The 144,179-nt window shown below is 42.7% G+C and overlaps 11 protein-coding genes and 3 pseudogenes across 11 annotated transcripts; 7 read left to right on the top strand and 7 right to left on the bottom strand.

Moving 5' to 3' along the window:
• The first annotated feature begins 3,920 nt into the window (after positions 1-3,920).
• LOC131508495 (olfactory receptor 7A17-like) lies at positions 3,921-4,927 on the top strand (annotated as a pseudogene).
• A 7,374-nt stretch (positions 4,928-12,301) lies between these two features.
• Positions 12,302-13,312, top strand: LOC131510501 (olfactory receptor-like protein OLF4). Its single transcript, XM_058727689.1, has one exon. The coding sequence runs from the start codon at positions 12,302-12,304 to the stop codon at positions 13,310-13,312; it is 1,011 nt and encodes a 336-aa protein (XP_058583672.1).
• Positions 13,313-21,174: 7,862 nt separating this feature from the next.
• On the bottom strand, positions 21,175-22,206 carry LOC131508494 (olfactory receptor-like protein OLF4). The gene has a single exon (XM_058723526.1). It carries the CDS (start codon positions 22,204-22,206, stop codon positions 21,175-21,177), a length of 1,032 nt encoding a protein of 343 aa, XP_058579509.1.
• An 8,788-nt stretch (positions 22,207-30,994) lies between these two features.
• On the bottom strand, positions 30,995-32,096 carry LOC131510500 (olfactory receptor 7A17-like). The gene has a single exon (XM_058727688.1). The coding sequence runs from the start codon at positions 32,073-32,075 to the stop codon at positions 31,107-31,109; it is 969 nt and encodes a 322-aa protein (XP_058583671.1). The 5' UTR covers positions 32,076-32,096; the 3' UTR covers positions 30,995-31,106.
• A 12,142-nt stretch (positions 32,097-44,238) lies between these two features.
• On the top strand, positions 44,239-44,859 carry LOC131508493 (olfactory receptor-like protein OLF4; annotated as a pseudogene).
• Positions 44,860-53,749: 8,890 nt separating this feature from the next.
• Positions 53,750-56,873, top strand: LOC131508627 (olfactory receptor 7A17-like). Its single transcript, XM_058723591.1, has 4 exons — positions 53,750-54,097; positions 54,383-54,573; positions 55,092-55,286; positions 56,714-56,873. The coding sequence occupies exons 1-4, from the start codon at positions 53,750-53,752 to the stop codon at positions 56,871-56,873; spliced, it is 894 nt and encodes a 297-aa protein (XP_058579574.1).
• Positions 56,874-70,191: 13,318 nt separating this feature from the next.
• LOC131508626 (olfactory receptor-like protein OLF4) lies at positions 70,192-71,175 on the top strand. The gene has a single exon (XM_058723590.1). The coding sequence runs from the start codon at positions 70,207-70,209 to the stop codon at positions 71,173-71,175; it is 969 nt and encodes a 322-aa protein (XP_058579573.1). The 5' UTR covers positions 70,192-70,206.
• An 8,734-nt stretch (positions 71,176-79,909) lies between these two features.
• Positions 79,910-80,935, bottom strand: LOC131508492 (putative olfactory receptor 7A2). Its single transcript, XM_058723525.1, has one exon. The coding sequence runs from the start codon at positions 80,897-80,899 to the stop codon at positions 79,910-79,912; it is 990 nt and encodes a 329-aa protein (XP_058579508.1). The 5' UTR covers positions 80,900-80,935.
• Positions 80,936-89,544: 8,609 nt separating this feature from the next.
• LOC131510499 (olfactory receptor-like protein OLF4) lies at positions 89,545-90,477 on the bottom strand. Its single transcript, XM_058727687.1, has one exon. The coding sequence runs from the start codon at positions 90,475-90,477 to the stop codon at positions 89,545-89,547; it is 933 nt and encodes a 310-aa protein (XP_058583670.1).
• Positions 90,478-99,241: 8,764 nt separating this feature from the next.
• LOC131510498 (olfactory receptor 7A5-like) lies at positions 99,242-100,168 on the bottom strand. The gene has a single exon (XM_058727686.1). It carries the CDS (start codon positions 100,166-100,168, stop codon positions 99,242-99,244), a length of 927 nt encoding a protein of 308 aa, XP_058583669.1.
• Positions 100,169-109,345: 9,177 nt separating this feature from the next.
• On the top strand, positions 109,346-112,677 carry LOC131510497 (olfactory receptor-like protein OLF4). Its single transcript, XM_058727685.1, is given in 3 exon segments — positions 109,346-109,368; positions 111,674-112,655; positions 112,657-112,677. Coding segments are annotated over 3 exon segments (1,026 nt in total).
• Positions 112,678-121,591: 8,914 nt separating this feature from the next.
• LOC131508491 (olfactory receptor-like protein OLF4) lies at positions 121,592-122,620 on the top strand. The gene is given in 3 exon segments (XM_058723523.1): positions 121,592-122,003; positions 122,006-122,117; positions 122,119-122,620. Coding segments are annotated over 3 exon segments (1,026 nt in total).
• Positions 122,621-131,431: 8,811 nt separating this feature from the next.
• On the bottom strand, positions 131,432-132,445 carry LOC131510496 (olfactory receptor-like protein OLF4). Its single transcript, XM_058727684.1, has one exon. The coding sequence runs from the start codon at positions 132,443-132,445 to the stop codon at positions 131,432-131,434; it is 1,014 nt and encodes a 337-aa protein (XP_058583667.1).
• A 7,404-nt stretch (positions 132,446-139,849) lies between these two features.
• Positions 139,850-140,856, bottom strand: LOC131508490 (olfactory receptor 7A17-like; annotated as a pseudogene).
• Between the last annotated feature and the right edge of the window lie 3,323 nt (positions 140,857-144,179).

Below are 144,179 nucleotides of genomic sequence, written 5' to 3'. Positions count from 1 at the left end.
TGTGAGAGTTCATAAACTTTGAGTGGTCAAATCTACCAGTTGGCCATACTTTCTCCCCACCCCTTGCTTTCTATGTGCCTTGTAGTAATAAACTGCCTTTTGTATGTATTGCCACCTACCTCCCATCTGTGCTTCCTCACTGCTACCTTTTGTTTTGTGATTGGATCTATTTTCTAAACTAGCAATCGTCCTTCTGTGTCCTGTGGAAACGTGAATTTCTCTTGCATTCAACTTATATCTTTCTCACAAGTGTGTGAGACCCTACCTGTGTTTGTATAGGATGAAATTATAATTTTATAGTCTGCTCCCTGCATTATTTTTAAAGTCAGTTATAATCATAATTTTTGTTTTCCTATTATTTTTTGAGTTTTTTGCCTATTCCATTTTGATTTTGAGACGTGTGTTAATGTGATGAAATTGTATTTTATATCTTCTCCTACAGAAGAGTCTTTTTAACTCAATTTTAATTAATAAGTTTATTTTGAATTCACTATTTATCCCGGTTTTCTTCTCCCTGCTATTCCTTGTATTTTATAAATTACATTTTCTAAAAATGTGTTACTATATAAATGCACACCTTTATGAAATGGCAAAAAAATGAATGAAAGAAGTGAGGTCCTGCTCATTTGGATCTTACATTAAATGAAGAAAGCAGAGTGGGGGAAATAAATGTGTATATGACACAAGGTTCTCAGGGATAGACATATGAAGAAAGGAAACACGTTTTTGCGCACTCACGTGCACACACATGTAACTCAACAAGGAGAACCACGAGTGATCGGTCTGCACCCTGACCACGTACGACGTGCTCTGATATTATCTATTGTGCCTTAGTTTTTCTATTCTAGTTTATTCTTGCAAACCACACCCTGACCCCACAAATGGTCCCAGTCTCAGAATATGGAAAACATTCCTCTCCTTGGTTCTATGTTCCTGTGCTGGTAGCTCCCTGTTTGTGTTCTCTCTCCTTTCATTGACAACTCCTGTGAGCACAATCTCTCATTCGTTCATGCAATATGCATTTATTACTACTGTCCCCAACCAAACTATGTCGGGGGGTAAAGGGTGGGAGTAAGTATAACATGCCCAGGGCACCCACAGTCTAGCAGGGAAACATATATGGAATTAAATAAAAATTACAGTGATAACACCACATCTAAATTATCACAAAAGAAAGTCTTTTTTTTTTTCTTGTGGGAATGTCAAAACACACACACACAGTCACACACACACACACACATTCATGAAGGAGACGACTCCTTGCTGTCTGAAAGAGGAGATGGGAGTTTCAAGACAGAAGAGGTGAAAACTTCCAAATAGACCAGTGGATGATTCCAACCAGAGGGGAAGCAGGTGTGTAGGGGCTCAGAGTCTTGAGACTGGGGCTTGAGATGAAGCTACAACTCAAGTTCAGTGTTGGTAGAATTGATGTGGGTGAGGCAGCATGAGTGCAAAGCTGTTGGGTCAGTCAGGGGAGGCAAGCCAAGTGTTGGAAATATGGATTTAGGGTTCATTCTCCAGGGGGGGAGTCAGATGAAAGCATTAAATCAGGAAGGTGGACAGTAAAGTAATAATAATATAGAGAGATCTCTCGGGGGTAAATGTGAATATTGGCTAGAGGGGTGCTAGCCTGTGATGGGTGGAGAGAGGAAGAAATCTGAAATAAGGCTGTATAACTGGGGCCCCAGAAGTGGGGAAGTGATGGGGATTTTGAGAGAAGAAAAAGTCGGTCAAATCTCCTCACCAGTAAGAAGCACTCATTATCCATTGAGGGAACTATGCTAAGTTCTTTATGGCGCATTCACTAAATCTGCCAACCACCTGAGCAGGATAGATACCTCTAGCCCCACTATTTGGGGAAGGATATTAGCATTTACAATAGTTTGGTTGGGAAGGTGGGGGAAGACAAGAGAGGGAAACAAACCACAGGAGATTCATAGGGGTAGAGAGCAAACTCAAGGTTGATGGAGGCAGGTGGGTGGGGATGGGCTAGATGGGTGGTGGGATTAAGGAGGGCAATTGCTGCCATGAGCACTGGGTGTGGTAAGTGATGAATCACTGAATTCTACTCCTGAAAACAATATATTGCACTGTATGTTACCTGAGTAGAATTTAAGTGAAAAAAAGAGTAGTTTGGTTGGTTCTCCAAGTTCAAAAAGCAAACATACGTAGATCCAAAATTCAAAACACGAGTCTCTGATGATGATGATGGTTTTGGATTTTATATCATTTATAAGAGGTGGGGTTTTGTTAGCAAATAATCTTTTAAAATCCGCCACTTTTGTTGTACTCTGTACATTACCCTTAGAGAATTGTGGGGGTTTTCCCTTGCTTGTTATTTAGCAGGATGTCTTGATAACTTAGACATCCTAACTTTTCCTTTTAGATAAATTGCTTTTTGCTGCTTCATTATTCTGGGCTTGAAGGAGACGTACCTGGGGTTGGGGTGTTGCCAGGACAAAAGACACATTCTCATCCCGTTGCTAGGGCCCACCTGAGCTCGATAGATCTCTCTCCCACTTTTCTTGCTCTCAGTTTTTGAAAATGATATTTTAATTTCTTTAAACACTGGCTATGAAAAGTTCATATTAATGCAGAGACCCATGTTTACATGCTCATAGAAGACTTAACTACTGGAACTTGGATGTATTTTCACATCTTTAGAGGAAAGAAAATCTCTTGTCAACAGCTTGCCTTGTATCAGCGTTTACCTAATTAATGTGCCTCGAGGTGAGAATAGTCTGGTTGTGACATGGTCCTAGGAGACTAGTGGGCACGCACCTGTGTGTGTGTGTGTGTGTGTGTGTGTGTGTGCCATGAGCGGTTTTCAAAGCAGAGGTCCTGGAACCCATAGCTCCATAATGTGACCCTTAATATACAGATGCCAGATTATTGCCCAACACATGAAGATAAGAAGGGGCCCCATTTCTATGCAAAGATTCTTTGGAAACAAAATTGGTAAAGTGCAAGGGACGCTATGTGAAGGAGGGATTCCTTGTGCCGTGAAGTTTCATCAGTGCCGGGAGGCCACCTTGTTCCTCAACCTTCCGGCCACCATCTGTCACCACGCTTCCTCTTGCTCATTCCCCTCAACGCAATGGCTTTGGTTGACCATTGAATGACCAATGAATATTGGTTTTTGAAACAACAAGCAAACCAACAAAAAGAAAGATGGTGACAGGGAGTGGGAGATACTGGCTTCCAGTTAAGGAACGAATGACACCCAGGACTAAAAGGCACGGCAAAGGGAATATGGTCAATGATACTATCACAGCATTGTGTGGTGACAAACGGCGGCCCCACGTGTGGTGAGCATGGTGTGATGTGTAAAACTGTTGGATTGTACACCCCAAACTGCTGTAACATGGTGCATCAACCACCCTCAGGTTTTAAAAATTGATTAAAAAAAAAAAGAATTTTCTCAGAGCCTCTGCACTGGTCGTTCCCTCTGATTGGTGTACTTTTCCCCAGAGGACTTTGTGTCTCCTTCTGTCTCCTCGAGGCCTCTGTTTAGATGTGTTTTGGTATGCCCGAATAACCAGTAAAAAGTAACGCCTCCACCCGCTCTTCCCTTTACACAGGCTTTGTTTTTCTTCATAGCACCTGTCACCTCTCATATTTTATCCACTCTTTCATTTGCTTATCCTCTGTCTCCATCACTGAACCTTATAGACTTTTATTTTTTTGACACCTGTACTCTTTGCCTGGAGATTAGTCAGTGCTCAAGGTTATTCCTCAAACGGGTGACAGAATTTCTCATTAAAACTATAGAATCCATGAGCATTAGGGGAAAAAGCTAAGTGTGGGATGTGAATTCCTGTTCAGAGCTGGCATGAGGGAGTCCCCAGAGGGGGCAAGTTCTATCCAAAAAACTATGGACACTGAATTTTTGAAAGAAAAATAAAAATTATAGAATTTCAATGATATTTGCAATGTTCATTGTTGAGAAACTCGGTCATGCTATTTTTTGTTCCCTGATAGTCCCCTCTAGCCCATGGAACCAGGAAATGATTCACAAATTTCAGATTTTTTTCTCCTGGGACTATCAAAGGAACCAGAGCTGCAGCTCCTGATTTTTGGGTTTTTCCTCTCCATGTACCTGATCACTGTGTTTGGGAACCTGCTCATCCTCCTGGCCGTCAGCTCTGACTCCCGCCTCCACACGCCCATGTACTTCTTCCTGGCCAACCTGTCCTTTGTAGACATCTGCTTCACCTCCACCACCGTCCCGAAGATGCTCTGGAACATCCAGACCCAGAGCAAAGTCATAACTTATGCAGGCTGCATCACACAGATGTATTTTTTCCTACTCTTTGCTGGATTGGACAATTTTCTACTGGCTGTGATGGCCTATGACCGGTTCGTGGCCATCTGTCAACCCTTGCACTACATGCTGATCATGAAACCCACCTACTGTGGGCTGCTTGTTCTGGTGTCCTGGATGATGAGCACCCTGAACTCCTTATTACAAACCTTAATGATGTTGTGGCTGTCCTTCTGTACAGAGGTGGAAATCTCCCATTTTTTCTGTGAAATCAATCAGGTGGTCCTGCTTGCCTGTTCTGATACCTTTCTTAATGACATGCTGATGTATTTTGCAGCTGGATTGTTGGGCGGTGCTTCCCTAGCTGGGATCCTTTACTCTTATTCTAAGATAGTTTCTTTTGTATGTGGAATCTCATCATCTCAGGGCAAGTATAAGGCATTTTCCACCTGTGCGTCTCACCTCTCGGTTGTCTCCCTATTTTATTGTACAAGCCTAGGTGTGTACCTTAGCTCCACTGCTACCCAGAGCTCCCACTCGGGTGCCACGGCCTCGGTGATGTACACGGTGGTCACGCCCATGCTGAACCCCTTCATCTACAGCCTGAGGAACAAAGACATAAAGAAGGCTCTGAAGAGAATCGTGGGGGTTCCAGTGTTGTAAAGGCCAATTGTCCTGGGGCTGCAGACATGCCATGATTGCAGAGCTCAAAGCATCAGAGCCGGGAACTGCTATTCTTTGATCAGACCGTGGGAGTAGAATCTGCCCCTTCTATTTATTTCTTGGAATTCCCATTTGTTTGATTTCAACTTCTCCATACATTTCAATAACTCACTTTATTAAGCTTCTGATCTGTCTGATATACGGTTTCTCCTTTGCCCACTCTCATACGTTCCCAATGTTTTCCCAAATGTTGGATCACAAATGCCTGTAAATTTCTGTATCCTACAATGGGCAAGTTGGATTTTATTTTATTTCTTTCCAAGATTTTATTTAAATTTACATAGTTAGCATATAGTGTAGAATTGGTTTCAGTAGTATAGTTTAGCGATTCTTCACTTACCCAGTCCCCATCACAAGCACCCTTCTTAATGCCTCTCACCCATTTAGTCCATCCCCTCACCCACCTCCCTTCCAGCAACCCTCAGTTTGTTCTCTATTGTTAAGAGTCTCTTTATGATAAAAACACTCAAGGATGTAGGGATAGAAGGAACATGCCTTAACATCATAAAAGCCGTATATGAAAGTCCCAGAGATAATATCATCCTCAATGAGGAAAAATGGAGTGCTTTCCTAAGATCATGAACATGACAGGCATGCCACTCTCACCACTATAGTTCAATAGTACTTGAAGTCCTAGCCTCAGGATTCAGACAACAAAAAGAAATAAAAGGCATCCAATTTGGCAAGGAAGAAGTCAAACTTTCACTCTTTGCAGATCACATGATACTCTACATGGAAAACGTGACTCCACCAAAAAAATGGCTAGAGCTGATACATGAATTCGATCAAGTCACAGGTTATAAAATCCATGTACAGAAATAGGTTGCATTTCTATACACCAATAATGAAGCAGCATAAAGAGATATCAAAGAATTCATCCCATTTACAGTTGCACCAAAACACCCCAAGATACCTAGGAATAAACCTAACCAAAGAGGTGAAAAATGTATACACTGAAAACTATGGAAAGCTTATGAAAGAAATTGAAGAAGAACAAAAGAAATGGAAAAACATTCCACGTTCATGGATTGGAAGAACAAATATTGTTAAAATATTGATCCTACCCAAAGCAATCTACATATTTAATGCAATCTCCATCAAAATACCCCAGGATTCTTCACAGATCTAGAACAGACAATCCTAAAATCTGTATGGACCCAGAAAAGCCAAAACAATTCTGAGAAGAAAACCAAAGCTGGATGCATCACAATTCTGGACTTCAAGATGTATTTCATAGCTGTAATCAACAAGACGGTATGGTATCGGCACAAGAACAGACAAATCGACCAATGGAACAGAATAAAATACGCAGAAATGGACCCACAAACGTATGGCCAACTAATCTTTGACAAAACAGGAAATAATACCCAATGGAAAAAAGACAGTCTCTTCAGCAAATGGTGTTGGGAAAACTGGACCTCAACATACAGAAGAATGAACCTGGACCACTTTCTTACACCATACACAAGAATAAACTCAAATGGATGAAAGACCTAAACTCTATCAAAATCCTGGAGGAGAAAACAAGCAACAACCTCTTTGACCTCAGCCACAGCAACTTCTTACTTGACATGTCTCCAGAGGCAAGGGAAATAAAAGCGAAGATGAACTTTTGGGATCTCATCAAGATAAAAAGCTTCTGCACAGTGAAGGAAATAATCAGTAAAACTACAAGGCAACTGAAGGAATGGGAGAAGATATTTGCAAATAACATATCAGATAAAAGGTTAATATCAAAAATCTACAAATAACTTATCAAATTCAACACTCAAAAAAAACCCAAACAATCCAGCGAAGCATTGGCAAAAGAAATGAGTAGACATTTTTCCAAGAAAAACATTCAGATGGCTAATAGACACATGAAAAGATGCTCAACATCTCTCATAAGGAAAATATAAATCAAAACCACAATGAGTTACCACCTCACACCTGTCAGAAGGGCTAAAATTTAACAACTCAGGAAACAACAGATGTTGGCAAGGATGCAGAAAAGTGGAATCCTTTTGCACCCCATTTGCGAATGCAAACCGGTGTAGCCACTCTGAAAACAGTATGGAGGTTCCACCAAAAAATAAAAATGGAGCTACCCTACGGGGCAGCAATTGCACTACTAGCTATTTATCCAAGGGACACAGGAGTGGTGATCGAAGGGTCACGTGTACTCCAATAATTGTAGCAGCACTATCATCAATCCACAAAGAATGGAAAGAGCCCAAATGTCCATTGACTGATGAACTGATAAGGAAGAAGTGGTATATATGTATACATATATATGTAAATATATATATACATGTAAATATATATACACACACACACACATATATATATATATATATATATATATATATATACACACACTGGAATATTACTCAGTGATCCCTAACAATCAAATCTTGCCATTTGCAACATGGATGGAACTACAGTGCATTATGCTAAGCAAATCTGGTCAGTCAGAAAAAGGCAAATATCATATAATTTCACTCCTACGTGGAATTTAAGAAACAAAACAGATGATCATAGGAGAATGTAAGCAAAAATAAGATACAGAGATGGAGACAAACCATAGAAGACTCTTAAAGACAGAAAACAACTGATGGTTACTGGAGGGGAGGTGGATGCAGGAATGGGCTAGATGGGTGATGGGTAGTAAGGAGGCCACTGGTGACAAGCACTGGGTGTTATATGTAAGTGATGAATCATTAAATTCTATTCCTGAAATCATTATCACCCTATATGTTAACTAACTTGGTTGAATAAAAAAATAAATAAATAAAAGTTAAAAAAAATATGTAAATAACTCATACAACTAAACAGCCACAAAAAACAATGGGCAGAGAATCTGAATAGACATTTCTCTAAAGGAGACATCCACATGGCCAACAGACAAATGAAAATATGCTCAGCATTTCTCATCATCAAGGAAATGTAAATCAAAACCACAATTGAGATACCAACTCACACATGTCGGAATGGCTAAAATCAAAAACACAACAAACAACAAATGCCAGTGACAATGTGGAGAAAAAGGTACCTTGCACACTTTGGGTCGGAATGCAAACTGGTGCAGCCGCTGTGGGAAACGGTGCAGAGGGGCCTCAAAATTTAAAAATAGGACTACCTTACGATCCAAGAATTCCACTACTGTTTCCAAAGAAAATAAAAATGCTAAACTGAAAAGATATATGCACCCCTATGTTTATTGCAGCATTCTTTACAATTGACAGGATATAGAAGCGACCTAAGTGTCTATCAATAAATGAATGGATAAGGAAAATGTGGCACACAAAGACACACACACACACACACACGAATATTTATCTGATGTGTCATTCACAAACATCTTCTCCCATTCTTTGGGCAGCCTTTTAATTCTCTTGCTTGTTTTCTTCACTGTGCAGAAGCTTTTTACTTTGGTGAAGGTCCAATAGTTCATGTTTGCTTTTGCTTCCCTTGCCTCCTGCAACATGTCTAATAAAAAGTTGCTAAATCCGAGGCCAAAGAAATGGCTACCTGTGTTCTCCTCCGGGATTTTGATGGTTTCCTGCCTCACGTTTAGGTCTTTTGTCCATTTTGAATTTTTCTTTGTGTATGGTGTAAGCAAGTGATCCAGTTGACTTTGCATGTTGCTACCCAATTTTCCAGCATCATTTTTGAAGAGACCGCCTTTTTTCCATTGGATATTCTTTCCTGCTTTGGTGAAGATTGCCCGTATCATTGTGGGTCCATTCCTGGGTTCTCTACTGTGTTTCATTGATCTGTGTGTCTGTTTTTGTGCCAGTACCATACTGTCTTGATGACTACAGCTTTGTAATACACCTAGAATTACCAAATGTTTTATAAATGTCAACTTTTAACCTGTATTAAAAATACAAAACTCCTAGTTGATTTGTCAAAAGAATTATGAATCCAAGGATTATTGTACCCATGGTTTTACAGCAAATGAACACATCTTTGCTTGGTGGAGAGGGAATAGGTATTTTCTAGACTATCAGGAGTTGTGTTCCCACCACAACCCATGTTTTAAAGAACCAAGGGTCATAGTCAACACAGGTTCCTGAGCCATAGATTTGGAAAAAAACTTTCACTCAGGTCTGTGAAAAGTTTCAATGTTAGAGCTCTGGAAGCCAGGAAAGTTGGAGGAGGAGTAATAAAAATCGGGTATGCCTGAATTCTAACCTGTATCTTGGGAACAGAGAATCTACAGGAAAAAATTCCATGCTGTCCAGATATGTTCCCATGGGGAGACGGGCTCAGGGGTTGGAGTAATAATGGGAAACGTGTCTAAGGAGTTGGTGCAGAGAACAGATACAGCAAACATAAGGAGCTATAAATATTTCCTCTGCTGCAGATCCAGACATGTTTAACCCGAAGCTGGAGGAGACGTGGTTTTTGCGTTTGGATTCTTAAGCCTGGCTTGAATGCTTCACTCCTTCCTGTTCTGGGAATACAGCTTCACTCTCCATCATCAACCAACAGGAAGGAATTCTGACTTCCACCTGAGACGTTCCTCTCACAGACCTCATCCAGGTGAGGCTCAGAGCTCAGCAGGTATTTCAGGAAAGGTTCAGAGAGATTGGTAGCTGAAAGCTATTTAATAGACTATTTAATAGACTATTTAATAGCCTGTGAGAATATTAAAAGGAACTACACCCACGAAGACTCATGAGGGAGAGGACTCCTTGCTTCAGAAAGAGGAGATAGGGTTTTCAGGATGGAGAAGAGGTGAAAAACTCCAAACGGACCAGGGGGTGACTCCAAGCAGAGGGAAGCAGGGGTGTAGAGGCTCTGAGACCTGAGCTGGGCCTTCCAGGGAAGCTACAACTCAGGCTCGGTGTGTGTGAGATCGAAGGGGTGAGGCGGTGTGAGTGTAAACCTGGTGGGTCGGTCAGGGGAGGCAAGCCAAGTGTTGGAAGGTATAGAATTGGGGGTTCATTCTCCAGGGGGGAGTCCCTGGGAAGGGGTTAAGGTGGACAGTCGTGTAATTGCAATATTAGAAAGACCTCTTGGGTAATTGTGACTATTGGCTAAAGAGGCGCCAGCCCATGATAGGTGGAGACAGGACAAGGAACTGAAATAAGGCGATGGATTTGGGACCCCAGAGGTGGGGAAGCGATGGGGACTTTGAGAGAAGAAAAAAAATCAGCCAAATCTCCTCACCAGTGAGAAGCACTCAATGTCAACATAGGGAGCTGTGCTAAGCTCTATATGGCGTATTCACTAAATCTGCCAACTACCTGAGCGGGATAGATACCTCTAGCCCTACCATTTGGGGAAGGATATTAGCATTGACAATAGTTTGGTTGGGTGGTGGGGGAAAAGAAGGGAGGGAAACAAACCAGAAGAGACTCATGACGATAGAGAACAAATTGAGGGTTGATGGAGGCAGGTGGGTGGGGATGGGCTAGATGGGTGGTGGGATTAAGGAGGGCAATGGCTGCCATGAGCACTGGGTGTGGTAAGTGATGAATCATTGAATTCTGCTCCTGAGACCAATATTACACTGTATGTTACCTGACTAGAATTTACAGGTGGGAGAAAAAGAATAGTTTGGTTGGTTCTCCAAGTCCAAATAGCAAACGTGTAGAGATCCCCAATTCAAAACCGGTTTCTGATTGTAAAAGTTTAGCATTTTATATCATTTAGAAAAGTTGTTCTTTAGCAAATAATTTTCTAAAACCCCCCACTTTTCTTGTACCCTGTGTATTTCCTTTTGTGAATTGTGGGTGTCTTCCCTTGTTATTCTGGTGGGATGTCTTGGTAACATGAAGACATTCCTACTTTTCTTTTGGAAAGATTGCTTTTTGCCGCTTTATTACTCTGGGCATCAAGGAGATGTGCCTGGGGTTGGGGTGTCACCAGAACCAGGGACACTTTCTCCTCATCACCACCAGAGGCCACCTGAGCTCATTAGATCCTTCTCCCCACTTTTCTTGCTCTCAGTTTTTGAATTTGATTTTTGTTTCTGTAAATACTGGACACAAAATGATCACCTTAAAATCGAGACCCATATCTACATGCTCACTGGAGACTTATCTACTAGAATTTGGATGTTTTTGCAACTTATACGAAAGACAGTCTGATATTGCACAGCTTGCCTTGTATCATTGCCTAATTATTGCGACTGGAGGTGAGAATAGTCTGGTTGTGACATGGTCCAAGGAGGCTATAGAGCATGCGTGTGTGTGTGTGTGCGTGTGTGTGTGTGTGTGTGATGAGCAGTTCTCAAGACAGAGGTCCTGGAACCCATACCTCCAATACATGACCCTTAAAATACAGGTGCCAGATTACTACCGACAATGAATATAAGAAGGGTGCCTATTTCTATTCCAAGATTCCTTGGAGAAGAAATTAATAAAGTGCAAGGAACACCATGTGAAGGAGGGGTTCCTTGTGCCGGGAAGTTTCATCAGTGTCAGGGAGGCCACCTCATTCCTCCACATTCCCTGCCACCACCTCTCATCAGTCTTCCTCTCGCTCCTTCCCCTGGACACACTGGCTTTCTTTTGAGCCTGGGTCTTTAACACAATATGCAAACAACAAAAGGCAGGATGGTGAAGGGGAGTGGGAGACACTGGCTTCCAGTTGAGGAATTCCTTCCATGTTCAGGAAGGGGAGACTCACAGGAGTAAAAGGCCCAGCGGAGGGAATACTGTCAGTGATGCTGTCACAGGCTGTGTGGTGACAGATGGCAGCTCCAAGCCTGGTGAGCAGGGCGTGATGTTGACACTTGTTGAATCACTGTGTGGTGCCCCCCAAACTAACGTGACCTGGTGTGTCGACCACCCTCATGCTTTAAAAAATTAATTTAAAAACCCCACGTCTTTCCTCAGAGCCGTCGCACTCATAGTTCCCTCCGATGGGCACGCTCTTCCCCAGAGGACCTTGTGTCTCCTGTCTCCTCGAGGGCTCTGTTTACATGTGTGCCTGTGTGCCCGAACAACCAGGAAGAGCCATACCTCCATCCACGCTTCCCTTTACACAGGCTTTGTTTTTCTTCACAGCACCTGTCACCCCTGATATTTTATCTGGTCTCATTTGCTTATCCCCTTTCTCCATCACTGAACCCTCCAGGCTTTTGTTTCTAGACACTTATACACTTTGCGTGAAGGTTAGTCAGTGCTCAAGGTTATTCCTCAAACGGGTGACAGAATTCCTCATTAAAAGTATAGAAAATACGAGCACTTGGGGAAAATGTTAAGTGTGGGAAGTGAATACCTATTCAGAGCTGGCATGGAGATGCTGAGCGGGGACAAGTTCCATACAAAAATGATGGATATTCATTTTTGAATGCAAAATAAGAATCGTAGAATTTCAATGATATTTGCAATGTTCATTATTGAGAAAATCAGTCATGTTATTTTTTTTTTGTTCCCTGGTAGTCACCTCCAGCACATGAATCCAGGAAATGATACACAAATTTCAGAATTTTTTCTTCTGGGATTTTCAGAGAGTCCAGCACTGCAGCCCCTCATATTTGGGCTTTTCCTCTCCATGTACCTGATCACTGTGTTTGGGAACCTGCTCATCCTCCGGGCCGTCAGCTCTGACTCCCACCTCCACACGCCCATGTACTTCTTCCTGGCCAACCTGTCCTTTGGTGACATCTGTGTCACCTCCACCACCGTCCCAAAGATGCTCTGGAACATCCAGACACAGAGCAACGTCATAACCTATGAGAACTGCATCACACAGATGTATTTTTTCCTGCTCTTTGCAGGATTAGACATCTTTCTTCTGACAGTGATGGCCTATGACCGCTTTGTGGCCATCTGTCACCCCCTACACTACATGGTCATCATGAATCCCCGGCTCTGTGGACTGCTGGTTCTGGTGTCCTGGATCATGTGTGTCCTGAACTCCTTGTTACAAACCTTAATGGTGTTGGGGCTGTCCTTCTGTACAACCTTGGAAATCCCCCACTTTTTCTGTGAACTCAGTCAGATGATCCAACTTGCCTGTTCTGACACCTCTATTAATAACTTGGTGATGTATCTTGCAGCTGTGCTGCTGGGTGGTGCTTCCCTGGCCGGGATCCTTTACTCTTACTCTAAGATAGTTTCCTCCATACGTGGGATCTCATCAGCTCAGGGCAAGTATAAAGCATTTTCCACCTGTGCGTCTCACCTCTCGGTTGTCTCCTTATTTTATTGTACGAGCCTAGGAGTGTACCTCAGCTCTGCTGCTACCCAGAGCTCACGGTCAAGTGCCATAGCCTCGGTGATGTACACGGTGGTCACGCCCATGCTGAACCCCTTCATCTACAGCCTGAGGAACAGAGACATAAAGAGGGCTCTGAAAAGAATCGTTGGGGTTCCAGGGACGTAAGGGCCAATTGTCCTGGGGCTGAAGATGTGCCCCTGATTGCAGGGCTCAGAGCCTGAGAGACAGGAGCTGCTATCCCTTGATCAGGCTGTGGAAGTGGAATCTGATCTTTCTATTTCTTTCCTGGAATTTCCATTTGTTTGATTTCAACTTCTCTATACATTTCAGTAAATCATTTTATTAAGCTTCTGCTCTGTCTGATGTACAGTTTATCCTTTGTCCATTTTCATACGTTCCCAATGTTTTCCCCATCCTTGGGTCACAAAGGCCTAGAAATTTCTGTATCTTACAATGGGAAAGTTGGATTTCTTTTTCTTTTTCTTTCCAAGATTTTATTTAAATTCATGTTAGTTAACATATAGTGTAGTATTGGTTTCAGGAGTAGAACTTAGTGATTCATCATTTACATGCAACACCTACCACTCATTACAAGTGCCCTCGTTCATGCCCATCACACATTTAACCCATCCCCCCACTCACCTCCCTCCAGCAACCTTCACTTTCTTCCCTATCATTAAGAGTCTCTTATGGTTTGCCTCCCTCTCGTTTCTATTTTATTTTTCAGAAGTTGGATTTCTTAAAAATATTTTCATTTCAAATGACTTCTATCATGCCAAGTAGATTTCCCCAAGATTTCCCAAAAGAATAATCATTCCTCATATGGGAGAAAACTACAGTTGGCCACTAAGCTCTTTACATAATTCTGTTGTCCGGGAGAATACAAAACCACAGTGTTCACCTTGAGTCTGTCAATCTTTTTATATCATTACCTTAACTACTCTTCCTGAGAATGTGGACTCTAACAGTGTTCCTTAAAATGAACAGGCTAAATGTCAGGCTATTGACATCGATGTCTAAGGTAGGAAAGCCCAGGCACTCACCTATGCCCATGAACATTCCCACAGACATTTCCCTGACCAGAGCCTATGCTGTGACTGCACTGGCCCTTGGGGTACCTACTGTGATTGCAAGGCACACCTCCACAACACCCATCTGGGAACTCTAAAAACACAAGGTTCATTACTCACAAACGCTGAGGGCACATGGGATTCCCAAAGGCCATTCAAGGAGGTCTCAGAGAGGGAGAGACTTTAACAGGGAAAGAAAGAGAGCACTATGAAGTATCTGGCTCTTGGGGGGTCCATAGGTGGAGTGACTATATTTTTCTGGGCTCATTTTTTATGGATGAATTTAAAACACGAGTGGAGTTGGAGAATGGGCCGAATGGGCCAAGGAGAGGGGGAATGGAGGTATGGAATGATAAATAATGAGAATGGAAGACACAGTGTGTGGAATATAGTCATCGATGATGTACTAGGGGTATAATGGGACAGGTTTCAGTACACCTGTGTGAGCCCCGCATAAAGTACAGGGAAGTTGAATCACTGTATTGCAGACCTGAAACTAAGGTAACATCGTGTGTCAACTACACGCATGTAAACAGTTAAAGAAAAGGAATAATAGAATATTATCCCCCAGTACTCAAAAATAACAACAGCAAAGACCAGACAAAAAGCCCAGTAATGGAATGTGGGCACCGAACGGGAAAAGCGGGGTCACTCACAGTTGTTACCTAGATTACCAGGGCTTTCTAATGGGGGGATTTGTGGGAGGGGGGGCCTGCATGATTGTATAGTAACTGAATCATACGCCTGCCAATGTGTTAATATGAATGGTGGTCTTTGAAATGGATGCCTCAGAAATCAAAAGCCTAATGTCAGGCAATGACTGTACAAACAGGCTTCTGTGTCTCATAACTGGACTCTGTTGTTGTTGTTGTTGTTGTTTTTCTGTTATGGTCAGATACAGTTCCCGTATGGAGGTTAATCTTTTCTTTATGGAAACAAACTGCTTTATTATGTGAATTACTTAAATGTAATTCCATCGTTCATACATCCATATTAACATTTGGCGTCCTTCCCCATTAGAAGTGCGATCTCCCAGCTCTCTTAAGTGAGAATCAGCTACCCGTTCTCTAGATCCTAACCTTAGCCATGCCCCATTCGATTTTTTTCCACTGAATTAAATCATCAGAGTGTAATTACACACTATAACCTGCATTATGTAAAGTGTGTGCTTTGGTGAATTAAAGGAGCCACACGCAAATGAACAGGAGATATTTCGAGTTTCTATTTGTGTATATTGTAATACTGTCACATAAGCTTTAACTGCTTTGTTGGAGAGTTTCTTTTCTAAGTTTATTTATTTTGAGAGAGAGAGAGAGATGGGGGAGGGGCAGAGACAGGGAGAATCCCAAGAAGGCTCCACAGTGTCAGCCCTGATGCAGGGCTCAGTGCCGTGATGTTAGGTAACTTCTAAACATTCAAGCATCCTGAGACTTTGCTGAGTTCATGTATCAGCTCTAGCAGTTTTTTGGTGGAGTCTTTCCAGTTTTCCATGTAGAGTATCATGTCCTCTGCAAAAAGTGAAAGTTTGACTTCTTTGCCAATTTGGATGCCTTTATTTCATTTTGTTGTCTGATTGCTGAGGCTAGGACTCCCAACACTATGTTAAACAGCAGCGGTGAGAGTGGACATCCCCGTCATGCTGCTGATCTTAGGGGGAAAGCTCTCAGTCTTTTCCCATGGAGGGTGATAGTAGCTGTGGGCCTTTTTTGGTACGGCTTTTATGGTGTTAAGGTATGTTCCTTCTATCCCGACTTTCTTGAGGATTTTTATCAAGAAAGATTCTGTATTCTGTCGAATGCTTTTTCTGCATCCACTGACAGGATGATATGGTTCTTGTTCTTTCTTCTATTAATGTGATGTATCACATCGATTTGCAAACATTGAACCAGACTTGCAGCTCAGGAATGAATCCCATGTGATCATGGTGAATAATTCTTTGGATATACTGTTGAATTCAATTTGCTAGTATCTTGTTAAGAATTTTTGCAGGATAGAAGATCAATGTACAGAAATCGGTTGCATTTCTATACAGCAATAATGAAGCAACAGAAAGAGAAATCAAGGAATTGATCCCATATACATAGACCTGGAGGAAACTGTAACTCACAGTGGTGCTGTGAGTTTACTCATCAGGAAGGGGTCACATTCATGGAAAAGGAAGAACAAAAAACCTAACTGGAGTTACTACTTCCAAACTGGTCTCTGGGGATCAGAGATTCATTAGAGAAATGTCCTTTGTGTGCCAAAGGGTTGTCCACTTGGGAGCCATGCTGGACTAAGAAGAGAGACATGTACCTAACGAGCAGATACAGGGTGCCGAAAATACCTCCTAGTCTCCTGTCTGTCAGTGTGTGCAACCTTAGACAGGAGTGGGTGTGGTTTTCGTCTCTTTGTTCTGAGTACTAATAATGGCTGGGGGCTGATGCGTCTCTGACCTTCCTGCTTTCTCCATTGAGGAGAAAATGATCTATAATCTAGCATCCAGGGAGAAATTCAGCATCCAGGGAGGGATTCAGACTTCCACAAGGAGACCTTCCTGTCAGACAACTCAGCCTCGTAGTCCGTGGATGAGAGGGTCAGACAGAGTGGAAGTCGAGAACACTAAATGTCATCTCCTGAGGGCCAATCCAATTTAGCCCAGAGCATATCGCTGTGTCTGTGTGTTTGCTCGCTTAATTAAGTTATAATGTATTTATTCAGTGCTAATGTCAGTTTCGCCCGAATGACTGCCGTTCACACTTTTGAAGATCTTTCTTATTCTATATCATTCAATTGCTATCATGGCCATGCTAGAAAAACTATGTTGAGAGTGTTAAATTCAATGTGTGTTTCTAATGGAGTATAATTTTGTCCCCCAGGGGACATTGATCAATGTCTGGAGACACTTTGTCTGTCATGCTGGAGAGGTCACGGATGCTCTGAACATCCTACAGGGCACAGGACGCTCCCCACCACAGGGCAGGCTCTGGGCAGGATGGGTGCAGAGACTGGGAAACTCCTGGTGAAAGAATGTCAGTATCAGTACGTAATACAGCTGCTTTCAGGTTCTGCCTTCAACCTTGTAACACTTACTCTTATGCCAACAAATTCAGAATAACCCTTTGGCTCCTATTTGAAAGTTTCCAGCACAAACAGTGTAACAGTCCTGTAAGTTTTTTTCCTGGCTGCTGGGTGAGAGACAGTTCTTGTTATTTTCCTAAACCATCCCTCAGTTTCAGCCAAGGTCATATGTTTGTTGACCATTCTGATTGGTTTTATTATTATTATATGCCCATAGGTTATTTTCTGTCTCTCTCTCTTTTATTTTTAAAACATTATCAACATTTCAAACGATTTCCTGAGATCATTGTTTCTCAATTGATTTTTGCAACATATTTTGATCATAAAATTTTTTAATTTTATTTAAATAAATCTATCTTCCTACTTCTGAGATTATGGCTTTATTTAGTGGTTTTGCTCACCTGTGAACGTTGTATGTAGTTTCCTTGATGTTCTGCTATATTGTATGGTTACACTTACACTGAGGTCACAATCCCTCTGATGTTGGTAACGTGTCTGCGGGAGAGGACCAGTTTCATATTTTTCCAGACAGATATCCACTGAGGCCAGTATTAGTTTAGACATCCCTTTATTCTAGATGTTATTTAGCAATTCAACCTTTTCCAATGAAATGAAATGCAACCTTGCCATATGGTCAATGTCCTTATACTTTGAGACCTAATTTCTGAGTCATCCCACAAATACAAACCGAGCATTGTAGGAACATTATATATTACATTTTTTCGTGTGTAGGCCATTGACAATTTAGTTATGAATCCATGTTGATATCGTTAACAATTTCTTTTTTAGAGCCAATTTCAGTTAGTTTTTAGTTTTCTCATAAATTTCTGTGGACAGTTGTTTGGAAACTAGTCATTTTAACCTGGTTTCATTATCCCTTATGTTTTAAATTGTATAATTTTTCATACCCTTGGGGTTTTCATACTAACCATATATTCACACACATTTGTGACAAAAACAAAAGTGAACAAAGAAGGTGAAATCCCTTCACCAGCGTATGTTCTGTGTAGCACCAAGGACAGAGAACAAAAATATAAATATACGGATGGCATCATGCGGTCAAGCATAATCATATGAAGCAAGTTATTTGGTACAAATCTGGAGTGTCCTGATGTCGGGAGTATTTACAGAGCATGGTCTGGGGAAGCCTCTGTCCAGTGGCTGACATGCAGAATGAGGATTCGAGGTGCCCCTTGGGTTTGTGAAAAAGACACCAATACCCAGAGTCTAAGTGTATCGATGAGAGGACCTCACATAGGGAAGGGAGACGAGCGCCTGGGTGGCTCAGTGGGTTAGGAGACCTCTTCTTGGTTTCGGCTCAGCTCAGATCTCACCGTTCGTGAGATCCAGCCCCATGTTGGGCTCTGTGCTGATAGCATGGAGCCTGCTTGGGACTCTCTCTGTCCCTCCCCTGCTTTGTGCTCTCTCTCTCTCACCCTCCCTCCCCTGCTTGTGCTCTCTCTCTGAAAGAAATAAACATTAAAAAGCAAAAGGGATAACAGGGCTGCCCTCACCTGCTGTCAGCCCCCATGAGGACGAATTGCCCAAGTAATGATGCCAGAGGCATGTGAAATGAAGTCTTCCGTGGTTGACCTTGTAACTGCGCACCTGGCAGCCAATCACGTGCGCTTCCTTTTGTGAAGAAGTGTTGGCTTATCCCCTTGCTCATTTTTTCCCTTGGCCCCGCCGTATGTAAGGTGTTTGACATTAGGAAGATTTCAGCACTTTCATCTTTGGGGGGACGTAAATGTGTTCTCACATAGGTTTTGCTGGGCATCAGGGGAGGTGGTCGGGTGCAAAGCTGCCAGAAGCGAGGAGGTTACTACTGTTTGTCACAGTCCCTCGGGGACCCTCTGAGCTTCTTGGATCCTTGAATTTCAATAAATAAAATTTAACAAGTTGGGGTACTAACCTTTGGCTGTGTAACAGTTTAGCAGAAACAATGAGGAATTTCATTATTAGATCACAACTTAAGAGTCATCATTTACTCCCTCATGATGAAGTATTTATTAACTATAAGAGATACATTTCGATTTTCTGCAGCATAGACTAGCTTAGCACCCTAAAGGGATTCTATGGTTTAATTTTGACAAAAGTACCATCTATGATTAGTACTTTCATGAGCTGTATTCGCTATTGTAGAAATGGGCTCAGAGGAACTCAATGTGCTGCTCAAAGGCCAAACCGATCAGCATGTAGTCTTCATTGCAATGATGTCGGGATGTTTCCGGTTCTGAAACTCTGGGAAGTGGTTCCCAACCAGAGTTGCTCTTGGGATTTCTGTCCATGTCTGAAGAGGTGCTTCTGAATACCATCAGCCACAGGACAACACCCGACAAAAATAGTTATCCAGCTCCAAGGGTCAATGGCGAGAAGGTGAGGAAACCTGTTCCACACTAAGGTTTCTCCACTTCCCTGTGCACACAATTCCCCAGGGACTGTAGTTGAAATGCAAATTCTGATTCCTCAGGTCTCCAGGGGCCCCGAGGACCCTGCTTCTCTAACAAGCTCCCTGGTGGGTTTGATGCCGCTGGTCCTGGATGTGGAGCCCAGAATGAGAGCAAAGCTGTGGTCCCTCGTTAGGAGAAATTTAAGTTAGAATTAAAGTTGTTAAGATGGCAATACTACCCAAAGATCTACAGATTCAATGATAATTTGAAAATAACAAAAATGGGGTATGCTTGGAAAACATTTTTAAAACCATCCTAAAATTAAATAAAAAATCTTCCAAACATGAGCACAGGAGGCCATCCCATTTATTTATGTATTCTTTAATTTCTTTCAGGACCATTTTATTGTTTTTATTTATAAGTCTTTTGACGGCAATAAGCAACCAATCATTCACCCCAGCAAATAAATCCCCTTAAACACTGCCACTGCTGTTCCATACTTGATTGAAAGATGTACAGCGTGAAAAGAAATACAGGGCATAGTAATACAAAGGAGAATTTAAACTTTGCTTTATCATAGTCGAGGTCATCTTTGACTCCAAGGCCATATTAAGTCATTCTACTTATTTGAATTTCTGTTTCCTTGTAGACTCCACTGGTAGACAAGTTTTTGATAATCAGTTTTTCCAGTGACTAATGTAAGCACTGGGGACATAGAGCCTGAGAAGAGAACAGGATTGTAATTCGGAGAAAAAAGCTAATGGCCTATTATAAAACACACTGGTATGTTCATCAGGAAAAACAGTTAAGGCAGTGATAAAGGAATGACAGACTCAAAATGAAAAACTGTGGTCTCAGAGTTAGAATAGAATAGAATAGAATAGAATAGAATAGAAATGGCCTATTTGCCAAATTGAATTTATTCCAACAGAGAGGTAACAAATCACTATTCTTTTAGTAAAACTAAAAACATTATTATGTGGAGTGATTCTGTCATTGGTGAAGAAATTATTCTTATTTCTTTAAAAATTTTTTAATATATTTTTTTTATTTTTTGAGGGAGAGAGACAGAGACGAAACATGAGTGGGGGGGGGCGGAGACAAAGGGAGAGACACAAATCTGAAACAGGCTCCAGGCTCTGAGCTCTCAGCACAGAGCCCAATGCGGGGCTCGAACTCAGGCACCAGGAACATGAGCCGAAGTGAGATGCTAAACCAACTGAGCCACCCAGGTGCCCCTGTGAAGAAATTATTCTTAAGGAATCCAGGCAGTTCCATGAGACAAATGAGAACTCCTAATTTTCTCATATCACAGCTTGCGAATCAATTTAGAAATAAAAGAAAAAGATGAAGGGAAAAAGGTTGGATCACAGAGAGGGAAAAACTTACTAAAATGAGGAACTAAATTGTACTGAGTGGTTGAAAAAATAAAAATTCCGGGAAATAAATGAGAGACACAAACTCTATGTCTACAATCTGCTTAAAAAAACACACACAATTTCTGACGCTAAGACTTTGAGGCTTGCAATCCTGGGAAATTCTTCAACTGCAGCACAGTTGGACCTTTTCTAACTGCCATTGCAGAGAATCTCCTCAGAGCCCTCTTTATGTCTTTGTTCCTCAGGCTGTAGATGAAGGGGTTCAGCATGGGCGTGACCACCGTGTACATCACCGAGGCTGTGGCACTTGCGTGGGAGCCCTGGGTAGCAGCAGAGCTGAGGTACACTCCTAGGCTCGTACAATAAAATAAGGAGACAACCGAGAGGTGAGACGCACAGGTGGAAAATGCTTTGTACTTGCCCTGAGCTGAGGAGATCCCACGTATGGAGGAAACTATCTTGGAGTAAGAGTAAATTATTCCAACGAAAGGACCACCACCCACTAGGATAGCTGCAAAATACATCACCAAGTTGTTAAGAAAGGTGTCAGAACAGGCAAGTTGGATCATCTGATTGAGTTCACAGGAAAAATGGGGGATTTCCAAGCCTGTCCAGAAGGACAGCCGCAACACCATTGAAGTTTGCAACAAGGAATGCAGGACACTCGTGATCCAGGACACCAGGACTAGCAGTGCACAGAGCCGGGGGCTCATGATGACCGTGTATTCCAGGGGGTGACAGATGGCCACAAACCTGTCATAGGCCATAATGGCCAGGAGGCAGATGTCCAATCCTGAAAAGATTATGAAAAAGTTCACCTGTGTGATGCAGTCCTCATAGGTTATGACTTTGCTCTGGGTCTGGATGTTCCAGAGCATCTTCGGGACAGTGGTGGAGGTGAAGCAGATGTCTACAAAGGACAGGTTGGCCAGGAAGAAGTACATGGGTGTGTGGAGGTGGGAGTCAGAGCTGACGGCCAGGAGGATGAGCAGGTTGCCAAACACAGTGATCAGGTACATGGAGAGGAAAAGCCCAAATATGAGGGGCTGCAGTTCTGAACCCTCTGAAAATCCCAGAAGCAGAAATTCTGACATCCATGTATCATTTCCTGGTTCCATGAGGTTGCACTGACCACGAGGAAAGACGATGGGAGACATCATTAATTTTCACCTGAACAGCATCACTCACATTGTTGCAATGCTACGATTTATATTTTGCTGTCAAGAAGTTGTAGTGAGGGTCAAACATATTCCAGGCCTTGTCTAGGCAATGAGTCCAGGAAAACCAAAAGCCAGTATAATCCAGTGATGGAGAATGAACAGAAGGAAATAAAAATATCAGCAGGACATCAGAGGGTGTCAAGTGCTGTGAAGAGAACAAGAGGAGGTATAAAGGAGAGTGTGGATACAAGTGTTATTTTGTAATTGGTGTTCAGTCAAGAACAGTGAACAAGGCGACATCTGAACGGAGACCTCAGGGAAAGGAAGGCGGGAGCCACAGCATCTCTGGGGAAGTGTGTGCTGGCTGAGGGAATGGCCTCTGCTAAGGCCCGAGGATGATCCTACTTTGAGCTATTTGGGTCCCAAACAGGAAGCATGTGTAGGAAGGGGAGTGAACAGGAGGGAAATCAGAGACGGTGTGAGGCAATTTCAAGGAAATGGGCGCTGCTGGTTAACCCGCAAGAAAACAGAGTCACTCCCCCACACTATGTGCTGCTTGTATTTTAGACTCTACTTGCGAAGTCTCCTGTAAATTGACATCGAGCCCTCCTGAGTACTGTGTGTTGATTGAGTTCTGGCTTCTGTATTCACCTTAGAACATATTAGACCGTGTACCCCTGTTCTGAGGATGAATCCCACTCCAAAAAGCATGCACACACACACACACACACACACACCACAAATGATTGTTTCTCTGGCTGTGTTCTTACCATGACTTCTCACCCCCAGCCCCCGTGATTAAGTTTGGAGGGAGTATAACTCAAGCTGGCCAAATCCATAATCATTCACCTAAACAATGTAAAATGTTACCTGAATTCCAATGAATAAGCGTCCCTTGAATAACATTGACAAGTCAGACTGGCATGTTCATTTTCTTTCCTGTATTTGAAGTTTTTAATGTTTATTTATTATTGAGAGAGACAGAGACAGAGCGTGCATGGGGGAGGGGAGGAGAGAGAGGGAGACACAGAATCCGCAGCAGGCTCCAGGCTCCGAGACGTCAGCACAGAGCCCGACGCGGGGCTCGAACTCACAGACCGCGAGATCATGACCTGAGCCGAAGTCAGATGCACACCCATCAGCCTTTTATAATACACAAAATCCCATGCAGGCTCCATGCTCGGCATGGAGACTGATGCATGGTTTGATCTCATGGACCATGAGATCATGACCTGAGTCGAAAGCAAGAGTCAGATGCTCAACGGACTGAGCCACCCAGGCACCACTGTATTCCAATTTAGTTGGTGAAGGTTGTTTCCTAAAGGCTGGCACAGGTGGCTATCCATCTGAAAGAAAATAAAGTTTCCCTAGTATGCACATTTTAACAATTCAGAGGGATTAGAGATCTTGAAGTAAACGGATACAGTACATTTTTAGTGAACATGAATAAAAACGCAGATACAAGCCACAGGTGAGCAAAATCATTGTAATTAAGGCAGGAAAATCAGAAGTAAGAAGATAGATATATTTAGCTATATAAAATTTAAATCATTTTGTGGACATAATATCCAACCCAAGGCAATAAATGATAATCTGTGAACTTCATTTGAAATGCTGCTATCTGTGGAATAGGCATAGACGTTATGGACATATAATAACAATACACATGTAACAATGAACCTGGTGATCAAATATGTACATATTGGCTCAAATTCAGTAACGGTTGAAGAAAACAAGATCTCTTGAGCTGACTGGGTTGAAATTTTTAAACAGGTAGAAACAAGAGATTCTCTAATTTTTCTGGGAGGAATGGGAACCACTGCGATGTTGAGAAAACAACCTGAAGACAGCTACAAATGTGAAAACACAGATATTCTTTAACTCAGAGATTCTCAGTCTCGGCACCCTTGACGTTCTGATCCAGACTGGTCTCTGTGCTGTGTGTCCTGGGCTTTGAACGTGTTTAGAGCATCCCTGGCCCTTCCTGAGCCCCGCCCCCCACCATGTGACACCCAAATAAGTCGTGTCTGCCTGAGGGACAGTGTTCCCTCCAGTGGAGAACAAGATTTTTCACATAACAATCTCAAAATATTTTTGCAGAATTGTTATAATAGCAATGCATCGAGAAAAGCTAGGAAAAGCTTTCAAAGTGTGAGTAGCACAGCCGTATCATGAAATATTATGCAGACATTGAGATAAAGAATCAGCCTTTCCCTAGTCGGTTGGAGACAAGTCCATGAGGTAGTTTTGAGGAGAAGGAAGAGTGGACGCACGTAGAAGAAAAGACTACCCTAAAACCTAAAGAGCGTTTATGTTGCCCACAGCCCGCCATTCATTCATCCGTCTGGTTATGAATGTGTACGTGCGTCTAAGATAGGAAGAGAACTTTATGAGAACTGAAAGAATAAAGACTTCCAGGAGGAATGAAATTAGGGCAAGTTTCAAAACAACTGTGTGAAACGAAATTATGTGAGAATCTAAAAGCGACTCTCAAAAGGCATAAAATGATTTAGTGGTATCGAGGTGGGCCACTGATTTCAGATCACACTTCCAAACACGTGGAAAGAAAAGAATGCGATAGAATCACCTTTATCACTGGGGAAGGAGCCGTATATAAATAATCAATATTTTCTTATAACGACATATGGATTCAAATATGCTTATGGAGGGTAAAGGTGATCTTCAGTCAAATGTAAAGAAGCCGTGGTAGTCAGAGGTAACGCAACTTCCAGAAACAGACCATTTCACAACGGGCCAAAAGGAACTGTAGGGAATAACAGAGATGGGAAGGCACGTGGAAATGTGTATAGACAGTGATTTGTGAGCAATGTAGAAAATACCACGTATACTTCTTTTGGTTTATAGCAAGAATTTGCAAGTGAAGAGTATTAGTGACAGCTCAGTATAGGATAATGAAGTCAGGCAAATAAATAAATAAGTAAATAAGTAAATAAATAAATAAATAACAAGAGAGAACACAGTATAACCGAGTGACAGATGTGACCCCATATTACTAATGAACACAGTCCTATATGTCTATGTCACAGTGTGTATATGTCTATATGTACACAGTAGAACTCAATGGTAAACGGCAAAGTGGGGAAAATAACACCGAACACCCCATCCACTTCCTTTTTGGAAAGAATGTAATCAGAAATGGAAGCAGCACCTCCCCGACTCCACTGTACACATGCAAAGACCCGTTAGAGACAATGCGTAAATGAGGCAACCAAGGAATAACTAACCCACAAACATAGTCAACTTCATAGATAATGAAATCACTGAAAAGCAAAGCTAGGTAACCATAGTTTTTACTTATCACATCATGGCAGTCATACGAATACCCAGAGCAAGAGCACGCTGTGAAAATATATGTCTCATGAATTAATGTTGCAAGGTCGTATATGCAAGCAGTAATTGGTCTAGATATGTCTCATCAATATGGAAACGTAGCCCAGTATGCCCCATTTGTTTAATGTTTTGTTATTTATTTTGAGACGGGGTGTGTGAACGGGGGAGAGGCAGAGAGGGAGAGAGACACAGAATCCAAAGCAGGTTCCAGTCTCTGAGCTGTCAGCCAGAGCCCGATGCAGGGCTCCATCTCACAAACCATAAGATCATGACCTGACCCGAAATCAAGAGTTTGCAGCTTAACCCACTGAGCCACCGAGGCACCCCCCAGGATGCCTCATTTACAGACAAAAACGAAATGTCCTGACTTCACTGCGCATCCCTCCATCCCTAATTTTCCTACTCCCTTCGACTGCAAAACTCATTGGACGTGTTCTACTTTTACTGGAAGTATTTCCTGCCTCCCCTCCCATCACTTCACTGGCAACAATCACCCATGTGTGGCTGAGTTCAATGTGCAATCCCTTCTGTAACATCATCCACGAGGTCATTAAGTAATCAGGCAAGCAAATGACCATAGAGATCTCCAGGTTCTGGGCTAGGCTGGTGGCTGTGTGGTGACCTTAGGTAAATGCACCTGGCTTTGATTCTCCCTAATCTTTTCCTGAAGTTCCTGCCGGGTCTCAGCCTCACCTGGATGGGAGCTCTGAGGGAGAGGTCTCCTTGTGGCTGTCTGAATCCCCTCCACATGGTTATTGGTAGTGACTAAACTCTGTCCCCACACAAGATGACAGGAAGGAGGCTAGCATGAGTCTCCCAGCCAAGCCTCAGACTCCAGAAGCAACAACCAGGTCCCATCAGCCCAAGGTTGCACAGGCAGAGGGACGGCACACAGGAGATATTTATAGTTTCCTCTGTGTGTTCATGAGGCACGTTCCCCTCCTGCCTCTCCAACCTACAGCACATGATTTCCCTGGAGGACACTGGTCTGGAGACCAAGGAAAGATGTTTCGAGATTCCATATTCCCAATAGACTGTGACCCCAGTGTTAATCGCTCCTTCCTCTTGAACTCTGCTCCTCCCAGAGGGCAGACATCCCCGCATCTCATCCCAACCCTGATTTCAGCTTTTCCCCCAAGTCTAGAACTGAACAATCTTTGTGGATTAGATGCCTTGGGTGTCCAAACACTTGGCTTGTGGTGGAGACACAGCTCCGCTATCTATGGAACATTCCTATTTCCTTTTCAACAAGTTCCTTTGATATGAACCCCAAGCACTACGTACCTCAGCCTCATGACACATTTTCCAAACATTTAGGAATTCCATAATATGTCACAAGTTAACAGCTGCCTTGCAGCCTCTCTGTGTGAAGCATTTGTCAGTTATATAAAATATATTCAGATCATAGTTTGCACTATGATATGAGCTTGGGATAGAAAAGTAAACAGATTCTTCCCTGTAGGTTCCAGAAGGAATCAAGCCTTGCAAACATCTTCCTTTCAGACCCATGAGAACGACTTCAGGCTTTTGAGCCCCAGAATTGTAAGAGCATACATGTGTTTTCAAACACTAATGTAGTCATTTTACATTAACATTAGGACTTGAACACAAACATTTGTCCAATAAAATTTTGTTAAGAACCTGAGACTAAGCTTCTCCGTTCATTCACTATAGCTCCCCCTGGATAAAGGCATTTTGTGTTGTAATCCCATCTTTAGGTAGAAAAATTTTAAAATCAATTTGGAGATATTCGTCCTCTCTAGCTGGTAGGGAATTTCTCAGTGCATAAATACAAACGTGCTCCAGATTTTGTCGTCTTTGACGCATTAGCATAAGAAAAGTAATTCATCATTTGAATGTATGTCTATTGTTTATACTAAATTGTTGTGTCTACATGTCTACATACTTCAATTGCATATTAACTCAAACATTTATTCTTTTTATATCAACACTCTTCAAATTTCACTCATTTCCTTCAACATAAAATAAGAGGTCATAAATGAGTCTGTGTTCATTTTTTAAATTTTTGTTTGAGAGTAAGAGCATGTGTGAGTGGAGGAGGGGCAGAGGGAGAGAGAGAGAGAGAGAGAGAGAGAGAGAGAAAGAGAGAGAGAGAGAATCCTAAGCAAGTTCCATGCTCAGTGTGGCGGGGAACCCAATTCCACAACCCCAGGGGAAATCAAGAGTCAGACATTCAGCCAACTGAGCCACTCAGGTGCCCCATTGAGTCTGCTTAAAATGAATAAACAAGCACACAAAACAGCAGAATCCGATCCATAAATATAGAGAATAAACTCGTGGTTGTCAGAGGGGGGTGGGGAGGATGGGTGAAGGGCAGTGGGAGGTACAGGCTTCCAGTTGTGGAATAAATGAGTCACGGAAATCAAAGGCACAGCGGACAGAATATAGTCAATGATATTGCAACAGCCTGGTAGGCTGACAGCCAGCAGCTACATTTGTGCTGAGCACCGCATAATGTACGGAGAAGTTGAATCTCTACGTCGTACACATGAAACTCGTGTAACGTTGTGTGCCAAGTACACTGAGATAATAATATTTTTAAAAACGATTCTGTGTTGGGGTACCCATGTGTAGGTGTGTTTATTTGAAATAGAAATGTATACAGAGAAACACACATATATACATACACACAACTTTACAGCTGAGCATTTTCTTCGGACTCAAGGAAATATGTCCGCACACTTCATTTATTTCTTGCAATATCCATTTGAAGTTACGTTTACGGTCCCAAGTTACTTTCGGAAATAAAGAAGCTGAGGCCCAGGGAGATTACATTTTAACAATTGGATTAAGAAGTCATCAAGGTTGTGCATTTTCTTGAAGAACATCAAATAGGGACGTGCAGTAGGTACTTTAGTTTTTGTGTGGCTCCCTTAATTCATCAAATCATACGTTCCGAATAGATGCAGTTTATAGCACGTGATTATACCCCCACTAAATTAGTTAGAAGGGAAAAAAATCTAGCAGCGTACGGATTGGTGTGAAATATAGAGCAGAGGTAGCTGATTCATACTGAGTCGTGACAGGAGCTTTTTCTTCTCAGTAGGAATAAAGCAAAGTGTCATGTATGAATATAGGAACAGTAGATGTAAATTAAAATCATTCACTTTTGATATTCTTTTTTTCCCTGTAAAACAGAAGATAAAAATGCACTCAGAAATCGAGTTAACTGATCATATACTTGTTCAGAAGAGAAGTGCCCCGTGGTCACACATGACATCATGGATGAGCCTTAGGAACAATGTAGAGTCGGGGCGCCTAGGTGGCTCAGTCGGTTGAGCGTCCGACTTCAGCTCTGGTCATGATCTCACAGTCTGTGAGTTCAAGCCCCTCGTCGGGCTCTGTGCTGACAGCTTGGAGCCTGGAGCCTGCTTTGGATTCTGTGTCTCCCTCTCTTTCTCTACCCCTAACCCACTCGCATCCTGTCTCTGCCTCTCTCAAAAATAAATAAACTTTAAGAAAAAATTCAAAAAAAAAGAAACAGTGTAGAGTCTCACAGCTCACTATAGACTCGCGAGGAGACAAGCACAGCTCAGAACAATCCCCAACGTACAATATCATTTGGTAATAAAAGCATTCCATTAAATCATTTTCTTTTAAATGGCTTGTTATGCAGCAATGGCTAACTGATTCAATCATCACAGTGAACAGAAGTAAGGACAATTATAATCTGCTGCTGACTGTTCTTGGTATTTATTCTTGTATTTGAAGCCTGCATTCATGGTACCTCTGTTATTTCAGTTTAGTTCAGACAACTGCATATAAAACCTCTCACTGAGAAGCACCTTAGTGGCTCAGTCGGTTGAGTCTCCAACTCTTGATTTTGGCTCAGGTTGTGATCTCACAGTCATGAGATCAAGCCCCGTTCAACTTGGAGCCTGCTTAAGATTCTATCTCTGTCTCCCTCTCTGCCTCTTCCCCTCTCTCCTGCTCACTCCCCCTCTCCCTCTCTCTCTCTCTCTAAAAAACAAACAAACAAACAATAACAACAAAAACAACTAAACAACTACCTCTCATTGAGGGTGATTTCCCCATAGCCAGAAAAGATTGAAAATGTATGCATTATTGTGTTGGAAAACTGGTGTCCCTGATTCACATGACCAGACAGGAATGCAAGCTCCCTCTTATGTCATCCCTTGAACATAGAAGATGAATAGAATCCTGAGCCTGAGAAACATGTATAATGGAGGATAATGACCATTCGACACCCCTTTCATGGTTATGACAAAATTTAGAAGGAAGGGGGATATATTTCTTTTACAACAATGAAAGCAGTCATACCAAAGGCAGCGTAAAGATTTCAGGAGGAAACAAGGAGATAATTCAATAAAAATAGAAAAATGTCAATCAGTCCTTCCCCATTTGGATAAGCCCCCTTACACATGGCCACCAATCCTCCATACTCCAATGAATAGACGTACAGCATGAAGAATAAATATTTTATAGAGCACAATGTGCGATTTAAAACTCCGCCTCATTGGGATGGGTGCTAGATGTTGTATGTAAGTGATGAATCACGGAATTCACTCCTGAAACCAATATTGCAGGGTATATTAACTAACTAAAATTTAAATTGAAAAAAAATAAAATAAAATTTTGCTTCATCATATTAAAGGGCATCTAGAGTCTCAGATCATATTCTAAAGTCAATCTATCTAAGTTTGTTGTTCCATGAAGACTTCTTTTGGAGACGCGTATTTGGTGAATGCTTGAGTAAGGTAGTGACTATCATGCACATTGTGGACAACAAGGTACTAAGAGACCAGGATCCTAATGAGGAGAATAAAACCCATCTATACGACACATTAATATATTAAGTGTCCACTATTAAGAAGAGCATTTAAGATACTGATATACAAAGGAGCTTCAGACATATAAGCGAAAAAACGTAGCCTCAGATATTGTTCTACTTTAAAATCATATATATTTGTCATAAAGTGTGGTTGTTTCCATAGGTGGCGTATCAATCATGACAGTTCTTTTTGTTTGTCTGTTTCAAGTTTTTATTTAAACTCTAGTTAGTGAACATGTAGTGTAGTGTTGGTGTCAGGAGTAGAATTTAGTGATTCATCACTTACATACAACACCCAGTGCTCACCCCAACAAGTGCCCTCCCTAATGCCCATTGCCCATTTAGCCCATCACCCACCCAATTCCACTCACCAATCCTAAGACATACAGAGAGCTAACCAGTGGTAATCGTGGCATTAAAAAAACACGTATGAAAGAAAAATGATTTGGTGTGACGCAGTTGTTTGAGAAAGATTATTTTTTAAAAACATCTATGTTGCCTCAAGGTAAATGAACATTTCCAAATATTTCAGATCCATGGTTGGAAATAAAATTCAGAAAGTGGGAAATACAAGGGAAAAATCTGTAGGATATCAGAGAGAGCAGAGCTTCATAGAGTGACTTACATACATGGCATATGGAAGTTGAGGACAAGGAAATAAACGGAAAGAGCAATACTACATCTACAGTCTGAATAAAGATCACAATCTCTGACCCAGAGGCTTTGACCCCTGCAATCAGAGGCACTTCTTCAATCTTATGACGATTGGCCATGGAAGGGTCTCCTTCCCAAAGAATGCTTTCAGAGCCCTTTTCATGTCTTTGTTCCTCAAGCTGTAGATGAAGGGGTTCAGCATGGGCGTGACCACCGTGTACATCACCGAGGCTGTGGCACTTGACCGTGAGCTGTGGGTAGCAGCAGAGCTCAAGTACACACCGAGCATCGTACAATAAAATAAGGAGACAACCGATAGATGAGATGCACAGGTGGAAAATGCTTTACACTTTCCCTCAGCTGATGAGATCCCATGTATGGAGGAAACTATCTTGGAATAAGAGTAAAGGATCCCAGCAAAAGGACCACCAGCTAATAGGACAGCTGCAAAATACATCACCACGTTATTAAGAAAGGTATCAGAACAGGCCAGTTGGAGCATCTGATTAAGTTCACAGAAAAAGTGGGGGATATGCAAGTGTGTACAGAAGGACAGCCGCAACATCATTAAACTTTGTAACAGGGAATGCAGGACACATGTGATCCAGGACACCAGAACCAGCAGCCCACAGAGCCGGGGGTTCATGATGATCGTGTAGTGCAGGGGGTGACAGATGGCCACAAACCGGTCATAGGCCATCATACTCAGGAGAAAGATGTCCAACACAGCAAAGAGTATGAGAAAATAAATCTGTGTGATACAGCCTGCATAGGTTATGACTTTGCTCTGAGTCCGGATGTTCACCAGCATCTTCGGGACAGTGGTGGACGTGAAGCAGATGTCTGCAAAGGACAGGTTGGCCAGGAAGAAGTACATGGGCGTGTGGAGGTTGGGGTCTGTGCTGATGGCCAAGATGATGAGCAGGTTCCCAAACACAGTGATCAGGTACATGGAGAGGAAAAGCCCAAATATGAGGGGCTGCATTCCTGGTTCCTCTGAAAATCCCAGAAGAAGAAACTTTGAAAATTTTGTTTCATTGCTTGGTTCCATCTGGTGGAGGTGACCTCTGAGAAAGAGGGAAATAAAAAAGCACAAATTTGTATTACTCACAAAATTGAAATGCGTCTGTTTTTATTTTTTTTTATTTTGCAGTCCAGAAATTCCTTTTAATATGTTGTGCACGGATGTGGTCCCCTTTAGGGAATCATCGCTGCAACATCTGATAAACTTTTTATTGTCAATCAGGTTCTTTCCTAAGAAATCATGTATTTTATACTTTTCCTGAGAAATGCTTCAAGTATTCAGGAATATAAATTGAGTGCTGACCAGGTTTCAGGCACTATCTAGGCAATGAGTATAGAGTGCTGAAGAACAAAAATCCCTACAGCGATGGAGAAAAAATATGTAAACAAAGAAGATAATTATACAACTATCTTTTTGATACAATTATCTTTTGATTATCTCACCTTTTTGATGGTGAGGTGTGCTGTGAAGAAATGGAAAACGGATAAAGCAGAGAGCAAATAGGGCATTCTATTTTAATGGCATTTAGGCAAATTCTGTACACAGGTGGCATTGGAACACAGATGTCATGTAAGACAGAGACATAGACACAGGATTCTGGGGGAAGTGTGTGGCTGGCAGAGGGAATGGCCAGAGCAAAGGCCCTGAGGAAGGTACTTGTTTCAAATGTTCAAGCGAAAAAGCAAAGCCAGCGCTGCAAGGGGAATGACCTTGAGGGACACTGATGACAGACTCCGACACACATGTGAGGAGGGATGTGGCCTCTCTGCGACAGCTGTGACCTCAAGGCACAGGGCCGTCCTTGTCCACACTGCCCCTCCCTTGGTATTCATCGTGCTGCAAAGCCATCCCATGAATTGACACAGATCCCCGTCTTGGTGCCTGCTCTTGACTGAGTTCTGGCCCGTGTATAGTGTCACCTTGGGATTGAGGAGTCCTGGCCCCTGTTGTGAGGACTGCTCACCCTCTACGAGTCACACATGCACAAGACACCGTGGTCTTCTGGGTTGTGAATTTCCCTGTCCTCACAGCCCCCACATTCTTGGTTATGCTGGGAATGGATACAACCCAAGGAGACCCGATCAGCCATCTTTCCCCTGCAAAGTGTAGAAATGGTTCCCAGAAATGCTAATTCTTAAGCCTCCCCTGGACCAATCACCATGGAGCTCCATACTGGAATGTTAATTTTCCGCTGTGATTTACACCAGTGTAACAAAGTCTGCTCAATAAATGAAAGAGACAGAGGGTGAGATACAGAGGGAATGAAATCGATGAGGGAGAGCAATGATCTCATAAGCTGGGGTGGTCCCTGAGAGACTGTGAGGAAGAAATGTCTCCCTTGCTTCTCCCCTGGTTACATCCCCTGATGCCCAGCAAAAATAATACGAGAATGAAACAAACTTATTTAAAAGACAGATAGTGATATATTCATGGTGTACTTGTACAAAACTATATAGATAAAAATATAAATAGATATAAATATTAACATATCCGTTTATATTATACATCAAGAAAAACGAGCAAAGGGATAAACCAATACAATCAAAGTCAGGCATTTTTATATCAAGCCTAGAAGACATTTTCCTGTACTTCCTGCATCATTATATGACTGATTCATTTCTACGTGATTGATAGGGGATGAGGTTAGCTCCTTTCTCCCTCTTCTTATGTGGCACTTTTCATTGATATTCCTGGGCTTTGAGTAAAGATCTCTCTTTCTGAAACCCAATGGACACCCTCTAATCCTCATTCTGGATCTCATCCAACATGCAAAGGACTCCCCAGACCATGCTCTGTAAATCCTGCCCACATCATGACAGTCTCAATGCTACACTGTAACATCCAGAAGAGCAGGGACTTTATCCTCTTTGTTCATTTCTGTTTTTCACCAACTTAGTTGAATATATGTTTACTATAAAAAGATATAAGACTATGAGAAGTTATAGAATGGAAAGAATGAAAGGATCTGGCAACCAGGTTAAAATAGTAGCTTGAAAACAACTGTCATAAGCAAAGTTGTATGAAAAATAAAAGCCAACTGGAACAGGTAAAAAATAGCAATCATTAGTAATACCGACACGGATTAATAACAAAATTGTGAAAGACCATGAAAGAATATGACATATAATGTCTCTAGAATGTTCTGGCCCATGGCAGATGCTCAGTTATTATTTGTTGAATGAATCAGGAATTAGGTCTCAGTGTATAAGGACATTTCCTATATAGCAAGGTCGTATTTCAGTTTCGTTGGAAAAAGATGAATTGCTAAGTAACAGCTGGAATAAATGGATATCTATCTGGAAAAACATTAAATTGGTCCCCTCCCTCAGATACATTACCGACACCAGAGGGATAATGACTTCAGCATAAATGTAACCATACATATATTGAACATCAAGAAAATTGCATATAACATTTGCAGGTGGGAAAAACCACTAAAATAAAGCAAGAAACTCAGCAGTAAGAAGATAGGAATATTTAAATCAAGTTAAACATTTTGATGGTCAAAGAATGTTTCCAAAATCGACTGAGAAGCAATGATCTGAGGAAATCTTTTGAAATGCTAAAAAAAAATCAGGGGAGGGGGAATAGCATATGGCCATATAATAATCAGAAAGGTCATCAAATATATGACATTTGCTGAAACTGAGGGATAGATTAAGAAACAACAGGAAATGTCTTCTTCACCCAGGAATCTGGGGAAAAAACTTAGAGCAGTGTTACATTGTGTGTGGTTGGAACTTTTTTTTAATGTTTATTTATTTTTGAGAGAGAGAGAGAGAGAGAGACAGAGTGCAAGTGGGGAGGGGCAGAGAGAGAGGGAGACACAGAATCCGAAGCAGGTTCCAGGCTCTGCGCTGTCAGCATAGAGCCTGGCACGGGGCTCGAACTCATGGACTGTGAAATCATGACCTGAGCCAAAGTCAGACGCTTAACCGACCGAGCCTCCCAGGCACCCCTGTGGTTGGACTTTTAAATGGGTAGTCTTGGGGTTACACTGAATTTGCTGGTGGAAAAGTGGGTGTTACAGGTTGAAGGCAGGACCTGAAAGCAGCTATATTACAAATATTCATATTTTTAATGCAGGGTTTCTACGTCTCTGCCTATGGACATCCTGACCAGAGCCTGCCCAGTGCTGAGGTCTGTGTATCTTAGGATGTTTAGAGCATCCCTTTCATGATAAAGAATATGAAGGACTCTCAAAAGTGTTAGTAGCAGCCATTCTGCGAAACTGGCACAGTCACTGACTAAACACATTCATTACTTACGCAAGCAAATAAACACAGTGATCACTTGCTATGGACTAAGTTGAATTGGCCCCCAAGTGATGATGGATTAATGTTCTCGGACAACCCTGTCATCCACAGTGCACGGGGCTATTGGGCTCACCTGGCTGGGTGTCTGACAGGAAGGTCTCCGCGTGAAACTGAATTCCTCCCAGGACAGCAGGTAACAGGGACGAAGGCTCTGTCCTCAGCGGAGACAGCAGGGGGGACTGAAGCATCAGTCCCCAGCCAGAATTAGGACAGAACGAACGGACCAAAACCACTCACCTTCCTGTTCAAGGTCGCACAGGCTGACAGGAGACCAGAGGGTATTTACACCTCCCTGTATCTACTCATTAGGCGCGTTTCCCTCCTTAGAGGTTACTCCAACCTCTAAGCGTATGATTCCCAATGGAAAGCTGCTCTGGACATAAAGGATTTCTTCCTGATGAATCTCAGTTCCCAAAAGACTAGGTTAGAGGTCAAGTGAATGCAGTTCTTTTCTTTTTTCTCCTTTTCCCTGAACTTGCCCTCTTCCTGTTATGTAAATCTCCTAGCACGTTATCTCAGCTCGGAGTTACACTTTTCTCCAGCTCTAAGAAGGAAGAACACACGTGGATTAGGTCTCTCTAACTTCAATACCTTGACTTGTCTCGGAGACCCAGCCCTGCCATCTCCAGTGTCTCCTGTTCTCCTTCCCCTCCCCCTCTTCCTCTTCCTCCTCTCCTCCTCCTCCTCCTCCTTCTTCTTCTTCTTCTTCTTCTTCTTCTTCTTCTTCTTCTTCTTCTTCTTCTCTCCTTCCTCTCCTCCCCCTTCCCCTCCTCCTTCTCCTTCTTCTTCTTCTCCACCTCCTTCTCCCCCTCCCCTCCTCCTCTTCCTCATTCTTCTTCTTCTTCTTCTTCTTCTTCTTCTTCTTCTTCTTCTTCTTCTTCTTCTTCTTCTTCTTCTTCTTTTCTTCTTCCTCTTCCTCCTCCTTTTCTTCTCCTTCTCCTCCTCCTCCTCCTCCTGCTTCTTCTTCTCCTTCCTCTTCCTTCTTCTTCTTCTTCTTCTTCTTCTTCTTCTTCTTCTTCTCCTCCTCCTCCTCCTCCTTGTTCTTCTTCTCCTGTTTTTCTCCTTCTCCTTCTCCTCCTCCTCCTTCTTCTTCTCCTTTCTCCTCCTCCTCCTCCTCTTCCTCTTCTCCTTCTCCTCCTCCTTCTTCTCCTCCTCCTCCTCTTCTTCTTCTCCTCCTTCTCCTCCTCCCCCTCCTCCTCTTCCTCCTCGTTCTTGTTGTTGTTGTTGTTGTTGTTGTTGTTGTTCTTCTTCTTCTTCTTCTTCTTCTTCTTCTTCTTCTTCTTCATCTTATTCTTCTTCATCTTCTTTGTCTTCTATAGGAGAAAAAGTACCAAGGAGGGGCAGAGAGAGACAGGGAGAGAGATAATCATTAGCAGGCTCCTCACTCTCAATTCAGAACTGATGGGGGCTCAATCTCCAGGTTCCTGAGATTGAGACATGAGCCGAAATCAAGAGCCAGGTGCTCAGCCTACTGAGTCACCCAGCAACCCTAGTGTCTATTTTTTCAAAACACATTTTTTAATGTTTATTTATTTTTGAGAGACAGAGATAGAACATGATCAGGGGAGGGGCAGAGAGAGAGGGAGACACAGAATCCGAAGCAGGCTCTGGGCTCTGAGCTATCAGCACAGAGAAACAGAGAGAAATGGGTTCTTCTGATAATAAACCTTGGGTTCTACACACACTGGCTTCAAGGCACTTTTGCCATCACAATTAGGAATTTCTTACATTATCACAAGGTAAAAGCTGTCAGTTGGTCCTTTGTTATTAAGTGTTTAATTATAACAGATGTATTTAAATATTTTAAGTACTACAATGTGACCTTGACATCTCATAGGGATAGTTGGATTCAATTTTTATAAACATCTTATCCCTGAGGAAGTACATTTATGAGCTCCATTCTACATTGTAGAAATGGCGCTTGGTCATGTCTAGTCATCTGTCTAAATTTAATACCTGAGTATGTGGTGACCCTTGAGTTTGATTCTGTCAGGATGCTTCTAGTTCTCAAACTCTGGGGCAGTGCTTCTCAGCCAGAAATGAATTTTCCCCTGAGATGTCTGTCAAAGTCTGAAGGGAAGCTGCCAAACACCTACAATTCAAAGGAAAGCACCCCCGAAAATACTATCCTGCCACAAATGTCAATCATAAAAGGTGAGAAACCCAGCTACACCAGCAGTTCTCCAACTTCAATGAGCATGTAAATTCACACAGATCCCACTACAAATGCAGAATCTGATCTCACGTCCTGGGTGGCCCAGAGATTCTGCATTTCTACCAGCTCCTGGGTGATGCTAAACTGTGGCTCTGGGTCTGTGGGCCACTCTTTGATTAGCAAGGCTGGGATCTTGTGTTAAAGACAGGTGTAGGTATTTTTAAGTCTTCTGCACCAAATGGTGTCCGTGCACGCATGTAATTTTGAAGGAATAATGTATTCACTCTTTCTTCAGTCTGTGTCAATTCTGTGCTTATTGCTTTTATAAGTGACAAAAATAATACATTTATGAAAAAGACTTTGTAGTGGGTAGAATAAGGCGCTTCCAAATATGTCCACATCCTAATTCCCAGGACCTTTAACATGTTATTTTTGATAGCAACGTAGGATTAAGGTAGCAGACTCAACAGGGCTGTAAATTAGCTGCCATGGAGATAAAAGGATCAGCTGTGATCCTCTAGGTGGGACTAGGGTAGTCAGGAGGGTCCTCCAAATGTTGAGGATGGAGACAAAAGAGTTGATGTCAGAGATTTTGAGAATGCTCTCCTGCTGGCTATGAAGGTGGCGGAAGAGCCGTGAGCCAAGAAATGCAGGTGGCCAGCAACAGAGACTGCAACTGGAAAGGAAACACATTCTCCCCTGAGCCTCCAGAAGGACCACAACCCTGCAGACACCTTGCTATTAGCCCGACGAGACTCCTTCGAAGCTTCTGACTCCAGAACTGTAAGAACCTGTATGTGTTTGTCTTCAGCAGCTAGTGTGGGAATGTTTTATAACAGCAGTAGGAATCTCACAGGGACATAGTCAGTAAAATTCTTTGAGGGAACCGAGTTTAAGCTTGTCCATTCATCAGCTTCCCTTGGTTAAGGTCAATTGACATTTAAAGAACCCACATTATGGAGAAGAAATTAAATCAATTTGGAGATATTCTGGCTAGCACCTGGTAAAGTGAATTCCTGGGGCATAAATGTGAGCGTGGTCTGACTCTGATGCTTTTGAGGTAGCGAGATAGGCAAGCAACTCATGATCACAATTTTGGTCACTCACATCTTCTTTATCCATTCATCAATCCACGGACATTTGGGCTCTTTCCATAACTGGCTATGGTTAATAACACTGCTATAAACATTGGGGTACATATGCCCCTTTAATGGATCAAGAGGATGTGGCATATATATATATATATATATAGTGAAATATTACTCAGTGATCAAAAAGAATGAAATCTTCCATTTGCAACAACGTGGTTGGAACTAGAGTGTATTATGCTAAGCAAAATATGTCAATCAGAGAAAGATAAATATCATATGATTTCACTCATATGTGAAACTTAAGAAACAAAAGCGATGAACATAGGGGAAGGGAAGGAAAACTAAGATGAAAACAGAGAGGGAGGCAATTTATAAGAGACTCAAAAATAGAGAAGAAATTCAGGGTTGCTGGAGAGGAAGTGGGTGGGGGGAGGGGCTAAATGGGTGATGGGCATTAAGGAGGGCACTTGTTGGGACGAGCACTGGGAGTTATATTTAAGTGATGTATCACTGGGTTCTACTCGTGAAACCAACACTCCACTGTATGTTAACTAACTTGAACTGAAATAAATAAATGTAAGGTGTGCTTGGGTGGCTCAGTCAGTTAAGCATCCGGCTTCGGCTCAGGTCATGATCTCACAGCTCTTGAGTTCAAGCCCCATGTCGGGCTCTGTGCTGACAGCTTAAATTCTATGTCTCTGCCTCTCTCTGCCCCTCCCCAGCTCAGGCCATCTCTCTCTCTCTCTCCCCCTCTTGAAAATAAATAAAAATATTTAAAAATACAAATTATTTGGTTTTTTATCTATAATATTTTATTATGTGTCTCTAAAAGAACTCTATTTTTGGCATGCCTGGGTGGCTCAGTGGGTTGAGCATCCAACTTTGGCTCAGGTCATGATCTTGCGGTTTACAATTTCAAGCACCGCATCAGGCTCTGTGAGATTATGTTTTTTTTTCACTTATATGTCTGAAATTCCTTTCTATATCAGTATCTTAACTGCTCTTCTTAATAGTGGACACTTAATATATTAATGTGTCTTCTAGAACGGTTTTATTCTCCTCATTAGGATCCTGGTCTCTTAGTACCTTGTTCCACAATGTGTACAACAGTCACTTCCTTACTCAAGTGTTCACCAAATATGCGTCTCCAAGAAAAGTCTTCATGGAGCAACAAACTTTAATAAATAGATTGACTTTAGAATATGATCTCAGACTCTAGGTGTCCTTTAATATCCTGAAGCAAAATTTTATTTTATTTTATTACTTTTTTAAATTTAAATTATAGTTAGCTTCGTTGAGTCCAAAGAAAATGTTCAGATGCAAAGTTGTACGTATATATTACATGTTTTTTCAAATAAACACATATACGCATATGCACATAAACACAAACTCACTTAAAAGAAATCTTATCTGAGTACAGTTGGCAAGAATGTTGCATTAGTTTCAGGTGCACAACGTAGTGATTCAACGTCTCTGCCCATTACGCGGTGCTCGCCACAAAGGTAGCTGCTGTCTGTTATCATACAAACCCATCCAGTATCATTGACTGTATTCCATACTCCGTGCCTTTTTTACCCCAAGACTCATTAATTCCATAACTGGAAGCCTGTATCTCCCACTGCCCCTCACCCATTCTGCCCATCCGCCCACGTCCCCTCAGGCAAACCATGAGGTTGTTTTCTCTGTCTTTGTAGGTCTCATTCTGCTTTTTTGTGTGTTTGTTTATTCACTTAAAATTTTTTTAATGTTTATGCATTTAATTTTGAGAGAGAGGTGTGGGGAGAGGCTGAGAGAGGGAAAGACAGAGAATACCAAGCAGCCTCATGTCAACGCAGACCCTGACATGGGGGTTGAACTCACAAAATGTGAGATTGTGACCTGAGCCAATATCAAGAGGCAGGTGCTTAACCAACTGAGCCATCCAAGAGCCCCATCTTTATTCACTTTAATAGCAAACTCATACATAATCTCTTATTTTATGTTGAAAGGAAACTTAAGAGAAAGTTGGAGGTGTAGGTATTAAAAGAGTAAATGTTTGAATTAATATGCATTTAAAAGAATGAAGATGTGTAGACACAAAGATTTCAAGATAGACATAAATGATAGACATACATTTAAAGGATTAATTACTTTTCCTGTCATGATGCCTCCCAGACGTCAAAATCTGAAGCATGCTTGCAGTTATGTACTAAGAAATTCTCTACCAGCTAAAGAGGATGATTATCTGTAAATTGATTGTAAATCTCCTTTTCTACTTAGAGATGACATTACAATGCAAAATGCCTTTACCCAGGGGAAACTCTGTGATTGAAGGGAGAACCCTAATCTCAGATTCTTTTATTTATTTATTTATTTATTTATTTATTTATAATTTTTTTTAATGTTTATTTATTTTTGAGACAGAGAGAGACAGAGCATGAGCAGGGAAGGGGCAGAGAAAGAGGGAGACACAGAATCGGAAGCAGGCTCCAGGCTCTGAGCTGTCAGCACAGAGCCCGACGCGGGGCTCGAACTCACGAACTGTGAGATCATGACCTGAGCCGAAGTCGGACGCTTAACCAACTCAGCCACCCAGGTGCCCCCCTAATCTCAGATTCTTAACAAAATTTCATTGGAACAACATTTGTCATTTGAAGTCCTAACGCTGATGTAAAATAACTACATTGGTGTTTAAAATTCATTTATGTTCTTACATTCGATGCATCAGAAGCCTGAAGTGGCTCACCTTGGTCTAAAATGAAAATGACTGCAAGGCCTGATTTCTTCTCAAAGCTACCGGGAAGAACCTGTTTACTTTTCTATTCCAAGCTCATATTATACTGCAAGAAAAAAAATCTCACCATATTTCATATAATTAAAAAAGTCTTTACAAAGAGGGGCTGAACAGCAGCTCTTAATTGTGATGTGGAATGAAAGTCCTAAAAGTGTGCAAATGTGTCATGAAGCTGTGGTATGTAGTGCTCAGGGTCCGTATGAAGGAGCTTTTTTCTCCTCCTTGTTGAAAAGGAAAACCGGAATGTTGTGTAGATGGCAGGACTGTGTCTCCAACACAAGCCAACAGCTCGGAGATCCAAGGGAACTAATCCACACAGATTTCTCAGTCCTAGACTTGGGCGAAACATTGACATAAGCGTTGGGAGTCGCTGCCGGGAGGTCTGAACTCTGAGAGCAGCGGAGTCCATGAGGAAGGAATACTCAACACTGGGGTCACGCAGTTATAACCTGGTCTATTGGGAACACAGAACCTTCAGAAAAATGTCCTTTGTGTCCAGACCAGTGTCCCCCAGGGAAATCATGTGCTGCTCCAAAGAGGAGGAGGAGGGGAACGTGCCTCATGAACAGGCAGAGGAAACTATAAATACCTCCTGTGCACACCCACTGCCTGTGCCACCGTGGGCTGACGGGACCAGGTTGTTGCTTGTGGAGTCGAAAGCTTGACTGGGAGACTCATGCTAGCCTCTGTTCTGCCGTCTTGTGTGGGGACGGAGTTTAGTCACCACCAATAACCATCCAGGAGGGATCCAGACGGCCACATGGACACCTCTCCCTCAGAGGTCCCAGCCAGGTGAGTCTGAGAGCTTGGCAAGACCCGGAGGAAAGGGTCAGAGAGAATCAAAGCCAGGTGCATTCACTTGAGGTCACCACACAGCCACCAGCCTAGCCCAGAACGTGGAGATCTCTATGGCCATGTACTTGCCTGATCATGCCCTTCTGAAAAACTACAGTGAACAAGGTCAGAGAGGGCCCACTCCTTTGGTACTTGCCTTATAATGGTGGAGTCACAGGACTATGAAAAAAGTTTGTGTGGTGTAAGAGCCTCAGGCAGAAATCTTACGGAGATGGTGACTCAGAGCCACAATGGTTGTCATGGTATGTGCAGAACTTTGTAGCGCAAGGTCTGAACAGAACTTTGCATGTTGTGCAAACCAGAAACAGGACCAGAGTGTGCCCAACACTCGGCCAAAAAGATCACAACACAAAGCCCAGGAAAAACAGAGAAAAGATGCCACGTCTAAAAAGTGAAAGGGACTTGTCCCACCCTCTCTAAGATCACAGGACATCCAATTGGTCAAAGAAATAGCAAAGTCTCAAGGTGCTTTTTCAAAGAAAAAGCAAGTCTCTTACCTTCCATTATGACCTGCCCAACTTTTGCTGTGCTTTGCATATTTCCTGTGCCGAAGGGTTGATTTATTCCCTTAGCACATTTTCTCTTGGAGCATTCACTCTGTAAGACGATGCACACCCTGAAGATCCCACTAATGTCGTCTTGTGACTGAATTTAATTTTGCTCCTTACTATTTTTGCTGGGCATCAGGGTGGTAACAAGGGTTGGAGTGTTGTCAGAACCAGGGATGTTCTTTCTTCATGGCCCCTCAGATTTCAGCGACCACCTGAGCCATTAGATCTTTTCTGCCACTTACATTTTATTTCACTCTCTTGTTTCTCTCTCTCTCTTTCTGATTTTGAGAAGATTGTTTGTGTTTCTTTAAATACAGGAAAGAAAATGAGCATGCCAGTCTGACGTCAATTTTATTTGTTCATGGGAAACTTACATCATTTGCAGGAATGATAATGGATCTGCACATCTTGAGTTATACTCACTCAGAACTTAATTGTTGGGGTTGGAGTGAGAAGTCATGGTAAAAACACAGCCCAGGGATCACTAATTTGGGGTGTGTGTGTGTGTGTGTGTGCCTTGTGAAATGACATCCGTCATCAGAGCAGGGGACATGGTCCAATATATTCCAAGGTGATTCTTATAATCTAGAAGCCAGAACTCAATCAACACACCATATTCTAGAGAGCTCTATGTCAACTTACAGCAGACTTTGCAGGTAGATTCTAAAATACAAGCAGGACATAGTGTGGGTGAGTGACTCCTTTCTCTTGAAGGGGAACCAGCAACGAGGCCACCTCTTTCTTTGAAATTGCTTGACACGATCTCTGATCATTTTCCTGCTCATTCCCCTTCCCATACGTGCTTCCTGTTTTGGACTCAAATAGCTCGAAGTAGGATCATCCTCGGGGCCTTAGCTGAGGCCATTCCCTCTACCATCACACACTTCCCCACACAGGCTCTGGGCTCCTGCCTTCCTTCCCTGCAGGTCTCTGATCAAATGTCACCTAGTTGCTGGTCTTGACCAAACACTGATTACAAAATAGCACTCATATCCACGCTCTCCTTTATATCTGCTTCTGTCTCTTCATAGCACTTGACACCCTGTGATGTCTTATTAATATTTGTATTTGATTCTACTCATTCTCCATCACTAGATTATAGTGGCTTTTGGTTTTCAGTATCCTGTGCTCATGGCCTAGACAATGCCTGGGACATGTTTGACCCTCACTACATATTCCTCCAATGCAGGAAAGATATTCTTAGTAAAACAGTAAAATGCATGACCTCTGCTCGGGAGTGTGGAGAATGAGACCAAAACACCTAATCTGATATGAAACAGGAGGGAATCTCTTCAAAAGGACAATCCTTTCGGGACAAAAAAGGATAAGGTACTGAAATGAACTTCTTGACTGCACAATATAATTGGTAGCACTTCATCTATGTGGGTAAACTGTTCAATATGAAAATTAATGATGTCCTTTGCCTCTTTCCGGGGGTCAGTGCAACCTCATGGAACCAGGAAATATTACACGGATATCAAAATTTCTTCTCCTGGGATTTTCAGAGAGACCAGAACTGCAACCCCTCATATTTGGGCTTTTCCTCTCCATGTACCTGATCACTGTGTTTGGGAACCTGCTCATCCTCCTGGCCGTCAGCTCTGACTCCCGCCTCCACACGCCCATGTACTTCTTCCTGGCCAACCTGTCCTTTGTAGACATCTGCTTCACCTCCACCACCGTCCCGAAGATGCTCTGGAACATCCAGACCCAGACCAAAGTCATAACCTATGAGGACTGTATCACACAAATGAACTTTTTCATAACCTTTGCAGGGATGGATGACTTTCTCCTGAGTGTGATGGCCTATGACAGGTTTGTGGCCATCTGTCACCCTCTGCAATACATGGTCATCATGAACCCCCGGCTCTGTGGACTCCTGGTTCTGGTGTCCTGGGTCACGAGTGTCCTGCATTCCTTGTCACAAACTTCAATGGTGTTGTGGCTGTTCTTCTGTACAGAGGTAGAGATCCCCCACTTTTTCTGTGAACTCAATCAGATGATCCTACTTGCCTGTTCTGACACCTTTCTTGATAACTTGGTGATGTATTTTGCAGCTATGCTGCTGGCTGGAGGTCCCCTTGTTGGGATCCTTTACTCTTACTCCAAGATAGTTTCCTCCATACGTGGGATCTCATCAGCTCAGGGCAAGTATAAAGCGTTTTCCACCTGTGCATCTCACCTGTCGGTTGTCTCCTTATTTTATTGTGCAAGCCTAGGAGTGTACCTTAGCTCTGCTGCTACCCAGAGCTCACGGTCAAGTGCCACAGCCTCGGTGATGTACACGGTGGTCACGCCCATGCTGAACCCCTTCATCTACAGCCTGAGGAACAGAGACATAAAGAGGGCTCTGAAAAGAATACTTGGGATTCAGTGTTATAAGAACCAATCATCCAAAGGCTGAAGACATGCCCATGATTGAAGGGCTCAAATCCTCAGAACCAGGAACTGCCAATCTTTGATCAGACTGTGGAAGTAGGATCTACTCCTTCTATTTATTTCTTGGCATTTCCATTTTTTTGATCAACTTCTCTCTACATTTAAGGAACTCACTTCATTAAGCTTCTGCCGTGACTGAAATACAGACAGTTTCTCCTTTGTCTATTTTCAGACGTCCCCAAAGTTTACCCCAACCTTGGGTCACAAATGCCTGAAATTTCTGTATCTCACATGGGACTAGTTGGATTTCTTAAAATTAATTTCATCTCAAATGACTTATACCATGCCGGGTAAATTTCACCTAGATTTCCTGAGATCGATATCATGAATTATACGCTTCGTACGGAATAAAGCTACACTTGATCAGTAAGCCATTTCCATCATTTTACTGTCAAGGAGGATACAAAAGCACAGTTTCCACCTTGGGTCTCAGTCTTTTCCTTCACTTCCTTTAGCACTCCACCTGATAATGTGGACTCTAACATTATTCCGTTCAAGCCTCAGGCTATTGACACCCTGCTCTGGCTAGGAAAGCCCAAGCACTCACCTGTACCCATGTGCTTGTCCACACTCCCACAGACCTTTCCCAGACCACAGCCTATGCCTTGGCCGCACCAGCCCTTGGGTTCTTATTGTGATGGCAGGACACATGTCAGCAACATCTATCGGAGAACTCTAATAACCCAGGTTTATTACTCATGTATGCTGGAGGGCACATGGGATGCTCAAAAGCCATTCTGTGAGGTCTCAGAAGAGGAGAATGGGTCAAGAGCAAGACAGAGAGAGAGAGAGAGCCGCAGAGGAATCTGGCTTTCTCAAGGACCATGGCCAGTGTGGGTAGCTGGTGTTGGGTTCACACGTTCTTGGAGAATTGTATTGAGTAGAATGTGTGTGCTGAAGGGGAAAACCTGATTCACTCATTTGGCAGCATCTAGTTTATAAAGGGCTTTCTGAAGAGGTACTTCGTGACTGGTAGTAGCCGAGGGCTTATCTGGTGATTGTGGAACACATCTGACGATATGTTTATTCAACATGGTTGTGTTCCAAATGGACCCGGGGAAAACACGTCATTTCAGTCCCTTGCACTAAACATGCCCTTATGCCTTGTAAGCGGTGTCTTGGTTTTATTCTGTTACTCAGCTCTGGGTCCAGAAACCCTACCATAGTCACTGGGAAAACCTGATTAGCTAATATAGATCTCCCAGTGGAGTGTACTTAGAAAGGCAAGTTCGAATAAATAGATCGACCTGATATGTTCTTCGTATCGGCCTGACCATAAATATGAGGAAGCAAACTTTTGAAACACTCATTTTGTGACACACAAAATATTTCTCTCATTTTTAAAAAATCACAGTTCGCGCTTTGCACCTATTTATTAAAGCATGGAAGATGGTGTTCACCACTGAGGGCGTTTGTTCATCGAGGCGCAGGATTGCTTAGTGTCTTCTACGTTTTATCCCTGAATTATCTTCCTGTTTCTGCTTGAAAACTTCTAATGCGACCCGTTCATATGATTCTTTCCGTTGTTACACGAAATAGCTTCCTTTTCCTGATATATGTCACAAGTCCCACGGGATGGCGAATGCACAGTATCAGCACCATCTATATAATACGTCCTTTCTGCTCTGAAATCTCTTCCACCTGCTTGACCAGAGGACGCTTCACCCAAGAACTGCATGTCCTGCCAGTCATGTGGTTCAGGGTCCCCAGTTCTTCCGCAAAAATGGGCATGTCCTTCAGAGTCGCCCAAGCTGACGAGCAGCCTGTTCAATCTGCTGCATAAATCCTTCTTTGCTCTAAAAAAAAAATAACATGTGAAAGGGATTGGAGATTAGGATGTGGGCATATATGATAGTGCCTTAATCTTACTCTAAAGGGTTTTTCATCAGGGTATTATTTTGTTCACTTATAAAAGCAATAAACACAGATTTCACACAGCCTGAGGAATGAGCGGAATACACGATAGTTTCACAATTACAGGCACACAAGGACAGTATTTGGTGCAGAAGGCTTCACGCTACCCACATTATCTCTAACACAGGATCATCTTCTTGCTAATCAAACAGTGGTTCACAGACTCAGACCTGCAGTTCAGCCTCACCCAGGAGCTTGGAGAAATGCAGAATCTCTAACATTTTGCGTTTGTACTGGGATCCGTGTGGATTCGCAGGCACAGTGAAGTTGTAGAAATGAGGGTCCAGCTGGGTTTCTCACCGTTTATGGTGAGACATTTGTGGCAGGATAACAGTATTTTGGGGGTGCTTTCCTGTGGACCCTAGGTGTTTGGAAGGTTCCCTTCAGACTTTGACAGACGTCCCAGGGGAAAATTCATTTTTGGCTGAGAACTACGACCCCAAGATTGAGAACCAGAAGCATCCTGACAGAATCAAACTCAAGGGACACCACACACTCAGATATTAAATTTGGACAGATGACTAGACATCACCAAGCACCATTTATACATCGTAAAATGTAGTTCATAACTATACCTCCTCAGGGATAAGATTTTATAAAGATTAAATCCAAACTCCCTGTGAGATGTTAAGCTCACTTTATAGTACATAACTAGATCTTAATACATCTGTTATATTTAAGGAAGATTTTATAACAAGGGACCAAATGACAGCTTTTAACGTCTTATAAAACAAGTGACAGAAAAAGTGTCTTGAAGCCAATCTCTGTGGCACCCAAGTTTTATTATCAGAAGAAGTCATTTCTCTGCTTTATTATTTTTTCTTTTTTTTAATATATGAAATTTATTGTCAAAATGGTTTCCATACAACACCCAGTGCTCATCCCAACAAGTGCCCTCCTCCCTGCCCATCACCCACTTTCCCCTCTCCCCCAACCCCTACCTACCCTCAGTTTGTTCTCAGTCCTCAAGAGTCTCTTATGTTTGCCTCCCTCCCTCTAACTCTCTTTTCCCCTTCCCCTCCCCCATGCTCTTCTCTTAAGTTTCTCAAGATCCACCTATGAGTGAAAAAATACGGTATCTGTCTTTCTCTGCTTGACTTCTTTCACTTAGCATAACACTCTCTAGTTCCATCCACGTTGCTGCAAATGGCAGGATTTCATTCCTTCTCATTGCCAAGTAGGATTCCATTGTGTATATAAACCACAACTTCCATATCCATTTGTCAGTTGATGGACATTTCGGCTCTTTACATAATTTGGCTGTTGTTGAAAGCGCTGCTCGAAACATTGGGATGCACGTGCTCCTGTGCGTCAGCACTCCCGTGTCCTTGGGCAGATTCCTAGCGGCGCTGTTGAGAACAACAGCAGACAGTGGGTCGTCTCGTGGGCTCAGTGGGTTCATCTTCCGTGTCTTGATTGCGGCTTAAGACATGGCCCCATGGTCTGGAACTGAGCCCCCAGATTGCTTCTGCACTGAGCATGAGACTGCTTGGGATTCTCTCTCTCCCTCTTTCTCTGACTCTCTCTCTCTTAAAATAAATAAATAAACATTAAAAAGCTTCTCTCTGTCCCTCTCTCCCTCCCTTCCTCTCCCCCACTCATGCTCTCTCTCTCCCTCTCTCTCAAAAACAAACAAAGAGACAGACAGACAGACAGCACTAGAAATGCTACAGCTGGGTCCCTAGGACAGGCAATGCTTGGAAGGCAAAGAGGACTAATCCCGCGGGGTTCCTTGGTCTTAGACTTGGAGGAAAGTGTGTCTTGGCTGAGATAAGGTGCCAGATGATTTACACATCACGAAGGGGACGAGTTCAGGGAAAAGGGGAGGAAAAAAAGAACTGCATTCACTTGGTCTCTGACCTAGTCTTTTGCGAACCGAGATTCATTAGGAAAAAATACTTGTGTCCAGAGCAGTTTTCCACTTGGGAATATGAGATCAGACGCTGGGGTACCAAGAGGGAAATGAGCCTAATGAGTGGATACGGGGAGCTGTAAATACTCTCTGGTCTCCTGTCAGCCTGTGCGACCTTGGATGGGAAGGGACAAGGTCTCCCTCTGTTCTTCCAAGCCCTAATTATGGCTGGGGGCCCATGCTTTACTCCGTCCTGCTGTCTCAGCTGAGAACAGAGCGTTAGTCCTTACCATCTGCAGTCCAGGGAGGCATTCAGACTTGTCACAAGGAGACCTTGTCAGACACCCCAGCCAGGTGAGCCCAACGGCCCGGTGCGCCGTGGATGAGAGGGTCAGAAGAATGGAAGCCAAGTTCATTAACCTGTCTTCACCTGAGAGCCCATTCAACTTAGTGCAGGCCAGGTGATGGCTGTGTTCATTTGTTTGTTTGATTAAGTGATGTATTTATTCAGTGGCTGTGTCTCTTTCATAGAGTGGATGCTCACACTTACGTTGATCTTCCATATTCTATTCCTTTAACTTACTATTAAGGCAATGGCAGTTTATTTTACCTCCCAGTGTCTCAGGAATCACACGAGTTTCTTAGATAATTGCTCTGCCTTATCCGTTTCATTCACTGCCCCCCCCCCCCCGACTCTCTGCCTCACTGTCTGTTGAACAGACTGTTTTATGTTTGTGTAAATCACAGCAGAAACTTGCCATTTCAATATGGAGCCTCAAATTCATTTGTCCATGGGAGGCTTAAGAACTGGCATTTCTGGGAACCATTTCTATACTTTGCAGGGAAAAGATGTCTGATCTGGCCTCCTTGGGTTGTGTCCATTCCAAGCATAACCGGGATGGTGAGGTCTGTGAAGACAGGGAAATACACAACCCAGGAGGCCATGGTGTCTTGTGACTGGTGAAGGGTGAGCAGTCCTCAAAAAATTAGAGAGGGAGGGAGCCAAACCAGAAGAGACTCTTAAAAACTGAGAACAATCTGAGGGTTGATGGGGGCGGGAGGAGGGGGAGGTTGGGTGATGGGTATTGAGGAGAACACCTGTGGGGATGAGCACTGCGTGTTGTATGGAAACCAATTTGACAATGAATTTCATGTTTTAAAAAAAGGGGGGCCAGGACTCAGAAATCCCAAGATGACGCAATACAGGGGCCAGAACTCAGTCAAGAGAAGGCACCAAGAAGGGGATCTGTGGCAACTCGTTGGATGCCTTGAGACCATGATGTATACAGAGGGAGATGTAGCGTGGGCAAGGACGGTCGTGTGCCTTGAGATCACAGTTGTAGCAGAGAGGCCACTTCCTCCTCACATGTGTGACAGCGTCTGTCATCAGTCTCCATCAGGCTCATTGCCCTTGCAGCACTGGCTTTGCTTTTTGCCTTGAACTTCTGAAACAATACTTTCCTTGGGGCCTTTGTACTGGCCATTCCCTCTGCCAGGTAAAGGCTTCCCACATAATCCTTTCTGTCTTATATGTGTTCTGTGTTACAATGTCACCTGTTTGCAGAATTTGCCTATCAATCACTAAAACAGAATGCCTTATTGGCTCCCTTTTTATTCCTGCTTTTCTTTTCTTCACAGCAGCCCTCACCATCTGAAAAGTTATAGAATTCTCTTGTTTGCATATATATTTTTTCTCCATGATTCTAGGGATTTACGTTCTTCACCACACCCTGTACTCATTGCCTGAAACATGGTCAACACTCAATTTATATTCTTGAATATGAAGAATTTCTCAGTGAAATTATAAAATATGTCGTTACTTACAGAAGAAGCTTTTTGACAAAAAACACCCTACATCAATGTGGCAGAAGGAATCCCTTAATGGGGGCCATATCTATACACAACATATTTAAATGAATATCTGGGGGCGCCTGGGTGGTTCAGTCGTAGAAGCGAACAACTCTTGATTTCGGCTCAGGTCTCCACCATAAGCCAACATTTTGGAGATCCAAGGGATCTAATCCAGACTGATTGCTTAGTCTTAGACTGTGGGAAAATGTTAAAATCAGGGTTGGGATTAGGTGCTGGGATATTTGAATTCTGGGAGTGACAGAACTCACAAGGTAGGAGTAATCAACACAGGGGTCACGCAGTTATGACCTGGTCTATTGGGAACACAGAAACTCCAGGAAATCTTTCTTTGTGTCCAGACCAGTGTCCCCCAGGGAAATCATGTGCTGCAGGTTGGACAAGCAGGAGGGAAACATGCCTCATGAACAGACAAAGGAAACTATAAATGTCTCCTCTGTGCAGTCCTTCCCCCTGTGCCACCGGGGGCGATGGGACCTGATTGTTGCTTCTAGAGTCCGAAGCTTGGCTGGATGACTCATGCTAGCCTCCTTCCCACCATCTTCTGCAGGGAGAGGGTTTAGTTGCCACCGATAACCATCCAGGAGGAATTCAGACAGCCACATGGACACCTCTCCCTCAGAGCTCCCAGCCATGTGATTCCGGGTGCCCAGCAGGTCCAGCAGGAAAGGGTCAGAGAGAATCAAAGCCAGGTGCATTCACTTGAGGTCACCACACAGCCACCAGCCTAGCCCAGAACCTGGAGATCTCTATGGTCATGTGCTTGGCTGACCATGCCTTCCTGAAAACCACAGTGGACAAGGTCAAGAAGGTCCTGTTCCTTTGATACTTGCCTTATATGGCAGAGTCATAGTAGAATGAATTAAGTGTGTGGTGTAAGAGCCTCAGGCAGAAATCTTATGAAGACGGTGATTCAGAGCCTAGAGTGACTGTCACGGTGTGTGCAGAATTCTGTAGAGCAAGGTCTGAACAAACCTTTGGGTGTTGTGCAAACCAGAAACAGGACCAGAGTGTGCCCAACACTCGGCCAAAAAGATCACAACACAAAGCCCAGGAAAAACAGAGAAAAGACGCCACGTCTAAAAAGTGAAAGGGACTTATCCACCTTCTCTAAGATCACAGGACATCCAATGGGTCAAAGAAATATGAACCAGGCACAGAAAAAAAAAACCCAAGTTTCCTACTGCTTCATTATAACCTGCCCAACTTTTGCTGTGCTTTGCATATTTCCCGTGCCGAAGGGTTGATTTATTCCCTTAGCACACTTTTCTCTTGGAGCATTCAGTCTGTAAGGCGATCCACATGCTGAACAACCCACTAATTTTGTCTTCTGACCACATTTAATTTTGCTCCTTATTATTTTTGCTGGGCATCAAGGAGGTAACAAGACTTGGAATGTTGTCAGACCTCAGGATGCTCTTTCTTCTTCACGGCCCCTCAGGTTTCAGTGACCATATGAACCATGAAATCTTTTGTGCCACTTCAATTTCATTTCACTCTCTTGCCTCTCTCTCTCTCTCTCTCTCTCTCTCTCTCTCTCTCTTTCTCTCTCTGTTTGTGTGTGTGTGTTTCTCTGATTTTGAGCAAATGGTTTGTTTTTCTGTAAATGCAGGACAGAAAATAAGCATGCGAGTCTGACCTGTCAATTGTATTTGTCCATAAGAAACTCAATCATTGGAATTCAGGTACCATTTTTACATCGTTTGTGAGGAATGATAATGGATCTGGCCACATTGGTTTATAGCCACTCTGAGCTTAATTATTGGGGCTGGAGGTGAGAACTCATGGAAGAACACAGCTCAGGGAGTGATGATTTGCTGTGTGTGTGTGTGTGTGTGTGTGTGTGTCTTGTCTTGTGGCGGGGGATCCGTTTCCAGAGCAGGGGTGCCTTAGCTAATATATTCTAAGTTGACTCTACTAATACAGAAGCCAGCACTCAATCAGCACAGGGTATTCAGGAGGGCTCCTTGTCAATGTACAGGAGGCTTTCCAGATAGATTCTAAAATATAAGCAGTATATAGTGTGGGTGAGTGACTCCTTTCCCTCTAAAGGGAACCAGTAATGAGGCCATCCATTTCTTTGAAATTACCTGACACCATCTCTGATTTCTCTCCTCTTTACTCCTCTTCACACAACGCTTCCTATTTTGGACCCCAATAGCTCCAAGTAGTACGATCCTCTGGGTCTTAGCAGAGGTCATTCCCTCAGCCAACACACCCCTTCCCCAGAAATGCTTGCAGACCCTGCCCTCCTTTCACTGAAGTCTCTGTTCAAATGTCACCTGTTACGGGTCTTGACCAAATACCAATTACAGAACGACACTCGTATCCACGCTCTCCTTTATATCTACTTTTGTTCTCTTCATAGCACTTTGACACCCTCTAATGTCTTATTAGTATTTTTATTTGTTTCCATTCATTCTCCATCATTGGATGATACTTGCGTTTTTTTTTCAGTATCCCATGCTCATTGCCTACACAATGCCTGGAATATGTTTGACAATCAGCACATATTCCTCCCATGCAGGAAAGATATTCTTAGTAAAACAGTAAAATGCATGACCTGTGCTGGGGAGTGTGGAGAATGAGACCAAAACACCTAATCTGAGGTGAAACAGGAGGGAATCTCTTCAAAAGGACAATCCTTTGGGGACAAAAGGGACAAGATACCGAAATGAACTTCTTGACTGCACAATATAAATGGTAGCATTTCAACTATGTGAGTAAACTGTTGATGTGAAAATTAATGATGTCCTTTGCCTCTTTCCGGGGGTCAGTGCAACCTCATGGAACCAGGGAATATTACACAATTATCAAAATTTCTTCTCCTGGGATTTTCAGAGAGACCAGAGCTGCAGCCCCTCATATTTGGGCTTTTCCTCTCCATGTACCTGATCACTGTGTTTGGCAACCTGCTCATCATCCTGGCCATCAGCTGTGACTCCCACCTCCACACCCCCATGTACTTCTTCCTGGCCAACCTGTCCTTTATAGACATCTGCTTCACCTCCACCACCGTCCCGAAGATGCTCTGGAACATCCAGACTCAGAGCAAAGTCATAACCTATGCAAGCTGCATCACACAAATGAACTTTTTCATAACCTTTGCAGGGATGGACGACTTTCTCCTGAGTGTTATGGCCTATGACAGGTTTGTGGCCATCTGTCACCCCCTGCACTACACGGTCATCATGAACCCCCGGCTCTGTGGACTCCTGGTTTTGATGTCCTGGATCATATGTGTCCTGCATTCCTTGGTACACACCTTAATGGTGTTGGGGCTGTCTTTCTGTACAGAGGTAGAGATCCCCCACTTTTTCTGTGAACTCAATCAGATGATCCAACTTGCCTGTTCTGACACCTTTCTTAATAACGTGGTGATGTACCTTGCAGCTATGCTGCTGGGTGCTGGTCTGCTTGTCTGGATCCTTTACTCTTATTCTAAGATAGTTTCCTCCATATGTGGGATCTCATCAGCTCAGGGCAAGTATAAAGCGTTTTCCACCTGTGCATCTCACCTGTCGGTTGTCTCCTTATTTTATTGTGCAAGCCTAGGAGTGTACCTCAGCTCTGCTGTTACCCAGAGCTCCCACTCAAGTGCCACAGCCTCGGTGATGTACACGGTGGTCACGCCCATGCTGAACCCCTTCATCTACAGCCTGAGGAACAGAGACATAAAGAGGGCTCTGAAAAGAATACTTGGGATTCAGTGTTATAAGAACCAATCATCCAAAGGCTGAAGACATGCCCATGATTGAAGGGCTCAAATCCTCAGAACCAGGAACTGCCAATCTTTGATCAGACTGTGGAAGTAGGATCTACGCCTTCTATTTATTTCTTGGCATTTCCATTTGTTTGATCAACTTCTCTCTACATTTAAGGAACTCACTTCATTAAGCTTCTGCTGTGACTGAAATACAGACGGTTTCTTTTGTCTATTTTCAGACGTCCCCAAAGTTTACCCCAACCTTGGGTCACAAATGCCTGAAATTTCTGTATCTCACATGGGACTAGTTGGATTTCTTAAAATTATTTACATCTCAAATGACTTATACCATGTCGGGTAAATTTCCACTAGATTTCCTGAGATCATTATCGTGAATTATACGCTTCAGACGGAATAAAGCTACATTGATCAGTAAGCCATTTCCATCATTTTACTGTCAAGGAGAATACAAAAGCACAGTTTCCACCTTGAGTCTCAGTCTTTTCCTTCACTTCCTTTAGGACTCCACCTGATGATGTGGACTCTAACATTGTTCCATTTAAGCCTCAAGCTATTGACACACCACTCTGGCTAGGAATGCCCAAGTACTCACCCGTGCCCATGTGCTTTCCAGACTCCCACAGACCTTTCCCAGACCACAGCCTATGCCTTGGCCGCACCAGCCCTTGGGTTCTTATTGTGATGGCAGGACACACGTCAGCAACATCTATCGGAGAACTCTAATAACCCCAGGTTTATTACTCATGTATGCTGGAGGGCACATGGGATGGTCAAAAGCCATTCTGGGAGGTGTCAGAAGGGGAGAGAGGGTCAAGAGGAATAGAGGGAGAGAGAGAGAGAGAGAGAGAGAGAGAGAGACACTGAGGGATCTGGATTTATGAAGGACCATGGCCAGGGTGGGTAGCTGGTGTTGGGTTCACACGTTCTTGGAGATTTGTACTGAGTAGAATGTGTGTGCTGAAGGGGAAAATCTGATTCACTCATGTGTCAGTCTCTAGTTTATAAAGCGCTTTCTGAAGAGGTACTTCATGACTGGGGGTAGCTGAAGGCTTATCTGGTGATTGTGGAACACATCTGACGATATGTTTATTCAACATGGTTTTGTTCGAAACGGACCCAGGGAAAATATGTCATTTCAGTCCCTTGGGCTAAACATGCCCTTATGCTTTGTAAGCAGTCTCTTGGTTTTATTCTGTTACTCAGCTCAGGGTCCAGAAATACTACCATAGTCACTGGGAAAACCCAATTAGCTAATCTAGATCTCCTAGTGGAGTGTACTTCGAAAGGCAAATTTGAATACATAGATCGACTTGATATGTTCTTCGTATCAGCCTGACCAGCCTGACTTTTGAAACACTCATTTTGTGACACACAAAATATTTCTCTCATTTTTAAAAAAATCACAGTTCATGCTTTGCACCTATTTATTAAAGCATGGGAGATGGTGTTCACCACTGAGGGAGTTTATTCATCGAGGCGCAGGATTGCTTAGTGTCTTCTACGTTTTATCACTGAATTATTTTCCTGTTTCTGCTTGAAAACTTCTAATGCGATCCACTCATATGATTCTTTCCATTGTTACACGAAATAGCTTCCTTTTCCTGATATATGTCACAAATCCCACGCGATGGAGAATGCACAGTATCAGCAACATGTATGTAATACGTCCTTTCTGCTCTGAAATCTCTTCCACCTGCTTGACCAGAGGACGCTTCACCCAAGAACTGCATGTCCTGCCAGTCATGTGGGTCAGGGTTACCAGTTTTCTGCACAAATGGGCATGTCCTTCAGAGTCTCCAGGCTGATGAGTAGCCCTATTCAATCTGCTGCATAAATCCTTCTTTGCTCTAAAAAAAAATAATAACATGTGAAAGGGACTGGAGATTAGGATGTGGGCATATCTGATAGTGCCTTAATCTTACTCTAAAGGGTATTATTAATAATACCCTAATACCCTGATTAATAATCAGGGTATTATTTTGGTCACTTATAAAAACAATAAACACAGATTTCTCACAGCCTGAAGAATGAGCGAATACATGATCCTTTCATAATTACAGGCACACAAGGACAGTATTTGGTGCAGAAGCCTTCGCGCTACCCACACTTATCTCTAACACAGGATCATCTTCTTGCTAATCAAACAGTGGTCCGCAGACTCAGACCTGCACTTCAGCATCACCCAGGAGCTTGGAGAAATGCAGAATCTCCAAGATTTTGCACTTGTAGTGGGATCCGTGTGGATTCACGGGCACAGTGAAGTTGGAGACATGCTGGTCTAGGTGTGTTTCTCACCGTTTATGGTGAGACATTGGTGGCAGGGTAACAGTATTTTGGGGGTGCTTTCCTGTCACGACCGGCGCGACAAACACCGAGGTCAGGGTCCTGAGGGTAGGGGAATGCAAGAAAAAAGAGAGAAGAGAAAGTTTGGGAACAGGAGGGTCCCCTGGGCTGATGGCCCAAGTGACGGCTTTATTGTTGCTGTACACAATCTTTTATATCCAGACTCTATGGGTCAGGCCATTCTAAGAATAAACAGGTTTCACATAATTGCTGCCCACCAAAACATTTAGTTCTGTGTTTCTTGTGCATTTTCTAGACGGGTCACAACAAGACCTTGTTGATAAGATTGCTAGCAAAACACAATTCCCATGTTTGTTTCTATCTGACTCGGGGTAGAAAAAGGGAGGTAGCATTACTGCCAACACCTGCAGACCACAGGCTTCAGGAATTACCTTTCTCAGCCTTGACAAAGCTTTTGTATGCCCTTGAGAGTGGGGGAATGGGAGGGGGAACCACCGGGTTGGCTTGAGTCAACAGGGAACATTGCTCGACCTGGTCTCAGCCTGGCATCTGGGCCCGGCCCCCCACACTTACCTGTGGACTGTAGGTGTTTGGCAGGTTCCCTTCAGACTTTGACAGACGTCCCAGGGGAAAATTCATTTCTGGCTGAGAACCACGACCCCAAGTTTGAGAACTGGAAGCATCCTGACAGAGTCAAACTCAAGGGACACCATATACTCAGATATTAATTTTGGACAGATGACAAGACACGACCAAGCACCATTTATACATCGTAAAATGTAGTTCATAATCTCAGGGATAAGATTTTATTAAGATTAAATCCAAACTCCCTGTGAGATGTTAAGCTCACTTTATAGTACATAACTAGATCTCAATACATCTGTTATATTTAAGGACCATTTTATAACAAGGGACCAAATGACAGCTTTTAACATCTTATAAAACAAGTGACAGAAAAAGTGTCTTGAAGCCAATCTCTGTGGCACCCAAGTTTTATTATCAGAAGTCATTTCTCTGCTTTATTATTTTTTCTTTTTTTTAATATATGAAATTTATTGTCCAAATGGTTTCCATACAACACCCAGTGCTCATCCCAACAAGTGCCTTCTTCAATGCACATCCCCCTCTCTCCCCTCTCCCCCCACTTGGTTTGTTCTCAGTCCTCAAGAGTCTCCTATGTTTGCCTCCCTCCCTCTAACTCTCTTTTCCCCTTCCCCTCCCCCATGCTCTTCTCTTAAGTTTCTCAAGATCCACCTATGAGTGAAAAAATACGGTATCTGTCTTTCTCTTCTTGACTTCTTTCACTTAGCATAACACCCTCTAGTTCCATCACGTTGCTGCAAATGGCAGGATTTCATTCCTTCTCATTGCCAAGTAGGATTCCATTGTGTATATAAACCACAACTTCTTGATCCTTTTGTCCGTGGATGGACATTTGGGCTCTTTACATAATTTGGCTGTTGTTGAAAGCGCTGCTCTAAACATTGGGGTGCACGTGCGCCTGTGCATCAGCACTCCTGTGTCCTCGGGTAGATTCCTGGCGGCGCTGTTGAGAACAACAGTAGACACTGGGTCGCCTTGTGGGCTCAGTGGGTTCATCTTCCGTGTCTTGATTGCGGCTTAGGACATGACCCCATGGTCTGAATTTGAGCCCCCAGATTGCTTCTGCACTGAGCATGGAGACTGCTTGGGATTCTCTCTCTCCCTCTTTCTCTGACTCTCTCTCTCTCTTAAAATAAATAAATAAACATTAAAAAAGCTTCTCTCTGTCCCTCTCTCCCTCCCTTCCTCTCCCCCACTCATGCTCTCTCTCTCCCTCTCTCTCAAAAACAAACAAAGAGACAGACAGACAGACAGCGCTAGAAATGCTACAGCTGGGTCCCTAGGACAGGCAATGCTTGGAAGGCAAAGAGGACTAATCCCGCGGGGTTCCTTGGTCTTAGACTTGGAGGAAAGTGTGTCTTGGCTGAGATAAGGTGCCAGATGATTTACACATCACGAAGGGGACGAGTTCAGGGAAAAGGGGAGGAAAAAAAGAACTGCATTCACTTGGTCTCTGACCTAGTCTTTTGCGAACCGAGATTCATTAGGAAAAAATACTTGTGTCCAGAGCAGTTTTCCACTTGGGAATATGAGATCAGAGGCTGGGATACCAAGAGGGAAATGAGCCTAATGAGTGGATACGGGGAGCTGTAAATACTCTCTGGTCTCCTGTCAGCCTGTGCGACCTTGGATGGGAAGGGACAAGGTCTCCCTCTGTTCTTCCAAGCCCTAATTATGGCTGGGGGCCCATGCTTTACTCCGTCCTGCTGTCTCAGCTGAGAACAGAGCGTTAGTCCTTACCATCTGCAGTCCAGGGAGGCATTCAGACTTGTCACAAGGAGACCTTGTCAGACACCCCAGCCAGGTGAGCCCAATGGCCCGGTGCGCCGTGGATGACAGGGTCAGAAGAACGGAAGCCAAGTTCATTAACCTGTCTTCACCTGAGAGCCCATTCAACTTAGTGCAGGCCAGGTGATGGCTGTGTTCATTTGTTTGTTTGATTAAGTGATGTATCTATTCAGTGGCTGTGTCAGTTTCACAGAGTGGATGCTCACACTTTCGTTGATCTTCCATATTCTATTCCTTTAACTTACTATTAAGGCAATGGCAGTTTATTTTACCACCCGGTGTCTCAGGAACCACACAGGTTTCTTAGATAATTGCTCTGCCTCATCCGTTTCATTCACCACCACCCCCACTCTCTGCCTTGCTGTCTGTTGAACAGACTTTTTTATGTTTGTGTAAATCACAGCAGAAACTTGCCATTCCAATATGGAGCCTCAAATTCATGTGTCCATGGGAGGCTTAAGAACTGGCATTTCTGGGAACCATTTCTATACTTTGCAGGTAAAAGGTCGCTGATCTGGCCTCACTGGATTATTTGTTTTTCGGGTGTGGAGTTTGGAGAGTTCTTTATAGATTTTGGATCCTAGCCCTCTGTCCGATATATCATTTGCAAGTATCTTTTCCCATTGTGTCAGTTGCCTTTTAGTTTTGTTGATTGTTCCCTTTGCAGCGCAGAAGCTTTTTATCTTCATGAGCTCCCGATAGTTAATTTTTACTTTTAATCCCCTTGCCTTTGTAGATAGAGACACAGAATCTGAAGCAGGCTCCAAGTTCCAAGATGTCAACACAGAGCCCAATACACAGATCCCAATGTGGGGCTCAAACTCATTAACCATGAGATTATGACCTGAGCTGAAGTTGGACACCCAACCAACTGATCCACCCAAATGCCCCATCTACAAGGCATTTAACAAAGAGTTAGTATCTATCCTCTTCAAACTACTCTAAAATATTGAATAAGAGGGAAAGCTTCCAAATATATCAATCAGGCCAGCATTACCCTGATGCTGGAACCAGACAACGACACCCTCAAAAAAGAAAACTATAGACCAGTATCCTTGAAGAGGACAGATGCAAAAATCCTCAAGAAAATCCTAGCAAACCACACATGACAGTATATTAAAAAGATCATTCACCATGATCAGGTAGGATTTATTTCAGGGATACAAGGGTGTTTCAATATTTTGAAAATCAATGTTATACACATCAACAAAATGAAGGGTAAAAATCATATGATCATCTCAATAGATGAAGAAAAATCATTTGACAAAATTCAACATTCGTTCATGATTAAAAACTCAGTAAAGTGGGGTTAGAGGCAGCATACCTCAACATAATAAACGCCACCGATGAAAATCACATAGGTAGCATCATACTCAATGGTGAAAAGTGGAGAGCTTTTCCCCCAATGTCAGGAAGAAGAAAATATGTCCATTCACACTTATTCAACATAGTATTGGAAGTCCTAGCCACAGCAATCAGACAAGAAAAAGAAATAAGGGATATCCATATTGGTAAAGAAGTTAAACTGTCACTATTTGCAGATGACATGATACTATACATGGCAAATCCAAAAGAATCTACCAAAACATTCCTCGAAGTATGGATAAAGAAGATGTGGTATATATACATACAATGGAATAATATTCAGTGATCAAAAAGAATGAAATCTTGCCATTCGAAAGAATGTGGATGGAACTAGAGTGTATTATGCTAAGCGAAATAAGTCAGTCAGGAAAAGACAAATATCATATCATTGCACCCATATGTGGAATTTAAGAAACAAAACAGACGAACATAGGGGAAGTGAGGGAAAATAAGTTAATAACAGAAAGAGTAAAACCATAAGAGACTCTTGAATACAGAGAATAGGCTGGGGGTTCCTGGAGGGGAGGTGGATTCGGGGTTAGCTAAATGGGTGATGGGCATTTATCTAAGGAGGGCACTTATTGGAATGAGCAGTGAGTGTTCTATAGAAGTGATGAATCACTGGGTTCTACTCATGAAACTAATTCTACAGTGCATGTTAACTAACTTCATTTTACATACATACATACATATGAAATTACGAGATGTATTACATTAATTCAGTAAAGTACAAGACACAAAATAAATACCCAGTAATCAGCAACGTTTCTGTACCTTAACAACGAAGCAGCTGAAAGAAAAACATTTAAAAACACCATTTACAATTGCACCAAAAAGAATAACATATTTAGGAATCAACTTAGCCAAAAAGTGAAAGACCTATGCTCCAAAACCTATAATACACTGGTGAAAGGAATTGAAGGTAACATAAATAAATGGAAAGATATTCCATGCTCATGGATTGGAAGAATTATTCTTGTGAAAATGTCCATATTACCCAAAGCAAAGCAACCGACAGATTCATTGCAATCTCTATCAAAATACCAAGAGCAGTTTTCACAAAACTAGAACAAATAATACTAAAATTTGTATGGAACAGTAGAAGATCCTGCATAGCCAAAGCAATCCTGAGAAAAAGAACAGACCTACCAGATTTCAAGATATACTCCAAAGCTGTAGTAATCAAGACAGTATGCTTTTGGCACAGAAATAGACACATAGGTCAGTGGGACAGAATAAAGACCCAGAAATAAAACATGACTAAATGGGTTTAATCTGTTACTTGGATGTAAATCTTTTTAAAAAATTTAAGAGGTGAGACTATGGGGAAAAGACAGTCTTTTCTTTCTTTCTTTCTTTTCAATATATGAAGTTCATTGTGAAATTGGTTTCCATACAACACCCAGTGCTCATCCCAAAAAGTGCCCTCCTCAATACCCATCACCCACCCTCCCCTCGCTCCCACCCCACATCAACCCTCAGTTTGTTCTCAGTTTTTAAGAGTCTCTTATGCTTTGGCTGTCTTCCACTCTAACCTCTTTTTTTTTTCCTTCCCCACCCCCATGGGTTTCTGTTAAGTTTCTCAGGATCCACATAAGAGTGAAACCATATGCTATCTGTGAAAAGACAGTCTTTTCAATAAATGGTGCTGGGAAAACTGGGAAGATACATGTAAAACAATGAAACAGGACCACTTTCTTACGCTATACACAAAAACAAACTAAAAATGGATTAAAAACCTAAATGTGAGACTTGAAACCGGCTGAAAAGAACACAGGCAGTAATTTCTCTGAAATCAGCTATAACGACAAAAAAAATTTAAAAAGGTGAGACTATGGGGAAAAGACAGTCTTTTCAATAAATGGGGCTGGGAAAATTGGGCAGATACATGTAAAACAATGAAACAGGACAACTGTCTTACACCATACCCCAAAACAAAAATGGATGAAAAACCTAAATGTGAGACATGAAACTGCCCGAAAAGAACACAGGCAGTAATTTCTCTGACATCAGCTATAGCAACATTTTTCTAGACAAGTCTCCTAAGGCTAGGGAAACAAAAGTAAAGATAAACTATTGGGATTCCATCAAAATTGAAAGATTTTACACAGCAAAGGAGACAAGAAAAGAAAAGAAAACAAAACAAACCTGATCTATTGAATGGGAGAAGGTATTTGCAAATGATATATCTGATAAAAGGTTAATATCTAAAATACACAAAGAATTCATACAACTAAACAACAAAAAACCCCAAACAATCCACTTAAAAATTGGGCAGAGGTTCTGAATTGACATGTCTCTAAAGAAGACATCCAGATGGCCAACAGACAAATGAAGAGATTTCATCATCATTCATCATCAGGGAAATGTAAATCAAAACCGCCATGAGATACCACCTCACACAGGTCAGAAGGGCTAAAATCAGAAACACAACAAACAAGTGCTGGTGATGAAGTGGAGAAAAAGGCACCTCACACACTGCTGGTGGGAATGCAGCCACCATGGAAAGCACTATGGAGGGCCCTCAAAACTTGGAAATAGAACGACAACATGATCCAATAAGTCCATTACTGTTTCCAAAGAAAAGAAAAACGCCAATTTCAAAACATATATGCACCCCTATGTTTACTGCAGTATTCTTTACAACAGACAAGATATGGAAGCAACCTAAGTGTCTATCGATAGAGGAATGGATAAGGAAAATGTGGCACACAAACACACACACACACACACACACACGAATATTTATCTGATGTGTCATTTACAAACATCTTCTCCCATTCTGTAGGAAGCCTTTTAATTCTTTTGTTTTTTTCACCGTGCAGAAGCTTTTTACATTGGTGAGGTCCCAATAGTTCATGTTTGCTTTTGTTTCTCTTGCCTATGGCAACATGGGTAACAAGAAGTTGCTATATTTGAGGTCAAAGAGATAGCTGCCTGTGTTCTCCTCTAGGATTTGGGTGGTTTCCTATCTCACATGTAGGTCTTTCATCCATTTTGAATTCATTTCTGTGAATGGTGTATGGTGTAAGAGAGTGGTCCAGTTTCACTGGCATGTTGCTCTCCATTTTGCCAATACCATTGTTTAAGAAACTGCCTTTTTTCCATTGGACACTTCTTCCTTCTTTGTCGAAGATTGACCATATTGTTTTGGGTCTGGGTTTTCTATTCTATTCCATTGTTCTATGGGTCCGTTTTTGTGTCAGTACCATACTGTCTTTTTTTTTTTAATTTTTTTAACGTTTATTTATTTTTGAGACAGAGAGAGACAGAGCATAAACGGGGGAGGGTCAGAGAGAGGGAGACACAGAATCTGAAACAGGCTCCAGGCTCTGAGCTGTCAGCACAGAGCCCGACGCGGGGCTCGAACTCACGGACCGTGAGATCATGACCTGAGCCAAAGTCGGCCGCTTAACCGACTGAGCCACCCAGGCGCCCCAAAACCATACTGTCTTGATGACTACAGCTTTGTAATACACCTGGAATTACCAAATGTTTTATAAATGTCAAGTTTTAACCTGTATTAAGCATACGAAACTCCTAGATGATTTGTCAAAAGAATATCAAATCCAAGGATTATTAAACCCATGGTTGTATAGCAAAGGAACACACTTTTTCTTGTTGAAGAAAGAATAGGTATTTTCTAGACTATCAGAGTTGTGTTCCCACCACAACTCAATGTTTCGGAGAGCCAAGGGGCATAGTCAAGACAGGTTCCTGAGTCCTAGCTTTGGAAAAAGAAACTTTCACTCAGGTCTGTGAAAAGTCTCAATGTTAGACAAGCCAGGGAAGTTCGAGGAGGAGTAATAAAAATTGGATATGCCTGAATTTTAATGTGATCTCTTGGGAACAGGGAATCTACAGGAAAAAATTCCATTCTGTCCAGATAAGTTCCCATGAGGAGATGGCTCAGGGGTTGGAGTCACAATGGGAAATGTGTCTAACGTTTCAGACACATTTTGCTGTGTCAGATGCAGCAAACATAAGGAGCTGTAAATATCTCCTCGGCTGCAGATCCAGAACATGTTTAATCCGAAGCCGGAGGAGACATGGTTTTTGCATTTGGATTCTTAAGTCTGCTTTGGGGACCAATGCTTCACTCCTTCCTGTTCTGGGAATAGAGCTTGCTTTCCATCATCAACAAACAGGGGGGAATTCTGACTTCTACCTGGAGACCTTCCTCTCAGAGACCCCATCTAGGTGAGTCTCAGAACTCAGCAGGTATTCCAGGGAAGGTTCCGAGAGAATGCGATCTGAAAGCTTTCCTCTGAGGTCACCTGACAGCCTAACCGTCCTGGTCTCGGAGCCGAAAGATCATTGTGTTTGTTGGCATGGTGAACTCTTTCATTTTTTTAAGGTTTACTTATATTTGAGCGAGAGAGACGGAGACAGAGTAAGAGTGCGGGAGGGCACAGAGAGAGGGGGACACAGAATCTGAAGCAGACTCCAGGCTCTGAGCTGTCAGCACAGAGCCTGACGTGGGGCTCGAACTCATGAACTGCGACATCATGACCTGAGCCAACGTACTGAGCCACCCAGTCTCCCCCATTTATTATTTTTTATGTTTATTTACTTTTGAAAGAAAGAGAGAGAGAGGCAGAGTGTGAGTGGGGGAGGACCAGAGAGAGAGGGAGACATAGATCTGAGGCAGGTTCCAGGCTCTGAGCCATCAGCACCGAGCCTTATGTGGGGTTGGAACTAACCAACTGCGAGATCATGACCTGAGCTGAAGTCGGACGCTTAACCGACTGAGCCACCCAGGTGCCCAACCCACTCATTCATAATCAATTTATTTAAGATGTGAAAAAAAGGAAATGTCTGTTGAAATTAGCAATATAAGGATTATTGTTGAAAGTTAAGTGGTGGGAATAAAAGATCAGTTGGATGCGACTAACGAGGGAACACCGGGTACTGTCTTCCAGGATAATCTGAACATTTCCAAAGAGTTTTGCAGTTAAAGGAAATATGAAAATACACTATTAGGTATGGAAGGAGGTGCAGTGAGGGAATTTAAACAATATTTTTAAGATGGGGTGTTTTGGAGCATATTCTGTATCTTTTAGAAAGGTCCAGACCAATGGAGGGAGCCACGACCTTGCAACTGCAGTTCTGGAGACATACATTTCACAGAATGTTCTCTCCATTAGGTCACTTAAAAAGTTTATTTAAAATGCAAACAGGCATATGCTAGAGGGTTTTATTTAGCACTTATTTCATTACCTGGAGGACGAATTTATGTTGGGGTTTATTGGCCATTTACTTTCCCTGTTGTAAATTATCAGTGTAATTTCTTTGCCTTTTACATTGAGTCTGAGTTTTCTTTTCTTTGTTGCTCCTGCTGAATCATTTTCTTCCTTCCTCTTGATTGCATTTTTCAGAATAATTCTACTCCTGAAACCAATATTACACTATATTTTAACCAACTAGAATTTAAATAAAAACTTTAAAAAGCAAAAAAAAATTTGCAAATTTTAAGCGAAGTTTACTATTTGCTGTTTGATTCTTGTATGTATGTACAGATATATTTTCTGGGTGGTGTGAGAGTTCATAAACTTTGAGTGGTCAAATCTACCAGTTGGCCATACTTTCTCCCCACCCCTTGCTTTCTATGTGCCTTGTAGTAATAAACTGCCTTTTGTATGTATTGCCACCTACCTCCCATCTGTGCTTCCTCACTGCTACCTTTTGTTTTGTGATTGGATCTATTTTCTAAACTAGCAATCGTCCTTCTGTGTCCTGTGGAAACGTGAATTTCTCTTGCATTCAACTTATATCTTTCTCACAAGTGTGTGAGACACCACCTGTGTTTGTATAGGATGAAATTATAATTTTATAGTCTGCTCCCTGCATTATTTTTAAAGTCAGTAATAATCATAATTTTTGTTTTCCTATTCTTTTTTGAGGTTTTTGCCTATTCCGCTTTGATTTTGAGACGTGTGTTAATGTGATGAAATTATATTTTATATCTTCTCCTACAGAAGAGTCTTTTGATGCAATTTTAATTAATAAGTTTATTTTGAATTCACTATTTATCCTGGTTTTCTTCTCCTTGCTATTCCTTGTATTTTATAAATTCCATTTTCTAAAAATGTGTTGCTATATAAATGCACACCTTTATGAAACGGCAAAAAAATGAATGAAAGAAGTGAGGTCCTGCTCATTTGGATCTTACATTAAATGAAGAAAGCAGAGTGGGGGAAATAAATGTGTATCTGACACAAGGTTCTCAGGGATAGACATATGAAGAAAGGAAACACGTTTTTGCACACTCACGTGCACACACATGTAACTCAACAAGGAGAACCACGAGTGATCGGTCTGCACCCTGACCACGTACGACGTGCTCTGATAATTATCTATTGTGCCTTAGTTTTTCTATTCTAGTTTATTCTTGCAAACCACACCCTGACCCCACAAATGGTCCCAGTCTCAGAATATGGAAAACATTCCTCTCCCTGGTTCTCTGTTCCTGTGCTGGTAGCTCCCTGTTTGTGTTCTCTCTCTTGTCATTGACAACTCCTGTGAGCACAATCTCTCATTCGTTCATGCAATATGTATTTATTACCACTGTCCCCAACCAAACTATGTCTGGGGGTAAAGGGTGGGAGTAAGTATAACATGCCCAGGGCACCCACAGTCTAGCAAGGAAACATATATGGAATTAAATAAAAATTACAGTGATAACACCACATCTAAATTATCACAAAAGAAAGTCTTTTTTTTCTTGTGGGAATGTCAAAACACACACACACGGTCACACACACACTCACACACATTCATGAAGGAGACGACTCCTTGCTGTCTGAAAGAGGAGATGGGAGTTTCAAGACAGAAGAGGTGAAAACTTCCAAATAGACCAGTGGATGATTCCAACCAGAGGGGAAGCAGGTGTGTAGGGGCTCGGAGCCTTGAGACTGGGGCTTGAGATGAAGCTACAACTCAAGTTCAGTGTTGGTAGAATTGATGTGGGTGAGGCAGCATGAGTGCAAAGCTGTTGGGTCAGTCAGGGGAGGCAAGCCAAGTGTTGGAAATATGGATTTAGGGTTCATTCTCCAGGGGGGGAGTCAGATGAAAGCATTACATCAGGAAGGTGGACAGTAAAGTAATTGTAATATAGAGAGATCTCTCGGGGGTAAATGTGAATATTGGCTAGAGGGGTGCTAGCCTGTGATGGGTGGAGAGAGGAAGAAATCTGAAATAAGGCTGTATAACTGGGGCCCCAGAAGTGGGGAAGTGATGGGGACTTTGAGAGAAGAAAAAGTCGGTCAAATCTCCTCACCAGTAAGAAGCACTCATTATCCATTGAGGGAACTATGCTAAGTTCTTTATGGTGCATTCACTAAATCTGCCAACCACCTGAGCAGGATAGATACCTCTAGCCCTACTATTTGGGGAAGGATATTAGCATTTACAATAGTTTGGTTGCGATGGTGGGGGAAAAGAAGAGAGGGAAGCAAACCAGAAGAGACTCATAAAGATAGAGAACAAATTGAGGGTTGATGGAGGCAGGTGGGTGAGGGATGGGCTACATGGGTGATGGGGATTAAGGAGGGCAATTGCTGGGATGAGCACTGGGTGTTGTAAGTGATGAATCACTGATTTCTACTCCTGAAAACAATATGTTGCACTGTATGTTACCTGAGTAGAATTTAAATGAAAAAAAGAGTAGTTATCTTGGTTCTCCAAGTTCAAAAAGCAAACATATGTAGATCCAAAATTCAAACACGAGTCTCTGATGATGATGATGATGGTTTTGCATTTTTATATCATTTATAAGAGGTGGGGTTTTGTTAGCAAATAAACTTTTAAAATCCGCCACTTTTGTTGTACTCTGTATATTACCCTTAGAGAATTGTGGGGGTTTTCCCTTGCTTGTTATTTAGCAGGATGTCTTGATAAGTTAGACATCCTAACTTTTCCTTTTAGATAAATTGCTTTTTGCCACTTTATTATTCTGGGCATCAATGAGATGTACCTGGGGTTGGGGTGTCGCCCAGAACCAGGGACACTTTCTCGTCATCACCACCAGGGGCCACTTGAGCTCATTAGATCTTTCTCCCCACTTTTCTTGCTCTCAGTTTTTGAATTTGATTTTTGTTTCTGTAAATACTGGACACAAAATGATCACCTTAAATTCGAGACCCATATCTACATGCTCACTGGAGACTTATCTACTAGAATTTGGATGTTTTTGCAACTTATACGAAAGACAGTCTGATATTGCACAGCTTGCCTTGTATCATTGTTTGCCTAATTATTGCGACTGGAGGTGAGAATAGTCTGGTTGTGACATGGTCCAAGGAGGCGATAGAGCATGTGTGTGTGTGTGTGTGTGTGTGTGTGTGTGTGATGAGTAGTTCTCAAGACAGAGGTCCTGGAACCCATACCTCCAATACGTGACCCTTAAAATACAGGTGCCAGATTACTACCAACCTATGAAGCTAAGAAGGCCCATTTCTATTCAAAGATTCCTTGGAGAGGAAATTAATAAAGTGCAAGGAACACCATGTGAAGGAGGGGTTCCTTGTGCCGGGAAGTTTCATCAGTGTCCGGGAGGCCACCTCATTCCTCCATATTCCCTGCCACCACCTCTCATCAGTCTTCCTCTCGCTCCTTCCCCTGGACACACTGGCTTTCTTTGAGCCTGGGTCTTTAACACAATATGCAAACAACAAAAGGCAGGATGGTGAAGGGGAGTGGGAGACACTGGCTTCTGGTTGAGGAATTCCTTCCATGTTCAGGAAGGGGAGACTCACAGGAGTAAAAGGCCCAGCGGAGGGAATACTGTCAGTGATGCTGTCACAGGCTGTGTGGTGACAGATGGCAGCTCCAAGCCTGGTGAGCAGGGCGTGATGTTGACACTTGTTGAATCACTGTGTGGCGCCCCCCAAACTAACGTGACCTGGTGTGTCGACCACCCTCATGCTTTAAAAAATTAATTTAGAAAAACCCACGTCTTTCCTCAGAGCCGTCGCACTCATAGTTCCCTCCGATGGGCACGCTCTTCCCCAGAGGACCTTGTGTCTCCTGTCTCCTCGAGGGCTCTGTTTACATGTGTGCCGGTGTGCCCGAACAACCAGGAAGAACCATCCCTCCATCCACGCTTCCCTTTACACAGGCTTTGTTTTTCTTCACAGCACCTGTCACCTCCTGATATTTTATTTGGTCTCCTTTGCTTATCCCCTTTCTCCATCACTGAACCCTCCAGGCGTTTGTTTCTTGACAGTTATACTCTTTACCTGGAGGTTAGTGAGTGTTCAAAGTTATTCCTCAAACGTATGACAGATTTCAGAATTTCTCATTAAAAATATATAATAGATGAGTAGTTGGGGAAAAAGCTAACTGGGGGATGTGAAGCCCTAGTTAGAGCTGGCATGGGGAAGGGATTTTTCCCCTGAGATTTTTCCCTGAGAGGGGAAATTTCTGTAAAAAACTATAGATATTGATCTTTTGAATGCAAAATAAGAATTGTAGAATTTCAACGATATTTGCAATGTTCATTTTGAGAAAATTAGTCATGTTATTTCTTTGTTCCCCAGTAGTCATCTCCGGCATATGGAAACAGGAAATGATACACAAATTTCAGAGTTTAATCTTCTGGGATTTTCAAAGGGACCAGAGCTGCAGCCCCTCACATTTGGGCTTTTCCTCTCCATGTACCTGATCACTGTGTTTGGAAACCTGCTCATCCTCTTGGCCGTCAGCTCTGACTCCCACCTCCACACGCCCATGTACTTCTTCCTGGCCAACCTGTCCTTTGTAGACATTTGCTTCACCTCCACCACCATCCCGAAGATGCTCTGGAACATCCAGACACAGAGCAAAGTCATAATCTATGCAGGCTGCATCACTCAGATGTACTTTTTCCTTCTCTTTGCTGGATTGGACAACTTTCTACTGTCTGTGATGGCTTATGACCGGTTTGTGGCCATCTGTTACCCCCTGAACTATATGGTCATCATGAACCCCCGGCTCTGTGGGCTGCTGGTCCTGGTGTCCTGGATCACGAGTGTCCTGCATTCTTTGTTACAAACTTCAATGGTGCTGCAGCTGTCCTTCTGTACAGAGGTAGAAATCCCCCACTTTTTCTGTGAACTCAATCAGATGATCCAACTTGCCTGTTCTGACACCTTTATTAATAACTTGGTGATGGATCTTGCAGCTGTACTGCTGGGTGGTGCTCCCCTGGCTGGGGTCCTTTACTCTTACTCTAAGATAGTTTCCTCCATACGTGGGATCTCATCAGCTCAGGGCAAGTATAAAGCATTTTCCACCTGTGCGTCTCACCTCTCGGTTGTCTCCTTATTTTATTGTACGAGCCTAGGAGTGTACCTCAGCTCTGCTGCTACCCAGAGCTCACGGTCAAGTGCCACAGCCTCGGTGATGTACACGGTGGTCACACCCATGCTGAACCCCTTCATCTACAGCCTGAGGAACAGAGACATAAAGAGGGCTCTGAAAAGAATCGTTGGTGTTCCAGCCATGCATGGGACAATCATCCTGAGGCCAAAGACGTGCCCATGATTGCAGGGCTCAGAGCCTCAGAGCCAGGAACTCCTAATCTTTGATCAGTCTGGGGAAATAGAACCTGCTCCTTCTATTTATTTCCTGGCATTTCCGTTTGTGTGAATTCAACTTCTCGATACATTGAGGTAACTCACTTTATCAAGCTTCTGCTCGGTCTGATATACCATTTCATCTTTCTCCACTTTCATACGTTCCCAGTGTTTTCCCAATTGTTGGATCACAAATGCCCGGAAATTTCTTTACCTTACGATGGAAAAGTTGGTCTCCTTAAAAATAATTTCATTTCAAATGATTTCTACCATGCCACATAAATTTTCCCTAATTTTCCCCAAAGAATAATCCCAAGGTGGGTTATTCATGTGGAAAAACACTACACTTGGCCCCTAGGCCCTCTACAAAATTTTCTTGTAGATGAAAATACAAAACCACTGCTTTCACCTGGAGTCTGTCAATCTCTTTTAAGTCCCTTCCTTAAGAACTCTTTGATGATGTGGACTCTACCAGGGGTCCAATTAAGCCTCAGGCTATTGACACCACTGCTTAGGTAGGAAAACCCAGGCATTTGCATATGCCCTTGTGCTTGTGGACATTCCCACAAGTGTTTCCCTGACCAGAGCCTATGCTGTGACTGCACTGGCCTTTGGGTTCTTATTTGGGTCACAAGACACACCTCAGCAACACCCATCTGGGAACTCTAAAAACACAAGGTTCATTGCTCACAAATGTTGAGGGCACATGGGATTCCCAAAGGCCATTGAAGGAGGTCTCAGAGAGGGAGAGACTTTAACAGGGAAGGAAAGAGAGCACTATGACGGATCTGGCTTTTGGGGGGGTCCATGGGTGGAGTGACTATGTTTTTCTGGGCTCATTTTTTATGGATGAATTTAAAACATGAATGGAGTTGGAGGATGGACCGAATGGGCCAAGGAGAGGGGGAATGGAGTGATGGAAAGATCAATAATGAGAATGGAAGACACAGTGTATGGAACATAGTCATCGATTATGTACTAGCGGTAATGGGACAGGTGTCAGTACACCTGTGTGAGCCCCGCATAAGTACAGAGAAGTTGAATCACTGTATTGCAGACCTGAAACTAAGGTAACATCGTGTGTCAACTACACTCATGTAAACAGTTAAAGAAAAGGAATAATAAAATATTATCCCCCAGTACTCAAAAATAACAACAGCAAAAACCAGACAAAAAGCCCAGTAATGGAATGTAGGCACCGAACGGGAAAAGCAGGGTCACTCACAGTTGTTACCTAGATTACCAGGGCTTTCTAATGGGGGGATTTGTGGGAGGGGTGGCCTGCATGATTGTATAGTAACTGATTCATACACTTGGCAATGTGTTAACATGAATGGTGGTCTTTGAAATGGGTGCCTCAGAAATCAAAAGCCTAATGTCAGGCAATTACTGTACAAACAGGCTTCTGTGTCTCATAACTGGACTCTGTTGTTGTTGTTGTTGTTGTTGTTTTTCTGTTATTTAGCCCGGGGTCCAGAGGCCTATCATAGCCATTGGCAAAAACTGATGAGCAAATCTGTACCTCCCCGTGGAGTCAACATGGAAAGACAAATTGGAATAAACAGATTGATCTAATATGTTCTTGGTGTCAGAGGAGACCATAAACCCGAGGAAGCAAAACACCCATTGTGTTCCTAAGCAAAATATTTCTTTTTCATGCACTGCCTCTATTTAATGAAGCATGGAGGCTTTTATCCACAGCTGAGGTGGTTTGTTCACTGAGGTAAGGGGTTGCTTAGTGTCTTCTGTTTTATCTCTGAATTCGCTTCCCATTTCTTCTGAAAGCTTTGCAATGCTACCTACTATCATGAGTCTTCCTACCATCACATGAAATAGGTTCCTTTTCCCAGTATTTGTCACAAATGATGGCAAATGAACAGTATCAGCCCCACCCATTTCGTGCCTCCGTCCCTCTCTGAAATCTCTCTCACCTGCACGACCAGAGGATGCTTCACACGAGAGCTGGATGTTCTGCTGGCATGTGGCTCAGGGTCCCCAGTTGTTCTGCACAAATGTGCATGTCCTTCAAACTCTCCCAGTTACCCAGAAGGGAGCCCACTTGTTCGTAACGTCGTGGGAAATAAACTTGAATCTCAGAACGATCATGAGTGCTCTCCTCAACGTCAGATCATTTGCCACAAATAAAAATCAGCACATCTTCTAAGTGTCTAAGGTCCGCTCGCTTGGGTTATTGTGTCAGTCAGCTACTGCTGTATAACAGGCGGTCCTTGTCAAATGAGGTATCATAATAACTTTACAATCAAATGGAATCATGTGCGGGGGAGCGTTTCTGGTCTCTGCTGGGCTCCTCGTGAGTCTGGGGTCAGGTGTGAATCTCTACATTGTTTTTCTCTTGTTGAGCTTGGCTGTAGTGCTCTTCTGTCTTCAACCAATTTATGGTCAGATACAGTTCCCGTATGGAGGTTAATCTTTTCTTTATGGAAACAAACTGCTTTATTATGTGAATTACTTAAATGTAATTCCATCGTTCATACATCCATATTAACATTTGGCGTCCTTCCCCATTAGAAGTGCGATCTCCCAGCTCTCTTAAGTGAGAATCAGCTACCCGTTCTCTAGATCCTAACCTTAGCCATGCCCCATTCGATTTTTTTCCACTGAATTAAATCATCGGAGTGTAATTACACACTATAACCTGCATATGTAAAGTGTGCGCTTTGGTGAATTAAAGGAGCCACACGCAAATGAACAGGAGATATTTCGAGTTTCTATTTGTGTATATTGTAATACTGTCACATAAGCTTTAACTGCTTTGCTGGAAAGTTTCTTTTCTAAGTTTATTTATTTATTTTGAGAGAGAGAGAGAGAAGGAGAGAGAGAGAGAGAGTTGGGGGAGGGACAGAGACAGGGAGAATCCGAAGCAGGCTCCACAGTGTCAGCCCTGATGCAGGGCTCAGTGCCGTGATGTTAGGTAACTTCTAAACATTCAAGCATCCTGAGACTTTGCTGAGTTCATGTATCAGCTCTAGCAGTTTTTTGGTGGAGTCTTTCGAGTTTTCCATGTAGAGTATCATGTCCTCTGCAAAAAGTGAAAGTTTGACTTCTTTGCCAATTTGGATGCCTTTATTTCATTTTGTTGTCTGATTGCTGAGGCTAGGACTCCCAACACTATGTTAAACAGCAGCGGTGAGAGTGGACATCCCTGTCATGCTGCTGATCTTAGGGGGAAAGCTCTCAGTCTTCTCCCATGGAGGGTGATAGTAGCTGTGGGCCTTTTTTTGTACGGCTTTTATGGTGTTAAGGTATGTTCCTTCTATCCCGACTCTCTTGAGAATTTTTATCAAGAAAGATTCTGTATTCTGGTGAATGCTTTTTCTGCATCCACTGACAGGATCATATGGTTCTTGTCCTTTCTTCTATTAATGTGATGTATCACATCGATTTGCAAACATTGAACCAGACTTGCAGCTCAGGAATGAATCCCATGTGATCATGGTGAATAATTCTTTGGATATACTGTTGAATTCAATTTGCTAGTATCTTGTTAAGAATTTTTGCAGGATAGAAAATCAATGTACAGAAATCAGTTGCATTTCTATACAGCAATAATGAAGCAACAGAAAGAGAAATCAAGGAATTGATCCCATATACATAGACCTGGAGGAAACTGTAACTCACAGTGGTGCTGTGAGTTTACTCATCAGGAAGGGGTCACATTCATGGAAAAGGAAGAACAAAAAACCTAACTGGAGTTACTACTTCCAAACTGGTCTCTGGGGATCAGAGATTCATTAGAGAAATGTCCTTTGTGTGCCAAAGGGTTGTCCACTTGGGAGCCATGCTGGACTAAGAAGAGAGACATGTACCTAACGAGCAGATACAGGGTGCCGAAAATACCTCCTAGTCTCCTGTCTGTCAGTGTGTGCAACCTTAGACAGGACTGGGTGTGGTTTTCGTCTCTTTGTTCTGAGTACTAATAATGGCTGGGGGCTGATGCGTCTCTGACCTTCCTGCTTTCTCCATTGAGGAGAAAATGATCTATAATCTAGCATCCAGGGAGGAATTCAGCATCCAGGGAGGGATTCAGACTTCCACAAGGAGACCTTCCTGTCAGACAACTCAGCCTCGTAGTCCGTGGATGAGAGGGTCAGACAGAGTGGAAGTCGAGAACACTAAATGTCATCTCCTGAGGGCCAATCCAATTTAGCCCAGAGCATATCGCTGTGTCCGCGTGTTTGCTCGTTTAATTAAGTTATAATGTATTTATTCAGTGCCAATGTCAGTTTTGCCTGAATGACTGCCATTAACACTTTTGAAGATCTTTCTTTTTTTTTAATTGTTTTTTTTTTTAACGTTTATTTATTTTTGAGACAGAGAGAGACAGAGCATGAACGGGGGAGGGGCAGAGAGAGAGGGAGACACAGAATCTGAAGCGGGCTCCAGGCTCTGAGCTGTCAGCACAGAGCCCAACGCGGGGCTCGAACTCATGGCTGGTGAGATCATGACCTGAGCCGAAGTCGGACGCTTAACCGACTGAGACACCCAGGCGCCCCGAAGATCTTTCTTATTCTATATCATTCAATTGCTATTATGGCCATGCTAGAAAAACTATGTTGAGATTGTTAAATTCACTGCGTGTTTCTAATGGAGTATAATTTTGTCCCCCAGGGGACATTGATCAATGTCTGGAGACATTTTGTCTGTCACACTGGAGAGGGGTGCACAGAGGTCAGGGATGCTGTGAACATCTTACAGGGCACAGGACGCTCCCACCACAGGGCAGGCTCTGGGCAGGATGGGTGCAGAGACTGGGAAACTCCTGGTGAAAGAATGTCAGTATCTGTAATACAGTCACTTTCAGGTTCTGCCTTCAACCTTGTAACACTTACTCTTATGCCAACAAATTCAGAATAACCCTTTGGCTCCTATTTGAAAGTTTCCAGCACAAACAGTGTAACAGTCCTGTAAGTTTTTTACCAGGCTGCTGGGTGAAAGAGACAGTTCTTGTTATTTTCCTAAACCATCCCTCAGTTTCAGCCAAGGTCATATGTTTGTTGACCATTCTGATTGGTTTTATTATTATTATATGCCCATAGGTTATTTTCTGTCTCTCTCTCTTTTATTTTTAAAACATTATCAACATTTCAAACGATTTCCTGAGATCATTGTTTCTCAATTGATTTTTGCAACATATTTTGATCATAAAATTTTTAAATTTTATTTAAATAAATCTATCTTCCTACTTCTGAGATATGGCTTTATTTAGTGGTTTTGCTCACCTGTGAATGTTATATGTAGTTTCCTTGATGTTCTGCTATATTGTATGGTTACACTTACACTGAGGTCACAATCCCTCTGATGTTGGTAACGTGTCTGCGGGAGAGGACCAGTTTCATATTTTTCCAGACAGATATCCACTGAGGCCAGTATTAGTGTAGATATCCCTTTATTCTAGATGTTATTTAGCAAATCAACCTTTTCCAATGAAATGAAATGCAACCTTGCCATATGGTCAATGTCCTTATACTTTGAGACCTAATTTCTGAGTCATCCCACAAATACAAACCGAGCATTGTAGGAACATTATATATTACATTTTTTCGTGTGTAGGCCATTGACAATTTAGTTATGAATCCATGTTGATATCATTAACAGTTTCTTTTTTACAGCCAATTTCAGTTAGTTTTTAGTTTTCTCATAATTTTGCTGTGGACAGTTGTTTGGAAACTAGTCATTTTCACCTGGTTTCATTTTCCCTTTATTTTTTAAAATCTATAATTTTTCATATCCTTGGGGTTTTCATACTAACCATATATTCACACACATTTGTGACAAAAACAAAAGTGAACAAAGAAGGTGAAATCCTTCACCAGCTTATGTTTCTGTGTAGCACCAAGGACAGAGAACAAAAATATAAATATACGGATGGCATCATGCAGTCAAGCATAATCATATGAAACAAGTTATTTGGTACAAAACTGGACTGTTGTGATGTTGGGAGCATTTACAGAGCATGGTCTGGGGAAGCCTCTGTCCACTGGCTGACATACAGAATGAGGATTCAAGGTGCCCCTTGGGTTTGTGAAAAAGACACCAATACCCAGAGTCTAAGTGTATCGATGAGAGGACCTCACATAGGGAAGGGAGACGAGCGCCTGGGTGGCTCAGTGGGTTAAGAGACCTCTTCTTGGTTTTGGCTCAGCTCAGATCTCACCGTTCGTGAGATCCAGCCCCATGTTGGGCTCTGTGTCCACAGCATGGAGCCTGCTTGGGACTCTCTCTGTCCCTCCCCTGCTTTGTGCTCTCTCTCTCTCACCCTCCCTCCCCTGCTTGTGCTCTCTCTCTCTTTCTCTCTCTCTCTGAAAGAAATAAACATTAAAAAGCAAAAGGGATAACAGGGCTGCCCTCACCTGCTGTCAGCCCCCATGAAGACTAATTGCCCAAGTAATGATGCAAGAGGCACGTGAAAGCGAAGTCTTCCGTGGTTGACCTTGTAACTGTGCACCTTGCAGCCAATCATGTGTGCTTCCTTTTGTGAAGTGTTGGCTTATCCCCTTGCTCATTTTTTCCCTTGGCCCCACCATATGTAAGGTGTTTGACATTAGGAAGATATCGGCACTTTCGTCTTTGGGGGGAGTTAAATGTGTTCTCACATAGTTTTTGCTGGGCATCGGGGGAGGTGGTCGGGTGCAAAGCTGCCAGAAACGAGGAGGTTACTGTTCATCACAGTCCCTCGGGGTCCCTCTGAGCTTCTTGGATCCTTGAATTTCAGTAAATAAAATTTAAAAAGTTGGGGTACTAACCTCTTTGGTTGTGTAATAGTTTAGCAGAAACAAGTAAGAATTTCATCATTAGATCACAAGTTACAAACTGTCATTTTTCCCTCATAATGAAGTGTTTATTAATTATAAGAGATACATTTCAATTTTCTGCAGCATAGACTAGCTTAGCACCCTAAAGGGATTCTATGGTTTAATTTTGACAGAAGTACAATCTATGATTAGTACTTTCATGAGCTGTATTCGCTATTGTAGAAATGGGCTCAGAGGAACTCAATGTGCTGCTCAAAGGCCAAACCGATCAGCATGTAGTCTTCATTGGAATGATGTCGGGATGTTTCCGGTTCTGAAACTCTGGGAAGTGGTTCCCAACCAGAGTTGCTCTTGGGATTTCTGTCCATGTCTGAAGAGGTGCTTCTGAATACCATCAGCCACAGGACAACACCCGACAAAAATAGTTATGCAGATCCAAGGGTCAATGGCAAGAAGGTGAGGAAACCTGTTCCACACTAAGGTTTCTCCACTTCACTGTGCACACAATTCCCCAGGGACTGTAGTTGAAATGCAAATTCTGATTCCTCAGGTCTCCAGGGGCCCCGAGGACCCTGCTTCTCTAACAAGCTCCCTGGTGGGTTTGATGCTGCGGGTCCTGGATGTGGAGAACAGACTGAGAGCAAAGCTGTGGTCCTTTGTTAGGAGAAATTTAAATTAGAATTAAAGTTGTTAAGATGGCAATTCTACCCAAAGATCTACAGATTCAATGATAATTTGAAAATAACAAAAATGGAAAAAAAAAAACCACAATTAAAAATAATTTTGAAATGTAAAAAAAAAAAAATGGGGTATGCTTGGAAAACATTTTTAAAACCATCCTAAAATTAAATAAAAAATCTTCCAAGCATGAGCACAGGAGGCCATCCCATTTATTTATGTATTCTTTAATTTCTTTCAGGACCATTTTATTGTTTTTATTTATAAGTCTTTTGACGGCAGTAAGTAACCAATCATTCACCCCAGCGAATAAATCCCCTTAAACACTGCCACTGCTATTCCATACTTGATAGAGAGATGTACAGCTTGAGAAGAAATGTAGAGCATAGTAATACAAAGGAGAATTTAAAATTTGCTTTATCATAGTCGAGGTCATCTTTGACTCCAAGGCCGTATTAAGTCATTCTACTTTTTTGAATTTCTGTTTCCGTGTAGACTCCACTGGTAGACAAGTTTTTGATAATCAGTTTTGCCAGTGACTAATGTAAGCACTGGGGACATAGAGCCTGAGAAGAGAACGGGATCCTAATTCAGAGAAAAAAGCTAATGGTCTCTTATAAAACACACTTATCTGTTCATCAGGAAGAGCAGTTATTGTAGTGATATACAAAAGAATGACAGACACAAAGTGAAAAACTGTGGTGTCAGATTTAGAATAGAATAGAATAGAATAGAACAGAATAGAATAGAAATGAACTACTGATCAAGCTGAATTTTTTCCATCAGAGTGGTAACAAATGAATATTCTTTTCGGAAAACTAAAGACATATTAAATGGGGTAATTTTTGTCATTTGGGAATAAATTATTCTTAAGAAATCCAAGCAGTTCCATTAGATAAATGGGAATTCCTAAGTTTTCCATATCACAGGTTGGGAATCAATTTACAAATAAAGGTAAAAGATCTGTACACTGAATAGAAGGTTTACGAAAGAAATTGAAGAAGACAAAAAGAAATGGAAAAACATTCCATGCTCAGTGATTGGTAGAAATAAAGGAAGAAAATGAAGGAATAATGATTGCATATCAGAGAAAGGTAAAAAAAAAAAAAGTTTTTTAAATAAGTAAGTAAATTGTACTGAGTAGTTGAAAAAATAAAAATTCCAGGAAATAAATGAAAGAAGCATTCTCTATACCCACAATTTGCTTTAAACACACACACACACACACACACACACACACAACTTATCCGTTTAAGACCATGAGGCCTGCAATCGTGGGAAATTCTTCAACCCCAGGACAATTGGAACTTTTATAGCTGCCATCCCAGAGAATCTCCTCAGAGCCTCCTTTATGTCTCTGTTCCTCAGGCTGTAGATGAAGGGGTTCAGCATGGGTGTGACCACCGTGTACATCACGGAGGCTGTGGCACTTGAGTGGGAGCTCTGGGTAGCAGCCGAGCTGAGGTACACTCCCAGACCAGTGCAATAAAATAGAGAGACAATGGAGAGGTGAGATGCACAGGTGGAAAACGCTTTATACTTGCCCTGAGCTGATGAGATTCTCTGTATGCAGAAAGCTATCTTGGAGTAAGAGTAAAGGATCCCAATGAAGGGACCACCACCCAGCAGCATAGCTGCAAGATACATCACCAAGTTATTAAAAAAGGTATCAGAACAAGCCAGTTGGGTCATCTGATTGAGTTCACAAAAAAAGTGGGGAATTTCTACCTCTGTACAGAAGGACAGCTGCAACACCATTAAGGTTTGTAACAAGGAATGCAGGACACTCATGATCCAGGACACCAGAACCAGCAGTCCACAGAGCTGGGGTTTCATCATGACTGTGTAGTGCAGGGGGTGACAGATGGCCACAAACCTGTCATAGGCCATCATGGTCAGGAGATACATGTCCAACACTGAAAAGATTAAGAAAAAGTCCATCTGTGTGATGCAGTCGTCATAGGTTATAACTTTACTCTGAGTCTGGATGTTCACCAGCATCTTCGGGATGATTGTGGAGGTGATGCAGATGTCTACAAAGGACAGGTTGGCCAGGAAGAAGTACATGGGCGTGTGGAGGCGGGAGTCAGAGCTGACGGCCAGGAGGATGAGCAGGTTGCCAAACACAGTGATTAGGTACATGGAGAGGAAAAGCCCAAATATGAGGGGCTGAAGTTCTGGTCCCTCTGAAAATCCCAGAAGCAGAAATTCTAATAGTCGTGTATCATTTCCTGGTTCCATGAGGTTGAACTGGCCCCAGAAAGAGGAAAGAGATATCATCAATTTTCACCTGAAGGCATTTCTCACATAGTTGAAAGGGTCCAATTTATATTGTGCAGTCAAGAAGTTAATTTCATTGTCTTGTGTATGGATTGTCCCCTTGAAAGGATTCCCTCTCATTGCATCTCTGATTAAGCATTTTGGTCTCATTCTCCGCATTCCCCAACAGAGGTCTTGCATTTTACTCTTTTACTAAGAATATCTTTCCTGCATTGGAGGAATATATACTGAGTGTCAAATATGTTCCAGGCATTGTCTAGGCCATGAGCACGGGATACTGAAAACCAAAAGCCACTATAATCTAATGAAGGAGAGTGATTAGAAACAAATAAAAATATTAATAAGACATCAGAGGGTGTTAAGAACTTTGAGGAAACCAGGGTCAGTGTAAAGAAGAGTGTGGTGACGAGGGTTACTTTGTAATTGGTGTTTTTTCAAGAGCGGTGAACAGGTGACCTTAGAACAGAGACCTCAAGGAAAGGAAAGCAGGAGCCCAGAGCCTGTCTGGGGAAGTGTGTGCTGGCAGAGGGAATGGCCTCTGCTAAGGCCCCGAGGATGATCCTACTTCGAGCTATTTGGGTCCAAAACAGGAAGCATGTTTGGGAAGGGGAATGAGCAGGAAAATGATCAGAGATCGTGTCAGGCAATTTCAAAGAAATAGGTGGCCTCGTTGCTGGTTCCCCTTCAAGAGAAAGGAGTCACTCACCCACACTATATATTTCTTGTATTTTAGAATCTACTTGCAAAGGCATCCTTTAAATTGACATAGAGCTCCTACTGAATACCATGTGTTGATTTCTGGCCTCTGTGTTACAAGAGTCATCTTGGAATATATTAGACCATATACCTCTGCTCTGTGTACGTATCCCATTCCACAAGGTGCACACACACACACACACACCCCAAATCATTGCTCTCTGGGCTGTGTTCTTTCCATGAGTTCTCAACCCTCACCCCAACAATTAAGCTCGGAGTGGCTCTAACTCAAGACATCCGGATCCATTATCATTCCCCTAAACAATGTAAAATGGTACCTGGATTTCAATGAATAAGCTTCCCAAGAATAAATAAAATCACCAGTCTCACCTGGATGGGAGCTCTGAGGGAGAGGTGCCCATGCGGCAGTCTGAATTTCCCCTGGATGGTTGGTTATTGGTGGCGGCTAAACTCTGTCCCCACACAAGACAGGAGGAAGGAGGCTAGCATGAGTCTCCCAGCCAAGCTTCAGACTCCAGAAGCAACAACCAGGTCCCATCAGCCCAAGGTTGCACAGGCAGAGGGACAGCACACAGGAGATATTTACAGTTTCCTCTTCTGTTGAGAGGGCACGTTTCCCTCCCACTCCTCTGACCTACAGCACATGATTTCCTGGGGGACACTGGTGTGGACACAAGGGAAAGTTTTCCTGGAGATTGTGTTCCCAATAGACCAGGTTATAACCACGCATATCCGGGGTTGATTAATCCTTCCTTGTGCACACCGCTGCTCCCAGAGTACAGACCTCCCAGCACCTTACCCCAAGCCTGATTTCGGCATTTCCCCAACGTCTAGGACTAGCAATCTGTCTGGATTACACTCCTTGGACCTCCAAATTACCACGTGCTGATTGAGTTGTGACCTCTGTGTTACAAAAGTCACCTTGGAATATATATTAGACCATGTACCTCTTGTGGTGGAGACACAGCCCTGCCATCTATAGAACATTCCTGTTTTCCTTTTCAACAAGGAGGGCAACTAAGTTCCTTGATATAAACCCCAAGCACTACGTACCTCAGCTTCATGACACATTTGCCAAACATTTAGGAATTTCATACTGTGTCACAAGTTAAGAGCTGCTCTTTAGCCCCTCTTTGTGAAGCTTTTGTTAGTTGTATGGCATATGTTTAGATACTTTCTTTTAAATATGAAATTTATTGCCAAATTGGTTTCCATACAACACCCAGGGCTCATCCCAACAGGTGCCCCCCTCAACGCCCATCACCTCCCACCCCCCTCCCACCCCCCATCAACCCTCAGTTTGTTCTCAGTTTTTAAGAGTCTCTTATGGTTTGCTCCCTCCTTCTCTAACTTTTTTTTCCCTTCCCCCCCCTCATAGTCTTCTGTTAAGTTTCTCAGGATCCACATAAGAGTGAAACCATATGGTATCTGTCTTTCTCTGTAGGGCTTATTTCACTTAGCATCACACTCTCCAGTTCTATCCACGTTGCTACAAAAGGCCAGATTTCATTCTTTCTCATTGCCAAGTAGGATTCCATTGTGTATATAAACCACAATTTCTTTATCCATCCGTCAGTTGATGGACATTTAGGCTCTTTCCATCATTTGGCTATTGTTGAAAGTGCCACTATAAACATTGGGGTACAAGTGCCCCTATGCATCAGCACTCCTGGATCCCTTGGCTAAATTCCTAGCAGTGCTATTGCTGGGTCATAGGGTAGATCTATTTTTATAGATACTTTTTGCAGTATAATATAAGCTTGGAATAGAAAAGTAAACAGATTCTTCCCTGTAGTTTCCGGAAGGAACCAAGCCTTGCAAACATCTTCATATTAGCCCAATGAGAACGACTTCAGCTTCTGATTCACAGAATTATAAGAACATAATGTGTTTATTTTTTATATCATATTATATTATATTAATTTAATTAATTTGTTTTTGAGTTAGGGAGAAAAAGCACAAGTGAGCAAGGGGCAAAGAGAGAGAGAGAGAGAGAGAGGTGGGAGAGAGAAGTGGGGCTCACCTGACATGGGGCTCAAGATCATGAACCCTGAGATCACAGCTGAGCCAAAATCAGATGCTTAATTGACTGAACCATCCATGCATCCAGCATAAATGTTTTAGAACACTAATGTAGTCATTTTACATTAGCATTAGGACTTTAATACAATTTTCCCAATTAAGTTTTGTTAAGACCCTGAGATTAAGCTTCTTCATTCATCCATTTAACTTCCCCTGGGTAAAGGCATTTTGTGTTGTAATCCCATCTTCAAGTAAAAGAAGAAATTTAGAATCAATTTGGAGTTATTAATCCTCTTTAACTGGTAAAGAATTTCTCAATGCATAAATTCAAACGTACTTCAGATTTTGATGTCTTTGAGACATTACAACAGGAAAAGTAAGTCATCATTTAAATGTATGTCTCTCATTTACTTTATATCTTTTTGTCTACATGTACGCATTCTTTTAAATGCATGTTAATTCAAACATTTATTCTGCAACTTTCCCTCAAGTTTCCTTTCAACATAAAATAAGAGATTAGAAATGAGTTTGTGTTTAAAATGAATAAATGTGCGTCTCCTGGGTGGCTCAGTCTGTTAAACACGTGACTTGATTTTGGCTCACATCATAGTCTTAACCATTTGAGCCACCCAGGTGACCCAATATCTATTCTTCTTTTTAATAAGGCGGAAAACTGACTTCTTCTGATAATAAACCTTGGGCACTAAACACGTTGGCGTCAAGACACTTTTGCCATCACCTACTTTATCACAAGTTAAAAGCTGCCATTTGGTTCTTTGTTATAAAATGCTTGTTAAATAGAACAAGATGTATTTAGATCCTTTTGTGTACTACAATGTGAGCTTAACATCTCATAGGGAGTTTTGATTTGATCTTTATAAACATCTTATCCCCAAGGAAGTACATTTATGAACTCCATTCTACATTGTATAAATGGTGCTTGGTGATGTCTAGTCATCTGTCCAAATTTAATATCTGAGTATGTGGTGTCCCTTGAGATTGATTCTGTCAGGATGCTTCCGGTTCTCAAACTTGGGGTCGTGGTTCTCAGCCAGAAATGAATTTTCCCCTGGGACATCTGTCAAAGTCTGAAGGGAAGCTGCCAAACACCTACAATCCCCAGGAAAGCACCCCCAAAATACTGTTATCCTGCCACAAATGTCCACCATAAAAGGTGAGAAACCCAGCTAGACCAGCATGTCTCCAACTTCACTGTGCCCATGAATCCACACGGATCCCACTACAAATGCAAAATCTTATCTCATGTCCTGGGTGGTCCAGAGATTCTGCATTTCTCCAAGCTCCTGAGTGATGTTGAAGTGCAGGTCCGGGTCTGTGGACCACTGTTTGATTAGCAAGAAGATGATCCTGTGTTAGAGATAAGTGTAGGTAGCGTGAAGGCTTCTGCACCAAATATTGTCCTTGCGTGCCTGTAATTGTGAAAGGATCGTGTATTCGCTCCTTCTTCAGGCTGTGTCAATTCTGTGTTTATTGCTTTTATAAGTGACCAAAATAATACACTTATGAAAAAGGCTTTGTAGTGGGCAAAATAAGGCCCTCCCAAATATGTTCACATCCTAATCCCTAGTATCTACAACATGTTATTTTTTATAGCAAAGAAGGATTAAGGTAACAGATTGATCAGAGCGGCTGATCAGCTGCCATTGAGAGGAAAAGAGCTGTGATTGTCCAGGTGGGACAAAGGCAATCATGACAGTCCTTCAAATGTTGAGGAGGGAGACAAAAGAGTTGGTGCTAGAGAGACTTTGAAAACTTACCCGCTGGCTCTGAAGGTGGAGGAAAAGCCATGAACCAAGAACTGCAGGTGACCAGTGACAGAGATTGGAAATGGAAAGGAAACAGATTCTCCCCTGAGCCTCCAGTAGGAACTCAACCCTGAAGACATCTTGCTGCTAACCTGATGAGACTCCTTCCAAGCTTCTGACTCCAGAATTGTAAGAGTGTGTATTTGTTCAATTTAAGCAGCTAAAATGGGGACATTTTACAGCAGCAGTAAGAATCTCATAGGGACAGAGTCAATAAAATGATTTGAGGGAACTGAGTTTAAGACTCTCAATTCATTTATCAGCTTCCCTTGGGTAAGGGGAATTGATACGTAAAGAAACCACATTAATAGAAATAAAATGAAATAGATTTTGAAACATTTTGCCCCTTTACCTGATATAGTCATTTCTTTGGGGCATCAATGTGACTGTGGTCTGACCATGAATCCTTTGAGGCAGTGATACAAGAAAGGAACTCATGATCAGAATTATGGTAACATGTGATAAATTAAAATTTTGTGTCTATTACCACTTCCTTTTACATATGTTCTTTATTTAGTTTCCCTTTATTTTTTGTTGCTACAACTATTCATTCTTTTCAGTGCTCTCCTGTCCAACTGTCTCTCAAGTCTCCTTGCAACATAAAAGATGAAATCATAAATCATCTGTGTGTGTACATGTATGGGGAGTGTGATTATTTGAAAGAAAAATGTATACACACACACACTCACACACAAGACACAACCACTACACTTGAATGTTTTCTTTGAGTAAAAATGCATTTAATTTTTTTCCTTACAAGATTCATAGGAATTAACGTTTAGCGTCCGCACTGCCTACAGAAATAAGGAAAGAGAGGCTCGGGGAGCTTGAATTTTTAACAATTACCTGAGAAAGCAATTAAAGCTTATGTAGACCCTTAAATTATACACAGATGGAAACTTGCACTATGTGCTTTTCTTTATATTTTTTGTAAAATTTTTAAACATCTAATTATTTTTGAGGAGAGAGAGAGAGAGAGAGAGAGAGAGAGAGAGCATGAGCCGGGAAGGGTTGACAGAGAGGGAGACACACGATCCGAAGTAGGCTCCAGGCTCTAGCTGTCAGCACAGAGCCTGGTGGGGGGCTCGAACCCACGCACCTGAGCTGGAGTCAGACGCTTAAGAGACTGAGCCACGCAGGCACCCCACGTGCTCTACATTCTTGTGTAGCTCCTTTAACGTACCAAATTGTACCCTTCCAATACACGGTGTATTGTGTATAATTATACTTCAGTGATTTAATTGGGGACATATCTATGGAGCAGGGCTCAGAGGAGGATTTGGAGCACAGTTAGCTGACTCTCCATTACAGGTGTGGAGGTAGCTCTTGTAACGGAAGGAAAGCAAGTTTATGTACGAATGTAGGCGCAGTGAGATGCAACTCAAAGAATACACATAAGCGTACGTAATTTGTAAATAGAAGACTATCCAACAAATCGAAATGTAGAAATAAGACCAAGAATCCGGCTGAAACAGAAGAGCATGACAGCCACAGACACAACGTCATGGATGGGCCCTAGAAATACCAGGTAGAGATTCAGTCCTGACCACAGACCCATGAGGAGCCCAGCAGAGGTCAGAAAAGTTTCCCGATACAATGCCGTTTGATTGTAAAGGTATTATTGATGAAGAGAACAAAAAGCATGAGAAATGTTGCTCGAAGTCAGATTCCCAACAACTGTAGCTCACTGATAAATCCCCAAGAAATGCAGGGAATGACATTCTCCAGGAACTCATGGATACTCTGATGCTGATGTTTTGTTGGAGACTAAAAGCACCATTATCCTCGACAGGAGCGAGACCTCCAAGGTCCCTTTCAGCATACGGAAATTCCTTAGACGTTTATGTTATCTCTACCCTTCCCTCCCTCCACAAACTTAAAAGTATATAATCACTCACTTTCCACAATCCCAGTGCAGCGCTCTCTGGCCATGAGTCCTGCCACCTTGCTATGAGAGCACATTTTTTTGCACGGTAAAACAACTCAAGGATTCTTTTGTGACCATTGTCCTCGGCGATCCCACATCATTTTAACATCCCACATGACAAGGAAAGAATGTTATACAGCAAGAGCTGACTGACACAATCATCTGAGCAACCGACCTGGACTAATGTGAACACGTTCTACCTTTTACTAGTGTCCTATGATTTGACAATTGAGGAGGGCACTCATGACCATTCAGTGATTCAAGTGTATTTCCCATGACTTGATGAACAAGTGACCACGTGAGGGCTCCCTTCTGGGTAACAGGGAGAGTTTGAAGGACATGCACGTTTGTGCAGAAGAACTGGGGACCCTGAGCCACACCCCAGCAGGACATCCAGCTCTCAAGTGAAGCATCCTCTGGTCATGCAGGTGTAAGAGATTTCAGGGCAGGAAAGAGGTACGAAATGGTTGATACTGGTAGTGTTCATTCACCATCTCTCGGCATTTGTGGCAAATGTTAAGAAAAGGAAGTTATTTTGTGTAACAACGGAAAGAATCATATTAGCAGCTAGCATGAGAAGTTTTCTAGCAGAAATGGGAAGATAATTCACTGATAAAAGATAGAAGGCACTAAGCAATCCTGCACCTCAATGAATAAACCCCCTCAGTTGTGAACACCATCTTCCGTGCCTTAATAAAGAGGTGCGTAGCATGAACTGGGACATTAAAAAAAAGAGAGAAATGTTTTTTGTGTAGCAAAATGAGTGTTTCGAAATTTTGCCTCCTCATATTTATGGTCATGCCGATACTAAGAACATCAGGTTGATCTATTTATTCAAATTTGTCTTTCTAAGTACACTCCACTGGGAGATGAATATTTGCTAATCAGGTTTGCCAGTGGCTATGGGAGGCTTTCTGGACCCCGAGCTAAATAACAGAATAAAACCAGGAGACCGGTTATAAAGCACAATAGCATGTTTAGCATAAGTGCCTGAAATTAAGCTTTAGATTTCTGGGGCATCGAATTCAAAGACAACCATGTGAAATAAACATATTGTTTATTATTTAAATAAACATATGGCTCAGCTACCCTCAGCCATAAAGTATCTCTTCAGAACGTCCTGGATAACCTAGATAATGACACATAAGTGAATCAGCTTTTCCCCTTCAGCACATAAATTCTACTCAATAAAATTCTCCAGTGAAGTGTGAATCCTCAAACACCTAGCCACTCTGGCCATGGGCCTTAATAGACTCAGGTCCTTCAGCAGCACTCTCTCTGTCTCCCTCTCCATCTCTCTCTCCCCCTCTGAGACATCCAGAAATGGCCCTTGGGCATCCCTGTGCCCTCCAGCTTATGTGAGTAATACATTTCCATTTTTAGAGTTCTCTGATAGGTGTTGCTGATGTGTGTCTTGTGATCACAATAAGAACCCAGGGACCTGGGCAGTCACAGCATAGGCCTGGTCAGGGAAAGGTCTGTGGGAATGTCCAAAAATACACGGGTGCAGGTGAGTGCCCGGGCTTTCCTAAGCATTGGTGTCAATAGCCTGAGGTTTAAATGGAACAATGTTAGAATCCACATCATCAGGAGGAGTGTTAAATGAAGTGAAGGAAAAAGACCAATAGACTCAAGGTGGAAACTGTGGTTTTGTATTCTCCTTGACAATAAAATGATGGAAATGGCTTCCTGATCAAGTGTAGCTTTATTCCATAAGAAGAGTATAATTCATGATAATGATCTCAGGAAATCTAGGGGAAATTTACCTGGCATGGTATAAGTCATTTGAAATGAAATTAATTTTAAGAAATCCAACTACTCCCATGTGAAATATAGAAATTTCCAGGCATTCATGATCCAAGGTTGAGGAAAACATTGGTGACATATGAAAATAGAAAAAGGGGAAACTGTCTGTATATCAGAAACAGCAGAAGCTTAATAAAGTTACTTAAACGTGTAGAGAAGTTGACATGAATAAAGATGGAAATTCCAGCAAATAAAAAGAAGGAGCGGATTTCACTTCCACAGTCTAATCAAAGAATAACTAATTCTTGACTTTGAAGCTTTGAGCCTTGCAATCATGGGCACGTCTTCAGCCCTAATATGATTGGCCCTCACATCAATGAAATCCCAATGATTCTTTTAAGAACCACCTTTAGGTCTTTGTTCCTCAGGCTGTAGATGAAGGGGTTCAGCATGGGCGTGACCACCGTGTACATCACTGAGGCTGTTGCACTTGAGTGGGAGCCCTGGGTAGCAGCAGAGCTGAGGTACACTCCTAGGCTCGTACAAAAAAATAAGGAGACAACTAAAAGGTGAGATGCACAGGTGGAAAATGCTTTATACTTGCCCTGAGCTGATGAGATTCCAATTATGGTTGAAACTATCTTAGAATAAGAGTAAAGGATCCCAGAAAGGGGACCTCCAGCCAGCAGCATAGCTGCAAGGTACATCACCAAGTTATTCATAAAGGTGTCAGAACAGGCAAGTTGGATCATCTGATTGAGTTCACAGAAAAAGTGGGGGATTTCTACCTCTGTACAGAAGGACAGGTGCAACACCATTGAAGTTTGTAACAAGGAATGCAGGACACTCGTGATCCAGGACACCAGGACCAGCAGCCCACAGAGCCAGGGGTTCATGATGATCTTATAGTGGAGGGGGTGACAGATGGCCACAAACCTGTCATAGGCCATCACAGCCAGGAGATAGATGTCCAACCCTGAAAAGATTATGAAGAAGTTCATCTGTGCGATGCAGTCCTCATAGGTTATGACGTTGCTCTGGGTCTGGATGTTCACCAGCATCTTTGGGATGGTGGTGGAGGTGAAGCAGATGTCTACAAAGGACAGGTTGGCCAGGAAGAAGTACATGGGGGTGTGGAGGCGGGAGTCAGAGCTGACAGCCAGGATGATGAGCAGGTTGCCAAACACAGTGATCAGGTACATGGAGAGGAAAAGCCCAAATATGAGGGGCTGCAGCTCTGGTCTCTCTGAAAATCCCAAGAGAAAAAATTTTGATATCCGTGTAATATTTCCTGGTTCCATGAGGTTGCACTGACCCCCAGAAAGAGGCAAAGGACATCATTAATTTTCACATGAACAGTTTACTCACATAGTTGAAATGCTACCATTTATATTGTGCAGTCAAGAAGTTCATTTCGGTATCTTGTCCCTTTTGTCCCCAAAGGATTGTCCTTTTGAAGAGATTCCCTCCTGTTTCACCTCAGATTAGGTGTTTTGGTCTCATTCTCCACACTCCCCAGCACAGGTCATGCATTTTACTGTTTTACTAAGAATATCTTTCCTGCATGGGAGGAATATGTGCTGATTGTCAAACATATTCCAGGCATTGTGTAGGCAATGAGCATGGGATACTGAAAAAAAAACGCAAGTATCATCCAATGATGGAGAATGAATGGAAACAAATAAAAATACTAATAAGACATTAGAGGGTGTCAAAGTGCTATGAAGAGAACAAAAGTAGATATAAAGGAGAGCGTGGATACGAGTGTCGTTCTGTAATTGGTATTTGGTCAAGACCCGTAACAGGTGACATTTGAACAGAGACTTCAGTGAAAGGAGGGCAGGATCTGCAAGCATTTCTGGGGAAGTGTGTGTTGGCTGAGGGAATGGCCTCTGCTAAGACCCAGAGGATCGTACTACTTGGAGCTATTGGGGTCCAAAATAGGAAGCGTTGTGTGAAGAGGAGTAAAGAGGAGAGAAATCAGAGATGGTGTCAGGTAATTTCAAAGAAATGGATGGCCTCATTACTGGTTCCCTTTAGAGGGAAAGGAGTCACTCACCCACACTATATACTGCTTATATTTTAGAATCTATCTGGAAAGCCTCCTGTACATTGACAAGGAGCCCTCCTGAATACCCTGTGCTGATTGAGTGCTGGCTTCTGTATTAGTAGAGTCAACTTAGAATATATTAGCTAAGGCACCCCTGCTCTGGAAACGGATCCCCCGCCACAAGACAAGACACACACACACACACACACACACACACACACACAGCAAATCATCACTCCCTGAGCTGTGTTCTTCCATGAGTTCTCACCTCCAGCCCCAATAATTAAGCTCAGAGTGGCTATAAACCAATGTGGCCAGATCCATTATCATTCCTCACAAACGATGTAAAAATGGTACCTGAATTCCAATGATTGAGTTTCTTATGGACAAATACAATTGACAGGTCAGACTCGCATGCTTATTTTCTGTCCTGCATTTACAGAAAAACAAACCGTCTGCTCAAAATCAGAGAAACACAGACACACACACACACACACACACACACACAGAGGCAAGAGAGTGAAATGAAATTGAAGTGACACAAAAGATTTCATGGTTCATATGGTCACTGAAACCTGAGGGGCCGTGAAGAAGAAAGAGCATCCTGAGGTCTGACAACATTCCAACTCTTGTTACCTCCTTGATGCCCAGCAAAAATAGTAAGGAGCAAAATTAAATTCAGTCACAAGACGACATTAGTGGGATCTTCAGGGTGTGCATCGTCTTACAGAGTGAATGCTCCAAGAGAAAAGTGTGCTAAGGGAATAAATCCACCCTTCGGCACAGGAAATATGCAAAGCACAGCAAAAGTTGGACAGGTCATAATGGAAGGTAAGAGACTTGCTTTTTCTTTGAAAAAGCACCTTGAGACTTGCTATTTCTTTGACCAATTGGATGTCCTGTGATCTTAGAGAAGGTGGGACAAGTCCCTTTCACTTTTTAGACGTGGCGTCTTTTCTCTGTTTTTCCTGGGCTTTGTGTTGTGATCTTTTTGACCGAGTGTTGGGCACACTCTGGTCCTGTTTCTGGTTTGCACAACACCCAAAGGTTTGTTCAGACCTTGCTCCACAGAATTCTGCACACACCGTGACAGTCAGTCTAGGCTCTGAATCACCGTCTTCATAAGATTTCTGCCTGAGGCTCTTACACCACACACTTAATTCATTCTACTATGACTCTGCCATATAAGGCAAGTATCAAAGGAACAGGACCTTCTCTGACCTTGTCCACTGTGGTTTTTCAGGAAGGCATGGTCAGCCAAGCACATGACCATAGAGATCTCCAGGTTCTGGGCTAGGCTGGTGGCTGTGTGGTGACCTCAAGTGAATGCACCTGGCTTTGATTCTCTCTGACCCTTTCCTGCTGGACCTGCTGGGCACCCGGAATCACGTGGCTGGGAGCTCTGAGGGAGAGGTGTCCATGTGGCTGTCTGAATTCCTCCCGGATGGTTATCGGTGGCAACTAAACCCTCTCCCTGCAGAAGATGGTGGGAAGGAGGCTAGCATGAGTCATCCAGCCAAGCTTCGGACTCTAGAAGCAACAATCAGGTCCCATCGCCCCCGGTGGCACAGGGGGAGGGACTGCACAGAGGAGACATTTATAGTTTCCTTTGTCTGTTCATGAGGCATGTTTCCCTCCTGCTTGTCCAACCTGCAGCACATGATTTCCCTGGGGGACACTGGTCTGGACACAAAGAAAGATTTCCTGGAGTTTCTGTGTTCCCAATAGACCAGGTCATAACTGCGTGACCCCTGTGTTGATTACTCCTACCTTGTGAGTTCTGTCACTCCCAGAATTCAAATATCCCAGCACCTAATCCCAACCCTGATTTTAACATTTTCCCACAGTCTAAGACTAAGCAATCAGTCTGGATTAGATCCCTTGGATCTCCAAAATGTTGGCTTATGGTGGAGACCTGAGCCGAAATCAAGAGTTGTTCGCTTCTACGACTGAACCACCCAGGCGCCCCCAGATATTCATTTAAATATGTTGTGTATAGATATGGCCCCCATTAAGGGATTCCTTCTGCCACATTGATGTAGGGTGTTTTTTTTTTGTCAAAAATCTTCTTCTGTAAGTAACGACATATTTTATAATTTCACTGAGAAATTCTTCATATTCAAGAATATAAATTGAGGGGCGCCTGGGTGGCGCAGTCGGTTAAGCGTCCGACTTCAGCCAGGTCACGATCTCGCGGTCCGTGAGTTCGAGCCCCGCGTCAGGCTCTGGCCTGATAGCTCGGAGCCTGGAGCCTGTTTCCGATTCTGTGTCTCCCTCTCTCTGACCCTCCCCCGTTCATGCTCTGTCTCTCTCTGTCCCAAAAATAAAAAAAATAAAAATAAAAAAAAAACGTTGAAAAAAAAAATTAAAAAAAAAAAAAGAATATAAATTGAGTGTTGACCATGTTTCAGGCAATGAGTACAGGGTGTGGTGAAGAATGTAAATCCCTAGAATCATGGAGAAAAAATATATATGCAAACAAGAGAATTCTATAACTTTTCAGATGGTGAGGGCTGCTGTGAAGAAAAGAAAAGCAGGAATAAAAAGGGAGCCAATAAGGCATTCTGTTTTAGTGATTGATAGGCAAATTCTGCAAACAGGTGACATTGTAACACAGAACACATATAAGACAGAAAGGATTATGTGGGAAGCCTTTACCTGGCAGAGGGAATGGCCAGTACAAAGGCCCCAAGGAAAGTATTGTTTCAGAAGTTCAAGGCAAAAAGCAAAGCCAGTGCTGCAAGGGCAATGAGCCTGATGGAGACTGATGACAGACGCTGTCACACATGTGAGGAGGAAGTGGCCTCTCTGCTACAACTGTGATCTCAAGGCACACGACCGTCCTTGCCCACGCTACATCTCCCTCTGTATACATCATGGTCTCAAGGCATCCAAGGAGTTGCCACAGATCCCCTTCTTGGTGCCTTCTCTTGACTGAGTTCTGGCCCCTGTATTGCGTCATCTTGGGATTTCTGAGTCCTGGCCCCCCTTTTTTTAAAATATGAAATTCATTGTCAAATTGGTTTCCATACAACACGCAGTGCTCATCCCCACAGGTGTTCTCCTCAATACCCATCACCCAACCTCCCCCTCCTCCCGCCCCCATCAACCCTCAGATTGTTCTCAGTTTTTAAGAGTCTCTTCTGGTTTGGCTCCCTCTCTAACTTTTTGAGGACTGCTCACCCTTCACCAGTCACAAGACACCATGGCCTCCTGGGTTGTGTATTTCCCTGTCTTCACAGACCTCACCATCCCGGTTATGCTTGGAATGGACACAACCCAAGGAGGCCAGATCAGACATCTTTTCCCTGCAAAGTATAGAAATGGTTCCCAGAAATGCCAGTTCTTAAGCCTCCCATGGACAAATGAATTTGAGGCTCCATATTGGAATGGCAAGTTTCTGTTGTGATTTACACAAACATAAAACAGTCTGTTCAACAGACAGCGAGGCAGAGAGTCGGGGTGGAGGGGCAGTGAATGAAACGGATGAGGCAGAGCAATTATCTAAGAAACTCGTGTGATTCCTGAGACACTGGGAGGTAAAATAAACTGCCATTGCCTTAATAGTAAGTTAAAGGAATAGAATATGGAAGATCAACATAAGTGTGAGCATCCACTCTATGAAACAGACACAGCCAATGAATAAATACATCACTTAAACAAACAAATGAACACAGCCATCACCCCTCCTGCACTAAGTTGAATGGGCTCTCAGGTGAAGACAGGTTAATGAACTTGGCTTCCATTCTTCTGACCCTCTCATCCACGGCACACGGGGCCGTTGGGCTCACCTGGCTGGGGTGTCTGACAAGGTCTCCTTGTGACAAGTCTGAATGCCTCCCTGGACTGCAGATGGTAAGGACTAACGCTCTGTTCTCAGCTGAGACAGCAGGACGGAGTAAAGCATGGGCCCCCAGCCATAATTAAGGCTTGGAAGAACAGAGGGAGACCTTGTCCCTTCCCATCCAAGGTCACACAGGCTGACAGGAGACCAGAGAGTATTTACAGCTCCCCGTATCTGCTCATTAGGCTCATTTCCCTCTTGGTACCCCAGCCTCTGATCTCATATTCCCAAGTGGAAAACTGCTCTGGACACAAGTAGTTTTTCCTAATGAATCTCGGTTCGCAAAAGACTAGGTCAGAGACCAAGTGAATGCAATTCTTTTTTTCCTCCCCTTTTCCCTGAACTTGTCCCCTTCCTGATGTGTAAATCGTCTGGCACCTTATCTCGGCCGAGACACGCTTTCCTCCAAGTCTAAGACCAAGGAACCCTCCGGGATTAGTCCTCTTTGCCTTCCAAGCATTGCCTGTCCTAGGGACCCAGCTGTAGCATTTCTAGTGCTGTCTGTCTGTCTCTTTGTTTGTTTTTGAGAGAGAGGGAGAGAGAGAACATTAGTGGGGTAGAGGAAGGAGGGAGAGAGGGACTGAAAGAAGCTTGTTTAATGTTTATTTATATATTTTAAGAGAGAGAGTCAGAGAAAGAGGGAGAGAGAGAATCCCAAGCAGTCTCCATGCTCAGTGCAGAAGCAATCTGGGGGCTCAGTTCCAGATCATGGGGTCATGTCCTAAGCCGCAATCAAGACACGGAAGATGAACCCACTGAGCCCATGAGACGACCCAGTGTCTGCTGTTGTTCTCAACAGCACCGATAGGAATCTACCCAAGGACACGGGAGTGCTGACGCACAGGGGCACGTGCACCCCAATGTTTCGAGCAGCGCTTTCAACAACAGCCAAATTATGTAAAGAGCCGAAATGTCCATCAACTGACAAATGGATACAGAAGTTGTCATTTATATACACAATGGAATCCTAATTGGCAATGAGGAAGAATGAAATCCTGCCATTTGCAGCAACATGGATGGAACTAGAGAGTGTTATGCTAAGTGAAAGAAGTCAAGAAGAGAAAGACAGATACCGTATTTTTTCACTCATAGGTGGATCTTGAGAAACTTAAGAGAAGAGCATGGGGGAGGGAAAGGGGAAAAGAGAGTTAGAGGGAGGGAGGCAAACATAGGAGACTCTTGAGGACTGAGAACAAACCAAGTGGGGGGAGAGGGGAGAGAGGGGGATGTGCATTGAAGAAGGCACTTGTTGGGATGAGCACTGGGTGTTGTATGGAAACCATTTTGACAATAAATTTCATATATTAAAAAAAAGAAAAAATAATAAAGCAGAGAAATGACTTCTGATAATAAAACTTGGGTGCCACAGAGATTGGCTTCAAGACACTTTTTCTGTCACTTATTTTATAAGATGTTAAAAGCTGTCATTTGGTCCCTTGTTATAAAATCATCCTTAAATATAACAGATGTATTAAGATCTAGTTATGTACTATAATGTGAGCTTAACATCTCACAGGGAGTTTGGATTTAATCTTTATAAAATCTTATCCCTGAGGAGGTATAGTTATGAACTACATTTTATGATGTATAAATGGTGCTTGGTGATGTCTAGTCATCTGTCTAAATTTATTATCTGAGTATGTGGTGTCCCTTGAGTTTGACTCTGTCAGGATGCTTCTGGTTCTCAAACTCTGTGGCCGTGGTTCTCAGCCAGAAGTGAATTTTCCCCTGGGACATCTGTCAAAGTCTGAAGGGAAGCTGCCAAACACCTACAGTCCCCAGGAAAGCACCCCCAAATTCCTGTTATCCTGCCGCCAATGTCCACCATAAACGGTGAGAAACACGCCTAGACCAGCATGTCTCCAACTTCACTGTGCCCGTGAATCCACACGGATCCCACTACAAGTGCAAAATTTTAGCGATTCTGCGTTTCTCCAAGCTCCTGGGTGATGCTGAAGTGCAGGTCTGAGTCTGCGGACCACTGTTTGATTAGCAAGAAGATGATCCTGTGTTAGAGATAAGAATAGGTAGCATGGAGGCTTCTGCACCAAATCTTGTCCTTGCGTGCCTGTAATTGTGAAAGGATCGTGTATTCGCTCATTCTTCAGGCTGTGTGAAATCTGTGTTTCTTGCTTTTATAAGTGAACCAAAATAATACCCTGATGAACAAGCCTTTACACTAAGGAGAATAAGGCACCATCAGATAGGCCCACATCCTAATCTCCAGTTCCTTTAACGTGTTATTATTTTTTTTAGAACAAAGAGGGATTTATGCAGCAGAATGAACAGGGCTGCCCGTCAGCTTGGGCGATTTGAAGGACGTGCCCATTTGTGCGGAAGAACTGGGGACCCTGAACCACACCCCAGCAGGGCATGCAGTTCTTGGTTAAAGTGTTCTCTGGTCAAGCAGGTGGAAGAGATTTCAGATCAGAAAGGACGTATTATATAGATGGTGCTGATACTGTGCATTCGCCATCCCATGGGACTTGTGACATATATCAGGAAACGGAAGCTATTTCGTGTAATAATGCAAAGAATCATATGAGCGGATCACATTAGAAGTTTTCAAGCAGAAACAGGAAGATAATTCAGTGATAAAATGTAGAAGACACTAAGCAATCCTGCGCCTCGATGAACAAACTCCCTCAGTGGTGAACACCATCTTCCATGCTTTAATAAATAGGTGCATAGCACGAACTGTGATTTTTTAAAAATGAGAGAAATATTTTGTGTGTCACAAAATGAGTGTTTCGAAACTTTGCTTCCTCATATTTATGGTCAGGCCGATACGAAGAACATATCAGGTCGAACTGTTTATTCAAATTTGCCTTTCCAAGTACACTCCACTGGGAGATCTACATTAGCTAATCAGGTTTTCCCAGTGACTATGGTAGGAAATCTGGACCCCGAGGTGAATACCAGAATAAAACCAAGAGACCGCTTACAAAGCATAAGGTCATGTTTAGTGCAAGGGACTGAAATGACGTATTTTCCCTGGGTCCGTTTCGAACACAACCATGTTGAATAAACATATCGTCAGATGTGTTCCACAATCACCAGATAAGCCCTCGTCGAACACAACCATGTTGAATAAACATATCGTCAGATGTGTTCCACAATCACCAGATAAGCCCTCGGCTACCCCCAGTCACAAAGCACCTCTTCAGAAAGCCCTTTATAAACTAGAGACTGATACATGAGTGAATCAGCTTTTCCCCTTCAGCACACACATTCTACTCAATACAATTCTCCAAGAACGTGTGAACCTAACACCAGCTTCCCACCCTGGCTGTGGTCCTTGAGAAAGCCAGATCCCTCAGCAGCTCTCTGTCTCTCTCTTCCTCTTGACCCTCTCTCCCCTTCTGACACCTCCCAGAATGGCTTTTGACCATCCCATGTGCCCTCCAGCATACATGAGTAATAAACCTGGGGTTATTAGAGTTCTCTGATAGATGTTGCTGACGTGTGTCCTGCAATCACAATAAGAACCCAAGGGCTGGTGCAGCCAAGGCATAGGCTGTGGTCCGGGAAAGGTCTGTGGGAGTGTGGACAAGCACATGGGCACAGGTGAGTGCTTGGGCATTCCTAGCCAGAGCGGGGTGTGAATTCCCTGAGGCTTGAATGGAACAATGTTAGAGTCCACATCATCAGGTGGAGTCCTAAAGGAAGTGAAGGAAAAGACTGAGACACAAGGTGGAAACTGTGCTTTTGTATTCTCCTTGACAGTAAAATGATGGAAATGGCTTACTGATCAAGTGTAGCTTTTTTCCATATGAAGGGTATAACTCATGATAATGATCTCAGGAAATCTAGGGGAAATTTACCCGACATGGTATAAGTCATTTGAGATGAAATTAATTTTAAAAATCCAACTAGTCCCATGTGAAATACAGAAATTTCAGGCATTTGTGACCCAAGGTTGGGGTAAACTTTGGGGACGTCTGAAAATAGACAACGGAGAAACTGTCTGTATTTCAGTCACAGTAGAAACTTAATAATGTGAGTTTCTTAAATGTATAGAAAAGTTGATCAAATGGAAATTCCAAGAAAGAAATAGAAGGAGTAGATCCTACTTCCACAGTCTGATCAAAGATTGGCACTTCCTGACCCTGAGGATTTGAGCCCTTCAATCATGGTCATGTCTTCAGCCTTTGGATGATTGTTTCTTATATCACTGGATCCCAACGATTCTTTTCAGAGCCCTCTTTATGTCTCTGTTCCTCAGGCTGTAGATGAAGGGGTTCAGCATGGGCGTGACCACCGTGTACATCACCGAGGCTGTGGCACTTGACCGTGAGCTCTGGGTAGCAGCAGAGCTAAGGTACACACCTAGGCTTGCACAATAAAATAAGGAGACAACCGACAGGTGAGATGCACAGGTAGAAAACGCTTTATACTTGCCCTGAGCAGATGAGATCCCACATATGGAAGAAACTATCTTAGAATAAGAGTAAAGGATCCAGACAAGCAGACCACCACCCAGCAGCATAGCTGCAAGGTACATCACCACGTTATTAAGAAAGGTGTCAGAACAGGCAAGTTGGATCATCTGATTGAGTTCACAGAAAAAGTGGGGGATCTCTACCTCTGTACAGAAGGACAGCCTCAACACCATTAAGGTGTGTTCCAAGGAATACAGGACACTCGTGATCCAGGACACCAGAACCAGGAGTCCACAGAGCCGGGGGTTCATGATGACCGTGTATTGCAGAGGGTGACAGATGGCCACAAACCTGTCATAGGCCATCACACTCAGGAGAAAGTCGTCCATCCCCGCAAAGGTTATGAAAAAGTTCATTTGTGTGATACAGTCCTCATAGGTTATGACTTTGGTCTGGGTCTGGATGTTCCAGAGCATCTTCGGGACGGTGGTGGAGGTGAAGCAGATGTCTACAAAGGACAGGTTGGCCAGGAAGAAGTACATGGGGGTGTGGAGGTGGGAGTCAGAGCTAATGGCCAGGATGATGAGCAGGTTGCCAAACACAGTGATCAGGTACATGGAGAGGAAAAGCCCAAATATGAGGGGCTGCAGCTCTGGTCTCTCTGAAAATCCCAGGAGAAGAAATTTTGATATCCGTGTAATATTCCCTGGTTCCATGAGGTTGCACTGACCCCCGGAAAGAGGCAAAGGACATCATTAATTTTCACATGAACAGTTTACTCACATAGCTGAAATGCTACCATTTATATTGTGCAGTCAAGAAGTTCATTTTGGTATCTTGTCCCTTTTGTCCCCAAATGATTGTCCTTTTGAAGAGATTCCCTCCTGTTTCATCTCAGTTAGATGTTTTGGTCTCATTCTCCACACTCCCCAGCAGAGGTCATGTATTTTATTGTTTTACTAAGAATATCTTTCCTGCATTGGAGGAATATGTACTTAGGGTCAAACATGTCCTAGGCATTGTCTAAGCCATGAGCACGGATACTGAAAACCAAAAGCCACTATAATCTAGTGATGGAGAATGAGTAGAATCAAATACAAATATTAATAAGACATCACAGGGTGTCAAGTGCTATGAAGAGACAGAAGCAGATATAAAGGAGAGCGTGGATATGAGTGCTATTTTGTAATCAGTGTTTGGTCAAGACCAGCAACTAGGTGACATTTGATCAGAGACCTGCAGGGAAGGAAGGCAGGAGCCCAGAGCCTGTGTGGGGAAGTGTGTGATGGTAGAGGGAATGGCCTCAGCTAAAGCCCTGAGGATGATACTACTTTGAGCTATTTGAGTCCAAAACAGGAAGCATGTATGGGAAGGGGAATGAGCAGGAAAATGATCAGAGATCGTGTCAGGCAATTTCAAAGAAAGAGGTGGCCTCGTTGCTGGTTCCCCTTCAAGAGAAAGGAGTCACTCACCCACACTATGTCCTGCTTGTATTTTAGAATCTACCTGCAAAGTCTGCTGTAAGTTGACATAGAGCTCTCTAGACTATGGTGTGTTGATTGAGTTCTGGCTTCTATATTATAAGAATCACCTTGGAATATATTGGACCATGTCCCCTGCTCTGATGACAGATGTCATTTCACAAGGCACACACACACACACACACCCCAAATTAGTGATCCCTGGGCTGTGTTTTTACCATGACTTCTCACTCCAACCCCAACAATTAAGTTCGGAGTGGGTATAATTCAAGATGTGCAGATCCATTATCATTCCTGCAAATGATGTAAGTTTCCCATGAACAAATAAAATTGACAAGTCAGACTGGCATGCTCATTTCCTTTCCTGTATTTAAAGAAACACAAACAATCTTCTCAAAATCAGAGAGAGAGAGAGAAACAAGAGAGTGAAATAAAATGTAAGTGGCAGAAAAGATCTAATGGCTCAGGTGGTCGCTGAAATCTGAGGGGCCATGAAGAAAGAACATCCCTGGTTCTGACAACACTCCAACCCTTGTTACCACCCTGATGCCCAGCAAAAATAGTAAGGAGCAAAATTAAATTCAGTCACAAGACGACATTAGTGGGATCTTCAGGGTGTGCATCGTCTTACAGAGTGAATGCTCCAAGAGAAAATGTGCTAAGGGAATAAATCAACCCTTCGGCACAGGAAATATGCAAAGCACAGCAAAAGTTGGGCAGGTCATAAAGGAAGGCAAGAGACTTGCTTTTTCTTTGAAAAAGCACCTTGAGACTTTGCTATTTCTTTGACCAATTGGATGTCCTGTGATCTTAGAGAAGGTGGGACAAGTCCCTTTCACTTTTTAGACGTGGCATCTTTTCTCTGTTTTTCCTGGGCTTTGTGTTGTGATCTTTTTGGCCGAGTGTTGGGCACACTCTGGTCCTGTTTCTGGTTTGCACAACATGCAAAGTTCTGTTCAGACCTTGCGCTACAAAGTTCTGCACATACCATGACAACCATTGTGGCTCTGAGTCACCATCTCCGTAAGATTTCTGCCTGAGGCTCTTACACCACACAAACTTTTTTCATAGTCCTGTGACTCCACCATTATAAGGCAAGTACCAAAGGAGTGGGCCCTCTCTGACCTTGTTCACTGTAGTTTTTCAGAAGGGCATGATCAGGCAAGTACATGGCCATAGAGATCTCCACGTTCTGGGCTAGGCTGGTGGCTGTGTGGTGACCTCAGGTAAATGCGCCTGCCTTTGATTCTCTCTGACCCTTTCCTCCGGGTCTTGCCAAGCTCTCAGACCCACCTGGCTGGGAGCTCTGAGGGAGAGGTGTCCATGTGGCCGTCTGGATCCCTCCTGGATGGTTATTGGTGGTGACTAAACTCCGTCCCCACACAAGACGGCAGAACGGAGACTAGCATGAGTCTCCCAGTCAAGCTTTCGACTCCACAAGCAACAACCTGGGCCCGTCAGCCCACGGTGGCACAGGCAGTGGGTGTGCACAGGAGGTATTTATAGTTTCCTCTGCCTGTTCATGAGGCACGTTCCCCCCCCCCCTCCTCTTTGGAGCAGCACATGATTTCCCTGGGGGACACTGGTCTGGACACAAAGGAAATTTTTCTGAAGGTTCTGTGTTCCCAATAGACCAGGTTATAACTGCGTGACCCCAGTGTTGAGTATTCCTTCCTCATGAACTCCGCTGCTCTCAGAGTTCAGACCTCCCGGCAACGACTCCCAACGCTTATGTCAATGTTTCGCCCAAGTCTAGGACTGAGAAATCTGTGTGGATTAGTTCCCTTGGATCTCCGAGCTGTTGGCTTGTGTTGGAGACACAGTCCTGCCATCTACACAACATTCCGGTTTTCCTTTTCAACAAGGAGGAGAAAAAAGCTCCTTCATACGGACCCTGAGCACTACGTACCACAGCTTCATGACACATTTGCACACTTTTAGGACTTTCATTCCACATCACAATTAAGAGCTGCTGTTCAGCCCCTCTTTGTAAAGACTTTTTTAATTATATAAAATATGGTGAGATTTTTTTTCTTGCACTATAATATGAGCTTGGAATAGAACAGTAAACAAAGCTTCCCGGTAGCTTTGAGAAGAAATCAGGCCTTGCAGTCATTTTCATTTTAGACCAAGGTGAGCCACTTCAGGCTTCTGATCCATCGAATGTAAGAACATAAATGCGTTTTAAAACACCAATGTAGTTATTTTACATCAGCGTTAGGACTTAACGATAAATGTTGTTCCAATGAAATTTTGTTAAGAATCTGAGATTAGAGTTCTCCCTTCATTCATGGAGTTTCCCCTGGGTAAAGGCATTTTGCATCGTAATCTCATGTCTAAGTAGAAAAGGAGATTTAAAATCAATTTACAGATATACATCCTCTTTAGCTGGTAGAGAATTTCTCAGTACGTAACTGCATGCATGCTTCAGATTTGACGTCTTGGAGGCATCATGACAGGAAAAGTAATTCATCCTTTAAATGTATGTCTATCATTTATGTCTATCTTGAAATCTTTGTGTCTACACATCTTCATTCTTTTAAATGCATATTAATTCAAACATTTACTCTTTTAATACCTACACCTTCAACTTTCTCTTAAGTTTCCTTTCAACATAAAATAAGAGATTATGTATGAGTTTGCTATTAAAATGAATAAAGATGGGGCTCTTGGATGGCTCAGTTGGTTAAGCACCTGCCTCTTGATATTGGCTCAGGTCACAATCTCACATTTTGTGAGTTCAACCCCCATATCAGGGTCTGTGTTGACATGATGCTGCTTGGTATTCTCTGTCTTTCCCTCTCTCAGCCTCTCCCCACACCTCTCTCTCAAAATTAAATGCATAAACATTAAAAAAAATTTTAAGTGAATAAACAAACACACAAAAGAGCAGAATGAGACCTACAAAGACAGAGAAAAAAAACCTCATGGTTTGCCTGAGGGGACGTGGGCGGATGGGCAGAATGGGTGAGGGGCAGTGGGAGATACAGGCTTCCAGTTATGGAATTAATGAGTCTTGGGGTAAAAAAGGCACGGGGTATGGAATACAGTCATTGATACTGGATGGGTTTGTATGATAACAGACAGCAGCTACCTTTGTGGCGAGCACCGCGCAATGGGCAGAGACGTTGAATCACTACCTTGTGCACCTGAAACTAATGCAACATTCTTGCCAACTGTACTCAGATAAGATTTCTTTTAAGTGAGTTTGTGTTTATGTGCATATGCGTATATGTGTTTATTTGAAAAAACAATGTAACATATACGTACAACTTTGCATCTGAACATTTTCTTTGGACTCAACGAAGCTAACTATAATTTAAAGTAATAAAATAAAATAAAATTTTGCTTCAGGATATTAAAGGACATCTAGAGTCTGAGATCATATTCTAAAGTCAATCTATTTATTAAAGTTTGTTGCTCCATGAAGACTTTTCTTGGAGATGCATATTTGGTGAACACTTGAGTAAGGGAGTGACTGTTGTACACATTGTGGAACAAGGTACTAAGAGACCAGGATCCTAATGAGGAGAATAAAACCGATCTAGAAGACACATTAATATATTAAGTGTCCACTATTAAGAAGAGCAGTTAAGATACCGATATAGAAAGGATTTTCAGACATATAAGTGAAAAAAACATAATCTCACAGAGCCTGATGCGGTGCTTGAAATTGTCAACCACAAGATCATGACCTGAGCCAAAGTTGGATGCTCAACCCACTGAACCACCAAGGCATGCCAAAAATAGAGTTCTTTTAGAGACACATAATAAAATATTATAGATAAAAAACCAAATAATTTGTATTTTTAAATATTTTTATTTATTTTTAAGAGGGGGAGAGAGAGAGAGAGACGGCCTGAGCTGGGGAGGGGCAGAGAGAGGCAGAGACATAGAATTTAAGCTGTCAGCACAGAGCCCGACATGGGGCTTGAACTCAAGAGCTGTGAGATCATGACCTGAGCCGAAGCCGGATGCTTAACTGACTGAGCCACCCAAGCACACCTTACATTTATTTATTTCAATTCAAGTTAGTTAACATACAGTGGAGTGTTGGTTTCACGAGTAGAACCCAGTGATACATCACTTACATATAACTCCCAGTGCTCGTCCCAACAAGTGCCCTCCTTAATGCCCATCACCCATTTAGCCCCTCCCCCCACCCACTTCCTCTCCAGCAACCCTGAATTTCTTCTCTATTTTTGAGTCTCTTATAAATTGCCTCCCTCTCTGTTTTCATCTTAGTTTTCTTTCCCTTCCCCTATGTTCATCGCTTTTGTTTCTTAAGTTTCACATATGAGTGAAATCATATGATATTTATCTTCCTCTGATTGACATATTTTGCTTAGCATAATACACTCTAGTTCCAACCACGTTGTTGCAAATGGAAGATTTCATTCTTTTTGATCACTGAGTAATATTCCATTATATATATATATATATATATATATATATGTATATATATATATACATATACACACACACATATATATATATATGCCACATCCTCTTTATCCATTAAAGGGGCATATGTACCCCAATGTTTATAGCAGTGTTATTAACCATAGCCAGTTATGGAAAGAGCCCAAATGTCCATGGATTGATGAATGGATAAAGAAGATGTGAGTGACCTAAATTTTGATCATGAGTTGCTTGCCTATCTCGCTACCTCAAAAGCATCAGAGTCAGACCACGCTCACATTTATGCCCCAGGAATTCACTTTACCAGGTGCTAGCCAGAATATCTCCAAATTGATTTAATTTCTTCTCCATAATGTGGGTTCTTTAAATGTCAGTTGGCCTTAACCAAGGGAAGCTGATGAATGGAGAAGCTTAAATTCGGTTCCCTCAAAGAATTTTACTGACTATGTCCCTGTGAGATTCCTACTGCTGTTATAAAACATTCCCACACTAGCTGCTGAAGACAAACACTTTCAGGTTCTTACAGTTCTGGAGTCAGAAGCTTCGAAGGAGTCTCGTCGGGCTAATAGCAAGGTGTCTGCAGGGTTGTGGTCCTTCTGGAGGCTCAGGGGAGAATGTGTTTCCTTTCCAGTTGCAGTCTCTGTTGCTGGCCACCTGCATTTCTTGGCTCACGGCTCTTCCGCCACCTTCATAGCCAGCAGGAGAGCATTCTCAAAATCTCTGACATCAACTCTTTTGTCTCCATCCTCAACATTTGGAGGACCCTCCTGACTACCCTAGTCCCACCTAGAGGATCACAGCTGATCCTTTTATCTCCATGGCAGCTAATTTACAGCCCTGTTGAGTCTGCTACCTTAATCCGACGTTGCTATCAAAAATAACATGTTAAAGGTCCTGGGAATTAGGATGTGGACATATTTGGAAGCGCCTTATTCTGCCCACTACAAAGTCTTTTTCATAAATGTATTATTTTTGTCACTTATAAAAGCAATAAGCACAGAATTGACACAGACTGAAGAAAGAGTGAATACATTGTTCCTTCAAAATTACATGCGTGCAAGGACACCATTTGGTGCAGAAGACTTAAAAATACCTACACCTGTCTTTAACACAAGATCCCAGCCTTGCTAATCAAAGAGTGGCCCACAGACCCAGAGCCACAGTTTAGCATCACCCAGGAGCTGGTAGAAATGCAGAATCTCTGGGCCACCCAGGACGTGAGATCAGATCTGCATTTGTAGTGGGATCTGTGTGAATTTACATGCACATTGAAGTTGGAGAACTGCTGGTGTAGCCGGGTTTCTCACCTTTTATGATTGACATTTGTGGCAGGATAATATTTTAGGGGGTGCTTCCCTTTGAATTGTAGGTGTTTGGCAGCTTTCCTTCAGACTTGACAGACATCCCAGGGGAAAATTCATTTCTGGCTGAGAAGCACTGCCCCAGAGTTTGAGAACTAGAAGCATCCTGACAGAATCAAACTCAAGGGTCACCACATACTCAGGTATTAAATTTAGACAGATGACTAGACATGACCAAGCGCCATTTCTACAATGTAGAATGGAGCTCATAAATGTACTTCCTCAGGGATAAGATGTTTATAAAAATTGAATCCAACTATCCCTATGAGATGTCAAGGTCACATTGTAGTACTTAAAATATTTAAATACATCTGTTATAATTAAACACTTAATAACAAGGGACCAACTGACAGCTTTTACCTTGTGATAATGTAAGAAATTCCTAATTGTGATGGCAAAAGTGTCTTGAAGCCAGTGTGTGTAGAACCCAAGGTTTATTATCAGAAGAACCCAGTTCTCTGTGCTTCTCTCTGCTGATAGCTCAGAGCCCGGAGCCTGCTTCGGTTTCTGTCTCCCTCTCTCTCTGTCCCTCCCCTGATCATGCTCTGTCTCTCTCTGTCTCTCAAGAATAAATAAACATTAAAACATATTTTTTTAAAGAATAGACACTAGGGATGCTGGGTGACTCAGTTGGCTGAGCATCTGGCTCTTGATTTCGGCTCAGGTCCCAATCTCAGGAACCTGGAGATTGAGCCCCCATCAGGTTCTGCATTGAGAGTGAGGAGCCTGCTTATAATTATCTCTCTTCCTGTCTCTCTCTGCCCCTCCCTGGTACTTTTTCTCCCATAGAAGAAGACAAAGAAGAAGAAGAAGAAGAAGAAGAAGAAGAAGAAGAAGAAGAGGAAGAAGAGGAGGAAGAAGAAGGAGAAGAAGATGAAGAAGAAGAAGAAGAAGAAGAAGAAGAAGAAGAAGAAGAAGAAGAAGAAGAAAGAAGAGGAGGGGAGGGGGAGAAGGAGGCGGAGAAGAAGAAGAAGGAGGAGAAGAAGAAGAAGAAGAAGAAGAAGAAGAAGAAGAAGAAGAAGAAGAAGAAGAAGAAGAAGAAGAAGGAGGAGGAAGATGAAGAGGGGGAGGGGAAGGAGAAGAGGAGACACTGGAGATGGAAGGGCTGGGTCCCCAAGACCAGTCAAGGTTTTGAAGTTAGAGAGACCTAATCCACGTGTGTTCTTCCTTCTTAGAGCTGGAGAAAAGTGTAACTCCGAGCTGAGATAACGTGCTAGGAGATTTACATAACAGGAAGAGGGCAAGTTCAGGGAAAAGGAGAAAAAAGAAAAGAACTGCATTCACTTGACCTCTAACCTAGTCTTTTGGGAACTGAGATTCATCAGGAAGAAATCCTTTATGTCCAGAGCAGCTTTCCATTGGGAATCATACGCTTAGAGGCTGGAGTAACCTCTAAGGAGGGAAACGCGCCTAATGAGCAGATACAGGGAGGTGTAAATACCCTCTGGTCTCCTGTCAGCCTGTGCGACCTTGAACAGGAAGGCGAGTGGTTTTGGTCTGTTCGTTCTGAGTCCTAATTCTGGCTGGGGACTGATGCTTCAGTCCCCCCTGCTGTCTCCGCTGAGGACAGAGCCTTCGTCCCTGTTACCTGCTGTCCTGGGAGGAATTCAGTTTCACGCGGAGACCTTCCCGTCAGACAGCCAGCCAGGTGAGTCCAACAGCCCCGTGCACCGTGGATGCCAGGGTTGTCCGAGAACATTAATCCATCATCACTTGGGGGCCAATTCAACTTAGTCCATAGCAAGTGATCACTGTGTTTATTTGCTTGTGTAAGTAATGAATGTGTTTAGTCAGTGACTGTGCCAGTTTCGCAGAATGGCTGCTACTAACACTTTTGAGAGTCCTTCATATTCTTTACCCTGAAAGGGATGCTCTAAACATCCTAAGATACACAGACCTCAGCACTGGGCAGGCTCTGGTCAGGATGTCCATAGGCAGAGACGTAGAAACCCTGCATTAAAAATATGAATATTTGTACTATAGCTGCTTTCAGGTCCTGCCTTCAACCTGTAACACCCACTTTTCCACCAGCAAATTCAGTGTAACCCCAAGACTACCTGCTTAAGAGCCCAACCACAGCGGCGCCTGGGAGGCTTAGTTGATTAAGCGTCTGACTTTGGCTCAGGTCATGATTTCACAGTCCATGAGTTTGAGCCCCACGCCTGGCTCTAAGCTGATAGCTCAGAGCCTGGAACCTGCTTCGGATTCTGTGTCTCCCTCTCTCTCTGCCCCTCCCCACTTGCACTCTGTCTCTCTCTCTCTCTCTCTCTCTCTCTCTCAAAAATAAATAAACATTAAAAAAAAGTTCCAACCACACACAATGTAACACTGCTCTAAGTTTTTTCCCCAGGTTCCTGGGTGAAGAAGACATTTCCTGTTGTTTCCTAATCTATCCCTCAGTTTCAGCAAATGTCATATATTTGATGACCTTTCTGATTATTATATGGCCATATGCTATTCCCCCTCCCCTGCTTTTTTTTAGCATTTCAAAAGATTTCCTCAGATCATTGCTTCTCCGTCGACTTTGGAAACATTCTTTGACCATAAAAATGTTTAACTTGATTTAAATATTCCTATGTTCTTACTTCTGAGTTTCTTGCTTTATTTTAGTGGTTTTTCCCACCTGCAAATGTTATATGCAGTTTTCTTGATGTTTGATATGTTGTATGGTTACATTTACACTCAAGTCATTATCCCTCTGGTGTCAGTAATGTATCCGAGGGAAGGGACCAATTTAATGTTTTTCCAGATACATATCCATTTATTCCAGCTGTTACTTAGCAATTCATCTTTTTCCAACGAAACTGAAATACGACCTTGCCATATAGGAAATGTCCTTATACACTGAGACCTAATTCCTGATTCATTCAACAAATAATAACTGAGCATCTGCCATGGGCCAGAACATTCTAGAGACATTATATGTCATATTCTTTCATGGTCTTTCACAATCTACTTATTAATCCGTGTCGGTATTACTAATGATTGCTATTTTTATCTGTTCCAGTTTGCTTTTATTTTTCATACAACTTTGCTTATGACAGTTGTTTTCAAGCTACTATTTTAACCTGGTTTCCAGATCCTTTCATTCTTTCCATTCTATAACTTCTCATAGTCTTATATCTTTTTATAGTAAACATATATTCAACTAAGTTGGTGAAAAACAGAAATGAACAAAGAGGATAAAGTCCCTGCTCTTCTGGATGTTACAGTGTAGCATTGAGACTGTCATGATGTGGGCAGGATTTACAGAGCATGGTCTGGGGAGTCCTTTGCATGTTGGATGAGATCCAGAATGAGGATTAGAGGGTGTCCATTGGGTTTCAGAAAGAGAGATCTTTACTCAAAGCCCAGGAATATCAATGAAAAGTGCCACATAAGAAGAGGGAGAAAGGAGCTAACCTCATCCCCTATCAATCACATAGAAATGAATCAGTCATATAATGATGCAGGAGGTACAGGAAAATGTCTTCTAGGCTTGATATAAAAATGCCCGACTTTGATTGTATTGGTTTATCCCTTTGCTCGTTTTTCTTGATGTATAATATAAACGGATATGTTAATATTTATATCTATTTATATTTTTATCTATATAGTTTTGTACAAGTACACCATGAATATATCACTATCTGTCTTTTAAACAAGTTTGTTTCATTCTCGTATTATTTTTGCTGGGCATCAGGGGATGTAACCAGGGGAGAAGCAAGGGAGACATTTCTTCCTCACAGTCTCTCAGGGACCACCCCAGCTTATGAGATCATTGCTCTCCCTCATCGATTTCATTCCCTCTGTATCTCACCCTCTGTCTCTTTCATTTATTGAGCAGACTTTGTTACACTGGTGTAAATCACAGCGGAAAATTAACATTCCAGTATGGAGCTCCATGGTGATTGGTCCAGGGGAGGCTTAAGAATTAGCATTTCTGGGAACCATTTCTACACTTTGCAGGGGAAAGATGGCTGATCGGGTCTCCTTGGGTTGTATCCATTCCCAGCATAACCAGGAATGTGGGGGCTGTGAGGACAGGGAAATTCACAACCCAGAAGACCATGGTGTCCTGTAGATGTGTGACTCGTAGAGGGTGAGCAGTCCTCACAACAGGGGCCACGCCTCCTCAATCCCAAGGTGACACAATACATGGGCCAGAACTCAGTCAAGAGCAGGCACCAAGACGGGGATCTGTGTCAATTCATGGGATGGCTTTGCAGCACGATGAATACCGAGGGAGGGGCAGTGTGGACAAGGACGACCCTGTGCCTTGAGGTCACAGCTCTCGCAGAGAGGCCACATCCCTCCTCACATGTGTGACAGAGTCTGTCATCAGTGTCCCTCAAGGTCATTCCCCTTGCAGCGCTGGCTTTGCTTTTTCGCTTGAACATTTGAAACAAGTACCTTCCTCAGGGCCTTTGCTCTGGCCATTCCCTCTGCCAGCCACACACTTCCCCCAGAATCCTGTGTCTATGTCTCTGTCTTACATGACATCTGCGTTCCAATGCCACCTGTGTACAGAATTTGCCTAAATGCCATTAAAATAGAATGCCCTATTTTCTCTCTGCTTTATCCCTGTTTTCCATTTCTTCACAGCACACCTCACCATCAAAAAGGTGAGATAATCAAAAGATAATTGTATCAAAAAGATAATTGTATAATTGTCTTCTTTGCTTACATATTTTTTCTCCATCGCTGAAGGGACTTTTGTTCTTCAGCACTCTATATTCATTGCCTAGATAGTGCCTGAAAGCTGGTCAGCACTCAATTTATATTCCTGAATAATTGAAGCATTTCTCAGAAAAACTATAAAATACATGATTTCTTAGAAAAGAAGCTGATTGACAATAAAAAGTATATCAGATGTGGCAGCGATGATTCCCTAAAGGGGACCATATCCGTGCACAATATATTAAAAGGAATTTCTGGACTGCAAAATAAAAAAACAGTAGCATTTCAATTTTGTGAGTAATACAAATTTATGTTATTTTATTTCCCTCTTTCCCAGAAGTCACCTCCACCACATGGAACCAAGCAATGAAACACAAATTTCAAAGTTTCTTCTTCTGGGATTTTCAGAGGAACCAGGACTGCAGCCCCTCATATTTGGGCTTTTCCTCTCCATGTACCTGATCACTGTGTTTGGCAACCTGCTCATCATCTTGGCCATCAGCACAGACCCCAACCTCCACACGCCCATGTACTTCTTCCTGGCCAACCTGTCCTTTGTAGACATCTGCTTCACATCCACCACCGTCCCGAAGATGCTGGTGAACATCCGGACTCAGAGCAAAGTCATAACCTATGAGGACTGCATCGCACAGATTTATTTTCTCATACTCTTTGGTGTGTTGGACGTCTTTCTGCTGAGTGTGATGGCCTATGACCGGTTTGTGGCCATCTGTCACCCCCTGCACTACACGATCATCATGAACCCCAGGCTCTGTGGACTCCTGATTCTGGTGTCCTGGATCATGAGTGTTCTGTATTCCTTGTTACAAACCTTAATGGCATTTCAGCTGTCCTTCTGTACAGAGGTGGAAATCCCCCACTTTTTCTGTGAACTCAATCAGATGCTCCAACTTGCCTGTTCTGACACCTTTCTTAATAACGTGGTGATGTATCTTGCAGCTGTCCTGCTGGGTGGTGGTCCTTTTGCTGGGATCCTTTACTCTTATTCCAAGATAGTTTCCTCTATACGTGGGATTGCATCAGCTAAGGGCAAGTATAAAACCTTTTCCACCTGTGCGTCTCACCTGTCGGTCGTGTGTTTATTTTACTGTACGATGCTTGGTGTGTACCTGAGCTCTGCTGCTACCCACAGCTCACGGTCAAGTGCCACAGCCTCAGTGATGTACACGGTGGTCACGCCCATGCTGAACCCCTTCATCTATAGCTTGAGGAACAAAGACATGAAAAGGGCTCTGAAAGCACTCTTTGGGAAGGAGACCCTTACATGGCCAATTGTCATAAGATTGAAGAAATGCCTATGATTGCAGGGGTCAAAGCCTCTGGGTCAGAGATAGTGGTCTTTATTCAGACTGTAGATGTAGTATTGCTCTTCCCGTTTATTTCCTTGTCCTCAACTTCCATATGCCATGTATGTAAGTCACTCTATGAAGCTCTGCTCTCTCTGATATCCTACAGATTTTTCCCTTGTATTTCCCACTTTCTGAATTTTATTTCCAATCATGGATCTGAATTATTTGGAAATGTTCATTTACCTTGAGGCAACATAGACGTTTTTAAAAAATAATCTTTCTCAAACGACTGCATCACACCAAATCATTTTGCTTTCATACGTGTTTTTTTAATGCCACGATTACCACTGGTTAGCTCTCTGTATGTCTTAGGATTGGTGGGCGGAATTGGGTGGGTGATGGGCTAAATGGGCAATGGGCATTAGGGAGGGCACTTGTTGGGGTGAGCACTGGGTGTTGTATGTAAGTGATGAATCACTAAATTCTACTCCTGAAACCAACACTACACTACATGTTCACTAACTAGAATTTAAATAAAAACTTGAAACAGACAAACAAAATGAACTGTCATGATTGATACGCCACCTATGGAAACAACCACACTTTATGACAAATATATATGATTTTAAAGTAGAACAATATCTGAGACTATGTTTTTTCACTTATATGTCTGAAGTTCTTTTGTATATCAGTATCTTAACTGCTCTTCTTAATAGTGGACACTTAATATATTAATGTGTCGTATAGATGAGTTTTATTCTCCTCATTAGGATCCTGGTCTCTTAGTACCTTGTTGTCCACAATGTGTACGACAGTCACTTCCTTACTCAAGTGTTCACCAAATATGCGTCTCCAAGAGAAGTCTTCATGGAACCACAAACTTTAATAAATAGATTGACTTTAGAATATGATCTTAGACTCCAGATGCCCTTTAATATGATGAAGCAAAATTTTATTTTATTTTAAATCGCACATTGTGCTCTTTAAAATATTTATTCTTCATGCTGTACATCTATTCATTGGAGTATGGAGGATTGGTGGCCATGTGTAAGGGGGCTTATCCAAATGGGGGAAGGACTGATTGACATTTTTCTATTTTTATTGAATTATTTCCTTGTTTCTTCCTGAAATCTTTTTTTTTAATTTTTTTTTCAACGTTTTTTATTTGTTTTTGGGACAGAGTCTTCCTGAAATCTTTACGCTGCCTTTGGTATGACTCCTTTCATTGTTGTAAAAGAAATATATCCCCCTTCCTTCTAAATTTTGTCATAACCATGAAAGGGGTGTCGAATGGTCATTATCCTCCATTATACATGTTTATCAGGCTCAGGATTCTATTCATCTTCTATGCTCAAGGGATGACATAAGAGGGAGCTTGCATTCCTGTCTGGTCATGTGAATCAGGGACACCAGTTTTCCAACACAATAATGCATACATTTTCAATCTATCCTGGCTATGGGGAAATACCCTCAATGAGAGGTAGTTTTTTTGTTGTTGTTTTTGTTGTTGTTATTTGTTTGTTTGTTTGTTTGTTTGTTTGTTTTTTAGAGAGAGAGAGAGGGAGAGAGGGAGTGAGCGGGAGAGAGGGGAAGAGGCAGAGAGGGAGACAGAGATAGAATCTTAAGCAGGCTCCAAGTTGAACGGGGCTTGATCTCATGACTGTGAGATCACAACCTGAGCCAAAATCAAGAGTTGGAGACTCGACCGACTGAGCCACTAAGGTGCTTCTCAGTGAGAGGTTTTCTATGCAGTTGTCTGAACTAAACTGAAATAACAGAGGTACCATGAATGCAGGTTTCAAATACAAGAATAAATACCAAGAACAGTCAGAAGCAGATTATGATAATTGTCTTTACTTCTGTTCACCGTGATGATTGAATCAGTTAGCCATTGCTGCATAACAAGACATTTAAAAGAAAATGATTTAATGTAATGTTTTTATTGCCAAATGATATTATATGTTGGGGATTGTTCTGAGCTGTGCTTGTCTCCTTGCGAGTCTATAGTCAGCTGTGAGACTCTACACTGTTTCTTTTCTTTTTTTAAATTTTTTCTTAAAGTTTATTTATTTTTGAGAGAGGCAGAGACAGGATGCGAGTGGGTTATGGGCAGAAAGAGAGAGGGAGACACAGAATCCGAAGCAGGCTCCAGGCTCTGAGCTGGCAGCACCGAGCCTGACTCAGGGTTTGAACCCACAAGCTGTGAGATCATGAGCAGAGCCGAAGTCGGACGCTCAACCTACCGAGCCACTCAAGTGCCCCCGACTCTACATTGTTCCTAAGGCTCATCCATGATATCATGTGTGACCACGGGGCACTTCTCTTCTGAACAAGTATATGATCAGTTAACTCGATTTCTGAGTGCATTTTTATCTTCTGTTTTACAGGGAAAAAAAGAATATCAAAAGTGAATGATTTGATTTACATCTACTGTTCCTGTATTCATACATGACACTTTGCTTTCTTCCTACTGAGAAGAAAAAGCTCCTGTCGCGACTCAGTATGAATCAGCTACCTCTGCTCTATATTTCACACTGATCCGTATGCTGCTAGATTTTTTTCCCTTCTAACTAATTTAGTGGGGGTATAATCACGTGCTATAAACTGCATCTATTCGGAACGTATGATTTGATGAATTAAGGGTGCCACAAAAAACTAAAGTACCTACTGCACATTCCTATTTGATGTTCTTCAAGAAAATGCACAACCTTGATGACTTCTTAATCCAATTGTTAAAATGTAATCTCCCTGGGCCTCAGCTTCTTTATTTCCGAAAGTAACTTGGGACCGTAAACGTAACTTCAAATGGATATTGCAAGAAATAAATGAAGTGTGCGGACATATTTCCTTGAGTCCGAAGAAAATGCTCAGCTGTAAAGTTGTATGTATGCATATATGTGTCTTTCTCTGTATACATTTTTATTTCAAATAAACACACCTACACATGGGTACCCCAGCACAGAATCATTTTTAAAAATATTATTATCTGAGAGTACTTGGCACACAACGTTACACGAGTTTCATGTGTACGACGTAGAGATTCAACTTCTCCGTACATTATGCGGTGCTCAGCACAAATGTAGCTGCTGGCTGTCAGCCTACCAGGCCATTGCAATATCATTGACTATATTCTGTCCGCTGTGCCTTTGATTTCCGTGACTCATTTATTCCATAACTGGAAGCCTGTACCTCACACTGCCCTTCACCCATCCTCCCCACCGCCCTCTACAACCACGAGTTTATTCTCTATATTTATGGATCGGATTCTGCTGTTTTGTGTGCTTGTTTATTCATTATAAGCAGACTCAATGGGGCACCTGAGTGGCTCAGTTGGCTGAATGTCTGACTCTTGATTTCCCCTGGGGTCATGGAATTGGGTTCCCCGCCACACTGAGCATGGAACTTGCTTAGGATTCTCTCTCTCTCTCTCTCTCTCTCTCTCTTTCTCTCTCTCTCTCTCTCAATCTCTCCCTCTGCCCCTCCTCCCTCACACATGCTCTTACTCTCAAACAAAAATTTAAAAAATGAACACAGACTCATTCATGACCTCTTATTTTATGTTGAAAGGAAATGAGTGAAATTTGAAGAGTGTTGATATAAAAAGAATAAATGTTTGATTTAATATGCAATTGAAGAATGTAGACATGTAGACACAACAATTTAGTATAAACAATAGACATACATTCAAATGATGAATTACTTTTCTTCTGCTAATGCGTCAAAGACAATAAAATCTGGAGCACCTTTGTATTTATGCACTGAGAAATTCTCTACCAGCTAAAGAGGACGAATATCTCCAAATTGATTTTAAAATTCTTCTACTTAAAGATGGGATTACAACACAAAATGCCTTTACCCAGGCGGAGCTATAGTGAACGAAAGGAGAAGCTTAGTCTCAGGTTCTTAACAAAATTTTATTGGACAAATGTTTGTGTTCAAGTCCTAATGCTAATGTACAATGACTACATTAGTGTTTGAAAACACATGTATGCTCTTACAATTCTGGGGCTCAAAAGCCTGAAGTCGTTCTCATGGGTCTGAAAGGAATATGTTTGCAAGGCTTGGTTCCTTCTGGAACCTACAGGGAAGAATCTGTTTACTTTTCTATCCCAAGCTCATATCATAGTGCAAACTATGATCTGAATATATTTTATATAACTGACAAATGCTTCACACAGAGAGGCTGCAAGGCAGCTGTTAACTTGTGACATATTATGGAACTCCTAAATGTTTGGAAAATGTGTCATGAGGCTGAGGTACGTAGTGCTTGGGGTTCATATCAAAGGAACTCGTTGAAAAGGAAATAGGAATGTTCCATAGAGAGCGGAGCTGTGTCTCCACCACAAGCCAAGTGTTTGGACACCCAAGGCATCTAATCCACAAAGATTGTTCAGTTCTAGACTTGGGGGAAAAGCTGAAATCAGGGTTGGGATGAGATGCGGGGATGTCTGCCCTCTGGGAGGAGCAGAGTTCAAGAGGAAGGAGCGATTAACACTGGGGTCACAGTCTATTGGGAATATGGAATCTCCAAAAATCTTTCCTTTGTCTCCAGACCAGTGTCCTCCAGGGAAATCATGTGCTGTAGGTTGGAGAGGCAGGAGGGGAACGTGCCTCATGAACACACAGAGGAAACTATAAATATCTCCTGTGTGCCGTCCCTCTGCCTGTGCAACCTTGGGCTGATGGGACCTGGTTGTTGCTTCTGGAGTCTGAGGCTTGGCTGGGAGACTCATGCTAGCCTCCTTCCTGTCATCTTGTGTGGGGACAGAGTTTAGTCACTACCAATAACCATGTGGAGGGGATTCAGACAGCCACAAGGAGACCTCTCCCTCAGAGCTCCCATCCAGGTGAGGCTGAGACCCGGCAGGAACTTCAGGAAAAGATTAGGGAGAATCAAAGCCAGGTGCATTTACCTAAGGTCACCACACAGCCACCAGCCTAGCCCAGAACCTGGAGATCTCTATGGTCATTTGCTTGCCTGATTACTTAATGACCTCGTGGATGATGTTACAGAAGGGATTGCACATTGAACTCAGCCACACATGGGTGATTGTTGCCAGTGAAGTGATGGGAGGGGAGGCAGGAAATACTTCCAGTAAAAGTAGAACACGTCCAATGAGTTTTGCAGTTGAAGGGAGTAAGAAAATTAGAGATGGAGGGATGCGCAGTGAAGTCAGGACATTTCGTTTTTGTCTGTAAATGAGGCATCCTGAGGGGTGCCTCGGTGGCTCAGTGGGTTAAGCTGCAAACTCTTGATTTCGGGTCAGGTCATGATCTTATGGTTTGTGAGATGGAGCCCTGCATCGGGCTCTGGCTGACAGCTCAGAGACTGGAACCTGCTTTGGATTCTGTGTCTCTCTCCCTCTCTGCCTCTCCCCCGTTCACACACCCCGTCTCAAAATAAATAACAAAACATTAAACAAATGGGGCATACTGGGCTACGTTTCCATATTGATGAGACATATCTAGACCAATTACTGCTTGCATATACGACCTTGCAACATTAATTCATGAGACATATATTTTCACAGCGTGCTCTTGCTCTGGGTATTCGTATGACTGCCATGATGTGATAAGTAAAAACTATGGTTACCTAGCTTTGCTTTTCAGTGATTTCATTATCTACGAAGTTGACTATGTTTGTGGGTTAGTTATTCCTTGCTTGCCTCATTTACACATTGTCTCTAACGGGTCTTTGCATGTGTACAGTGGAGTCGGGGAGGTGCTGCTTCCATTTCTGATTACATTCTTTCTAAAAAGGAAGTGGATGGGGTGTTCGGTGTTATTTTCCCCACTTTGCCGTTTACCATTGAGTTCTACTGTGTACATATAGACATATACGCACTGTGACATAGACATATAGGACTGTGTTCATTAGTAATATGGGGTCAAATCTGTCACTCGGTTATACTGTGTCTCTCTTGTTATTTATTTATTTATTTATTTATTTATTTGCCTGACTTCATTATCCTATACTGAGCTGTCACTAATACTCTTCCCTTGCAAATTCTTGCTATAAACAAAAAGGAATATACATGGCATTTTGTACATTGCTCACAAATCACTATCTATACACATTTCCACGTGCCTTCCCATCTCTGTTATTCCCTACAGTTCCTTTTGGCCCGTTGTGAAAAGGTCACTTTCTGGACGTTGCGTTACCTCTGACTACCACGGCTTCTTTACATTTGACTGAAGATCACCTTTACCCTCCATAAGCATATTTGAATCCATATGTCGTTATAAGAAAATATTGATTATTTATATACGGCTCCTTCCCCAGTGATAAAGGTGATTCTATCGCATTCTTTTCTTTCCACGTGTTTGGAAGTGTGATCTGAAATCAGTGGCCCACCTCGATACCACTAAATCATTTTATGCCTTTTGAGAGTCGCTTTTAGATTCTCACATAATTTCGTTTCACACAGTTGTTTTGAAACTTGCCCTAATTTCACTCCTCCTGGACGTCTTTATTCGTGAGGTTCTCATAAAGCTTCTCTTCCTATCTTAGGCGCACATACACATTCATAACCAGACGGATGAATGAATGGCGGCCTGTGGACGACATAAACACTCTTTAGGTTTTAGGGTAGTCTTTTCTTCTACGTGCGTCCACTCTTCCTTCTCCTCAAAACTACCTCATGGACTTGTCTCCAACCGACTAGGGAAAGGCTGATTCTTTATCTCAATGTCTGCATAATGTTTCATGATACAGCTGTGCTACTCACACTTGGAAAGCTTTTCCTAGCTTTTCTCGATGCATTGCTATTATGACAATTCTACAAAAATATTTTCAGATTGTTATGTGAAAAATCTGGTTCTCCACTGGAGGAAACACTGTCCCTCAGGGGGACACGACTTATTTGGATGTCACATGTTGGGGGGGGGGGGGTCTCAGGAAGGGCCAGGGATGCTCTAAACACGTTCAAAGCCCAGGACACACAGCACAGAGACCAGTCTGGATCAGAACGTCAAGGGTGCCAGGACTGAGAATCTCTGAGTTAAAGCATATCTGTGTTTTCACATTTGTAGCTGTCTTCAGGTTGTTTTCACAACATCGCAGTGGTTCCCATTCCTCCCAGAAAAATTAGAGAATCTCTTGTTTCTACCTGTTTAAAAATTTCAACCCAGTCAGCTCAAGAGATCTTGTTTTCTTCAACCGTTACTGAATTTGAGCCAATATGTACATATTTGATCACCAGGTTCATTGTTACATGTCTATTGTTATTATATGTCCATAAAGTCTATGTCTATTCCGCAGCTAGCAGCATTTCAATTTCACAGATTATCGTTTATTGCCTTGGGTTGGATATTATGTCCACAAAATGATTTAAATTTTATATACCTAAATATATCCATCTTCTTACTTCTGATTTTCCTGCCTTAATTACAATGATTTTGCTCACCTGTCACTTGTATCTGCGTTTTTATTCATGTTCACTGAAAATGTACTGTTTCCATTTACTTCAAGATCTCTAATCCCTCTGAATTGTTAAAATGTGAGTACTAGGGAGACTTTATTTTCTTTCAGATGGATAGCCACCTGTGCCAGCCTTTAGGAAACAACCTTCACCAACTAAATTGGAATACAGTGGTGCCTGGGTGGCTCAGTCCGTTGAGCATCTGACTCTTGCTTTCGACTCAGGTCATGATATCATGGTTTGTGAGATCAAACCATGCATCAGTGTCCATGCCGAGCATGGAGCCTGCATGGGATTTTCTGTATTATAAAAGGCTGATGGGTGTGCATCTGACTTCGGCTCAGGTCATGATCTCGCGGTCTGTGAGTTCGAGCCCCGCGTCGGGCTCTGTGCTGACATCTCGGAGCCTGGAGCCTGCTGCGGATTCTGTGTCTCCCTCTCTCTCCTCCCGTCCCCCACTCACACTCTGTCTCTCTCTCTCTCTCTCTCTCTCTCTCTCTCTCAATAATAAATAAACATTAAAAACTTCAAATACAGGTAAGAAAATGAACATGCCAGTCTGACTTGTCAATGTTATTTCTTCACGGGACACTTGTTCATTGGAATTCAGGTAACATTTTACATTGTTTAGGGGAATGATTATGGATCTGGCCAGCTTGAGTTATACTCCCTCCAAACTTAATCACGGGGGCTGGGGGTGAGAAGTCATGGTAAGAACACAGCCAGAGAAACAATCATTTGTGGTGTGTGTGTGTGTGTGTGTGTGTGTGTGTGCATGCTTTTTGGAGTGGGATTCATCCTCAGAACAGGGGTACACGGTCTAATATGTTCTAAGGTGAATACAGAAGCCAGAACTCAATCAACACACAGTACTCAGGAGGGCTCGATGTCAATTTACAGGAGACTTCGCAAGTAGAGTCTAAAATACAAGCAGCACATAGTGTGAGTGAGTGACTCTGTTTTCTTGCGGGTTAACCAGCAGCGCCCATTTCCTTGAAATTGCCTCACACCGTCTCTGATTTCCCTCCTGTTCACTCCCCTTCCTACACATGCTTCCTGTTTGGGACCCAAATAGCTCAAAGTAGGATCATCCTCGGGCCTTAGCAGAGGCCATTCGCTCAGCCAGCACACACTTCCCCAGAGATGCCGTGGCTCCCGCCTTCCTTTCCCTGAGGTCTCCATTCAGATGTCGCCTTGTTCACTGTTCTTGACTGAACACCAATTACAAAATAACACTTGTATTCACGCTCTCCTTTATACCTACTCTTGTTCTCTTCACAGCACTTGACACCCTCTGATGTCCTATTGATATTTTTATTTCCTTCTGTTCATTCTCCATCACTGGATTATACTGGCTTTTGATTTCCCGGACTCATTGCCTAGACAAGGCCTGGAATATGTTTGACCCTCACTACAACTTCTTGACAGCAAAATATAAATCGTAGCATTGCAACAATGTGAGTGATGCTGTTCAGGTGAAAATTAATGATGTCTCCCATCGTCTTTCCTCGTGGTCAGTGCAACCTCATGGAACCAGGAAATGATACACGGATATCAGAATTTCTGCTTCTGAGATTTTCAGAGGGTCCAGAACTGCAGCCCCTCGTATTTGGGCTTTTCCTCTCCATGTACCTGATCACTGTGTTTGGCAACCTGCTCATCCTCCTGGCCGTCAGCTCTGACTCCCGCCTCCACACACCCATGTACTTCTTCCTGGCCAACCTGTCCTTTGTAGACATCTGCTTCACCTCCACCACCGTCCCGAAGATGCTCTGGAACATCCAGACCCAGAGCAAAGTCATAACCTATGAGGACTGCATCACACAGGTGAACTTTTTCATAATCTTTTCAGGATTGGACATCTGCCTCCTGGCCATTATGGCCTATGACAGGTTTGTGGCATCTGTCACCCCCTGCAATACACGGTCATCATGAGCCCCCGGCTCTGTGCCCTGCTGGTCCTGGTGTCCTGGATCACAAGTGTCCTGCATTCCTTGTTGCAAACTTCAATGGTTGCGGCTGTCCTTCTGGACAGGCTTGGAAATCCCCCATTTTTCCTGTGAACTCAATCAGATGATCCAACTTGCCTGTTCTGACACCTTTCTTAATAACTTGGTGATGTACTTTGCAACTATCCTAGTGGGTGGCGGTCCTTTCGTTGGGATCCTTTACTCTTACTCCAAGATACTTTCCTCCATACGTGGGATCTCATCAGCTCAGGGCAAGTCTAAAGCATTTTCCACCTGTGCATCTCACCTCTCGGTTGTCTCCTTATTTTATTGTACTGGCCTGGGGGTGTACCTCAGCTCTGCTGCTACCCAGGGCTCACGGTCAAGTGCCACAGCCTCGGTGATGTACACGGTGGTCACGCCCATGCTGAACCCCTTCATCTACAGCCTGAGGAACAAAGACATAAAGAGGGCTCTGAAGAGATTCTCTGCAATGGCAGTTAGAAAAGGTCCAATTGTCCTGCGGTTGAAGAATTTCCCAGGATTGCAAGCCTCAAAGTCTTAGCTCAGAAATTGTGTTTTGTTTTTTTAAGCAGATTGTAGACATAGAGTTTGTGTCTCTCATTTATTTCCCAGAATTTTTATTTTTTCAACCACTCAGTACAATTTAGTTCCTCATTTTAGTAAGTTTTTCCCTCTCTGTGATCCAACCTTTTTCCCTTCATCTTTTTCTTTTATTTCTAAATTGATTCGCAAGCTGTGATATGAGAAAATTAGGAGTTCTCATTTGTCTCATGGAACTGCCTGGATTCCTTAAGAATAATTTCTTCACAGGGGCACCTGGGTGGCTCAGTTGGTTTAGCATCTCACTTCGGCTCATGTTCCTGGTGCCTGAGTTCGAGCCCCGCATTGGGCTCTGTGCTGAGAGCTCAGAGCCTGGAGCCTGTTTCAGATTTGTGTCTCTCCCTTTGTCTCCACCCCCCCCCCCCACTCATGTTTCGTCTCTGTCTCTCTCCCTCAAAAAATAAAAAAAATATATTAAAAAATTTTTAAAGAAATAAGAATAATTTCTTCACCAATGACAGAATCACTCCACATAATAATGTTTTTAGATTTACTAAAAGAATAGTGATTTGTTACCTCTCTGTTGGAATAAATTCAATTTGGCAAATAGGCCATTTCTATTCCATTCTATTCTATTCTATTCTATTCTAACTCTGAGACCACAGTTTTTCATTTTGAGTCTGTCATTCCTTTATCACTGCCTTAACTGTTTTTCCTGATGAACAAACCAGTGTGTTTCATAATGGGCCATTAGCTTTTTTCTCTGAATTAGGATTCTGTTCTTTTCTCAGGCTCTATGTCCCCAGTGCTTACATTAGTCACTGGCAAAACTGATTATCAAAAACTTGTCTACCAGTGGAGTCTACACGGAAACAGAAATTCAAAAAAGTAGAATGACTTAATACGGCCTTGGAGTCAAAGATGACCTCGACTATGATAAAGCAAATTTTAAATTCTCCTTTGTATTACTATGCTCTACATTTCTTCTCAAGCTGTACATCTCTCAATCAAGTATGGAATAGCAGTGGCAGTGTTTAAGGGGATTTATTCGCTGGGGTGAATGATTGGTTACTTATTGCCGTCAAAAGACTTATAAATAAAAACAATAAAATGGTCCTGAAAGAAATTAAAGAATACATAAATACATGGGATGGCCTCCTGTGCTCATGCTTGGAAGATTTTTTATTTAATTTTAGGATGGTTTTAAAAATGTTTTCCAAGCATACCCCATTTTTGTTATTTTGAAATTATCATTGAATCTGTAGATCTTCGGGGTAGTATTGCCATCTTAACAACTTTAATTCTAACTTAAATTTCTCCTAACGAGGGACCACAGCTTTGCTCTCATTCTGGGCTCCACATCCAGGACCAGTGGCATCAAACCCACCAGGGAGCTTGTTAGAGAAGCAGGGTCCTCGGGGCCCCTGGAGACCTGAGGAATCAGAATTTGCATTTCAACTACAGTCCCTGGGGAATTGTGTGCACAGTGAAGTGGAGAAACCTTAGTGTGGAACAGGTTTCCTCACCTTCTCGCCATTGACCCTTGGAGCTGCATAACTATTTTTGTCAAGGGCTGTCCTGCGGCTGAAGGTATACAGAAGCACCTCTTCAGACATGGACAGAAATCCCAAGAGCAACTCTGGTTGGGAACCACTTCCCAGAGTTTCAGAACCGGAAACATCCCGACATCATTGCAATGAAGACTACATGCTGATCGGTTTGGCCTTTGAGCAGCACATTGAGTTCCTCTGAGCCCATTTCTACAATAGCGAATACAGCTCATGAAAGTACTAATCATAGATGGTACTTTTGTCAAAATTAAACCATAGAATCCCTTTAGGGTGCTAAGCTAGTCTATGCTGCAGAAAATCGAAATGTATCTCTTATAGTTAATAAATACTTCATCATGAGGGAGTAAATGATGACTCTTAAGTTGTGATCTAATAATGAAATTCCTCATTGTTTCTGCTAAACTGTTACACAGCCAAAGGTTAGTACCCCAACTTGTTAAATTTTATTTATTGAAATTCAAGGATCCAAGAAGCTCAGAGGGTCCCCGAGGGACTGTGACGAACAGTAGTAACCTCCTCGCTTCTGGCAGCTTTGCACCCGACCACCTCCCCTGATGCCCAGCAAAACCTATGTGAGAACACATTTACGTCCCCCCAAAGATGAAAGTGCTGAAATCTTCCTAATGTCAAACACCTTACATACGGCGGGGCCAAGGGAAAAAATGAGCAAGGGGATAAGCCAACACTTCTTCACAAAAGGAAGCGCACGTGATTGGCTGCCAGGTGCGCAGTTACAAGGTCAACCACGGAAGACTTCATTTCACATGCCTCTGGCATCATTACTTGGGCAATTCGTCCTCATGGGGGCTGACAGCAGGTGAGGGCAGCCCTGTTATCCCTTTTGCTTTTTAATGTTTATTTCTTTCAGAGAGAGAGCACAAGCAGGGGAGGGAGGGTGAGAGAGAGAGAGCACAAAGCAGGGGAGGGACAGAGAGAGTCCCAAGCAGGCTCCATGCTATCAGCACAGAGCCCAACATGGGGCTGGATCTCACGAACGGTGAGATCTGAGCTGAGCCGAAACCAAGAAGAGGTCTCCTAACCCACTGAGCCACCCAGGCGCTCGTCTCCCTTCCCTATGTGAGGTCCTCTCATCGATACACTTAGACTCTGGGTATTGGTGTCTTTTTCACAAACCCAAGGGGCACCTCGAATCCTCATTCTGCATGTCAGCCACTGGACAGAGGCTTCCCCAGACCATGCTCTGTAAATACTCCCGACATCAGGACACTCCAGATTTGTACCAAATAACTTGCTTCATATGATTATGCTTGACCGCATGATGCCATCCGTATATTTATATTTTTCTTCTCTGTCCTTGGTGCTACACAGAACATACGCTGGTGAAGGGATTTCACCTTCTTTGTTCACTTTTGTTTTTGTCACAAATGTGTGTGAATATATGGTTAGTATGAAAACCCCAAGGGTATGAAAAATTATACAATTTAAAAAATAAGGGATAATGAAACTAGGTTAAAATGACTAGTTTCCAAACAACTGTCCACAGAAATTTATGAGAAAACTAAAAACTAACTGAAATTGGCTCTAAAAAAGAAATTGTTAACGATATCAACATGGATTCATAACTAAATTGTCAATGGCCTACACACGAAAAAAATGTAATATATAATGTTCCTACAATGCTCGGTTTGTATTTGTGGGATGACTCAGAAATTAGGTCTCAAAGTATAAGGACATTGACCATATGGCAAGGTTGCACTTCATTTCATTGGAAAAGGTTGAATTGCTAAATAACATCTAGAATAAAGGGATGTCTAAACTAATACTGGCCTCAGTGGATATCTGTCTGGAAGAATATGAAACTGGTCCTCTCCCGCAGACACGTTACCAACATCAGAGGGATTGTGACCTCAGTGTAAGTGTAACCATACAATATAGCAGAACATCAAGGAAACTACATACAACGTTCACAGGTGAGCAAAACCACTAAATAAAGCCATAATCTCAGAAGTAGGAAGATAGATTTATTTAAATAAAATTAAAAAATTTTATGATCAAAATATGTTGCAAAAATCAATTGAGAAACAATGATCTCAGGAAATCGTTTGAAATGTTGATAATGTTTTAAAAATAAAAGAGAGAGAGACAGAAAATAACCTATGGGCATATAATAATAATAAAACCAATCAGAATGGTCAACAAACATATGACCTTGGCTGAAACTGAGGGATGGTTTAGGAAAATAACAAGAACTGTCTCTCACCCAGCAGCCAGGAAAAAAACTTACAGGACTGTTACACTGTTTGTGCTGGAAACTTTCAAATAGGAGCCAAAGGGTTATTCTGAATTTGTTGGCATAAGAGTAAGTGTTACAAGGTTGAAGGCAGAACCTGAAAGCAGCTGTATTACGTACTGATACTGACATTCTTTCACCAGGAGTTTCCCAGTCTCTGCACCCATCCTGCCCAGAGCCTGCCCTGTGGTGGGGAGCGTCCTGTGCCCTGTAGGATGTTCAGAGCATCCGTGACCTCTCCAGCATGACAGACAAAGTGTCTCCAGACATTGATCAATGTCCCCTGGGGGACAAAATTATACTCCATTAGAAACACACATTGAATTTAACACTCTCAACATAGTTTTTCTAGCATGGCCATAATAGCAATTGAATGATATAGAATAAGAAAGATCTTCAAAAGTGTGAACGGCAGTCATTCGGGCGAAACTGACATTAGCACTGAATAAATACATTATAACTTAATTAAGCGAGCAAACACACAGACACAGCGATATGCTCTGGGCTAAATTGGATTGGCCCTCAGGAGATGACATTTAGTGTTCTCGACTTCCACACTCTCTGACCCTCTCATCCACGGACTATGAGGCTGAGTTGTCTGACAGGAAGGTCTCCTTGTGGAAGTCTGAATCCCTCCCTGGATGCTGAATTTCTCCCTGGATGCTAGATTATAGATCATTTTCTCCTCAATGGAGAAAGCAGGAAGGTCAGAGACGCATCAGCCCCCAGCCATTATTAGTACTCAGAACAAAGAGACGAAAACCACACCCACTCCTGTCTAAGGTTGCACACACTGACAGACAGGAGACTAGGAGGTATTTTCGGCACCCTGTATCTGCTCGTTAGGTACATGTCTCTCTTCTTACTCCAGCATGGCTCCCAAGTGGACAACCCTTTGGCACACAAAGGACATTTCTCTAATGAATCTCTGATCCCCAGAGACCAGTTTGGAAGTAGTAACTCCAGTTAGGTTTTTTGTTCTTCCTTTTCCATGAATGTGACCCCTTCCTGATGAGTAAACTCACAGCACCACTGTGAGTTACAGTTTCCTCCAGGTCTATGTATATGGGATCAATTCCTTGATTTCTCTTTCTGTTGCTTCATTATTGCTGTATAGAAATGCAACCGATTTCTGTACATTGATCTTCTATCCTGCAAAAATTCTTAACAAGATACTAGCAAATTGAATTCAACAGTATATCCAAAGAATTATTCACCATGATCACATGGGATTCATTCCTGAGCTGCAAGTCTGGTTCAATGTTTGCAAATCGATGTGATACATCACATTAATAGAAGAAAGAACAAGAACCATATCATCCTGTCAGTGGATGCAGAAAAAGCATTCGACAGAATACAGAATCTTTCTTGATAAAAATCCTCAAGAAAGTCGGGATAGAAGGAACATACCTTAACACCATAAAAGCCGTACCAAAAAAGGCCCACAGCTACTATCACCCTCCATGGGAAAAGACTGAGAGCTTTCCCCCTAAGATCAGCAGCATGACGGGGATGTCCACTCTCACCGCTGCTGTTTAACATAGTGTTGGGAGTCCTAGCCTCAGCAATCAGACAACAAAATGAAATAAAGGCATCCAAATTGGCAAAGAAGTCAAACTTTCACTTTTTGCAGAGGACATGATACTCTACATGGAAAACTGGAAAGACTCCACCAAAAAACTGCTAGAGCTGATACATGAACTCAGCAAAGTCTCAGGATGCTTGAATGTTTAGAAGTTACCTAACATCACGGCACTGAGCCCTGCATCAGGGCTGACACTGTGGAGCCTTCTTGGGATTCTCCCTGTCTCTGCCCCTCCCCCATCTCTCTCTCTCTCTCAAAATAAATAAACTTAGAAAAGAAACTCTCCAACAAAGCAGTTAAAGCTTATGTGACAGTATTACAATATACACAAATAGAAACTTGAAATATCTCCTGTTCATTTGCGTGTGGCTCCTTTAATTCACCAAAGCGCACACTTTACATAATGCAGGTTATAGTGTGTAATTACACTCCGATGATTGAATTCAGTGGAAAAAATTCTAATGGGGCATGGCTGAGGTTAGGATCTAGAGAACGGGTAGCTGATTCTCACTTAAGAGAGCTGGGAGATCGCACTTCTAATGGGGAAGGACGCCAAATGTTAATATGGATGTATGAACGATGGAATTACATTTAAGTAATTCACATAATAAAGCAGTTTGTTTCCATAAAGAAAAGATTAACCTCCATACGGGAACTGTATCTGACCATAAATTGGTTGAAGACAGAAGAGCACTACAGCCAAGCTCAACACCACGCATAAGCCTGAGAAACACAATGTAGAGACTCACACCTGACCCCAGACCCACGAGGAGCCCAGCAGAGATCAGAAACGCTCCCCTGCACATGATTCCATTTGATTGTAAAGGTATTATGATATGTCATTTGACAAGGACCGCCTGTTATACAGCAGTAGCTGACTGACACAATAACCCAACGAGCAGACCTTAGACACTTAGAAGATGTGCTGATTTTTATTTGTGGCAAATGATCTGACGTTGAGGAGAGCACTCATGATCGTTCTGTGATTCAAGTTTATTTCCCACGACGTTACGAACAAGTGGGCTCCCTTCTGGGTAACTGGGAGAGTTTGAAGGACATGCACGTTTGTGCAGAAGAACTGGGGACCCTGAGCCACATGCCAGCAGGACACCCAGCTCTCGTGTGAAGCATCCTCTGGTCGTGCAGGTGAGAGAGATTTCAGAGCGGGACGGAGGCACGAAAGGGGTGGGGCTGATACTGTTCATTTGCCATCATTTGTGACAAATACTGGGAAAAGGAACCTATTTCATGCGACGGTAGGAAGACTCATGATAGTAGGTAGCGTTGCAAAGCTTTCAGAAGAAACGGGAAGCGAATTCGGAGATAAAACAGAAGACACTAAGCAACCCCTTACCTCAGTCAACAAACCACCTCAGCTGCGGACAAAAGCCTCCATGCTTCAATAAATAGAGGCAGCGCATGAAAAAGAAATATTTTCCATAGGAACACAATGGGTGTTTTGCCTCCTCGGGTTTATGGTCTCCTCTGACACCAAGAACATATTAGATCAATCTGTTTATTCCAATTTGTCTTTCCATGTTGACTCCACGGGGAGGTACAGATTTACTCATCAGTTTTTGCCAGTGGCTATGATAAGCCTCTGGACGTCGGGCTGAATAACAGAAAAACAACAACAACAACAACAGAGTCCAGTTATGAGACACAGAAGCCTGTTTGTACAGTCATTGCCTGACATTAGGCTTTTGATTTCTGAGGCATCCATTTCAAAGACCACCATTCATATTAACACATTGGCAGGCGTATGATTCAGTTACTATACAATCATGCAGGCCCCCCCTCCCACAAATCCCCCCATTAGAAAGCCCTGGTAATCTAGGCAACAACTGTGAGTGACCCCACTTTTCCCGTTCGGTGCCCACATTCCATTACTGGGCTTTTTGTCTGGTCTTTGCTGTTGTTATTTTTGAGTACTGGGGGATAATATTCTATTATTCCTTTTCTTTAACTGTTTACATGCGTGTAGTTGACACACGATGTTACCTTAGTTTCAGGTCTGCAATACAGTGATTCAACTTCTCTGTACTTTATGCGGGGCTCACACAGGTGTACTGAAACCTGTCCCATTATACCCCTAGTACATCATCGATGACTATATTCCACACACTGTGTCTTCCATTCTCATTATTTATCATTCCATACCTCCATTCCCCCTCTCCTTGGCCCATTCGGCCCATCCTCTAACTCCACTCGTGTTTTAAATTCATCCATAAAAAATGAGCCCAGAAAAATATAGTCACTCCACCCATGAACCCCCAAGAGCCAGATCCTTCATAGTGCTCTCTTTCTTTCCCTGTTAAAGTCTCTCCCTCTCTGAGACCTCCTTGAATGGCCTTTGGGAATCCCATGTGCCCTCAGCGTTTGTGAGTAATGAACCTTGTGTTTTTAGAGTTCCCAGATGGGTGTTGTGGAGGTGTGCCTTGCAATCACAGTAGGTACCCCAAGGGCCAGTGCAGTCACAGCATAGGCTCTGGTCAGGGAAATGTCTGTGGGAATGTTCATGGGCATAGGTGAGTGCCTGGGCTTTCCTACCTTAGACATCGATGTCAATAGCCTGACATTTAGCCTGTTCATTTTAAGGAACACTGTTAGAGTCCACATTCTCAGGAAGAGTAGTTAAGGTAATGATATAAAAAGATTGACAGACTCAAGGTGAACACTGTGGTTTTGTATTCTCCCGGACAACAGAATTATGTAAAGAGCTTAGTGGCCAACTGTAGTTTTCTCCCATATGAGGAATGATTATTCTTTTGGGAAATCTTGGGGAAATCTACTTGGCATGATAGAAGTCATTTGAAATGAAAATATTTTTAAGAAATCCAACTTCTGAAAAATAAAATAGAATCGAGAGGGAGGCAAACCATAAGAGACTCTTAATGATAGGGAAGAAAGTGAGGGTTGCTGGAGGGAGGTGAGTGGGGGATGGGTTAAATGTGTGATGGGCATGAACGAGGGCACTTGTAATGAGTGGTAGGTGTTGCATGTAAATGATGAATCACTAAGTTCTACTCCTGAAACCAATACTACACTATATGTTAACTAACATGAATTTAAATAAAATCTTGGAAAGAAAAAGAAAAAGAAATCCAACTTTCCCATTGTAAGATACAGAAATTTCTAGGCCTTTGTGACCCAAGGATGGGGAAAACATTGGGAACGTATGAAAATGGACAAAGGATAAACTGTACATCAGACAGAGCAGAAGCTTAATAAAATGATTTACTGAAATGTATAGAGAAGTTGAAATCAAACAAATGGAAATTCCAGGAAAGAAATAGAAAGATCAGATTCCACTTCCACAGCCTGATCAAGGGATAGCAGCTCCTGTCTCTGAGGCTCTGAGCCCTGCAATCAGGGGCACATCTTCAGCCCCAGGACAATTGGCCCTTACGTCCCTGGAACCCCAACGATGCTTTTCAGAGCCCTCTTTATGTCTCTGTTCCTCAGGCTGTAGATGAAGGGGTTCAGCATGGGCGTGACCACCGTGTACATCACCGAGGCTGTGGCACTTGACCGTGAGCTCTGGGTAGCAGCAGAGCTGAGGTACACTCCTAGGACTGTACAGTAAAATAAGGAGACAACGGAGAGGTGAGATGCACAGGTGGAAAATGCTTTATACTTGCCCTGAGCTGATGAGATCCCACGTATGGAGGAAACTATCTTAGAGTAAGAGTAAAGGATCCCGGCCAGGGAAGCACCACCCAGCAGCACAGCTGCAAGATACATCACCAAGTTATTAATAGAGGTGTCAGAACAGGCAAGTTGGATCATCTGACTGAGTTCACAGAAAAAGTGGGGGATTTCCAAGGTTGTACAGAAGGACAGCCCCAACACCATTAAGGTTTGTAACAAGGAGTTCAGGACACACATGATCCAGGACACCAGAACCAGCAGTCCACAGAGCCGGGGATTCATGATGACCATGTAGTGTAGGGGGTGACAGATGGCCACAAAGCGGTCATAGGCCATCACTGTCAGAAGAAAGATGTCTAATCCTGCAAAGAGCAGGAAAAAATACATCTGTGTGATGCAGTTCTCATAGGTTATGACTTTGCTCTGGGTCTGGATGTTCCAGAGCATCTTTGGGACGGTGGTGGAGGTGACACAGATGTCACCAAAGGACAGGTTGGCCAGGAAGAAGTACATGGGCGTGTGGAGGTGGGAGTCAGAGCTGACGGCCCGGAGGATGAGCAGGTTCCCAAACACAGTGATCAGGTACATGGAGAGGAAAAGCCCAAATATGAGGGGCTGCAGTGCTGGTCTCTCTGAAAATCCCAGAAGAAAAAATTCTGAAATTTGTGTATCATTTCCTGGATTCATGTGCTGGAGGTGACTACCAGGGAACAACAAAAAAAAAATAACATGACTGATTTTCTCAATAATGAACATTGCAAATATCATTGAAATTCTACAATTCTTATTTTGCATTCAAAAGTGAATATCCATCATTTTTGTATGGAACTTGTCCCCGCTCAACATCTCCATGCCAGCTCTGAATAGGTATTCACTTCCCACACTTAACATTTTCCCCAAGTGCTCGTATTTTCTATACTTTTAATGAGGAATTCTGTCACCCGTTTGAGGAATAACCTTGAGCACTGACTAACCTTCATGCAAAGTGTATAAGTGTCTAGAAACAAAAGCCTGGAGGGTTCAGTGATGGAGAAAGGGGATAAGCAAATGAGACCAGATAAAATATCAAGGGTGACAGGTGCTGTGAAGAAAAACAAAGCCTGTGTAAAGGGAAGCGTGGATGGAGGGATGGTTCTTCCTGGTTGTTCGGGCACACCGGCACACATGTAAACAGAGCCCTCGAGGAGACAGGAGACACAAGGTCCTCTGGGGAAGAGCGTGCCCATCGGAGGGAACTATGAGTGCGACCGTTCTGAGGAAAGACGTGGGTTTTTCTAAATTAATTTTTTAAAGCATGAGGGTGGTCGACACACCAGGTCACGTTAGTTTGGGGGGCGCCACACAGTGATTCAACAAGTGTCAACATCACGCCCTGCTCACCAGGCTTGGAGCTGCCATCTGTCACCACACAGCCTGTGACAGCATCACTGACAGTATTCCCTCCGCTGGGCCTTTTACTCCTGTGAGTCTCCCCTTCCTGAACATGGAAGGAATTCCTCAACCGGAAGCCAGTGTCTCCTACTCCCCTTCACCATCCTGCCTTTTGTTGTTTGCATATTGTGTTAAAGACCCAGGCTCAAAAGAAAGCCAGTGTGTCCAGGGGAAGGAGCGAGAGGAAGACTGCTGAGAGGTGGTGGCAGGGAATGTGGAGGAATGAGGTGGCCTCCCGGACACTGATGAAACTTCCCAGCACAAGGAACCCCTCCTTCACATGGTGTTCCTTGCACTTTATTAATTTCCTCTCCAAGGAATCTTTGAATAGAAATAGGCACCCTTCTTATATTCATTGTCGGTAGTAATCTGGCACCTCTATTTTAAGGGTCATGTATTGGAGGTATAGGTTCCAGGACCTCTGTCTTGAGACCTACTCATCACATACACACACACACACACACACACACACACACACACGCTCTATAGCCTCCTTGGACCATGTCACAACCAGACTATTCTCACCTCCAGTCGCAATAATTAGGGAAACAATGATACAAGGCAAGCTGTGCAATATCAGATTGTCTTTCCTATAAGTTGCAAAAACATCCAAATTCTAGTAGATAAGTCTCCAGTGAGCATGGAGACCTGGGTCTCGATTTTAAGGTGATCATTTTGTGTCCAGTATTTACAGAAACATAAAAATCAAATTCAAAAACTGACAGCAAGAAAAGTGGGGAGAAAGATCTAATGAGCTCAGATGGCCCCTGGTGCTGGTGACGAGAAAGTGACCCTGGTTCTGGTGACACCCCAACCCCAGGCACATCTCCTTGATGCCCAGAGTAATAAAGCGGCAAAAAACAATCTCTCCAAAAGAAAAGTAGGAATGTCTTCATGTTACCAAGACATCCCACCAGAATAACAAGGGAAGACACCCCCAATTCACAAAAGGAAATACACAGGGTACAAGAAAAGTGGGGGGTTTTAGAAAATTATTTGCTAAAGAACAACTTTTCTAAATGATATAAAATGCTAAGCTTTTACAATCAGAAACCAGTTTTGAATTGGGGATCTCTACACGTTTGCTATTTGGACTTGGAGAACCAACCAAACTATTCTTTTTCTCCCACCTGTAAATTCTAGTCAGGTAACATACAGTGTAATATTGGTCTCAGGAGCAGAATTCAATGATTCATCACTTACCACACCCAGTGCTCATGGCAGCAATTGCCCTCCTTAATCCCACCACCCATCTAGCCCATCCCCACCCACCTGCCTCCATCAACCCTCAATTTGTTCTCTATCGTCATGAGTCTCTTCTGGTTTGTTTCCCTCCCTTCTTTTCCCCCACCACCCAACCAAACTATTGTCAATGCTAATATCCTTCCCCAAATGGTAGGGCTAGAGGTATCTATCCCGCTCAGGTAGTTGGCAGATTTAGTGAATACGTCATACAGAGCTTAGCACTGCTCCCTGTGTTGACATTGAGTGCTTCTCACTGGTGAGGAGATTTGGCTGATTTTTTTTCTTCTCTCAAAGTCCCCATCGCTTCCCCACCTCTGGGGTCCCAAATCCATCGCCTTATTTCAGTTCCTTGTCCTGTCTCCACCTATCATGGGCTGGCACCTCTCTAGCCAATAGTCACAATTACCCAAGAGGTCTTTCTAATATTGCAATTACACGACTGTCCACCTCAACCCCTTCCCAGTGACTCCCCCCTGGAGAATGAACCCCCAATTCCATACCTTCCAACACTTGGCTTGCCTCCCCTGACCGACCCACCTGCTTTACACTCACACCGCCTCACCCCTTCGATCTCACACACACCGAGCCTGAGTTGTAGCTTCCCTGGAAGGCCCAGCTCAGGTCTCAGAGCCTCTACACCCCTGCTTCCCTCTGCTTGGAGTCACCCCCTGGTCCGTTTGGAGTTTTTCACCTCTTCTCCATCCTGAAAACCCTATCTCCTCTTTCTGAAGCAAGGAGTCCTCTCCCTCATGAGTCTTCGTGGGTGTAGTTCCTTTTAATATTCTCACAGGCTATTAAATAGTCTATTAAATAGTCTATTAAATAGCTTTCAGCTACCAATCTCTCTGAACCTTTCCTGAAATACCTGCTGAGCTCTGAGCCTCACCTGGATGAGGTCTGTGAGAGGAACGACTCAGGTGAAAGTCAGAATTCCTTCCTGTTGGTTGATGATGGAGAGTGAAGCTGTATTCCCAGAACAGGAAGGAGTGAAGCATTCAAGCCAGGCTTAAGAATCCAAACGCAAAAACCACGTCTCCTCCAGCTTCGGGTTAAACATGTCTGGATCTGCAGCAGAGGAAATATTTATAGCTCCTTATGTTTGCTGTATCTGTTCTCTGCACCAACTCCTTAGACACGTTTCCCATTATTACTCCAACCCCTGAGCCCGTCTCCCCATGGGAACATATCTGGACAGCATGGAATTTTTTCCTGTAGATTCTCTGTTCCCAAGATACAGGTTAGAATTCAGGCATACCCGATTTTTATTACTCCTCCTCCAACTTTCCTGGCTTCCAGAGCTCTAACATTGAAACTTTTCACAGACCTGAGTGAAAGTTTTTTTCCAAATCTATGGCTCAGGAACCTGTGTTGACTATGACCCTTGGTTCTTTAAAACATGGGTTGTGGTGGGAACACAACTCCTGATAGTCTAGAAAATACCTATTCCCTCTCCACCAAGCAAAGATGTGTTCATTTGCTGTAAAACCATGGGTACAATAATCCTTGGATTCATAATTCTTTTGACAAATCAACTAGGAGTTTTGTATTTTTAATACAGGTTAAAAGTTGACATTTATAAAACATTTGGTAATTCTAGGTGTATTACAAAGCTGTAGTCATCAAGACAGTATGGTACTGGCACAAAAACAGACACACAGATCAATGAAACACAGTAGAGAACCCAGGAATGGACCCACAATGATACGGGCAATCTTCACCAAAGCAGGAAAGAATATCCAATGGAAAAAAGGCGGTCTCTTCAAAAATGATGCTGGAAAATTGGGTAGCAACATGCAAAGTCAACTGGATCACTTGCTTACACCATACACAAAGAAAAATTCAAAATGGACAAAAGACCTAAACGTGAGGCAGGAAACCATCAAAATCCCGGAGGAGAACACAGGTAGCCATTTCTTTGGCCTCGGATTTAGCAACTTTTTATTAGACATGTTGCAGGAGGCAAGGGAAGCAAAAGCAAACATGAACTATTGGACCTTCACCAAAGTAAAAAGCTTCTGCACAGTGAAGAAAACAAGCAAGAGAATTAAAAGGCTGCCCAAAGAATGGGAGAAGATGTTTGTGAATGACACATCAGATAAATATTCGTGTGTGTGTGTGTGTGTGTGTGTGTGTCTTTGTGTGCCACATTTTCCTTATCCATTCATTTATTGATAGACACTTAGGTCGCTTCTATATCCTGTCAATTGTAAAGAATGCTGCAATAAACATAGGGGTGCATATATCTTTTCAGTTTAGCATTTTTATTTTCTTTGGAAACAGTAGTGGAATTCTTGGATCGTAAGGTAGTCCTATTTTTAAATTTTGAGGCCCCTCTGCACCGTTTTCCACAGCGGCTGCACCAGTTTGCATTCCGACCCAAAGTGTGCAAGGTACCTTTTTCTCCACATTGTCACTGGCATTTGTTGTTTGTTGTGTTTTTGATTTTAGCCATTCCGACATGTGTGAGTTGGTATCTCAATTGTGGTTTTGATTTACATTTCCTTGATGATGAGAAATGCTGAGCATATTTTCATTTGTCTGTTGGCCATGTGGATGTCTCCTTTAGAGAAATGTCTATTCAGATTCTCTGCCCATTGTTTTTTGTGGCTGTTTAGTTGTATGAGTTATTTACATATTTTTTTTAACTTTTATTTATTTATTTTTTTATTCAACCAAGTTAGTTAACATATAGGGTGATAATGATTTCAGGAATAGAATTTAATGATTCATCACTTACATATAACACCCAGTGCTTGTCACCAGTGGCCTCCTTACTACCCATCACCCATCTAGCCCATTCCTGCATCCACCTCCCCTCCAGTAACCATCAGTTGTTTTCTGTCTTTAAGAGTCTTCTATGGTTTGTCTCCATCTCTGTATCTTATTTTTGCTTACATTCTCCTATGATCATCTGTTTTGTTTCTTAAATTCCACGTAGGAGTGAAATTATATGATATTTGCCTTTTTCTGACTGACCAGATTTGCTTAGCATAATGCACTGTAGTTCCATCCATGTTGCAAATGGCAAGATTTGATTGTTAGGGATCACTGAGTAATATTCCAGTGTGTGTATATATATATATATACATATATATATGTGTGTATATATATATATATATATATATGTGTGTGTATATATATTTACATGTATATATATATTTACATATATATGTATACATATATACCACTTCTTCCTTATCAGTTCATCAGTCAATGGACATTTGGGCTCTTTCCATTCTTTGTGGATTGATGATAGTGCTGCTACAATTATTGGAGTACACGTGACCCTTCGATCACCACTCCTGTGTCCCTTGGATAAATAGCTAGTAGTGCAATTGCTGCCCCGTAGGGTAGCTCCATTTTTATTTTTTGGTGGAACCTCCATACTGTTTTCAGAGTGGCTACACCGGTTTGCATTCGCAAATGGGGTGCAAAAGGATTCCACTTTTCTGCATCCTTGCCAACATCTGTTGTTTCCTGAGTTGTTAAATTTTAGCCCTTCTGACAGGTGTGAGGTGGTAACTCATTGTGGTTTTGATTTATATTTTCCTTATGAGAGATGTTGAGCATCTTTTCATGTGTCTATTAGCCATCTGAATGTTTTTCTTGGAAAAATGTCTACTCATTTCTTTTGCCAATGCTTCGCTGGATTGTTTGGGTTTTTTTTGAGTGTTGAATTTGATAAGTTATTTGTAGATTTTTGATATTAACCTTTTATCTGATATGTTATTTGCAAATATCTTCTCCCATTCCTTCAGATGCCTTGTAGTTTTACTGATTATTTCCTTCACTGTGCAGAAGCTTTTTATCTTGATGAGATCCCAAAAGTTCATCTTCGCTTTTATTTCCCTTGCCTCTGGAGACATGTCAAGTAAGAAGTTGCTGTGGCTGAGGTCAAAGAGGTTGTTGCTTGTTTTCTCCTCCAGGATTTTGATAGAGTTTAGGTCTTTCATCCATTTGAGTTTATTCTTGTGTATGGTGTAAGAAAGTGGTCCAGGTTCATTCTTCTGTATGTTGAGGTCCAGTTTTCCCAACACCATTTGCTGAAGAGACTGTCTTTTTTCCATTGGGTATTATTTCCTGTTTTGTCAAAGATTAGTTGGCCATACGTTTGTGGGTCCATTTCTGCATATTTTATTCTGTTCCATTGGTCGATTTGTCTGTTCTTGTGCCGATACCATACCGTCTTGTTGATTACAGCTATGAAATACATCTTGAAGTCCAGAATTGTGATGCATCCAGCTTTGGTTTTCTTCTCAGAATTGTTTTGGCTTTTCTGGGTCCATACAGATTTTAGGATTGTCTGTTCTAGATCTGTGAAGAATCATGGGGTATTTTGATGGAGATTGCATTAAATATGTAGATTGCTTTGGGTAGGATCAATATTTTAACAATATTTGTTCTTCCAATCCATGAACGTGGAATGTTTTTCCATTTCTTTTGTTCTTCTTCAATTTCTTTCATAAGCTTTCCATAGTTTTCAGTGTATACATTTTTCACCTCTTTGGTTAGGTTTATTCCTAGGTATCTTGGGGTGTTTTGGTGCAACTGTAAATGGGATGAATTCTTTGATATCTCTTTATGCTGCTTCATTATTGGTGTATAGAAATGCAACCTGTTTCTGTACATGGATTTTATAACCTGTGACTTGATCGAATTCATGTATCAGCTCTAGCCATTTTTTTGGTGGAGTCACATTTTCCATGTAGAGTATCATGTGATCTGCAAAGAGTGAAAGTTTGACTTCTTCCTTGCCAAATTGGATGCCTTTTATTTCTTTTTGTTGTCTGAATCCTGAGGCTAGGACTTCAAGTACTATTGAACTATAGTGGTGAGAGTGGCATGCCTGTCATGTTCATGATCTTAGGAAAGCACTCCATTTTTCCTCATTGAGGATGATATTATCTCTGGGACTTTCATATACGGCTTTTATGATGTTAAGGCATGTTCCTTCTATCCCTACATCCTTGAGTGTTTTTATCATAAAGAGACTCTTAACAATAGAGAACAAACTGAGGGTTGCTGGAAGGGAGGTGGGTGAGGGGATGGACTAAATGGGTGAGAGGCATTAAGAAGGGTGCTTGTGATGGGGACTGGGTAAGTGAAGAATCGCTAAACTATACTACTGAAACCAATTCTACACTATATGCTAACTATGTAAATTTAAATAAAATCTTGGAAAGAAATAAAATAAAATCCAACTTGCCCATTGTAAGATACAGAAATTTACAGGCATTTGTGATCCAACATTTGGGAAAACATTGGGAACGTATGAGAGTGGGCAAAGGAGAAACCGTATATCAGACAGATCAGAAGCTTAATAAAGTGAGTTATTGAAATGTATGGAGAAGTTGAAATCAAACAAATGGGAATTCCAAGAAATAAATAGAAGGGGCAGATTCTACTCCCACAGTCTGATCAAAGAATAGCAGTTCCTGGCTCTGATGCTTTGAGCCCTGCAATCATGGCATGTCTGCAGCCCCAGACAATTGGCCTTTACGTCACTGGAACCCCAACGATTCTTTTCAGAGCCCTCTTTATGTCTCTGTTCCTCAGGCTGTAGATGAAGGGGTTCAGCATGGGCGTGACCACCGTGTACATCACCGAGGCTGTGGCACTCGAGTGGGAGCTCTGGGTAGCAGCAGAGCTAAGGTACACTCCCAGGCCAGTACAATAAAATAGGGAGACAACCGAGAGGTGAGACGCACAGGTGGAAAATGCCTTATACTTGCCCTGAGATGATGAGATTCCACATACAAAAGAAACTATCTTAGAATAAGAGTAAAGGATCCCAGCTAGGGAAGCACCGCCCAACAATCCAGCTGCAAAATACATCAGCATGTCATTAAGAAAGGTATCAGAACAGGCAAGCAGGACCACCTGATTGATTTCACAGAAAAAGTGGGAGATTTCCACCTCTGTACAGAAGGACAGCCACAACATCATTAAGGTTTGTAATAAGGAGTTCAGGGTGCTCATCATCCAGGACGCCAGAACAAGCAGCCCACAGTAGGTGGGTTTCATGATCAGCATGTAGTGCAAGGGTTGACAGATGGCCACGAACCGGTCATAGGCCATCACAGCCAGTAGAAAATTGTCCAATCCAGCAAAGAGTAGGAAAAAATACATCTGTGTGATGCAGCCTGCATAAGTTATGACTTTGCTCTGGGTCTGGATGTTCCAGAGCATCTTCGGGATGGTGGTGGAGGTGAAGCAGATGTCTACAAAGGACAGGTTGGCCAGGAAGAAGTACATGGGCGTGTGGAGGCGGGAGTCAGAGCTGACGGCCAGGAGGATGAGCAGGTTCCCAAACACAGTGATCAGGTACACGGAGAGGAAAAGCCCAAAAATCAGGAGCTGCAGCTCTGGTTCCTTTGATAGTCCCAGGAGAAAAAAATCTGAAATTTGTGAATCATTTCCTGGTTCCATGGGCTAGAGGGGACTATCAGGGAACAAAAAATAGCATGACCGAGTTTCTCAACAATGAACATTGCAAATATCATTGAAATTCTATAATTTTTATTTTTCTTTCAAAAATTCAGTGTCCATAGTTTTTTGGATAGAACTTGCCCCCTCTGGGGACTCCCTCATGCCAGCTCTGAATAGGAATTCACATCCCACACTTAGCTTTTTCCCCTAATGCTCATGGATTCTATAGTTTTAATGAGAAATTCTGTCACCCGTTTGAGGAATAACCTTGAGCACTGACTAATCTCCAGGCAAAGAGTACAGGTGTCAAAAAAATAAAAGTCTATAAGGTTCAGTGATGGAGACAGAGGATAAACAAATGAAAGAGTGGATAAAATATGAGAGGTGACAGGTGCTATGAAGAAAAACAAAGCCTGTGTAAAGGGAAGAGCGGGTGGAGGCGTTACTTTTTACTGGTTATTCGGGCATACCAAAACACATCTAAACAGAGGCCTCGAGGAGACAGAAGGAGACACAAAGTCCTCTGGGGAAAAGTACACCAATCAGAGGGAACGACCAGTGCAGAGGCTCTGAGAAAAGTCTTTTTTTTTAAAATCAATTTTTAAAACCTGAGGGTGGTTGATGCACCATGTTACAGCAGTTTGGGGTGTACAATCCAACAGTTTTACACATCACACCATGCTCACCACACGTGGGGCCGCCGTTTGTCACCACACAATGCTGTGATAGTATCATTGACCATATTCCCTTTGCCGTGCCTTTTAGTCCTGGGTGTCATTCGTTCCTTAACTGGAAGCCAGTATCTCCCACTCCCTGTCACCATCTTTCTTTTTGTTGGTTTGCTTGTTGTTTCAAAAACCAATATTCATTGGTCATTCAATGGTCAACCAAAGCCATTGCGTTGAGGGGAATGAGCAAGAGGAAGGGTGGTGACAGATGGTGGCCGGAAGGTTGAGGAACAAGGTGGCCTCCCGGTACTGATGAAACTTCACGGCACAAGGAATCCCTCCTTCACATAGCGTCCCTTGCACTTTACCAATTTTGTTTCCAAAGAATCTTTGCATAGAAATGGGGCCCCTTCTTATCTTCATGTGTTGGGCAATAATCTGGCATCTGTATATTAAGGGTCACATTATGGAGCTATGGGTTCCAGGACCTCTGCTTTGAAAACCGCTCATGGGGGCGCCTGGGTGGCGCAGTCGGTTGAGCATCCGACTTCAGCCAGGTCACGATCTCGCGGTCCGTGAGTTCGAGCCCCGCGTCGGGCTCTGGGCTGACGGCTCGGAGCCTGGAGCCTGTTTCCGATTCTGTGTCTCCCTCTCTCTCTGCGCCTCCCCGTTCATGCTCTGTCTCTCTCTGTCCCCAAAAAATAAATTAAAAAAAAAAAAAAAAAAAAAAAAGAAAACCGCTCATGGCACACACACACACACACACACACACAGGTGCGTGCCCACTAGTCTCCTAGGACCATGTCACAACCAGACTATTCTCACCTCGAGGCACATTAATTAGGTAAACGCTGATACAAGGCAAGCTGTTGACAAGAGATTTTCTTTCCTCTAAAGATGTGAAAATACATCCAAGTTCCAGTAGTTAAGTCTTCTATGAGCATGTAAACATGGGTCTCTGCATTAATATGAACTTTTCATAGCCAGTGTTTAAAGAAATTAAAATATCATTTTCAAAAACTGAGAGCAAGAAAAGTGGGAGAGAGATCTATCGAGCTCAGGTGGGCCCTAGCAACGGGATGAGAATGTGTCTTTTGTCCTGGCAACACCCCAACCCCAGGTACATCTCCTTCAAGCCCAGAATAATGAAGCAGCAAAAAGCAATTTATCTAAAAGGAAAAGTTAGGATGTCTAAGTTATCAAGACATCCCGCTAAATAACAAGCAAGGGAAAACCCCCACAATTCTCTAAGGGTAATGTACAGAGTACAACAAAAGTGGCGGATTTTAAAAGATTATTTGCTAACAAAACCCCACCTCTTATAAATGATATAAAATGCAAAAGCATCATCATCATCAGAGACTCGTGTTTTGAATTTTGGATCTACATATGTTTGCTTTTTGAATTTGGAGAACCAAGCAAACTACCCTTTTTTTCATTTAAATTCTACTCAGGTAACATACAGTGCAACATATTGTTTTCAGGAGTAGAATTCAGTGATTCATCACTTACAACACCCAGTGCTCATCCCAGCAATTGCCCTCCTTAATCCCCATCACCCATGTAGCCCATCCCTCACCCACCTGCCTCCATCAACCCTCAATTTGTTCTCTATCTTTATGAGTCTCTTCTGGTTTGCTTCCCTCTCTTCTTTTCCCCCACCATCGCAACCAAACTATTGTAAATGCTAATATCCTTCCCCAAATAGTAGGGCTAGAGGTATCTATCCTGCTCAGGTGGTTGGCAGATTTAGTGAATGCGCCATAAAGAACTTAGCATAGTTCCCTCAATGGATAATGAGTGCTTCTTACTGGTGAGGAGATTTGACCGACTTTTTCTTCTCTCAAAGTCCCCATCACTTCCCCACTTCTGGGGCCCCAGTTATACAGCCTTATTTCAGATTTCTTCCTCTCTCCACCCATCACAGGCTAGCACCCCTCTAGCCAATATTCACATTTACCCCCGAGAGATCTCTCTATATTACAATTACTTTAGTGTCCACCTTCCTGACTTAATGCTTTCATCTGACTCCCCCCCTGGAGAATGAACCCTAAATCCATATTTCCAACACTTGGCTTGCCTCCCCTGACTGACCCAACAGCTTTGCACTCATGCTGCCTCACCCACATCAATTCTACCAACACTGAACTTGAGTTGTAGCTTCATCTCAAGCCCCAGTCTCAAGGCTCCGAGCCCCTACACACCTGCTTCCCCTCTGGTTGGAATCGTCCACTGGTCTATTTGGAAGTTTTCACCTCTTCTGTCTTGAAACTCCCATCTCCTCTTTCAGACAGCAAGGAGTCGTCTCCTTCATGAATGTGTGTGAGTGTGTGTGTGACCGTGTGTGTGTGTTTTGACATTCCCACAAGAAAAAAAAAAGACTTTCTTTTGTGATAATTTAGATGTGGTGTTATCACTAATTTTTATTTAATTCCATATAAGTTTCCCTGCTAGACTGTGGGTGCCCTTGGCATGTTATACTTACTCCCACCCTTTACCCCCAGACATAGTTTGGTTGGGGACAGTGGTAATAAATGCATATTGCATGAACGAATGAGAGATTGTGCTCACAGGAGTTGTCAATGACAAGAGAGAGAACACAAACAGGGAGCTACCAGCACAGGAACAGAGAACCAGGGAGAGGAATGTTTTCCATATTCTGAGACTGGGACCATTTGTGGGGTCAGGGTGTGGTTTGCAAGAATAAACTAGAATAGAAAAACTAAGGC

This window comes from Neofelis nebulosa, chromosome 4 (assembly GCF_028018385.1).
Source record: "Neofelis nebulosa isolate mNeoNeb1 chromosome 4, mNeoNeb1.pri, whole genome shotgun sequence".
NCBI classification, from domain to species: domain Eukaryota; kingdom Metazoa; phylum Chordata; class Mammalia; order Carnivora; family Felidae; genus Neofelis; species Neofelis nebulosa.
The sequence above is the reverse complement of the archived record's forward strand: the minus strand, read 5'-3'. Positions and strand labels throughout refer to the sequence as shown.

Coding starts and splice junctions, on each gene's coding strand:
- LOC131510501 (XM_058727689.1), top strand. CDS start 12,302: ATGATATTTGCAATGTTCATTATTGAGAAAATCAGTCATGTTATTTTT.
- LOC131508494 (XM_058723526.1), bottom strand. CDS start 22,206: ATGATGTCTCCCATCGTCTTTCCTCGTGGTCAGTGCAACCTCATGGAA.
- LOC131510500 (XM_058727688.1), bottom strand. CDS start 32,075: ATGGAACCAAGCAATGAAACAAAATTTTCAAAGTTTCTTCTTCTGGGA.
- LOC131510496 (XM_058727684.1), bottom strand. CDS start 132,445: ATGATATTTGCAATGTTCATTATTGAGAAAATCAGTCATGTTATTTTT.
- LOC131508627 (XM_058723591.1), top strand. CDS start 53,750: ATGTACCTGATCACTGTGTTTGGCAACCTGCTCATCATCCTGGCCATC. Junction 54,574..55,091: donor AAAAGAATACTTGGGATTCA/GTGTTATAAGAA, acceptor CACTTCCTTTAG/GACTCCACCTGATGATGTGG. Junction 55,287..56,713: donor ATTGTGATGGCAGGACACAC/GTCAGCAACATC, acceptor TCTCTAACACAG/GATCATCTTCTTGCTAATCA.
- LOC131510498 (XM_058727686.1), bottom strand. CDS start 100,168: ATGGAACCAGGGAATATTACACGGATATCAAAATTTCTTCTCCTGGGA.
- LOC131508626 (XM_058723590.1), top strand. CDS start 70,207: ATGGAAACAGGAAATGATACACAAATTTCAGAGTTTAATCTTCTGGGA.
- LOC131508492 (XM_058723525.1), bottom strand. CDS start 80,899: ATGGAACCAGGAAATGATACACGACTATTAGAATTTCTGCTTCTGGGA.
- LOC131510499 (XM_058727687.1), bottom strand. CDS start 90,477: ATGGAACCAGGAAATATTACACGGATATCAAAATTTTTTCTCTTGGGA.